Source organism: Phoenix dactylifera, chromosome 2 (assembly GCF_051530095.1).
Source record: "Phoenix dactylifera cultivar Ajwa chromosome 2, Ajwa_hap1_PhDact_Kaust_v1.1, whole genome shotgun sequence".
In the NCBI taxonomy this organism is placed as follows: Eukaryota; Viridiplantae; Streptophyta; class Magnoliopsida; order Arecales; family Arecaceae; genus Phoenix; species Phoenix dactylifera.
This window is the reverse complement of record NC_143191.1, coordinates 15,062,636-15,206,814: the sequence shown is the minus strand read 5'-3', so window position 1 is coordinate 15,206,814 and position 144,179 is coordinate 15,062,636. Positions and strand designations below refer to the sequence as shown.

General features: G+C 38.6%; 2 protein-coding genes across 6 annotated transcripts; one reads left to right on the top strand and one right to left on the bottom strand.

Moving 5' to 3' along the window:
- The first annotated feature begins 75,893 nt into the window (after nucleotides 1-75,893).
- Nucleotides 75,894-103,974, top strand: LOC103707670 (mitochondrial import receptor subunit TOM40-1-like). Of its 2 annotated transcripts, none has more exons than XR_015975134.2 (11): nucleotides 75,894-76,344; nucleotides 78,658-78,739; nucleotides 78,829-78,928; nucleotides 79,027-79,122; nucleotides 79,232-79,282; nucleotides 83,466-83,531; nucleotides 87,786-87,887; nucleotides 98,460-98,528; nucleotides 98,626-102,753; nucleotides 103,075-103,170; nucleotides 103,427-103,974. XR_015975134.2 is itself a non-coding variant. In XM_008792241.5 (11 exons), the coding sequence occupies exons 1-11, from the start codon at nucleotides 76,170-76,172 to the stop codon at nucleotides 103,481-103,483; spliced, it is 978 nt and encodes a 325-aa protein (XP_008790463.1). In that variant the 5' UTR covers nucleotides 75,894-76,169; the 3' UTR covers nucleotides 103,484-103,974. The 2 variants fall into 2 exon arrangements, 1 of the variants encoding a protein (XP_008790463.1); XM_008792241.5 differs by having other exon boundaries at nucleotides 98,626-98,709.
- A 3,462-nt stretch (nucleotides 103,975-107,436) lies between these two features.
- Nucleotides 107,437-129,606, bottom strand: LOC120103841 (short-chain dehydrogenase/reductase 1-like). Of its 4 annotated transcripts, none has more exons than XM_039120175.3 (6): nucleotides 129,301-129,606; nucleotides 126,205-126,246; nucleotides 125,886-126,129; nucleotides 125,720-125,797; nucleotides 108,253-108,438; nucleotides 107,437-108,165 (listed from the first exon to the last, which is right to left on the bottom strand). In XM_039120175.3, exons 1-6 carry the CDS (start codon nucleotides 129,510-129,512, stop codon nucleotides 107,788-107,790), a joined length of 1,140 nt encoding a protein of 379 aa, XP_038976103.3. In that variant the 5' UTR covers nucleotides 129,513-129,606; the 3' UTR covers nucleotides 107,437-107,787. The 4 variants fall into 4 exon arrangements, with proteins under 4 accessions (XP_038976103.3, XP_038976106.3, XP_038976104.3 ...); XM_039120178.3 differs by having other exon boundaries at nucleotides 126,205-126,239; nucleotides 129,301-129,586; XM_039120176.3 differs by having other exon boundaries at nucleotides 126,205-126,242; nucleotides 129,301-129,571.
- Nucleotides 129,607-144,179: the final 14,573 nt, after the last annotated feature.

The following is a 144,179-nucleotide window of genomic DNA, read 5'->3' as shown; positions in this document are numbered from 1 at the left end:
CATTAGATTATTAATTAATTTAGACTTAAGGAATCCTAATCCAATTAGGATTTGTTTAATTTTAGTCCTAATCCAATTAGGACTCTATTTGAATCCGTAGTCCTAATCCAATTAGGATTTCTAGGAATCCTACTCCAAGTAGGAATCCAATTTTGATTCAAAATTCCTAATCTCATTAGGATTGTAGGAATCCTATTCTAAGTAGGAATTCCAGTCCTACTCCAACTAGGATTCCCAGCCCTAATCCAATTAGGACTCTAGGAATCCTACCCGAAGTAGGATTTGTGTTTAAGTCTAATTAATTAATTTCCTTTGTTCCTTCTTCAACTTCTTATCAATCAAATTGATTACTTGTGATTCCTAATCACAATTTCAACCATCGGATCGGTCAATACTTCTAGTGTGTGTGACCCCATAGGTTCTATTCTGACTGGTAGTGAGATATATTGTGATCTCTATCACTATATCATTGAAAACTCCTTTCAATGGTTTGGAACGATTCCAACTCAACTCATTAGGGTTTATCGATCATCAAGATAATCCCTATGAGTCCCACCATCCACCAGTGACACCTAGCAGCATGTAGTGGCTACCCAGCAGAATGGAATGATGAACCTCTAGGTGCAGTTAACATGTGATACAGTCCTACTATCGTGGATCCCTACAGGACGGAGGTCATGGACAACTCGTCAAACCCCATCGTCTGTCATATGTCAAGATTTATTCGACTCGAGTTCAATGGTGGAAAACTCTTTCTCCACTTTATATTACTGCCCTGGCCAAGGTCTTAGAACTCAGTCTAACAAATCAAATAGGATCACTCCTCTTCTATCAAGGTCGATAGATTCCTTATAGGTGCATACCCTACTCCTACAGTGAACTTACTGCAGCCAATCTACACTGCATGGACCCATATAGCTAGAGACCATGTATGTGTGCAGTCAAACTACAATAACCTCACTGTGAGTAGCCGAAGCACCGCAGGTCAAAGGACCAGTCACACTACTGCAACATCAAGCAAGTCACTGACGAGTGGATAGACATCCAAGTGACTTCTTGTCTTGGTCACGCTCAGTACCCTTGTTCTCTAACAAGCACCTGCACTATCACTTCAGTGTCCCTACACTGTGGACTCAAGTCTCGTCCATCCAGAAGAAAAGTGATCTGTGCACTGATCGGATCGATCACCGTCCTCGTGATGATTCATTGATCAGGAGCATTTAAAAATTAATCACCAATGATACATGGCTCAAATTCTCAACTCTTGAGAATATGTATCATCATCTTATTAATTTCTTGGACGATTCATAGACACATAAACAATATGAATGAAAAGATGCCTTTTATTTATTCAATAATAAATAGTCAAGTACAAAATTATGTCCCTAGAATCAACAATGTGTCAGCCAAATTGGCTTCTAGGGCATACATCTAACAGGAGGAAGCTATGGCATTTCAACAAGAGTTAGCCAGGAAAAAGTCCAGAAAAGCTAGCAAGATGAGGCAGGATGGAAGGGATGCTCCGAAAAGAGATTTCCACAGAAAAGAAGGAAGTTTTTGTTGGCTGAAAAGGCCTCCTCAAAAGTTTGAGAGGTATCCCCCTCTCAATGTACCAAGGACTCAAATTCTTATGGAGATCAAGGGCCAAGGCTATTTGCAGGCTCCTTGGAGAATACAGGCACCGATGAATAAGAAAAATAAGAAAAAGTACTGTCAATTTCACCAAGACCAAATGTATCTAGTTGAAAGATGAGATTGAAGCACTTATCTGACGTGGTTGGTTAGATCGGTATGTCAATAGTCAGCATGGTTGGAAAGAACCTGCCTCGGATCGACATCCTCCTATAAAGCCGATTGATAATGGACCAACAACAGGGTCATCAACACAACCATTAGGGGTGCTAGCGGGATGTCGAGCACCTCAAGGCATCACAACCAAGGAGAGCAAGAAGAAGATGTCTCCCCAAAGAGGCAGAGGATAGAAGACATCATTTCTTTCTCTAATGCCGACCTGGGAGGAGTTTGGACTCCTCATGATAATGTTGTAGTTATCTCTTCGACCATTTCAAATTATGATGTGAAAAAAAAATTAATTGATAATGGAAGTTCAATCAATGTGTTATTCAATGATGCTTCCAAAGAATGAAGTTACTTGTTGACCAGATGAGAAAGGTCAACTCACCACTACTTGGATTCTAGGGAGACTATGTTTCAATGGAAGGTCAAATCAACCTATCGGTCATCATGGGACTGGGGCCTTAGCCAAGCACGGTGAGGCTGAATTTTCTAGTGATCTGCCCACTGCCTACAATGCAATTTTAGGCCGGCCTAGCCTAAATATCTTCTAAGCTATGGTATCCACTTATCATTTGCTCATGCGATTTTTTTACTAAGATTGGAGTGGAAAAAGTTCAAGGTGACCAGATGTTAGCTCGCCAATACTACATGGCTATGCTCAAAAAAAAGAAATCAGTGAAAATGCTGCCAATTGAGAGCCTCAACATAAGAAACAAATTGAAGGAACAACGGAGAGAACTAGACTAAGAACTAGTGCATGTTCCTTTGAAGGAGGAGGATCCTGTCCTAGCTTCACAAATCGGCTAGCAACTAGATGAGGAGAATCGAGCAAAGCTTATTAACTTTCTCTACACCAATGCTAATGTCTTTGCTTGGTTGGCCACTAACATGTTGAAAATAGACCTCAAAGTGATTATCCACAAGCTCAACATGAACACGGCATGCCAACTTGTGCGGTAGAAAAAAAGAAGCTTTATTATAGAAAGAAAACAAATCATAGACCAAGAGGTTGACAAACTCCTGGAAGCTAGATTTGTCTGCAAGGTGAATTATCCCGAGTGGCTTGCCAACATTGTATTTTTTCCACTTTCCTTCATAGTCCGAGGCATGACTTCATGGGCATGCTGAAAAGAGAAACAATTAGTAGCCAAAGTGAAAAACTCGACAAAAATTAATGCAAACAGACTTACTCGGATGACCAAAGTGAAAGCCATGTCAATCAAGTCATTGACATGGTTGCCCGTGGCATGTCCTTGTCAGCATGAAGTTGCATGGCACAAACCAAGTCCTTAGCCACCCGAGGAGTCCTTAAGGCCGAGTCAGAGGCCTTAACGAGCCACTTTGGGATGTATATCTCGAGAGTGGCTAGGGCTGACAAACTCAGTGCGGAGGTCGGAAAGGCTTGAGTGGAAGAACTGGGTTCTACTGGAGTCAACGAGCTTGGGCCAGCTTAAGCTGAAGTACATTGGACTGAAGATGATGGTTGAGATGAAGTCATGGTGGCGAAAAGGGCTGGGGGATGATAATCCCCTTTGGAGGAGCTGACCCAAGGGGGGAGACAATCTCGACCTCGGGATCGAGCTCCACTCTTTTCGCCAAAAGCTTTGCAGCAGCTCTCGACACTTCGGGCGCAGATGGCCCGGTCGATGCCTCCGGAGGAGCCAAAGTGGATCCCTTCTTGGTTTTCTTCTTTTTCTTCTGTGGGGCCTCGCTTTCGCACGCTGTTTCGGCTCTCTTGCACGAAACCTTCCAAAGTAAAACAAGGTCAGTCTTCATTGCTCCAAGAACTGTAAAGCCGAAGAGAACATCGGAAGATATAATTTGCAGTAGGATAGAAAAGATAAAAATTCTAAAACATTATTTTTACCCTATTGGTCAGTCAGACTCAATCCAACATTGATCAATGTCTCCTTGGACAATAGATCTCACAAAGGAATAATCTTGGATTTGAGAAGAGTGTCCAAGGATCCTTAATTATCATTAGATAATCTGGAAGGCCAATTCAAAGACCTTTGAGGTGTTCCCTATAGGGTCTCGTACCACTGTGACTGCTCGAAAGAAATAAAAAAGAATCTTCCTTTCCACCCATGAATGGATGAGGGAGTACCTTGGATTAGTTGGCGGCCTTTTTGAGAAGAAAAGTACCACCGACATCTTTCTCGAGGATGCCTCTTTAGGGTGAAGCAACCTAGAAAAGAGAGACGAAAGGAAGGAGGTTATGGAGAAGACAAAGAACAAAAAAACCTATGATGACTCGCCAGGAATTTGGAACTAGCTGGGTCAAGATAAGGTTATAAATCCTCATCAACTAAACTACGAAAGGATGAAGAGAAAATCTCAACCCATCCTTAAGAGTCTCCTCGTATAGGCCGAGTCGAGAAGGAGGAGGGCTTGTACTCCGGTCATCAGGATCGGCGAGCTCAAGATGAAACTCGTGAGGAACAAAATATTGAGATTGGATATGTCCAAATCCGCTTGGATGAGGACAAATTCTTCATTTTGCAAGCCAAAGTGAACTTCTAACCCCAAGTGATGGAGAATGCTGAGCTCGAGGAGTCTACTCAGTCGACCAGACCCGGCAGAGACCTTAATCTCAGCCTTGCTCATCATAAAAAATAATGGAAAAGAAAGTAATTGAAAGGAAAGAAAGGAAGTGAGGGAAGAAGGTTCCAAAATTTAAAGGAAAAAGAGGATTTGAGCAGCCAGAGATGGAACCCACCAGAGGCGGAGAACGTCGCCGGAGAAGATAATCAAGGCTTAGGGCATCTAGCCAGAGGAGAAGCTAAAGCATATGCCAAAAGGAAGTAGACCCCCTTCCCGAATAATTGAGAGAGGTAAATGGATAAGAAAACTGAGAAAGGGGGGCAACCTTGTATAGATGAATGGACGGCTCAGATTAAAGCGACAGTTTGGTTGTCCGAGCTGATTCAGTCATGTGTCAGCTCAGGATATGGCATGAACTGCCTATCCGGATCGCTGCATTAAAGGGCCTTAAAACAACTTCAAAATAGTGATACTTCGAGAAGATCAATCGACATATTAATACCTCTTTCTAGATGCTTCACCCTAGGTTTGGATGACGGTATAATTTCTATCGCTCAAAGTGAAGTCAAGTTCAGACTCAAAAGTTAGCGAAGGGATGGAGAGAATATTGGTCATCCCGACTTCAGATTGATCCGACCTCCTTGACCTCAATGTTAACCAAGTCAAACTTTTTCGGCATAGACCAACATTCCTCTCTGGTCGATCTAATAGGAGCATAATGTAAAAAATCATTGTGTGAATGAAAATAATGGCTCTTGCAATGATTGTACCAATACAATAGTTAATACATGATCCGCACAGTTATTGCCAAGTAGTAATCGTAGGGAAATGTTACTATTTGGTTAATTTACAATTAGCAGTTATCATGCAGTTTTGGTATGGTACTACCCGATAAATTAGGTAACAGATCCCACACATGTCCTATATAGGAATGTTCTGGAGACCTTCACATTAACAAAGCCTATACACCTCTACCTACATACTCTCTCTTTTCCACTGTTGTTCTAGATCTCTAAATTAGGCATTGGAGGATCCCCTGCTAGAAATCTTTCGGCAAGTGAACTTTTTTGCAAGTTAATCCCACCTACCTCCTTGGTTCCAGCCAAACTCAACATACCTTAGTTCCTGTCAACCATAGTGTGCTTCGATTCCAACCGACCTCGGCACATTTTGGGTGGAGAATGACCTTAATCAGATCATAACAGCAACAATATGCATTTGAAAACAAATTAGGAAATGCCCATGGTTATTAGTTATGTGAAGGAGGGATTTAAACTTTGATCACTTGCTTATATTGGCACGAAGAAACTTTACCAACATAACAAATCACTTGCATAAAAAGGAGATATTCATATTGAATCTAATTTTATTTTCTTTTTTTACTAAAGATAAGAAACCTTTTAAATGAATGTTGCCCCCCAAAAAAAAAGAACAAGGTCATTCTAGGCTCATTTATCATTAGGATAAAATAATAAATTTTCTGCGTACATACCCTCCTAAATATTAGAATTTGTGTAAATGCTCTTCCAAAATTGATATTTGTATGTATATTCTCATAAAATACTCATTTTATGTGTATACTTTTTTTGCATATATACCCATATCATTTAACATTATTAAGAAGCCGGCGGTTTAAAATAAAAATGATGAAAAAATTCTTAATTGGTAGACATGCAAAAAGAAATATTTATAAGGATATACAAGCAAATAATAATTTTGAAGAGTATTCATACAATTTTACATATTTAGGAGGGTATACACATTAAAACAATCCTTATATTTTTGCATAAATGCCATCCTAAATATTGGAATTTGAATGAATACACTTCTAAATTGATACGTGCATACCCTCACAAAATAATATTTTTGTATAAATACCTTTGACATAGTGATTCAGTTGACGTGATTAGCCAAATCATGTTTATTTAAAATAAAAAATTAATAAAAATTATAAAAATTCTTTTTATCTTTGAAGCAAGTAATAGGTCAATAAGTCTCGTTGGAAACTAATATTTTTATCTTCATTGAGAAATTTTCTGATCTATCACGCTCACTCTCTTTTACTTCTCTATCCGAAATTAAAATCAATCTCTTGACTTCTTTCTCTACCATAGACAATCGTTCTCTCTCTCTTTCACTTGTCGAAGTTCTCACCATCGAAATTTGAGTCTGTTGTCAAAGTTCTTTCCACATTGTATTCTTTTTACATGAAGATGGTCAAGTACGATCTTTAGCTTTATGAATTATTTTAAAAAATTATTGCAAGAGATTTGTAACATTTATCTTTTAATGCATGTGATTTGTATAGTTAGAAAAATTTTCGTGTGCAAGCTAGCGCTGATTTAAAATTGCTGTGACAAGATGGCCCATACACTAGATCTTTTCTTCTTCAAGAAAATCGAAGCTTCAAAGAAAAGTGGCTTAAGGTACACAATGTAATCGTGGCCCTCTACCACATTGCCACAGAGGTTGTTAATAAGTTTGAAGAATTTTGAAGTCCTTCAATAATTTTGTCTGAGGATGATTGATGTTGTTGTTCTTATTTTTTTGGTACAATGGCTGCTCACTTTACTCTGATATAGGTGCAACCAACAGAGTCAAAAGCGACAATCTGGCACAATTGTGAAGGACTTTTGGTATGTCTAGAGGACCTTTTCGGAGTGTTGTGCAGCATAGGAGGTGACCCAGTCAGCGACCCTATTCGTCTTCCGATACACATGCACTGCTTGAAAGGCGTTGCAGTCTCTCATCATCCGATGCATATCGTAGAGTAGAGGACTCCCATCCTCCCTCCGCCCCACCTCTCATATCCAGACGATCACCATGGTCGAGTTTTCTTTGAGGATGATGCTCTCCGCCCTCAGCCTCTGTCTCGCATAGGAGATGCCATCTCATGCTGCCCTGAGTTTTGCCCCTATAGCTGTCAGTCCATCGGTGCTTCGCCTGCCCGTAGCAATAATTTTTGAGTTATGACTTCTGATCACAAAATCCATACATGCTCTATCGCCATCACCGGTAGTACTACCATCAAAGTTTACTTTAAGATGGTTGGAGGGTGGGGGCTCCCAAGAAACAAGGACGAAGCTAGGCACTAAATCAACATAGTGGGGGTCCTAGATGTTTCTGGCTATCCCAAATGAAACCGTCTTAGTGGCCCTAGTAATCTTGATAGCCTGAAGGAAGGCTCTCTGCACAATGCTCCTCAATAACTCTCGTCTGTCTTTGAATACTCAGGCATTCCTATCCAACATATATGATACGCTAGGTAGGCACATGTGACCTCTCACTCCATCATCCTCGAGCTCCAGATGGCCTCTCTCATCTGGTGTAGGAGGTTGTCAACAGATCGGATGGCTTGGGGCTAGGAAAAAGTAGCTCTACTCCATATCTGCACTGCCCATGGGCATCCAAACAAAATATGACTGATGGATTCCTCCTCATCCAGACACCAACTACAACTCAAAGTGATTCTGACATCCCTTTTCGCTAACACGCTCCTGGTTGGTAAACATTCTCATGCCACTTTTCACAAAAGTAGGGCCACTCGAGGATGAACCCGCATCCTCCAAATCCATCTACAGTCCATCTGTCTAGCAGCATCCCCTCTTATCACCTCCTGTAAATCCGCAGCACGCACCCTGGATCTGCCTATGGCCGCTCGAACCAACCTGTTCGACACCTTCCTTGTGGATAGCAGAATAGCCAGAATTCTCTCCATCAGCTACTCCCTGAAGACCTCCCTATTCAACAACTCATGCCACATGCTCCGACCTGAGATAATTAGATCGCTGACTCTACATCCCTCCAGCCTCGCTGAATCAACTAAGGTAGGTACTCGACAAAGCGGTTGCTCAAATACCCAGCTATCCTCCAGAACACTAATGGGCCACCCATCACCAACTGCCTACCTAATCGCAATGAGCACCATCGGTGCATGAGAATATAGCTCCCTCCAAATGCATGAGCATTAACGCCCAGCCTAGAAATCCACCGCCACCATATGGACTCCATACTTGGTTCTCAGAAAGGTACTTCACAAACTAGCGGGTTTCAGTATATATCTAGTGGTGTAACTCGCCACCAGCATCTCCTGCCTCGCCACCAAAGACTGAATCTCCAGGCCACCTTGATTAATCAGCTGGCATACCACCTCCCATGCCATCAGGTAAATACCTCTTTCTACCCTCCTATCTGCCCCAAATAAAATTTCTGAACAGCTGCTCTAGAGACCTCAAAAGTAGGGATGCAAATGGGTCGGGTCGGGTCAGATCCTGGGTGACCCCGATCCGACCCGATTTTTTATTCGGATCCTAATTTTGGACCCAGACCCGATCCGGTTGAAGATCGGGTTGGGTCCGAGTCGGGTCCGGGTTCGAGTCGAGTCGGGTTCGGATCCGAATCAGATCCAATTTTTTTATGTTTTTGGAAAAGAATTTGGGCAAATCTAATTTGGTCATATCATAATTATGAGGTGCTGGGTGACCCATGACTTGAAAGACTTGCAATTGACCTCCAGTCAGAACAGATGACCCCTGACTTACAAAGTAAGTCGGTCTACAAGCCAAATTTCATATCACACTATTTTTTGTCCGTATGACTGATTGGACTGAACTTGGTGTCTCCCAGCTCCCCTCTCACGAGGACAAAAAAAATTCCAGACCTTCCTCCAAAATCCAATTTCATTGCAGAAAACCGGCACATGACCCATATTCAGTTCAGCGTTCCCTCACTTTAAAAAAAAAAACAGAAACCAAAAAACAGAAGAAAAAAAAAAAAAAAAAGCCAGCTACCGAGACACCAGAGGTATCAACAGCGTAATAGATCGAGACAGGATCTTGACGGATCAATAGTGCCACGACCCACACAAAAAAAAAAAAAAATCTCTTTTGCTCTCTTTTTTTTTCCTTTTATCTTTCTCTCTTCGGGTCCATTTGGGTCGGGTCGGGTCCATTTGGTAAACCCAGACCCGACCCAAAAAATGATTCGGGTCCAATTTTAGGATCCGACCCGGACCCGCAGGTCCTAAAATTCGGATCTACGCGGGTCGGGACAGGTCGGGTCTCGGATCGATCCGACCCATTTGCAGCCTTACTCAAAAGCGATACCGGCACAATGTTGCTCGATAACAGATAGATTGGAATTGAGCTAAGAATCGACCGCACCAAGGTCATCCTGCCCATCATCGATAGTGCTCCCACCTGCCACCCTGCCCATCATTGATGTTGTTCTTCCACCCACGAGTACAGTAGCAGCGAGGAAGCTTGATTATTATAATATATCATGCGCATTTAAGAGATTTTAATCCCTTTCTATAAAGTAATACATGCCCCCATATATGCATTTATAGTAATAAATATTACATGCTATGTTTTGATAAAATAAGATATAGTGGTTGTTATAAATAAAGAAGAATAAAATAAAATAATTCCATGATTAGTAAAAAAAATTTCATAACCCTTTTTGTTATTTAATTGATGAATCAATATTTTTCCAGAAAATATTAAGGAGTAGACACTAAACTATTATCCAGGTGCTAAAACAAGTTGAAATAGATAAAAATAAAATTAGAATTTTTTTTTGTATGTAAACCCTCCTAAATAGGTAAAATTGCATGAATATCCTCGCAAAGTTGCTATTTGCTTGTATACCCTTGTATTTTTTTTTTGTTTATCTACCGATTTAGAGTATTTCAGTTATTTTTAATTTTAAACTGCTAATTTTCTAGCGGCGTTAGATGATATATATAAGAAAAAAAAGAGAAGGATATACATATAAAACAAGTGTATTGTAAGGGTATACATGTAAAGATCAATTTTGAAAGGGTATTCATACAAATTTTAGAGGATATGTATGCAAAAAGCTCTAAAATAATATAGGAAGGGTAATGCTAAATTTAATCAATAATTTTTCTAAGACTGGTGGGACCCCTTTTTTTTTTTTTGGTGCCAAATATGATTGGCAGGTGATTTATTAAAAGTTAAAATACTAATCTTGTCGTTACAGGCAAGATTTTGAGAAAGCTGAAGCACTTTCCAGGTTTACGATTCATAATTTTTTAAGAAGAAAATGAGCGACACCCATGATTACGAATTGTCATAAATTAATTTGCACATTTTTAAAAATTACAAAGGCTTTAATGTGTGCGGCCCGAAAAAAAAAAAAAAAAAAAAAAAAAAAAAAAAAAAAACCTGAAGGGGCTACTGGATGCTTTTACGGCGCTTATTCATATATATACGCTTCTTTAAATAACCGCATCTCAAATATATTTACTCAAATACTTTATCCAAAACAATTTATTATCTATTTTTTTCATTGGACAAACCAATTTGTCATCTATCAAATCTATAGAACAAGTATGGCTGCTGCCTGCCGCTGCTATGCCGTTTCGATCTCGACGGCGCTGCTCCTCATCCTACTTCCCCAAGTCTTCTCCCGCCCAGGCCGGGCCGCCCTCCTCCAGAGCCCCTCCAATTGGGCCTCCCAGTCCCCGAATCCTTCCCTCGCCCGCGCCCTCACACTTGCGCCGCCGAAGACGGAGGCGCCGGCGGCCCGGAGGGAGAGGTCGTAGTCTCGGCGGAGGGCGGGGTCGGAGAGGACCCCGTAGGCTTCGCGCGCCCGCATGAACTGCTGAGCGAAGAAGGGCTTCTCGCTGGTGGAGCGGCAGGCGTCCGGGTGCCACCGCCGCGCCTGCTGCCGGTACGCCGCCTTTATCTCCGCCGGTCCCGCCGTCTCCGCCACCGCCAGCAGCTCGTACATCGTCGCAGCCTGTAGAGACTGCGGCCGCGCCGCCGTCGACACTGCCGAGACCCTCAGAGGAGTCCTTCGACGAGTAGAGAACAAAGAAGGTTTGGATTGAGGACATAAAGAAGAAAACGGGGGCTCCCGGAGAGAAGTGAAAGAAGAAGAGAGAGAAACCATTGGATTTGTATCTGTAGAAAGAAAGAGAGAGAGGATCTAGATTGACTCAGAAATAGAAATTAAAAGAGAGCACATACGGCTTGGAGTTCAAGAAGAGGATGCGTTGGTTTATATCGATGAGGAGGAAGAGGGATATATAGAGAGAGTGAGTTGGCGAATGCTTTGTACAGAGAGGGTGGCAGGCTACCGTTGGCGGCTTCTGAAGTTGGAAAGGGAGTAAAGCCCACGGATTCACTTCGTTTGTTTGTTAAGGGATAGTGAGCGGAGCCCGCGGCTGAGAAATATGGCGGTTTTTTGTTTTTTCTTTGACTAATGGACTGGGGTCGTATCTTCCGCTCGAAGGAAGGATTCAAAGCGATCCGAACTGTGATCCAAAGGTGGATTCGCGTGAAGGAAGGTAAGTCCTTCTTTTGCGTGATGCATACTACTTGTCAGACCGGATAACAAAATGGGAATTCGAGTAAATGGGTGGATGTAGTGGTTTTCCCAAGAATAAAGAATGTTTCTAGAATTCTCTGGCGTGGCTGATGGGTGGATTTTCTTTAGTCTTGTTTCTCTGGACGTTCGAGATTTTTGACGTTGGAAACTTGGTAAAGCTTATCCTTATACGCGGAGTTAGGACCGGCATCTGCATCCGGTCGAAACGGTCATCAGTGACGTTCTGCAGCCCGACCCTGACATCAATCAGTTTTGATGTCCGGGTCACGAGTTAACCGAGTCAAACCCCGGGTCTATCGCCGGTCGTGTCCTCCAAAACCGTTACCAGTGCAAGTCCGAGCCCCTCCAACTTGGCCTCCGCCCTCGCCGCCGTCGCCGAGCCCTCAAGCTCCCTTCCCTCTACTCCTGCTCTGCCCGCCTCTATTTATATAATGGATTCTGCTCGAATAAGAGATAGGATTCTAAAAAACTCGGCAACGGATGCTTCGCCCTCCACTTCCTCACCGTCTTCCGACGGCGACAACAAGAAACGGTGGAAGAAGACAGCCTTCCTACCTTGCTCCCAAACCGTTGTTTCTAGGGACAACGTCGTCATCGCCGCCGCCGCCGCCGCCTCCGCCTCGTAGGCAGCGCGCAGACCGTGAAGAAGAAGCTCGCGCGCGCTCCTTGAGAGATCGAGAACGTCACCGAAGTTCTCTCCAAGTCCCCAAGAAAGGTCGACTCGGCCGGACGGGTCGAATACCGGGTCGAATCGGGCGTGGAAAAGAAGTCAACACGCAGGTCAGCAGGTCACCCGAGAGAAAAAAAAAAAAGGCTTATGCGTCACGGATCGGGCAAGTCATCCCGCTCAACGCGACCGGGGTTTAGATTTTTCTTTTGAAGGGGCCAAAAGTGAAAAAAATATTTCCAATCGGTATATAGTTGTTTAGTAAAAAATTTAAAATAGCTTTATGATATTTTCATATGCCAAGAAACTTCTATTTGACAAAAACATCAATTGGATCTCCTTTCCGAAGCACTTTTTGAAGCCCGTCGGGAGCGGTTTGTGTGACCAACCACTCCAAAATATTATAATTATTATATTATTTATTATAATATTTAGATTAAAATAAAATATATAAATTATAGAGTAACAATATTTGACACTATATTATATTAATATGAAATAGTATTATAATAAAATACTATTATATATTATGCTAAACTAATAGATTCATATTCATATATTCTAGTAAAAAACTACTATGTAGTAATAATCTAAATTATAGTATAATTATAATATCATAACATAATTATAATATAATATAATATAATAAGTATATTATAATTAGTTATGTTCTAATAATGATCTAAAATTATGATATTAATTATAATTAGTCATAAGTATATTATATTATATTATATTATATTATATTTACTAATATAATATTATTATATTTTGATAATATTATATCATTATATTATAATTTTATACTATTTTAATATTATATTTTCAAAATAAATAATTTATGAATTAAGAATATATTATAATATTTGTTTATAATAATATAAAGAGTTACTGTCATTTTTTCATACTGCAAGTACTTTTTAATTTTTTTTACTAAATATAAGTTAAAGTTTCAAAGCACTTTGGAACTATGGTTACCAAATAGTAAATATTTTTTCTTCCAAAAGCCTTATTACCAGCAACAAAGAGAAGAGTGGAAAATTGAAGAAAGTCTGGGGAGAAAAGATTTTTTGTCACTCTGATCCCCAATCTAAATCTAGATCAAGTATAGTATTCTCCTTCCGCTTTATTCTTTTCTATTTTTTCTTTTTATGCCTAAAATACTTTAGAAAATAGTAAAAAAAAAATCATGGGATGATTTTGTATTTTGGCATGATCTCATGATGTACCGTGAATCCAAGAGTGGCTTGTGAATTTATGAAGAAGTCATGATTTTTTTATAATGCAATAGAAGAAATTATCTTTTTGATTTAAAATAATACTAAAATAATACTTGAAAATAAAAAATGGTTGTGTGTTTGGGGTTATTTGCTATTTTGTAGCAATTTATTTAAATTTGGATATAGATTCAGCTAGCTGAACTTAGACCCAAATTTAAATAAATTTTAAAATAAGTGTTGATTAAGGCATAACCATGAGCTGAGAAAATATATGCAATACTCTTAGTAGTATTCTACATTAATTTGAAATAACTTCTAGATATTTTATAAGTAATATTATTTTTTAATTTAAAATTATTAAATATATTTAAAATTTAAAAATAAATTAATAATTTATATAGATAAATTATAAATATATTTAAAAATAATTTGGCCATGTTTTTTATTATAACATAAATTATCAAATTTTTAACTCTTATACTTAAAAATTATGAATTTGAAAAATATGACAATGTGGATTGTTAATTAGGATGTATTTTCAAGGACAACATGCATATTTTTCTAATTATTTTATAAATTATCTTATGTATTAGTAAAACTAAATTATAAAATTCAGTGATATATCTTAAAATTATAAAAAAAATTTTACAAAACGTAGATCCACTTTTATGTAATTTGAGGTAATGAATGAGATAGTTTGTGACTTGTGGTTGCTTATTGAAGCTGAAATAGCTTCGAAAAGGAAGAATAAGGATTAGGATGTTGACATTAGATGGGAGCATAGTGTAATGATCTCGGGCTGACACCATTAGATATGAAAGTAGTGCAATATGGAGTGGAGAGGATATGGTGACGAAATTGGAGCATCATTAATTCACTAGTAGTTACCATGTATGACTGCATGCAAGAAATATCCCCAAGAGGTTTGATAGTTGATGAAGAAGACTTGATAATTTTAGGGAGGGAAGGATAAAACGCAACAAAATATGTAAAGATTGGTCGACAGGCAGCTAGAGCCACCATTATATCACTCCAAGGATCTGAAAAACTATGATGGGATTATATCTAGATGACATGAAGGGGCCTGGATTTAAGTCGCAATTTAGGATGATTTGAATGATTAGTGATAGAGGGAGTAGGTTTCCAAGCATAGGGCATAGTTAGAGCCCTCATAGTTCTGAGGTCTGATTTTAGGTCTATTAGAGCAAATCTAGTCTACAAGAGGAGCAAGTCAGTGAAAGAGGTTGTTAGAAATGGTGGCAACCGGATAACATCTATGTTTAGGCTTTTGATCAGCAATTGAAGGGAAAGAAGCTTGGAGATATACCAATAGGGGTACAATTCATTACTTAGTTCCACATACCTTCCCCAACAAAGAATCAAAGTAGTTAAAAATTGATTCCATGCTCATCAAGAATAAGAAGAAAAAATGTGGAGAGCTATTCCTTCTTGATCACTGCATTCATAACCCTGCAAATGTTGTAGATAATACCTACTATCATTCTGTCATCAACTTCATTCAAAATGCCCGTTAGGGTGTCGTTCCTCCTGGACCTATAGCGATATATTTTGGTGAGTTACTTGATAATAAAACTAGAAGGCTGGAGAGATGGATAGCCTCCTATCAAAGCAAGTGGGATATTTATGAGTTGACATTGAAGTGATTGTTGGACAAGGTCTAACAGGTGAAGTATTATCAATATTTTGATATATTGTGAGAAGAAGATATTCTTTCATAAGTTAGTGAATGCTTCTAATAAGGTGCATGACACTCGGTACATTTTGAGCTTAATAAAGCAGGTCGTTGATCAAATAAGAGAGTAGCATATCATATTGACGTGGTTACTGATAATGGATCAAATTACAAGACCGCCCAAGACATTCTTATAATCATGAGGCTCCATATTTTCTGGACCTCATGTGCTAACCATTGCATAGACATAATCCTAAAGGACATAAGCAAAATATTGCAGGATGAAATAGGTGGTGGAGACAACCAAGCTATTATTTTCATATTTAACAACATATGGGTGTTAGCTTTGATGAAAAAGCAAATAGTGGAGAAATATTGAGGTTAGTAGTCACCCACTTCGCTATTTACTGCATTGCGCTCCATAACCTTGTTGAGAAGAACGCAGATCAATGTTAAATGAATGCAATATTAGGAGAGAATATATACCAAAAGTGGCATGGAAGGTGCCATGGGGAGCAGTTAGTGATAAACCAACAGTTTTGGAGATGGGTTAAGAGAGTAGTTAGGAAACTCAGACCTCTTTAATGAATGCCTAGGACTGTATATAGCCAAAAGTAACCCTGGATGGGCTTCTTGGATCATATGATGACTACTAAGGTCAAGATTAGGCAGGTAGATTTGATGCATGTTAACAAGTATATTAAAATCATTGAGAAGAGGTCAGATTATCAGATGGATAAGGAGCTATATATAGATGGATAAGGAGTTACATCTTATAGTGTCTTATTTGCAAATTGAATCAATTGCATATCTTGGCAGCCTATTCAACCAAGGTTCCAATATAGTGTTGAAACAATATACTTGGATAAGGAACTATTGACTATCATGCAGTATCATATACAAGATACAGCTTGCCATTGCTATTGCTACTAGATTCATGGAGGAGGGAGGTTAAATTTAATGGAAATAATACTTAATGAAAATAGTCCTCTTACCAGGGTTTGTCTGACGAAGAACCCTCTGACTCTCAAGTCAGTCGAATTCTAGGGACATAGTGAGAGAGAGAGAGAGAGAGAGGGAAAGAGAGAGAGAGTCTATAGAGAGAGGGTAGGATGGAAAATGACTTACTTAAGGATCTCTCAGTTCCTCCTTTATACAAGATAGAGTTGGCACCCATTACCGAGATTAACATGACATACTATAACTACTGGGTAACGGCTCCCACGTTACGCACGTGGTGACAATTGTTCCGATCATGCAATAATAGCCGAGCAAGAGCAATAGTTGCTGAGATCATAGCCATGTTCTTGATGGGCATTAACTACTCTCGAACAGTCTTCAATGAGACACATAGCTTCTCCTTGTTGCTCGGCCGGACCAGAATGACACTTTGGCTACGATCGAGGTAAAGCACTTCGAACAATACCAAGGTCAGATATTTCATTTTATATCGAGATCAGGCTGACAAATATTCACCGGATCAATATGTATATTTATCTTGTTGTTATCTTGCAATCCTATATCTTTCTTTCCATTTTGCATGGGGTACTAGTAAGTCTCTCTTTTTTGTAAGCGTTTTATTTTAAATTTTTATTTAATTATTTACTTCTAAGTCTAGGAAAGCCAAGATGCATGCAACTCCAAGATAGGAACGGGAGATATAATTAATCTATGGTAGCAGTACAAGGTCCCTTGCTCCTACACAAGTCAATCTTCCATTTAAAATCTCCGAGAAATGTGAAATAGTCAAACTTCCCTGGTTTTTCTCCACATCGATCGAACAGTCCCTTTCCCACCTCATTCTCTTCCCCCAAATAGACCTGCATCAACAAGCTTGCACCAACCCTCACCAACCCTCACCTAACACAAACTTGCTTCCTTTAGAAACTTGTACCATATTCTACCAGTTTATATGGACAGAGCACTCGCACCCTTTCCTATTGGAATCAAATTTTGGTTTTTCTTATTTTCTTTGAGGAAAGAATTACACACCAATTTAAAGATCAATATTTGCATCATATGTTAATCTCAGAATCTATAAATTTTTTAGCAGAGAAAAAAATGAAACTATAAATTTTGGCCTTTTGAAATGGCAGGATTACAACGACTAAGAATATAAGCTCCTCCGATAGATTAAAATAAATCAAAATCCATCTATTTGAGATTTCCACACAAGCTTCACCTTCATTAGTTATGATGTATGGTACATCGACTTTTAGCTTTGTTGACAAAGGTGGCATGAAATGCGCCAACATGGGATTAAATAGGTGCACACAAGCTAGAGCCAAAATATGTTGCCATCTATTACTCCCTACGGACGATTGGGCTGAAGGCCAGGTTAAGCTCAGCAAATGTAAGCTTGGGTTCCTCTCAAGCTATATGATGCTTGTTGACCCTTGGGTCCTTGCTCAGGGTAGCCTATGAAGTATTAGATTAGTCTCGTGCTTGACATACCGTGAAGTGAGAAGAAAGGATAAGGGAAAAGAAAAATTCATTTCAACAAATGTGCTTGTGATGTTCCTACTGATATTTGTCTTATCACTTCAATCATGTTGCCTTCCAGGACATAATAGATAAAAAACAAATGATGTCCCATCAAGTTTTGTACCATTATAACCAATTCTCTTTCGCATCTGTAACACGCATTGATTTCACTAATGGTTTTCTGAAAGAGGTGGAACCTAGACGGAATTATCTGAAAGAAGTGGCTGCTCATCCACTCTGATGGGCCCCAGCGCTTTCATTGACCCTTAACCTTCGCAGCCCCTCGTCACTGCATCCTTTTGAATTAGGGTTTAAGATTTTGTGCACTCCAAATTTTGAAAACTTTCAAGACTCGGATGACATAGCGGATCTTGATGCCACCACCAAGATTTGAATCTTGGAGCTTCTCCTAAACCGAGCACTTACAACAAAGGTACCGATAATTTGATCCAAGTAATGAATATTAAGTAAATTATCATGATTTTATTCATGTAATTTGATAAATGTATATTATTGCTTTCTTACCTTTCTCTTTTAAAATAGGCATAACTTTTGGTTGGTGTTTTATCTGTCTTTCTTTTTCTTTTTGGAATATATCTTTGACAAGAGGATTTTTTTGGTAAGAACTTTGACAAGAGGAATGAGACAACTAAAACCAAGAGAGAGATGGTCCAAGAAGGACCTGGATCCTATAAAATAAAAGAAAAGAATGTTAAGATAAATTTAATACTCTTTTCTCTTGGAGTTAATTTATTACTGTGATCTTGTTCTGTGGAAGCTTGACTCAACTATTCTGGTTGGCTACACTAAATGTCTTATGGATTGGAGTTGTATCTTTTGCATGAAAGAAAAATTCACCTTCGTTCTAGTACACCTTTGCGTCACCTATCACATAGATCTCAAAATGCTCAGAACTTTATCATTCATTTGTTTCAACATATCTCGAAGCGACCAATGGATGACCCAATAATGATTCATGCAAAAGATACACCGCGACCCATTATATATATATATATATATATATATATATATATATATATATATATATATATATATATATATATATATATATATATATATATGTATGTATGCATGCATGCATGCATGTATGTATGTATGTTGGTTGGTTGGCTCCACTTGAGTGGATCTCTATTCAGATCCAATCAGATTTAGATTGGACAATAGGGATTCCATATCGATGATCTAAGATGTTCAATATGATTTGAAGATCCTTAGTTTATGCATAAAATGATCAAAAAAATTAGACAATCTAAGTAATATTAAATTGTATTTGTTTTCTTTTTTGATCACTTGATGCATCAGTTAAATCATATTCAACAATTCAGATTATTAATGTTGGAATACACGCACACACACATATACGTATATAGATATATACATTTATAGACACACACAAACATATGTATATATGTATGTATGTATAGGCACATACATAGGCATACTATGTGCTCGGGTGCGCATCTGTATGCATGCGTGCATGTACATTTTTCAGGATAGTTTTTAGATACTAAGGCTAAATTAAAATATATTGGACAAAAGGGTTTGAGTCAGCGTGAAGAGGTGGAGACAACTTAGAGGGGATCTGCTTTAGTCAAGTGGAAGTAGAGGATGACCCTTTCCATTGATCCACTCTAGATGGCTTTCTTTATTAAAAACTAAACCATCGTATATTCGTATTGGCACTGCATAGCATGCTCTGAGCCAACATATCACTCCTCAAGCCAACCTTTTATCTTTTAGTCGTCATCCTCTTTCTTCTAATTAATGAAGCAGATGTTTGGAGGCTTGCATTTGAATTGTAATAGGATGGGATGGCAGAATTTGGAAGGCCTTTGTAGGTCTCAATGGATCGGCCAATTTAGTAAGGAGTAGTTTAGTGATAATTTTGTGTAAACTGGAGGCAAATCCAACATTAGATATCAAGGGACTCGAATTGTTTTAGCACCACCTATTGTTCCAAAAATACCTAATCCACACATTGAGGTTGTGGATCTCGGCCTAAGTCATCAAATGGGGTTCAACATGTTGGCAATCCAAATTATGGGGGCAGTTTCTCTCCCTCCTATTTTATTTTCCTCAAGAAAATAATGTCGTCGATCCCCAAAAAATGAGGTTTTGAGACCAATGGATGCACTGGTTTCATGAAAGAGAGTTTCGCTACCACAATCCCTTGCCAAAGACTGCAGTAGTTGAATCTACTGCCAACCCTTATGATTACAATGGGGGCAGATGTTGTTTGGTTCTTCTTCTTTTTTCCTTATGTCACAGCAATCATGTCACGAGATACCTTCTAACTCATCTAGGGTGCATGCATGCACGTACAATGAGCTCATCCATGCACCAACTTATTATAGATTAGGCAGCACAAGTAGCCAGACATCTTAAACTCATTCCCATCCCACCCACTTTCAGCTCTTGCCTCCTGGACCCGCGATTTCCAATAACAAATAACTCCAAGTGTAAGGTACAGGCCATTACCACATGTCGTCCTCGGGCAGAGAAGCTGGTGCTTCGCTCCTAGAAATGGGCCGGAAAGTGTGAAAGCAAATATGATCAAGTGTTGATGGGAACTAGAGGACTCGTACGGCAAGCCCTGCACGCCGTCAAAACACCATGGACCGTACCTCCTCCGACGAAACAAACCACGCCTGCAACCTAAGCCACCCCAACTCGGTGAGGTGATTTTTTGTGTCGCAAGCTCGGCCGCACCACAAGAACCTGCAAGTGTAGCTGAACTCCTTCAATAACCTCACATCTTTTTGTTATCACCTAACCTGTGAGCAGTAGACCTGCAAGTGTAGCTGAACTCCTTCAATAACCTCACATCTTTTTGTTATCACCTAACCTATGAGCAGTAGCAGCCGGATACATTTCGAGACTAAGGCAAACTCACCCAAAAAAAAAAATTAATAAGTACAAAATATTTTAATAAGGTGAACTCTCCAAAAAAAAAAAAATTTATTTGTTTGTGATAATAAACCTATCTAGAACTTCTTTTTGAGATTGAATGAATTTTTTAATTTTTCTTTTGATTATTTTATACCTATATTCATATTTTTTTATCAGATATTTAAATTTAAAAATAATATTATCAAACAAAGTAATTAAAGCAATCACCACAAACAAATTAAGATATAAAATTTTACAAATAAAAAAATTTTACAAATAAAAAAAAATAATATTATCAAATAAAGCAATTAAGTCAAGAGAAATGAACTCAAGTTCCGACAAGCGGTACCGAACATGATGACGAAAAGTAGTGCCAAAAATTGACCGATGGAGTGGCAGAAGCCGAAGTCACAATAAGAACATACCTAAATAGCTGAAATTTTGAAAAATAAAATAATTCCAAATTCAAACTTCAAAGATTAGAAAAAAAAATTAAAAAAATATATATTCCATTGGTTCATGATGCCCATCACCCATCGGCACCACCAACATGTCACTGCCATCCATTAAAAAAAAAACAAAGAATCAAGTAGTCAGCTACCATACCCAGTAACCCAGGATCAACGGCTAAATCCAAAAGAAGGCGAAATTCTTCATCCAACACGGCGACACCCCCCTCCGTCTCTCTCTCTCTCTCTCTCTCCCCCCATCCACACCTGTGACCTGACACCCCCTGGCCCCCTCCGTTCCTCGGTGTGCGGACGACCGTCAGTCGGCACTTCTACAATTAACTCTTTTTCATAAAAACAGATAAACACACAAAAACCACCATTCACCCATTCAAGCTGGTGTATATACTGTGAAGATTATAATCACCAGAAAAATAAATAGAAGAGAAGGGCGTTTATATGGCAAGCAAATTTATAAATAACAAAAAATTATTCGCCCTTTATCCGATAACTTCAAAATACGGTTCTCGCAGAAAAATCACAAGAAAGAGTGTTTCTACAAATTTGGAGCATATCTGAAAATCCTACTACTATTATTAATAAAAAAAAAGAAAAACAATTAAAAAAATGAAACTTCCTCGTGATCCACGTGAAACTTCACCGTTCTTTGGGGCCTTAACGCGGGCGGAGACGGCGACCTAGGCTCGATTGACCGGAACTCGGGAAGACCACCTTCTTCTGCCAAACTGGCACCAGGCCATCACCCCGCCCGGGCGCCTATCCTCCACCGGATGGTGGCATACCTCACCGTGGTCCGTGATCCAGGCTCCCTCCCCTGAGTCCCCTCCCGCTTTCTTAATTCTTATAATCTAAGTATCCTCCGCGGCACCATCAACTCTCCCCCAACCCCAAGATCTCCAAACGTTTTTAATCTCTCTCTCTCTCTCTCTCTCTCTCTCTCTCTCTCTCTCTCTCTTTCTCTATCTCTGGACTCTGGTTATCTGGGATTCTTCCATTCTGGTGACTACGGCGGATGGAGAAGACGGGCTATGGTCCTTTGGAGTATGGACCGATGGACGGCAGGAGGATAGAGCCACAGAGGACGGGCTAAGAGCCTAAGACGTCTTCTCCTGTTACTCCTGTCGGCCGACCGCTATGCTGGAGAGTGGAGCTGCGGAGCAGCTTGTAGGTTTCCGAGTTCCGACTTCGGTGATCCCAGTCTGGCAGTCTCCCGGAGGCCTTCCTTTCGACCGAGGCGCCTGCCTGCAAGTCTAGCTTGGCCACACCCTCCCGTGATCATCTCTAGCCATCCTACTACTTCTATACTAACCATGCAAAACCACCCAACCACTTCTCAGAACACACCCAACCGTCCACCCTCGCTAAAAGTTTTCCTCCCAGTCACCCACGATATCGACGAAGTCACCGATTACTTAGGTAGGGCAGCCATTGTTGAATTCTTTGGCAGACGCATAAAGGTAGATGATGGCTATCCAGATTGCCAAACAATTTGCTCCCTAATAGCAGAAGGACATATAAAGGGGGATGGTTTTTCTCTCACTGTCAACCATTGGAATCTTTTCAGGAGAAGAGCGCAACACAACATCAAGTTCAAGATTTATGCGGCAATACTTAATCTGCCGCTCTTCTATTGGACGGCAAAGACAGTAGCAACCATAAACTCAAGTTTCAGGTTACCATATCAAGCAAGCAGATCGAGCCTGAGATGGGAAGACTTATGCGCGTTTGATGTCAAATTTTTTTTACGAAGAGTTCGAATGCATTCTGGATGTTGAACCATATAGACGCTAATAACATGCAAATGGCACCAATAAAACAATATAAAGTAAAGCTGAACAATAGAACATAACATAGGCTTGAATCTACTTCAAAAAACTCTTTATTTCAACTATAAAAAATTTGAAAATATAACTTACAAATATGCAGAAAATCGACAACTAGAAAAACAGTTTTCTTCTTGTAATCTTTTTTTCTTTTTAATATAAAAATATGCTTTAGAAATTTCTCCTACCAACCTCTCACCACTTTATTCTTCTTTTCAAAGAGAAACTCAAAAGACACACCATTATACTATTAACCCACAGGCTAGTTTTCTCACTTCTTTTTACATAAAGTGGGACAAAATTAAAAGACTATTAAGTATACCAAGAAACCAAAAAATTACATACAATGCTATAAAGCAAAAGGATAAAAGGAATCCATTAAATTAGGGTTTACATTTTCAACATTCCTCCTTAGATCCAATTTCCAAAAGTCTTCATGCCTAATATGCTCTTCAATCTACTAAACACATCATGCTTCAATAGCTTGGTGAAGATATCTACAACTTGATTTTGAGACTTGTAATGTATCAATTCCACTCTTTTCTCCTTTACATGCTCTCAAATAAAATGATAACAAGTGTCAATATATTTGCTTCTCTCATGAAACACCGGGTTCTTGAATACATCATGTAATTTTTTTCTTTCTTCTTGATACAAAGCCATACAATCATGTTTTACAGTCTTACGACCCATAATTTTGAGTAATGGCTGAAGAGATCTTATAAAATCCAGAAAAATAGTGTGCTCAACAATACGAAATGGAAGCTCAACACATATGATAAATTTTGCAAGAATTTTTCTACTCTCTTCTTGATTGAATTTGAAAGACTTTATCGGATCTTTTGAACTTGGTACTAAGAACAACTGATTAGTCGGATTCTTTTGATACTTCTTGCAAATATTTTCAAGATGACGTTTTAGATGACTCGTTCCTCCTTTAGTGCTCCCACTTAATTTTTTTTTTACAATATTTGTACTTAGCTATTGACCCTTCAGAATTTTTTTCCTCGATAAAGTGATTCCATACCCAAGATCTTTTTCTAGAAGATTTGTCACAATCATTTTCAATAGTATCTTCATTTCTATCATCCTCATCCCTTAAATCTTCAACAATCTCATTTTCACCTATTTTAGAATGAGACATTAATAAAAATAATCTGCCCAAATAACAACATAAATATCACAAATTTAACCTATAGCATCAGCATGAAAGTTATTCCAAACCTTTCTATAACTGTGAGATGATATGGAAGCACTTACAAAAGTTTCATTTTATAGAGGATTTTCATTTATGATACCTATAAAAAATATGAAACAAAGGAATGATATATTCCCACGCAACCAGACAAGAAGTGGAAAGAAGATTCCTATAAGGAAAGGGAAGAAAGGTGAGGAGGGGAAGATCATTCGTACCTCAAAACCTTTTCTGCTCTTCACAACTTCACCGAGCGCTCTGCTTTACGATGATAGGGTGGTCGGAGCTCCTCTTCACGACTTCACCGAGCTTGGACGGTCGACGACTAGCGACCGGCGACGAGCCGACAAGGAGAAGCGGGGAAACCCTAGCTCCACACCTCCACCGCTCTGCACCTCTGTGCCTCTGCAAACCCAACCAACATCGAGCAACAACCAACTGGGTTTAAATAATAAAACCCATTCGGCAATCAGCCAATCATCCAGGGCCAAATGGAAACGGGCAAACCGCGATTCAGGCTACTCCTTGGGCTGGAAGTGGGCTCGGGTTTGGGCCGGGCCCGGGTCGGGCCAATGAGATATCCGAGCTCGATCCGAAAAAGAAATGGGCTTAATTATTCAGCCTGAGCTCGGCCTGAAATGCATTGGGCCTAGCCCATAGCCCGGCCCGAGCCCACTTCCAGCCCTAAGTAACGGCCTTCTGTTATCAGCATATCTCCGACCCCGGACCCACTCAATCAGCGTGGCCGAGTCTCCATCAAGAAAAATATAGTCCACACCCAACACATGTCTCGCATAGGTGATGCTCTTCTATGCAGCTTTGAGCTTCGCACTGACGACAGATGTGTCGAAGACCAGCCGACCCCTGGCCGCCATCAGTTTGGAATCATAGTCTCTGATAACAAATTCCACACCTCCACTGATCCCTCCCTTGCCGACACTACCGTCAAAGTTCATCTTGAGAATGCTAGGGGGTGGGGGCTCCCAAAAAACAAGCACGATCCTGATCGCTGCAAGAGAAGAATGGGAACCCTAAATTTTTCTAGTCGTTCCAAGGGACGACGCCTCAGTAGTGTCGATGATCTCCACCACATGAAATAGAGCTCTATCTGCCAACACCCTCGGATACGCTCTGCTATCCTTGAAGATCCAGGCATTCCTATTTAGCCAATAGTCATAGGCCAGATAGGCAATACTAATCCCCCGCTCCTCAAAGCCAGACCTCTATGAAAAAGCCTCTACAAAATACAGAAAATTTTTGATCAACGTCCACCCTTGCTGTAGATCAGGGGAGGCCGAGGCACACCTCCAAATCTAAGCAGCTCATGGACATCGAATGAGAATATGTAAAATAGACTCCTTCACCTCCGGACAGACCACACAAACTAAGGAAATCCTCATCCCTTGCTAAGCCAACACACCTCTGGTAGGCAAGCATCTCCATGCCACCTTCTAGACAAATAAGGCCACACAGGGATGGATGCGTATTCTTAAAATCCAACCCCAATCATTCTGCCGATCCGAAGTCCTTTCGACCACTCTGGATAACTCTCGGGCTCTCACCTCTGACCTTCTAGTCATGCTCCAGACCCTCCTTTCCATAACTTCTCCTACAGAAATCGGCAGTGATAGAACCTGCTCAGCCAGCTGTTCCCCAAATATCTGCCTGACGAAGTCCTCGTTCCACTTCTGCTCCCCCGGTACAAACAAATCGTAGACTCTGCGCCTCACCAGCCAGCCATGGTCGATCAAGGTGGGCCAACCATGCATTGGCATCTTAGAGAGCCAATTGTCCTCTAAGACGTTGATAGCTCGTCTGTCCCCGATCTTCCATCTGATTGCCGGGATAACCACCGGAGCACAGGCGACAAATCTCTCTCCAAATGAAGGAGCTACCTCAACTGGTGTGGAAGATGGTTGAGTCGGTCGGATTTCCATACTTGGCTTTCATCAGAGAGCGCTAGAGACTTTCCGACTCTAGAAGAAATCTCGCTGCCAATATGGTCATAAGGATCTCCCGTCACTCAATCAAAGAGTGGACTCCCAGCCCGCCACTGCTAGTCGGCTGGCAGATAGTCTCCTAAGCTAGCAGGTGAACACCACTGTTGTCCCCACTTCGCTTCCAGATGAAGCTTCTAAATAGTCGCTCCATGCACCACAATGCTACGAGAGGCACCACACAAACCTCTTGAGAATATTCTTTGCATAGCCACTTTGAGAAATAAAAATTCTATCTTCCATTTGCACCACTTCAATACCAAGAATATGAACCATCAAGCCAATATTTGTCATTTCAAATTCTTGGATTTTGCTCTTTTTTAATTCATTGAACAAAATTGAATTATTGCTGGTGAAGATCAAGTCATCAGCATAAAAGACACACAATGAATGCATCTCCATTATTTGTCACCTTCATATACAAAGTGTGGTCATAAAAATATTTCTCAAAGCCATTGTCATAATAATACTTATCAATTCTTATATTTCATGCTCTCAGTATTTGCTTTAATCCATAAAGAGTCTTCTTCAACTTATATACTTTGTGTTCATGACTTACTTTAACATACCCTAAAGGTTGTTCCACATAAATATCCTCTTCAAGAAAGCCATTCAAGAAAGCTCACTTTACATCAAGTTAATAGATCTTCCTTTTGTGTTCAACCACTAAAAAAAGAACCAATCTAATAGTCTCTAATAGAGCAATGGGACCAAATACTTTACCAAAACAACTCTTGGTTGTTGCTTATAACTCTTTGCTACCAACCTTGCTTTACATCTTTGAACTTTTTCCTTCGCATCTTTTTTTACTTTGTACAAACACTTCATGTTGGGGTATGTGGAGACCATTGGTGATGAAGAGAATTGAAGGAGAATCAATTCTGCATAATTCTGTCTGGCGGACTGTCGGAGTCGACTCGAGCTACAGTCGAGTCGACTCGGGAACAGTCGAGTCGACTCGGAAACAGTCGAGTCGACCCGAAAGGAGAAAGGCCAGAAGACCGAGAAAACCATGTTTCTGTCTCGACTGTCAGAGTCGACTCGAGCTACAGTCGAGTCGACTCGAAGCATCGTCGAGTCGACTCGAGCTATAGTCGAGTCGACTCTAGATCGTGCTAGTTTTGTCCAGACGTGCCAGAGTCGACTCGAACCACAGCCGAGTCGACTCGGGCTCGCGAAAAATCGTACAGACGATTTTCTTTTGGTGTTTTTGGTGGCGTTTCGACGGCTATGATCATCTGAAGGTCTTGAGACTATATATAGGACTCATGAGAGCCCTAGGAGGTGAGATATTCAAGGATATTTTTTGAGAGAGACTCTTGTTTTGTGCGGCTAGGGTTCTAGAGAAGAAGAGGATTGGGATCCTACTTCTTGTGCAAAGGAAATTCTGTGTGAATCTCTTGTAGAGCGATCGCGTGTGATCGTTCGGGTGTGTGCTATCTCTGTAATCTGTTCATCCTAATTGAGATTTGGAGCGGTGGAGGACGTAGGCTACTTGTAGCCGAATCTCGTTACATCTTTGTGTTTGCTTTGCTATTTTCTTCCTATTTCTTCTTCTTTTGGTTTGATAATCCGCTGCGGTGCTCAAGTGTTTTACCCTATTGATACCACGGGGTAATCTTTTGCCCTTCGTAGCGGAAGCGAAGCGGTGATCCTTGAGTCCGGTGTCGAGGGAGCGAGAGAGTGCTTATCCGTTTGCTTCTCTCTTTGCTTGTCCGACATTGGTGGTTGTACCGGTATGAGTGGGTTCCGGTGCGGGTCGCTGACAACAAGTGGTATCAGAGCTATTGGTATTCTGCAATGGCGGATGAAGGAAAGTTGCGAATTGAGAAGTTCAATGGCACGAACTTCGGATTTTGGAAGATGCAAATAGAGGATTATCTTTACCAGAAGGATCTCTATTTACCTCTTGGAGGTAGAGCGAAGAAACCAGAGAAGATGTCCGATGAAGACTGGGAGGTCCTCGATCGGAAGACGCTCGGCACCATTAGATTGTCACTTGCATCCCAAGTGGCATTCAACATCAAAAACGAGAAGACGACGATGGAGTTGATGGCAACATTGTCGCGGATGTACGAGAAACCCTCAGCATCAAACAAGGTATTTCTCATGAAGAGGTTGTTTAATCTTCGTATGAAAAATGGCGGCAGCGTAGCAGAATACTTCAACGAGTTCAACGGACTCACGGCCCAGTTGGAGTCAGTGGAGATTAGTTTTGACGATGAGATTCGGGCATTGCTAATCCTCTCCGGACTGCCTGATAGCTGGGAGGGCCTGGTGATGGCGGTGAGCAACTCTTCGGCGACGGGGAAGTTGATCTTTGATGACGTTGTGGGAGTGCTTCTAAGTGAAGAAGCAAGAAAAAAATCTTCTGGAGCTACGGAGTCGTCTGGAAGTGCACTAAACATCTCTAACCGGGGAAGACAAAAGAAGGACGGTCGATTTCGAAGCGACTCGAAGTCGAGATCCAGCAGGTCTCGAGCACCTCAGAACAAGGGAGCGAAGTGCTGGAACTGCGGAAAGATGGGGCACTTTAGGAGGGACTGCAAATCTCCTAAAGGGAAGCAAGGCGACCACACCGAAGGAGTCAGCAAGGATCTGGCAAATCTTGCTGAAAACGGTGACATGGATGCCCTCGTTCTATCTTTATCTACCGGTGACGAGTCTTGGGTGATAGACTCAGGCGCGTCTTTCCATGCTACATCCCAACGGAAGCTTCTTGGAGGATATGAGAAGGGAGACTTCGGCAAAGTCTACTTAGGGGATGGAGAGCCTTGCACCATACAAGGAAGGGGAAGCGCGGAAGTGAAGTTGATTTCTGGATCTTCACTTGAGCTTGAGGACGTACGGCACGTGCCTCAACTGCAGAGGAATCTGATTTCTGTTGGACAATTGGCGAGCCAGGGGTACAAGACTATTTTCACAGCTGATCAGTGGAAGATATCCAGGGGTTCGTTGATGGTGGCTAGTGGCAAGAAGGTTGGGACACTTTATATCGCCAACGGCACGGAAAACTCTATTGGAGTTGCTGCAGCAGATGTGGACGCCAAGTTATGGCATTGCAGACTTGGGCACATGAGTTATCAGGGACTGGAGGTGATGCACCAGTTGGAAAAGCTGCAGGGTCTCAGGAGTGTTGAGATGGACTTCTGTGAGGATTGTATTCTCGGAAAGCAGAAGCGTGTTTCATTCAACAAAGAAGGTAAACCTCGGAAGCAAGAAAAGCTAGATCTCGTGCACACGGATGTGTGGGGGCCTGCACCGGTTTCTTCCATTGGTGGATCTCAGTACTATGTTACTTTTATTGATGATGCTACCAGGAAGCTTTGGGTGTTCTTCTTGAAGCACAAGTCAGAGGTATTTGGGGTCTTCAGAAGATGGCAGGCAATGGTAGAACTCGAGACAGGAAGGAGGTTAAAATGCCTGAGATCAGACAACGGTGGTGAGTATTGTAGCAGAGAGTTTGAGGACTACTGTGCAGAGGCTGGGATCGTCAGGCAGAGGACAGTTCCAGGGACACCACAACAAAATGGAGTTGCTGAAAGGATGAACAGAACAATTAATGAGCGTGCCAGGAGTATGAGGATACATGCTGGATTGCCACAGCAGTTTTGGGCAGAAGCAGTTAACACTACTGCCTACTTGATCAACAGAGGGCCATCAAAGAAACTTGAATTTGGAATTCCTGAGGAAGCATGGACAGCGAAGAAGATTGATTTGGCGCACTTACGAGTATTCGGTTGTACCAGTTATGTCCATGTTGATTCCAATCAAAGAAGCAAATTAGACGCCAAATCAAAGAAGTGCATTTTCGTTGGATACGGAGGTCAACAGTTTGGGTATCGTTTTTGGGATCCCGAACACAGGAAGATCATTTATAGTAATGATGTGGTATTTAATGAGAAAATGCAGTAGAGCACTGAATCAGAAACAAAACCTGTTGAGCCGTGTTTTGTGGATCCTGAAGAGGAGTCTACAAATTCTGGTCAGAAGACTCAGTCAGAGCAAGAACCTGAAGTATTGGCACCCTCTCCACAACTAAGAAGGTCCACTCGTAGTACTCATAGGAAGCCTCCTCAAAGGTATGATGGGACTCTTAGTTATTTGCTGCTCACAGATAATGGCGAACCTGAATGCTTCACGGAGGCATTGAAGGTTGATACCAGGAAGGAGTGGGAGTTGGCTATGGATGATGAGATGGAGTCATTGGAGCAGAATCAGATGTGGGATTTGGTGGATCTGCCCAAGGGGAAGAAAGCACTGTCAAACAAATGGGTTTACAGGCTGAAGGAAGAGCAGAATGGGAAGAAACGGTACAAGGCCAGGCTGGTTGTAAAAGGATTTCAGCAGAGAGCAGGTATCGACTTCACGGAGATCTTTTCTCCTGTAGTCAAGATGAGTTCTATTCAGGTGGTGCTGAGCATGGTGGCAGTAGAGAATCTTCACTTAGAGCAGCTTGATGTGAAGACAGCTTTTCTTCACGGAGATCTCGATGAGGAGATATATATGCAGCAGCCGGAGGGATACATTGCAGCTGGCACGAGTGACTTGGTTTGCAAATTGAAAAAAAAGCCTCTATGGTTTGAAACAGGCGCCCAGGCAATGGTATCTCAAGTTCGATAGTTACATGCTTGAGATAGGATACAGGAGATGTCAGGAGGATCACTGTTGCTATTTCCGGGACTTCGGTACATCTTATATTATCTTGCTATTATATGTTGATGACATGTTAGTTGCAGGAGCTAGCATGCATGAGATTGCAAAATTGAAGCTGAAGCTGTCAAGAAAATTTGCAATGAAGGATCTAGGAGCAGCAAAACAGATCCTTGGGATGCGGATCAGCAGAGATAGGTCTAAACATATCCTCAGACTATCTCAGGCGGAGTACATCAGCCGAGTACTCAAGAAATTCTGCATGGAGGGTGCCAAACCTGTTGGCACACCACTAGGTGCCCACTTAAAGCTTTCAAAAGGACAAAGTCCGAAGACGCGGGTGGAGGAGCTCAATATGTCAAAAATCCCGTATGCATCGGCGGTGGGGAGCTTGATGTACGCTATGGTCTGTACGAGACCTGACATTGCTCAAGCAGTGGGAGTTGTGAGTCGCTTTATGAGCTGCCCAGGCTTGGAGCATTGGCGTGCGGTCAAATGGATACTGAGGTATCTGAGAGGCACGGAGCACATATCAATGTGCTATGGAGGTTCTGAGATCCGGTTACAGGGCTTTGTGGACTCAGACATGGCAGGAGACTTGGACGGCAGGAGGAGCACGACAGGGTACTTGTTCACCCTGGGCAGTGGAGCCGTCAGTTGGATTTCCAGGTTGCAACCAGTTGTTGCATTGTCGACTACGGAGGCGGAGTATGTGGCAGCCACAGAGGCGTGCAAGGAACTAATATGGCTTCAGGGCTTGATGAAGGAGCTTGGGAAGGAGCAGAAGGATTGCATGTTATATTCAGATAGTCAAAGTGCAATTCATCTGGCAAAGAATTCAGCTTTCCATTCAAGGACGAAGCATATTGACATACGGTACCACTTTGTGAGGTCATTGCTCGAGCAGGGACTCGTCAAGTTGGAGAAGATTCATACAAGTCAGAATCCTGCAGATATGTTGACGAAGGTCGTCACGGTGGAGAAGCTGAGGAGTTGTTCAGCTTCTGCTGGTCTTCATGCTTGAAGACGTTGAGGAGGCATCGTACCTATCTCACTAGGATGATTCAGTTTCAGTGGGAGCACAGAGGAGAGCCAAGTAACAAGAGGATATACCCAAGGTCTCCAAGTGGGAGATTGTTGGGGTATGTGGAGACTATTGGTGATGAAGAGAATTGAAGGATAATCAATTCTGCATAATTCTGTCTGGCGGACTGTCGGAGTCGACTCGAGCTACAGTCGAGTCGACTCGGGAACAGTCGAGTCGACTCGGGAACAGTCGAGTCGACCCGGGAGGAGAAAGGCCAGAAGACCGAGAAAACCATGTTTCTGTCTCGACTGTCAGAGTCGACTCGAGCTACAGTCGAGTCGACTCGAAGCATCGTCGAGTCGACTCGAGCTACAGTCGAGTCGACTCTAGATCGTGCCAGTTTTGTCCAGACGTGCCAGAGTCGACTCGAACCACAGCCGAGTCGACTCGGGCTCGCGAAAAATCGTACGGACGATTTTCTTTTGGTATTTTTGGTGGCGTTTCGACGGCTATGATCATCTGATGGTCTTGAGACTATATATAGGACTCATGAGAGCCCTAGGAGGTGAGATATTCAAGGATATTTTTTGAGAGAGACTCTTGTTTTGTGCGGCTAGGGTTCTAGAGAAGAAGAGGATTGGGATCCTACTTCTTGTGCAAAGGGAATTCTGTGTGAATCTCTTATAGAGCGATCGCGTGTGATCGTTCGGGTGTGTGCTATCTCTGTAATCTGTTCATCCTAATTGAGATTTGGAGTGGTGGAGGACGTAGGCTACTTGTAGCCGAACCTCGTTACATCTTTGTGTTTGCTTTGCTATTTTCTTCCTATTTCTTCTTCTTTTGGTTTGATAATCCGCTGCGGTGCTCAAGTGTTTTACCCTATTGATACCACGGGGTAATCTTTTGCCCTTCGTAGCGGAAGCGAAGCGGTGATCCTTGAATCCGGTGTCGAGGGAGCGAGAGAGTGCTTATCCGTTTGCTTCTCTCTTTGCTTGTCCGACGTTGGTGGTTGTACCGGTGTGAGTGGGTTCCGGTGCGGGTCGCTGACAACACTTCACACCAATTGATTTTTTGCCTTGTGGTAAGCTTGTCAAAGCCCAATTATCAATCTTCTCAATTGACTTGATCTCTTCATCTATTGCTTTGTTCCACTTGTCTTCTTGAATAGCCTCTTTAAAGCATATAGCATCATAATCCATGACGAAATAATATAAATTTAGATCGCCATCTTAATTCGTTGTAGCTTCATAGACTTCTCTTAAGCTTCTTATTTTAAGTGGCTTTTCATTAGAACTTTCTTCCGATGACGAGAATGATGATGACAACGAAGAGGATCGTTGAGGAATTGATTGTGGCTCATTTTCAACTTATTTTGGCACTTTTTTTTATTCAAGTTGTAGCTCAACTAGAGTAGTCTCATTGTGGTTTTAATTCCATAAACCTTCTTCTGTTAACACAATATCTCTACTCATAAACAAATTCTTGGTAATTGAATTATTCAACTTGTAGCCCATTGCTTACCCACCATATCTAAGAAATATGCACTTTTTACCCTTATCATCAAGCTTTGTCCTTCTAGCCTCCAAAATTTTAGCATAAACAATGCAGCCAAAAACTCTAAATGATAAACATTTGGCTTGAAGGAGCTCCAAGCTTCTTTCAGTGTCTTCAAGTAAACACTCTTTGTAAGGTATCTATTCAATAAGTAGATGGTGCATGCAATCACTTCAATCCAAAATTTTCTAGGCATCTTTTACACTTTCAACATACTTCTTGCCATATCTAAGATTGTCTGGTTCTCCCTTTGGCAATACCATTAAGTTGAGACGTGTAAGATTGAGTCACTTGATGTATAATTCAATGCTCCTTACAATAATCTTTAAAGAGATTGAAAGTATACTCTCTACCTCTATCGAACTTTAGAACATTCATTTGGTTGCTATTTTACTTCTCAACAAAAGCTTCAAACTTTTTGAAAACATCCAATGCATTGGATTTCCTCTTCAAGAATTACACCCAAATCTTCTGACTAAAATCATCAATAAAAATAAGAAAGTATCGATTCATGCCATTTGATATAGGCTTCAAAGGGCCACAAATATCCGTGTACATAAGATCTAATGGTTTTGATACTCTCCACCTCATTTCTTAACTGAATCTTGATCTCCGATGCTTTCCAAGAATATATCATTCATACACTTGATGTGGATGATTAATGAGTTGCAATCTCTTCACCATGTTCTTTGTAGCCAGGAGCTTCAAGCCTCCAAAGTTAGGATATCCAAATCTCAAATGCCACAACCAAGAATTGTCATGTATAATGGAGCTAAGATATTTGAGTATATTATGTTGAATGTGCAAAAAAAATGTTCTACCATATGATATTTCTTACATGAGTAATTATATTATGACGACTATCTTATAAAGTAGGAAAGCAATTTTTCATATTGATACTATAATTTTTCTCCAAAAATTGACCCAAGCTCAAAAGAACTCTATGCAAATTTGGAACATAATAGATATCGGAAATGAAATCGTGATTGCCATTCTTGAGTTTGATAAAAACATCACCTTTGTCTTGCATCAAAATTTTGGGGTTGTCACCAAAAGTAATATAGCTTTAAACATTGTCATCCAAATCAACAAACACCTCCTTCTTCCCCATCATATGGGTGCTTGCACCGGTATCAAGAAGTCATGATTGTTTTCATTCTTCTTATTTCCGTTATGAGTTAAAACAAAATAGAAGTTATCCCATTAATACTCTCTTTTTCAATAATATTAGCTTGCTCATCAATTTTATTGCCTTGCTTTGCCGAACATTCATTACTATAGTGTCCAAACTTATGACAATTAAAGTATTGCACATTTCTTTTGTCAAGGTCTTGTTGATTTGAATGATGGTTGAAATTGCCTCTTGACCTTCCTCTTGAAGGAAATGATAGTTGGTCTCTTCCACCATGCATTCTACCTTCTATAACCGGAACTTCTTCCTCTATTGCTAAAACCTTTTTCTTAGTTCCCATACCCTTTGCCACGGCCTCCATAACTTCTTCCTTGGTTCTTATAACCCTGGCCTCTTTGAGTACTAGCAACATAGCATTCTTCTTAGACATGTTACAAAGAGAGCTTGGTTTGGAGAGTTTATTCTAAAGAACTAGAGGGCTTCTTACTCAGTCTATGCTCGTGAATCCATCAAATGATGATTATCATGGTCCTCAAAGTCTTTAGCTTCTTTAATGACTACCACCACATGCACAAATTTTGGAGTCAAAGAACACAAAATTTTCTCTATCACCTTAACACCATCAATTTGCTCACCATTTCTTTTTATTTTATTCACAATTGACAACACTCTTCAAAAATAATCCAAACGGACTCCGACTAATTTATGCTTGACTCCTCAAATTCTCTTCTAAATATTTGAAGCCTCATCTTCACAACTTTGTCAACACCCCTATAAACATTCTTGAGAATTTTTCATGACTCCTTTGAAGTTTTATTGGCATTAAAATTTTCTCAAAAATTAGCTTCATCAATGATTTGGTAGAGGAAAAACAAAGTTTTGTTTTCTCTTTCTTCTTTAACTCTTTGAGAACATTTTCTTTGACCTTTGGTGAGCCTCTCTTCTTGTGGTGAGTTAGGTTCTTTAAAGTCGTTTTCAACAACCTTTCATAAATCTTGATATTCCAACAAAACTTTTATTTGAATACTCCAATGATCATAGTTGTCTTTAGTTAATTAAGGAAGTTGAATGGAAAGCAGATTACTCTTTCTTTTAATTAAAGATTACACCAATATCATGGTCAAACTGGATACTCTTCAAAAAAATCCAATTTTAAACCTTAAATGCAAGCAAAACACGAGGCAACTACTAAAGATAACAAGAAAATATAAAGCTAAACAATGGGGCACAAGATAACCTTAAATCCACTTTAAAAACTCTTTTACTTTAAAAACTCTTTTATTTTAACCATGGAATAACTGAAAATATAACTTACAAATATGCAAAAGATCAGCAACTAGAAAATGAATTTTCTTTTGTAATCTTCTTCTTTTTTAATATAACAATCTACTCTAAGGATTTTTTTCTACCAAGCCCTAGCCACTCTTTTCTTCTTTTCAAAGAGAAACTCAAAAGACACACCCTCATACCATAAACCCACAAGCTGATTTTCTCTCTTTTTTTTATATAAAGCTAAGAGACTATTGAGTATACTAAGAAATTAGAAAATACATAGAATGTCATAAAGTAAAAGAACAAAAGAAGCCATTAAATTACGTTTATATTTCCAACACTAGAGTCTTTGGCGGTAACTATTGGTCTTCATAAGTTTAAGGTTGACATTCAGATAAACTTTATTGCAGAACAAGCTCCTCATTTTGAAAACCACTGCCCTATCAAACTAGATTTCAAGGTCATACAACCATCAAGAAGAAGATTTCACTTCGAAAACTTTTGGTTCACTACACCTAGTTTTGATGAACTTGCGAAGGCATGGTGGGATTCAGCACTAACGGCTGAATATCTGTTCGTCCGATTTCTGTCTACCTAAAAATATGCTAGACAGATCGTTGCTAGAACCGACGAACAAAAGTTAAATTTAAATTTTACTTTTACCTGTTCTACCCGAAGAATAGTGGTTGTAAGAGGTCGATCCACAGGGAGGCGGTTGGAGTTGCATAAAAATTAGAACGTTCACTCGGATTTAAAATCGATTTTTGAATAACAAAAGAAAAACATTACTTTGAGGATGTTAAATGATTCTCTAGTCTGCCAGAGAAGGTTTTCCATTTGAAAATAACGAAAAGACAAATACTTAGAATAGAAGAACATTTATAAATTTAATAAAATATTTAACTATTCAAAGAAAAACTTTGGCATGGATGAAAACAGTGCTTAGGAAGATTGAAGCCTGAAACATAAACTGCATGAAAGAAAATTTCATATATTGCAACTAAAACAAGAATTCTTGAATGCATAAAAATAAATTGCAGGAATTAAACTTAACCTAAAACATGAATTGCATAAAACAAAAATTAATGGATTGCATAAAAGAACAATTACAATAGTAAAATGAAGATTGGAAGCCTAATGCTTCCTCCTTCTACAAAATAAAATATAAAGACAAAGGAAGAAAAACAAGAAAACTCCCCTTTTCCCTCTCTCCTATTTTTTATTCTTTCTTTTCACAAAACAGAGCCATCTCCCCTGTTTGATTTTCTTTTTGATTTTCTTTCTTCTCTCCCAAACCGAGCCCTCTCCCCTGTTCTTTGGCTCAACACCCAGCCCGCACCGAGCTCCTCCCTTCTCCTCCCGTCCTCCTCTTATAAATCATCGAAGACCTTGAAGCCAGCCTTGATTGCATATGGAGAGGAGGAGGAACGGGCACCTGGGATCGTGCACGGGATCATCTCTTTGGAACAGACGCGGGATCTCTTCTTCGGAGCGGACGCGGGATCATGGGAAGGCTGAGACGTGGATTCCCATCTAGCTGGCCATGGAATGCTGAGAGGAGGCTGATCCGAAATGAAGAGTGCCGCAGGATCGACGGGAGGAGAAACGAATGCTGGGATTTCCTTCTTTGGGTGCCGGATTGGAAGCGGAAATCCTTGGATGCATTACTCGCGGAAGCTTGATCCGTGGAAGCTGGAAAATCGTCAGGAGTGCAGAGGGGAGCTAATCTGGATGGACGTCGGTCTGGATGCATCACGGGAGAAGAGGAATGGGGTGTACGCACGGGATGAGATGCGGAAAGCTTGGCATTCATCGCGTGATCTAAAAATTGCTAGGAGATTGCGGTGGAGGCGACCAATCCAGAATGCTTGGATCACGGAGAAAGGAAGCAGAGGCGGGGGAGCAACGTGGGATCACGGACGGACGTGCGATCGCCTGGAATTTGGGGGAGAATCACGGGCGGATGGAGTGCTAGGCTGCGTTCGAACGGGCGCTTGAACGAAGGCATGGATCCGGGTGAAGAGTTTCGGAGGATCTCCCTTCATTATTTTGTGAAGTGCGGAAGAGGAGCGTTGGGGGCGTTGATCATGGAATGGAACTGGCAGGATGCTGGATCATCGAAAATCTGGGACGCTGGCAGCAATCGTGTTGATGGCATGGAGGATTTGGAAGGGATGCCACGACTGCAGGTGCGGACGAGTCACGGGATGCAGATACGGGCTGAGAGCTGGAGATGCATTTTGTAGAAGCTAGCACGGGGATGACGCTGATGCGGACAGTTGATGGTTTAGTGATGTTTTATTGAATGCAGGTTCGGATGAGACGTGGACGGCTGGAATTTCATGCATGCATGGCAGCTGGAAAATTTGTTGAGCTCGGGCTGCCGGTCATTGGGCTCAAACCCAATGTTATTGGGTTTTCTGGATTACTTGCATTTAAACACAAATACAACGTTAATTAATTAATTTTATCATTAATGATTAACTATAATACTAATTAAGATGGTACGACGATTGCACTTTTGTGCTCTCATCACACCTCCCAACTAGCTTATTGCTAGTCTCTAGCAATTTAGTGCGAAAATGTTAAAAGTGCAAAAATGTTATTTATTATATAAATATACTAAGATAAATACTCACTTTCGTAGAGCATTACGATTGCACTTAGCACGTGCAACAAGCCGTTAAACTCCTAGGTTACCCTAGTGGACGAGCGTTGTCTCATGAGGGTTTGCAGTGAAGTTACCCACAAACTTCATCAGTCAGGGATTTCCAATTTTTAACTCGAAATTTGAACAAGTATTACTGTATGAACTTAGAATTGCAAGGACAATAAAGACTTATTGCTATCATATTTAAGCAGACTCTAACTCAAGTTCCATTACTCCCCATCTATCTGCTAACAAGTCAAGAATGTAGTGAGGTGCAAGATAGTATCATATAAATGAGTGGCTTTCACTTACTTCCAATATGATCATTCTAATTTTCAAGACTTTCTAGAGTTAAATGGTAATGAACACCCCAGATTTATTTATTTATATATATATATATATATATTTTTCAGACTGAATGCTAAGAAGAATGACTTGTGCAATATTTAGCCTTATTAAGCTTTCTAGCTGACCCATGTAACGAGTGTTAGGCCAATGACTCCCGATCCAGATGGCTCAGGGCACTAGGTGTAGAGACACCCTAACAGGCTTAATAACTCAAGTTAACTAGGCTTCAAGGCCAAATTAGTCACTCAGAGTTTAATCTCAATCATCCTCATCTTTTTACGCGAACACTCGCTGCTTGCCAGGCAAGAGGTCCGGTTACTCAGTGAGAAGACTTAAAATAAACTCATTATTTTTATTTTATTTTATCTTTCTTTTTTTTTCTTTTTTTTTTGATTAGGGTGTTCATCACACATATAACTTTAAATTATCTCGAAGATTAAAAGTATTCATATTAGTTGCAAGTATACATACCCCACTATTCATGTGCTTACTTGTTGGTGCTAAATCATCTTGTAACATATTAGCAGAAGATAGGTGGGACGAAAACTCAAGCTAGAACTGCTATCATATTCCTTAACTCAAAGCTATTGTCAAAGCAATTCCTAGTTTGTACAGCCAAAAAGATTAGAGTTTGAGTTAAGAATTTGAACTCCTTTTTTTTTGAATTTTAATTTTAATTTTTTTTTGGCATAAAAAATCAAAAATATTCTCACCCCCATACCTAAATCTAACATTGTCCTCAATGTTAAAGAGAATTTAAAGCAGTAATAGGATAGAGGAGAAGTTACCCGATATGGATAGATAAAGTGACAATTGGGGCCAAAAACCCCCAAACCTGCATGTTAGTAATGTATTCAATTATTTTTTTTTTCGAAAATTACATGTTGGGTTGCCTCCCAAGAGCACTAAGTTTTATGTCTTCAGCCAGACAAAATGTAAATCTCCCTTTTTTTCAACCATTATCTAAGAATGGTTTTGGAAGAGTCCGATGAAGAACAGTCGGCTGATGACGATCTATGCTCATAAGGGGAACAGAACTAAGGGGCGCATGCTTGACCCCTTCCTCGGAATGGGCAAGGTAAGCTTCTAAAGGGTCCTTATTATAAGTTTGTAAGAAAGTCTCCTGAACCAGACTTTCAATCATGTCAACTTCATTGATTTCTTTGTCGTCTGGTGGTTGTTTACTTATGTTGAAGACATTAAGCTCGACTTTTATGTTGCCAAAAGATAACTTCAGCATCCCATTTCGACAGTTGATCACAACATTTGCTGTGGCTAAGAAAGGTCTACCTAAAATTATAGGTGTGTGACTGTCTGGATGTATTGCAGGTTCAGTCTCAAGGATAACGAAGTCCACAGGATAGTAAAACTCGTTTACTTTCACTATTACATCCTCTACAATCCCCTTGGAGTATTTCACCGTCCTATCTGCTAAAGAAAGGATAATATTTGTGGGCTTTAATTTTCTCAAACCTAACTTTTGGTACACATAGTAGGAAAGTAGGTTCACACTGGCTCCTAAATCTAATAGGGCTCTCTGGATGATCGTCTCTCCTATTTTTATTTCAATGATGGGGCAACCAGGGTCTTGATCGGTTCTTTTCAATTCCAAAAATAAACCACGCAATAGCACGTATCCTGTAGGATAGTGATTACGGGTGTCGGTCCACAGGGATTGAAGAATAAGTTATTTTTCTTTTTAAAAATAAATCAAAAAGAAGGATTTGCTAACTTGATTTAACTAAATTAAACTATGAGTACGGATTGGAATTTATCAGAGTAAATAGATCTAGGGTTTGGAATCCACCACATAGCATTGCATCAAGGATTGTGTTCTTAATTTTTGTCTTTTGGAGAGGCATGCAATTTTGGCTACAAGCTTTTAAAATAAAAGCATAAAGAGTGTTAGGAAGATCCATCTTCGGTGTAGCATGAAGTGTCTACCTAAGTATGCTAATCTAGGATGCAGCACACTTCATCTTCCTAGGCATGGATCATCTTAGACTACTTTAGCAAACATGATTAGTAACTAGCATGCTCGAAATTTAAATATCATAAAGAAATATTTCATTGAAAATAAGAATTTAAACAAGCTCCAAAATAATGAAAAAGTAAGAACTACAATTGCCCTGATACATTGCTAGGGCTTCATCCAGCCCTAGATTGGATGTTTAGCCAAGCATGGCTTCCGGACGACCTCCCATCTTCAAATGAAATTGATCAACTCCCATTATTCCCAAAATATCAAAACTATTCTCTTTCCTCCCCTTTTTCTCTCTTTTTTTATTTCTTTTTCTCTCTTTTCTTTCGGCTGGTGTCTTCTTTTCTTCACCGAAATAGGGGTCTCCCCTGTTTCTTTCTTCTCCACCGAGCTCCCCTCCCATCGAACGCCACCCTCCTCCTTTTATAGATCCCCACCAAGAAAACGGTGGATCCATGATTTCGCGTGGAGAGGAGGAAGAACGCGTGCGTGATCGTTGGGACGGAATCCATGGGATCGGCTGGAGCTGACCGTGGGATGGAGGCGCTAATTCGGAAAAAGCTGGCTGGGTGGCTGAATCATGGGAGTCTGGGATCTCGGAGAAGACGGGAACGGAGCTAGAGACGGATGCCGATCCGGGAGGAGCTGCGTTATCGGCTGCTGGGAAGGAGATGAATCCGGAGATGTTGGCTGCCGCTGGAAAGGACTGATGCGGAAGAGCGGGATCTCAGCTGCGGATGAAGAGGCGGAGGAACTGGGAAGAGAGGCTGCACCGCGTGGAAGATTTTGTGGAAGATCTCTCAGGCTGGAACGGGTTGATCGGAGGAGTGGTCGCTGGCGGTTGGAGCGGCTCGTTGATTGCAGCGGAGGCGTGGTCGCTGGCGGAACATCCGGGATGAAGACAATGCCACAGTTGGATGCGGAAGACGCCCGGCTGATTTTCCTCTTGGGTTTGGCACGCGGCTGAGGGAGGATCGGGTTGTGGATCTGGCTGGCGGGCTCGACGGGAGGAGCTGTGGACGGTCGGGATGCTTACGGGGAGGAAGAAGATGAACAGTAGGATTAGTTTTGTTATATATTTTTTTTGTAACACTGTTCATATGAACAGTGTTTTCACGGGACACTGTTCATATGAACAGTGAATCATGGATATTCAATTATTATTATTATTATTATTTTTGTTTTAAAATTATAAATTTTATATGAAGGCAAGTAAGGAATTGGCTGGGAATTGACTTTGGGTTTGAGGTGGGTCATGATGGTTGACTTGTCCTTGAGCCCATTGTCATTTAAATTTAATTCTTGTTAAGCTACTTCAGATCGAACTCGACTAGACAAGACTAAAAACAGGACCGTGACCTAATAAAAAGGGTTCATCAAACCTTTGCCCTATACATAATTAATTATAACTTTCGATCGAATCAGGACCAAAACCTATTTAATCATAGCCTTAGCTTGATTACAACTCCATCAGGTTACTAAACCGGGTCAACACAATCTCCTCCTTATATGTTTTCATGAAAGATTACAACCAGGAGAGAGACAAGTTCAAAGCCTGTTTTAGGAAAAGAATTATTTACCTCTTACCATATTTTAAATTTGTTTCAATGTTTATTCAATTTTATGGTAGAGTATGTATTTATTAGTTTAAGAACATTGATAAGTGCTATGAAAAGATAACTAAATTATAAATTATTCAGCACTTATCAGGTCTTTGAATTTTGGGACAATCTGTTGTTGAATGAGAGATGAGGCTTGTGTAGCCATAACAGCTTGCCTAGGAATGCTGGTTTTTCTTTTGACCGTGGTGAGGTCTTTCAAGAATTTTGTATAGGAGAAAATTTGTCGTATGGCATCGAGAAAAGGTATATTTATTTGAACAGTTTTAAAGACTTCCATAATTTCATCATACTGAGATTTTTTCTTTAAATCTTGTAATCTACTAGGAAAGGGAGCCTTGGGTGTGTATGTCTTTATTGGTTTCTCCTCTATTCCTTGTGTTCCCTGTTCTTGTGCCTTTTTTTGAGTGAGGTTCGGTTCATGCTTTTCTTCTTTTTTTTGTATAGAAAGTTGGACCTTGTTATCCACTTGCTTGCCAGACCGTAAAGTGGTAATTATCTGGACTTCATGGTTAGGGTTTCCATTAGAATCAATCTGAAACTGGCCTCTTGGCCCTTGATTCTGTTGCCTACTAGGGTTAGGTACTGGCTGACTTGGCAATTCACCTCTCTTCCTATTCCCTAGAGAGTTAGCTATTTGGCTCAGACTAACCTCAAGTTTTGCAATCGCTTGCGCATGGTATTGGTTAGTCTGGGTTTGAGCCATGTTGGTCTGTTGTTGTTGTTGGATGAAGTCTTATTGCTGCTTCATCATGTTAGCCATCATGGCTTCCAATGATGTAGTTTGCTGAGGGATAGGGGCATTATAAGGAGGTACAGATGGAACCAAAGGTTGGTTCATTTGTGATGGACCTATCCTGAGAAAATTCTTCTGAAAACCTGGTGGACCACTGAGGATGATAGTGGTATTTTGATGATTAATACAATGATTAAGAGTATGTTACAAGTTAATTCGATACATCATTAATAAGTCCGTCACTCTCGATACATTAGTATAATGAGATTAAGATGTATTTCAATGATTATTAATGAGATAAAATTTGCGATAGGAAAGGGATAGTGAATTCTAAATTCTAATTCGGCAAAGTTTCAAGTGAAACATACTCTTAAGTGGACAATAGTAATTTTCATTGTTTGGAGTATGTAGCACTACCATGACATATATTCAAAATTGTTTAAAGTTTATTTCATTGATTATATGGATGAATCTAACCTTAAGTTGCAGCAAAGTGTGGATTGAGTCGACCCCAAGATTGATTGAGTCGACCCCGGAACATCAAGAAACCATCTGGCACACTTCTGCAAAAATGGCACGGATGAACAGTACTTGAGTCGACCCAAGCAAAGGATGAGTCGACCCAATCCTCAAGCCTCAAGAAAACAGTTCTCTGAAAATCCTGAGAGGGTCGACCCAAATGAAACTTGAGTCGACCCAAACTTGAGTCGATCCCAAGTTAACATGAGTCGACCCAAAAGCAATGACATTCAAAAATAGGTTCTCTGGAAACCCTGAGAGGGTCGACCCAAGTGGAAGTTGAGTCGACCCAACTGAACCTTGAGTCGACCTAAAAAGTGTTGAGTCGACCCAAGTGAAGGAAGGCTGAAATACAAGGTTCTGTGGTTTCTGAGAGGGTCGACCCCAATGATGCTTGAGTCGACCCAAGTGAAAGTTGGGTCGACCCCAGTAAAAGTTGAGTCGACCCAAGCACGGGCAGAAGCATAACGACTAGTTCTGCATAAGTACTTTCAGACCTCCCAACAGTGAGTAACGGCTAGTTTTTGAATTCTAACCATTGGGGCTTGTCCAATGGATGAAGAAAACTATTTAAAGTGACACTATTCATCAGAGGAAACATCCTTTTGCAAAATATCAAAGCTTACACAAGAAAGACAAGTGTCCTAATCTTCTTCATCCAAGTGCTTCATTCAAGAGTCAAAAGGAAGTGGTTGAGCAGATTCCAGGAGATATTAAGAGCTCCATCCACCTTTGAAGAGTGAAGCATTCCTGACAAAGAAGAGAAAAGTTTCATCAAGCGATAACTATTCTCTAAACTCTTCTTTGAAGCTTATAAATGTTATATTTGCTTATCTAGGAGTTTCAACATTCTTCTTTCTTTTTAATCACCTTGTAAAGGTTTGCTGGTGAGCCCGTAAAACCAACGGTGTAAGTTTAGTGGTGAACCCGTAAAACCAATTGTGAAGGTTCGTTGGTGAGCCCGTAAAACCAACATAGTTTCTTGGTGATCCCGGAAAACCAAAATGTAAAGGTTTTTGGATTATGAGCCCGGAAAACAATCCAACTGTAATCCGCGGGATTATAGTGAATTTCCAAGGGGTCGCTTGGAGAGTGGACGTAGGTGCTTAGGAGAGCACCGAACCACTATACGTCTTGTGTGTTTGTATTGTGCATTGTTCTAATTTCACTCACTCATCAATTGACTAAAGTAAGATAGTAAAAATTAAGAGAAACCAATTCACCCCCCTCTTCTTGGCTTGTCACCTTGGGCAACAAGTGGTATCAGAGCGAGGTGCTCATATAGTATTTGTTGATCTCACAATCAAGAGACAAAGATCATGACAACCCAAGTGGGATGTTCTATGAGTGAGGGGCAATCCACAAATAGACCTCCTCTATTTAATGGCACTAATTACACATACTGGAAAGCTAGGATGAGGATATTCATTCAAGCTCTAGACTATGAATTGTGGTATATTATAACTAGAGGACTTCACACACCCACAATTAGTATAGAGGGCACTATCATTCCCAAACCAGAAATGGATTGGAATGAGAATGATAGAAGACTAGCACAATTAAATGCTAAAGCAATAAATGTACTTTACTGTTCACTAGATGTAAGTGAATTCAATAGAATATCTACATGCATCTCCGCAAAAAAAATTTGGGATAAACTTGAGGTCACACATGAAGGAACTAATCAAGTTAAGGAGTCAAAAATAAACATATTAGTACATAAGTATGAGTTGTTTAAAATGGAATCCACTGAGTCCATAACTGAAATGTTTACTCGTTTCACGGAAATCATAAATGGGCTAAAGAGTCTAGAAAAGTCTTATACTAACTCTGAATTGGTGTGAAAAATTCTCAGGTCTCTACCAAGAGTTTGGGAGGCCAAGGTAACCGCAATTCAAGAAGCAAAGAACCTCAATACACTGCAATTGGAGGAACTTCTAGGATCACTCATGACCCATGAGTTGACCATGAGGCAAAATTCAGAAGATGAGGTCAAAAGAAGAAAGACCATTGCCCTAAAGTCTACCACTCCAAAATAAGAAACTGAACCGGAAGAATCTGATGATGATGATGAATTTGATGAAGAAGGAATGGCTATGCTTGGAAGAAAATTCAGAAAATTTATGAGAGGTAAGAAGAGATTTCATAAAAAGAAACCCTTCTTCAAATGTAGCTCAAGCAAAAAAAAGGGTAAGGATAAAGAGAAAGAAAAGGAAACACCAATTTGTTATGAGTGTAACAAGCCCGGGCATTTCAAGATAGATTGTCCGGAATTAAAATGGATGGCAAGAAAACTTAAGAAGAAGAACTTCATGGCTGAATGAAGTGAAAGTGAGGAGTCAAGTTCGGAAGAGAAAGATCATCAAGAGACAGCCCAAATCTGCCATATGGCCAATGACGATGAGGTAGATTCTGAACTTGAATGTGATTTTACTGTTGATGAATTACATGATGCATTTTTAGAACTCATGGAAGAACACAAAAAACTGATCAATAAAAATAAAGTTCTAAAAGAAGAAAATCAATCTCTTATCAAAGATAAGCTGAAACTATCTAATAACTATGAAACATTAAGTAGGAGACTCACAAATGAAACCAAGAATCTAATTGCTGAAAATGTCAAATAAAAGAAGATGCTGAAAAATATAAATCCTTAGTAGACAAGTTTACACTTAGCTCAACCAAATTAAATATGATTCTTGATAGTCAAAAAGCTGTATATGATAAAGCTGGATTAGGATATAAAACAAATAGGAAACAAAAATACTTAAAGAACATATTTGTAAAAGCTAAAAATGAAAATATAACTTGTCATTGTTGCAATAAATTAGGACATAAAGCAAATGAATGTAACTATAGAAAGTCTAGCTGCAACAAATTGAGTAATAATTATAAGCTTAAATCCAAGAAAGTTTGGGTTCCAAAAGGAACATCAAGTACTAACCCTAAAGGACCCAACATAGTTTGGGTACCTAAAGCTCATTCTTGATCTTGATTGCAGGGGTGTCTTGCAGCTAATAAGGTGGATAAACGATGGTATCTAGATAGCGGCTGTTCAAGACACATGACCGGTGACGTAGACCAATTTGTCACCTTGGAGTCTAAGAAGGGTGGAGTAGTAACCTATGGAGACAATGGAAAAGGGTATATCATTGGAAAGGGTAAAATTTTCATTACTCCATCTACCTTCATAGAAAATGTCTTATTAGTTAATGGTTTGAAACATAACCTACTTAGCATAAGTCAATTTTGTGATAAAGGGTTTAAAGTCACATTTGAAGCATCAGTATGCATAATCACAAATCCTAAAGATAATAGCATTGTACTTATAGGATAAAGGCAAAGAAATATTTACATGGTAGATCTTCATGAATTAGGCAAGAAAAATGGGTTATGTTTAATCACTAATGAAGAAAAGAAAAATGAAACAAGTTGGCTTTGGCATCGTAGACTAGGACATGCTAGTATGGATTTAATATCAAAACTAGTCAAGAAGGAATTAATAAAAGATGTGCCAAAATTGATCTTTGAAAAGGACAAAATTTGTGGACCATGCTCATTAGGAAAACAAACAAAATCATCCTTCAAATCAAAGAATATAGTATCAACAACTAGGCCTTTTGAACTCATACATATGGATCTATTTGGACCCACTAGAACTGTGAGTCTAGGAGGGAAGAAGTATGGACTAGTTATAGTAGATGATTTTTCAAGATATACATGGATTTCATTTTTGGCACATAAGAATGAAGCATTTTCAGCATTCTTGAAATATTATAATAATATCATAAATGAAAAGAAGCTCACCTTAATAGCAATTCGAAGTGATCATGGAACTCAATTTGAAAATCAACACTTTGAAGAATTTTGTAATGAAAATGGTATCTCACATCAATTTTCAACACCTAGAACGCCTCAACAAAATGGAGTTGTTGAAAGAAAAAATAGGATCTTGGCAGAAATGGCACGCACGATGTTGTGCGAGTCAAATCTTCCAAAGTACTTTTGGGCTGAAGCTATAAGCACTGCTTGCCATATTCTAAATCGGGTTTTAATACGACCTATAACCAAGAAAACTCCTTATGAACTTTGGAAGAATAAGAAACCAACCGCTAAATATCTTAAAGTATTTGGATGTAGATGTTTCATTTTAAACAATGGCAAGGAGGATCTAAGTAAATTTGATGCCAAGTCAGATGAAGGTATCTTCTTAGGATACTCCACATCTAGCAGGGCATATAGAGTGTTTAATAAAAGAACTCTTATAGTCGAAGAGTCAGTTAATATCATATTTGATGAGTCTGATAGTGAGTCTGCTAGAAAAGAAGATATCCTTGATGATGATGCAGGAATTATTAACTTGAAAAATTGAATCTTGATGACGTGCCAAATCAAGATAAGAAAAATGATCGCGTGCCACCACAATCTCAAGACTTGCCAAAGGAATGGAGGTATGCATATGGACACCCTAAAAACTTAATCATTGGTGATCCATCTCAAGGGGTAAGAACACGATCCTCTCTTAGAAATTTAAATGATTATCTTGCTTTTGTTTCACAGTTAGAACCTAAGACTTATGAAGAAATTGAAAAAGATACCAATTGGATAAATGCTATGCAAGAAGAATTAAATCAATTCAAAAGAAGTAATGTATGGACATTAACTGAGAGACCAAAGCATAACTCTGTAATTGGAACAAAATGGATCTTTAGAAATAAATTAGATGAAAATGGGGTAGTTATAAGAAATAAAGCTAGACTTGTAGCTAAGGAATACAATCAAGAAGAAGGGATAGATTTTGAGGAAACATTTGCTCCCGTAGCTAGATTAGAGGCTATTAGATTACTTCTAGCTTTTGCATGTTTCATGGATTTCAAATTGTATCAAATGGATGTAAAAAGTGCCTTCTTAAACGGTTTTATAGAGGAAGAAGTATATGTAGAGCAACCTCCTAGTTTTGAGAATCATGAATTGCCAAATCATGTGTTTAGACTACATAAGGCATTATATGGATTGAAGCAAGCACTTAGGGCTTGGTATGATCGACTAAGCAAATTTCTACTAAATAATGACTTCAGTAGAGAAAATGTAGATAAACATTTTTTCTCAAAAGAAAAGACAAAAATCTGCTAGTGGTACAAATATATGTAGATGACATAATCTTTGGTGCCACTAATGATAATCTTTGCAAAGAGTTTGCTAATTTAATGCATCGAAAATTCGAGATGAGTTTGATGGAAGAACTAAGTTTCTTTCTCGGATTACAAATCAAGCAAACCAAAGAAGGTATTTTCATTCATCAAACTAAGTATACAAAGAAAATATTAAAGAAGTTTGGAAATGAAAATCACAAGGGAATAGGCACCCCAATGAATCCCACTAGTAAGCTAGACAAAGATGAGAAAGGAAAAAGTATAGATATAAAGCTTTATAGAGGTTTAATTGGATCTTTGCTAGTAGACCAGACATAGTGTTTAGTGTGGGAATATGTGCTAGATACCAATCAGATCCTAAGGAGTCACATTTAAGTGCTGTTAAAAGAATCCTTAGATATTTAAGAGGAACTACAAACATAGGATTATGGTACTCAAGAGACTCCTATCTAGATTTGCTTGCCTACTCAGATGCAGATTTTGCTGGATGCAAATTAGATAGGAAGAGTACTAGTGGAACATGTCAATTTTTAGGAAATAACTTAGTATCATGGTTTAGCAAAAAATAGAATTAGCACTGTCAACGGCTGAAGCTGAATATATAGTTGCCGGGAGTTGTTGTGCTCAAGTACTATGGCTTAAGCAACAACTAGAGGACTATGGAGTTAAACTAGATAACATTCCTATAAAGTGTGACAATACTAGTGCCATCAACCTTACTAAAAATTTGGTTCAGCACTCTAAAGCCAAACACATTGAAATAAGATATCATTTTATTAGAGATCATGTGCAAAATGGAAACATATGTATTGAGCATGTATGTACTGAGAAACAATTAGCTGACATATTCACAAAACCTTTGAGTGAAGATAGATTTTGCATGCTTAGGAGGGAATTAGGCATATGTGATCTTTTTGATTGAGGAGATATAAAAAGGAGCAAGCTGTCTCATGATACTCTCCTCCCATTTCTAAAAACCCATGAAATATTAGTCAAACTAGTCATCTATGGATTCCTTACTCATGTATCATTGTCCCAGTAAGAATTTGTAAGGATTGGAAGAAAGGAAAAATTTTAAAAGGAAAAAGAAAGAGAAAGAAAAATTTCCGAACTAGGGTCGACCCAACCCAGAATGGGGTCGACCCAACGTTGAGTCGACCCAAGAAAAATCTAGGGTCGACCCAACGACGGGACCCCACTGTTAAAAGGGGGACCCGTGAGCAATCTAGGGCACTGTTTTCACTTTGTCCTCTTCCAAAAACCCTATTCCCCACTCTCAAATCTCTTCCAATCATCTTCAAACAGTAGAAGGAAGCCTCCCCAAGCCGTTAGATCAAGATCTTGAAGAAATGGGACCCAAGAAAGCCGTAGCCAAGCGATCCGGGAGGGTTTCACGGACCACCCGTGTTGAAAGAGATGCTACAGAGCCTTCTACAGTGTCCCCACAAGGTGAGACACGTGTAGAACCTCCTCCTCCTCCCTCCCCTTCAGTCCAACTTGCGAAATTTGCGGGAAGACCGGTTACCACAGGAAGAAGGATCCACTCCGAGTTTTTGGATCAAGAAGGGTTTCGGTTGGATGATTGGATCCGAAGGCAAGGATGGGAGTATCTTTGCTCCCTAGATATAGTGATCTACCCAGGATTGGTTCGTGAGTTCTATGCCTTCCTGAAAACTGGAATGGAAGGGCTTATATCTGAAGTCCGAGGAGTAAGGGTTAGGGTTTCCGAAGAGAGTTTGAGTGAGTTGCTTCATCTCCCCTGCGAAGGTGCAACTCCAGAAAAGCCCGAAAATAAGTTGAGAGCCTTGCAGTTGATTCTTGAGAATGAAGACTTTGATTATTCAGAAAATGTAATAACAAGCTCTCTTTCAGCTGAAATGAGGTTGTTGCATAACTTCATAGGTCGGATTTTGTTTCCGAAAAGCGGAAGATTTGATCTCATTTCTGAGCGAGACCTGGTCGTCATGGAGCACATTATTCAGGGCATTCCCCTGAACCTCCCAGCTATGATACTCAGGCAGATGAGAAAGGTCATATGCAATTCGAGAGTCTCCCTGCCTTATGGTATGATACTCACCCTGATCTTCCAACAGTATGACATATCAGTAGAGGGAGAGATCTCCAGGCATCTACTATTCACTGACACATACACTGCACGATCCCTTATTCGCATGGGTTATGAGAAGGTGAACGGGCAGTGGGTACGTGCAGGAGCAGGGATTCAGGGTGATGCACCAGAGGGTGATGCACCAGAGATTGGAGACCCCATCCCTGAGGATGAGGAGCCTACGGATCATCCTACAGCACCTTCAGAGGCTGGACCTTCGTCATCTGTTCCTGCGAGATACACAGATGAGTTTTGGAATAGGATGACTGAGCTTATGTCAGCTCAGGCGAGGACTATCACTGATGGACTGACGAGCAGATTGGATATTATGACTGCTGAGATTAGTGATCTTAGAGAGCAGGTAGGAGCTCTACGGAGAGAGAGAGAGGTTCATGGACCATCTGTGCCCCAGGCAGCTGAGTCAGAGATTTCGGCACAGAGTCATCCAGCTCACCGAGCTCCACGTCAGACTCAGTCCTATTAGGCTCGACCTCCCCTCGCCACTTATGCTAGGAGGATGAGGACTAGATCATAGCCATTAGATACCCCCTAGGCTGATATTAGCATTATGATTAGAGCCTAGGATATGTATCCAGTTCTCATATGTATTTTGTGTTGATCATATACTTTGTACTTTGATTGAGGAACATTGTATTTGTTTTGTTTTGGCATTATTGTACTACAATGTTCCATTTTGATCAATAAAACTGAAATGTTTGTTAATTATTGTATTTACTTATCTATTCCCATGCACCTATTTGATGATAACAAAAAGGGGGAGAAGCAAGGAAAGAGAAATAAGTTGACAAACAAGTTGAAAATTATAATAGAAAAGGGTATACATTTAAGAGGGAGCAATTTGTAACAATGAAAATGTTAAAGTCTAACATTTAAATAGAATTTCAGAATTTGGCACATAGAATTTCAGAATTTGGCACATACTTCTCATACCTCGATACATAATCTGAAATTCTTTCGGTAACTCAAATTTTTGAAGTGTCATCTTTAATCAAGTATAAAAGAAAGGGGGAGAAGATCAAAAGTTCAAATTGGCAATATTTGGATGAAATAGGGGAAGACTTCACTCTCATATTTGAAAAGCTGAAATTCAGCAACTTAAGCCCTTCTAAAACTAATTTTAAGATAAGGATCAATTTGATCATACTCAATATTTTGTAATCATCAAAAAGGGGGAGATTGAGGATGATAGTGGTATTTTGATGATTAATACAATGATTAAGAGTATGTTACAAGTTAATTCGATACATCATTAATAAGTCCGTCACTCTCGATACATTAGTATAATGAGATTAAGATGTATTTCAATGATTATTAATGAGATAAAATTTGCGATAGGAAAGGGATAGTGAATTCTAAATTCTAATTCGGCAAAGTTTCAAGTGAAACATACTCTTAAGTGGACAATAGTAATTTTCATTGTTTGGAGTATGTAGCACTACCATGACATATATTCAAAATTGTTTAAAGTTTATTTCATTGATTATATGGATGAATGAATCTAACCTTAAGTTGCAGCAAAGTATGGATTGAGTCGACCCCAAGATTGATTGAGTCGATCCCGGCACATCAAGAAACTATCTGGCACACTTCTGCAAAAATGGCACGGATGAACAGTACTTGAGTCGACCCAAGCAAAGGATGAGTCGACCCAATCCTCAAGCCTCAAGAAAATAGTTCTCTGGAAACCCTGAGAGGGTCGACCCAAATGAAACTTGAGTCGACCCAAACTTGAGTCGACCCCAAGTTAACATGAGTCGACCCAAAGGCAATGACATTCAAAAATAGATTCTCTGGAAACCCTGAGAGGGTCGACCCAAGTGGAAGTTGAGTCGACCCAACTGAACCTTGAGTCGACCCAAAAAGTGTTGAGTCGACCCAAGTGAAGGAAGGCTGAAATACAAGGTTCTGTGGTTTCTGAGAGGGTCGACCCCAATGATGCTTGAGTCGACCCAAGTGAAAGTTGGGTCGACCCCAGTAAAAGTTGAGTCGACCCAAGGACGGACAGAAGCATAACGGCTAGTTCTGCAGAAGTACTTTCAGACCTCCCAACAGTGAGTAACGGCTAGTTTTTGAATTCTAACCATTGAGGCTTGTCCAATGGATGAAGAAAACTATTTAAAGTGATACTATTCATCAGAGAAAACATTCTTTTGCAAAATATCAAAGCTTACACAAGAAAGACAAGTGCCCTAATCTTCTTCATCCAAGTGCTTCATTCAAGAGTCAAAAGAAAGTGGTTGAGCAGATTCCAGAAGATATTAAGAGCTCCATCCACCTTTGAAGAGTGAAGCATTCCAGACAAAGAAGAGAGAAGTTTCATCAAGCGATAACTATTCTCTAAACTCTTCTTTGAAGCTTATAAATGTTATATTTGCTTATCTAGGAGTTTCAACATTCTTCTTTCTTTTTAATCACCTTGTAAAGGTTTGTTGGTGAGCCCGTAAAACCAACGGTGTAGGTTTATTGGTGAACCCGTAAAACCAATTGTGAAGGTTCGTTGGTGAGCCCGTAAAACCAACATAGGTTCTTGGTGATCCTGGAAAACCAAAGTGTAAAGGTTTTTGGATTGTGAGCCCGAAAAACAATCCAACTGTAATCCGCGGGATTATAGTAAATTTCCAAGGGGTCGCTTGGGGAGTGGACGTAGGTGCTTAGGAGAGCACCGAACCACTATACGTCTTGTATGTTTGTATTGTGCATTGTTCTAATTTCACTCACTCATCAATTGACTAAAGTAAGATAGTAAAAATTAAGAGAAACCAATTCACCTCCCCCCCCTCTTGGCTTGTCACCTTGGGCAACAACCACCTGGATGTTGAATAGGTTCATTTTGCTTGTATGAGAAATTTGGATGGAACCTATTATCAGGGTGGTAGACTGAGCTGGATGAATTGGGAGTGGGCTTCTTGAAGGCACTATATGAGTTTAGAGCATTTGCCTGCTCAGCCTTAATATTGGGTAAACTAGGACAACACTCCACTAGATGCTCAGAACTGTTACACAAGATACATAAACTTTGTGACTCGTGATCCACTTTGATGATGGAATTTAACTCTTTATATAAACTTGAGCTAATGGAAACAGTGAAAGCATCAAACTTTTTGCTTAAGTTGTTCATTCCAATCACCAGATTGGACATGACATTTTTTAGCTCTGGGTCTGCTTTCATTTCATAATTGCCTGATTTTCTAGATCCGAACTCATCTCTATTTACTTCCTCACCATAGCTACTCTAATTTTGGGCGTTCTCGGCTAAGTCAACAAGAAATTCATAGGCTTGATCCGGGGTTTGGTTCATGAACCTACCTTTGTGCATGGACTCGATCATGTTTCTATGTGCCGGAGTTAGTCCTTTATAAAAGAAATGTACTAGATCAGCCTTGTCAAGCCCATGGTGCGGGCACTTGACCAAAAGATCATGGAATCTTTTCCAAAGTTGGAAAAATTTCTCTTCAGATTTTCCTCTAAAAGTTCTGATGGCATCCTTAATTTTTTCAGTTTTTACCATGGGATAGAACTTAGCCATGAACTTCCTAGATAGTTGTTCCCATGATGTGATGGAATTAGAAGCAAGAGAATACAGCCATGCAGCAGCACGATCCTCTAAAGTCATGGGAAACAACCTTAATTTAATACCCTCTTCATCTAAGTTTTGATTTCTAAATGTTTGACAGATTGTCAAAAATTTGTTTAGATGAATGTAGGGTTGTTCCCTCTCGAACCCATGAAACTTGAGTAACATGTTTATTGTTGCAGCCCGAATCTCGAATTGGGCTGCGTTATTAATTGGTAATACTATGCAAGTAGGGGGACTAGCGGATGCGGGTGCAAACAATTCATTCAGGGTTCTAATATGTTCACCCATTGTAGAGATCGACGGTTGGTTTACAGTTCGCAGGTTGTGATGAAAAGTTCTATCAATCTCAGGATCAAATGGGGTTAACTTATCCCTTAATGACCTTCTACCATGCATACATTATCACAACTTAATTAGACTCGACTCCTAAAATGAACGAAATCCTAAGAGAAGAGAAGGGCTAGATACAGATGACCACAATCAACACCACACAACAATTTGACCCTATTAGTCTTAGAATTAAGTGAGGTTTAGTAGCTTTTTAAATCTAGTTGCACAGAGATTTATCAGGTTAAAAAGTTCCTGAAATTCTCTCTAGATTAGACAGTTCCTAATCTCCCTTTCAGATTAAGCTTGAGCTTACCAGTTAAGCGATCCAGTAACCAGTGACCAGAAAAGTCCCGGGGTGTGTGGTGGTGTTAGAAGGGATACCCCGATACCACAATATCCGTAACAGTTCTCACTGTTGTAAAATTTTCCTAGACATCACCAATTACTAAATCCTCACTGGAGTGGCTTTTAGCCGCTTCTTTCCAAGAGCCTAATTGAGCTCGAAAACCCTAAGGCCACCATCTAATTTGATTTTAATTTAATTTGGCTTAGGATAAGTATGCAAAGTGGTGATTTTTGGGCTAAGGATAGGTAATGACTTTCCGACCTTATCTTTTTAATGGATTTTGCCCTTAAATTATTTTATGCAAATGCTTAATACTAAATGCAGCAAATATTCAGTAATTTTTTTAAAGTTTATGCAATGTCATTAGGTTGTACTGATTAAAAGAGCAAGCAATTTTTTTTAACTAATTTACTTTTATTTTTTTTTTAAATTTTTTTTTTAAAATTTTTTTTTAAAAATTTTTATATAGCAATAACTTGAATGTAAACTAAACACAATCCTTATGCGTCAGTCAATCTCCGAATGCCCGTTGAATAAGCTCTGGAGATTACTCCGTGAGGAGTCCCAATAGAGGTATGATAACCTCGGAGGATTGCACCCTATCAATTACTAGCAAAAATAATATTTTTTTAATTTTTTTTGATTTAATTATTTTTTTCTTTCTTTTAAATTTCAAATTTTGAATCTCAGAATTCAAATTTTGAATTTAAATTTTTTTTTGAATTTTTGAATTTTAGAATTTTTTTTTTAATTCTAAATTTTTTTTTTGAATTTTAAATTTCGAATTTCAAATTTCAGAATTTAATAACTACGAAATTATTAATTAGAAATTATCAAAATAAGAAAAATTAATAAAAATAAAAATAAAAACTTACTACCGGAGTGCATTCACTCCGAGCATCCAAAATCCGATTTGATCTTCATGATCGTTCTTGCTTCTCGATTTGCCTCCCCGGCAACGGCGCCAAAATTTCTGTTCGTCCGATTCCTGTCTACCTAAAAATATGCTAGATAGATCGTTGTTAGAACCGACGAACAAAAGTTAAATTTAAATTTTACTCTTACCTATTCTACCCGAAGAATAGTGGTTGTAAGAGGTCGATCCACAGGGAGGCGGTTGGAGTTGCATAAAAATTAGAACGTTCACTCGGATTCAAAATCGATTTTTGAATAACAAAAGAAAAACATTACTTTGAGGATGTTAAATGATTCTCTAGTCTGCGAGAAAAGGTTTTCCATTTGAAAATAACGAAAAGACAAATACTTGGAATAGAAGAACATTTATAAATTTAATAAAATATTTAACTATTCAAAGGAAAACTTTGGCATGGATGAAAACAGTGCTTAGGAAGATTGAAGCCTGAAACATAAACTGCATGAAAGAAAATTTTATATATTGCAACTAAAACAAGAATTCTTGAATGCATAAAAATAAATTGCAGGAATTAAACTTAACCTAAAACATGAATTGCATAAAACAAAAATTAATGGATTGCATAAAAGAACAATTACAATAGTAAAATGAAGATTGGAAGCCTAATGCTTCCTCCTTCTACAAAATAAAATATAAAGACAAAGGAAGAAAAACAAGAAAACTCCCCTTTTCCCTCTCTCCTATTTTTTATTCTTTCTTTTCACAAAACAGAGCCATCTCCCCTGTTTGATTTTCTTTTTGATTTTCTTTCTTCTCTCCCAAACCGAGCCCTCTCCTCTGTTCTTTGGCTCAACACCCAGCCCGCACCGAGCTCCTCCCTTATCCTCCCGTCCTCCTCTTATAAATCATCGAAGACCTTGAAGCCAGCCTTGATTGCGTATGGAGAGGAGGAGGAACGGGCGCCTGGGATCGTGCACGGGATCATCTCTTTGGAACAGACGCGGGATCTCTTCTTCGGAGCGAACGCGGGATCATGGGAAGGCTGAGACGTGGATTCCCATCTAGCTGGCCACGGAATGCTGAGAGGAGGCTGATCCGGAATGAAGAGTGCCGCAGGATCGACGGGAGGAGAAACGAATGCTGGGATTTCCTTCTTTGGGTGCCGGATTGGAAGCGGAAATCCTTGGATGCATTACTCGCGGAAGCTTGATCCATGGAAGCTGGAAAATCGCCGGGAGTGCAGAGGGGAGCTAATCTGGACGGACGTCGGTCTGGATGCATCACGGGAGAAGAGGAATGGGGCATACGCACGGGATGAGATGCGGAAAGCTTGGCATTCATCGCGTGATCTAAAAATTGCTGGGAGATTGCGGTGAAGGCGACCAATCCAGAATGCTTGGATCACGGAGAAAGGAAGCAGAGGCGGGGGAGCAATGTGGGATCACGGACGGACGTGCGATCGCCTGGGATTTGGGGGAGAATCACGGGCGGATGGAGTGCTGGGCTGCGTTCAAACGGGCGCTTGAACGAAGGCATGGATCCGGGTGAAGAGTTCTGGAGGATCTCCCTTCATTATTTTGTGAAGTGCGAAAGAGGAGCGTTGGGGGCGTTGATCATGGAATGGAACTGGGAGGATGCTGGATCATCGAAAATCTAGGACGCTGGCAGCGATCGCGTTGATGGCATGGAGGATTTGGAAGGGATGCCACGGCTGCAGGTGCGGACGAGTCACGGGATGCAGATACGGGCTGAGAGCTGGAGATGCATTTTGTAGAAGCTAGCACGGGGATGACGCTGATGCGGACAGTTGATGGTTTAGTGATGTTTTATTGAATGCAGGTTCGGATGAGACGTGGACGGTCGGAATTTCATGCATGCATGGCAGCTGGAAAATTTGTTGAGCTCGGGCTGCCGGTCATTGGGCTCAAACCCAATGTTATTGGGTTTCCTGGATTACTTGCATTTAAACACAAATACATCATTAATTAATTAATTTTATCATTAATGATTAACTATAATACTAATTAAGATGGTACGACGATTGCACTTTTGTGCTCTCATCAATATGCAGCAACAAACTTGGTATCAAAACTTAGATACCTCAGAACCAAGTTAAAGCTTTGGAACCAGGCAACAAATGGAAACATCATAAAGAAAAAAAAGGAGATCAAAAATCAGATTTTATGGCTTTGTTGCCTAGCTAAGCAACCTAAGAAGGAGATCACTTTGATGTGCAATGGCTAATATAAGCTTACAAGTAATGAATGAAATGCATAGTGCAAACAATTAAAGTACTACAAATATAAGAGATTTATACTAGTTTGGTGCCAAACCCAGCACCTACATCCACTTCTTAAGCTTTCTACTTGAAAATTGTAATCCACTAATCATTCGCAAATAATTATGGCAGCACCACTGACCAAAAATCCTAGCTTTTTTCGAGCTAGTCATTCATTTTTCGAGCATGAGCAAGTGTTACATACTCTTTAAGGTACGGATCAAACTTTTCCCAAGTTAAAGCACAACCGAAACTTGTCCCCACAAATACAAAGAGATACAATGATAAATTATGAATATATAATGAATACAAAAAAAGCTATTTAATGAGCAGAAATAAAACTAATAAAAGTTCTTTAGAATTACGGGAAGAAGCTCTTTTGATGTGCACTTTAGTTGACAATCTTCAATAAATGCTCTTGAAGTGGTTGTTGAAGTTGTATTGAATGTTTCTTACTCAACGAATGCTCTTTTACTTTTAATAGGCTTTCTCACTCAATCCTTCTTGTGTTTGTTCATCATTTGGAAGTCTTTTTATGAAGAATAGTTGCTTGAGCATGAATACTAGCCTTTGGAGACCATTGGAGAGTGATTGGAGTTTATTAAGTGCATCTTCTTCATGCTACAAAACTAGCCATTGTAGGCTGCTAGAATAGAGAGGTCTACCTGCAAGTTGACACTAGCTCGGGGTCAACCCTAAGGTCAACTTTTGAAGAAGCTAGAAAAAACACTCCTCTATTTCTTGCTTGTGAGTTGTGGCACAAGGGTCGACCTACAGGTGGACTCCTGGTTTGTGCCAGATATGCCACTTGACTCCAAGGTGCCAAAATCAACCTGGAGGTCGACCCCTAGGCCCTTGGGGTCGACTTGTGATGCTCAGAAAGTTGTCTCATGCTTCAGAAACCTCCAAACACCTTTGAACTTGTCTTCAAATTTGAAAATTTGATCCTTTGAGCTTTTCCATGCTTCTCTAAACATTTAAGCTTCTAAGGCTTTCCTCAAAAATAACTTAAATTGCTCCAAAATATACAAGCCTTAGTAAACTGCTTAATTATTTTATAATCATCAAAATCAATCCCAAGGTCATTTTTTTTTCTTGAGGATAACAAAATATTGAGTATAAGTAGAATAAACCATGAATGTATTAGAGTAGCATAATGCCTATGTAATATGTCATTTCTAACAAATAGTAAAACATTCCAAATTAGGACATATATTAAGCATCCAATAATTGTTTCATAGATCCTCAAATCATATTATAGGAGTATAAAAATATGGATCATTAGAGGAACACTTAAACGCACAATAGACGGTCTGCATATCAAAGCAAATAGTATGAGACTTTAACCAAATTTCGTTGTGTCAAGGCAGTGGTGTCAATATTAAAGTACAAATCATATACTCTTTTTTATGGCAATAACCAGAATAGACAATAATACCAGAACATGTAAGATTGAAAATGTACTACAGTATCACAACATTATCATTTATGTACAATAGTGTCAAGAGTATATAACTTCATACTTGACATGCATGCATATATATAACACATTAGTCAATATTGTTAAGAGTAAAATGTATGCTAGTCAATAGTATGAATCCATGGTATCATAGAAAACCTATGTATCAATTTACAGTATCAAAACAAAAATGTGCAAAAAATTATCAATAATATCAAAGTATTAGAGCAGACAATAATATCATTTCATAGTATCAGAGAAAACAACTTGCAAAAACATCCATCAATCCACAATATCATCTCAAGCATTTAATCCATCTCATTCATCTCATGTATTTATTTCTTCTTATACTACATTATGTATATATCCCTTATTTTTGGCATCATCAATCAAGAAAAGCTATACATAGCATAAAGATGTGGTCATGAGATAAATAAGATAAGGTACAATGCCATCCATAAACATGGTGCATAAGGCATAGCACAAAGCCAAATATAACATAATACATGTTGCCCAGAGATGGTCACCCAAGAGGGGGGTGAATTGGGTGTTTTAAAAGCTTTTGACTAATTAAAAATAAAACACACGAATATATGCACTAAAGTAAAGAAGGAGGAATGAGAAAGGTCAATCGCAAACACAAGGTTTTATAGTGGTTCGGAGCTTCCACTGCTCCTACATCCACTCCCCAAATCACCTTTGGGAATTTCCACTATAATCCAAGATTACAGTACGGTAGTTTTGCGAGTTCACTACCCAACTCGTTGTTTTACACCGGGCTCACAACAAACCCTAAAACCCCCAATTTCACTTAGGCTTGGGACGCCTTTCCCTTGTTCCAAGTCCCTTGACTGGAACAAGCACCACAATGAAAGAGTTTACAAAGGAAAAGTAAAGCTCTAAAAAGCAAATATGACAATTATGAACAATAGAACCCGGAAGAATCCTTTTGCCGTTGGAAGCGTGAGAAATGTTGATTCTTCCGATGTGGACCGCGTAGGGTTGAGTGTGAGCTTTGAATCTCGAGCGTACGAGAGAGGTTGAGCTTGAAATCACTTGGGAAGCTTGAAAACACTTGATTTCTTCACTTGAATGCACTCACTCCCTTGAACTTTTCTTTCTTACTTCTCTCTTGAATGATCTAGCTTTGGGTTGGTGAAGAGTTGTTGAGAAGCACTTAAGAGGTCCCTTTTATAGCCCAAAAAAGCAAATATAGCCGTTAGAGACAAAGTAAAAAGGATTTGAAATTCAAACCAAACCTGAAAAGCTGTCAGTCGCGTCCCAGGCGCTCCGGGGACGTCTCCGCTTCAACGAGAGACGTCTCGGCTACAAGATTTTACTTTTTACGTTGTCTGGGGTCGACTCGGCACTTTAAGGGGACGTCTCGGCTTGTTTGTACTTTTTGAATGGGGACGACTCCGCTGCTTTGGGGACGACTCCGCTTCTTTATCTCTGAAAAACATGTCCTCTGGAATTTTCTGAGAGAGTCGACTCCGCTCCTTCAGGGGACGTCTCGGCTTGTTTGCACTTTATGCATGGGGACGACTCCGCTGTCTCAGGGTCGACTCCGCTTCCTTATCACCGAAAAAACCATTCTCTGGAAAACCCTGAGAAAGCCGTCTCCGCTATCTTGGGGACGACTCGGGAAGTCTCCTTTTTACTTGCGGGGACGACTCCGCGTACAGTGGGGACGTCTCGCGCATATCTCTTGAAAATTGCCTTTCTGCCGCCACTGAGAGAGTCGACTCCGCTACTGAGAGAGTCGACTCTGCTAGCACGGGGACGACTCGGCAGGTGCCGGGGACGTCTCCAAGTGTCCCAGTTCTTCCTGTTTGTGCCAGAGACGTCTCTGAAACTATCCGGAGACGTCTCGGCTGTCCCTGATCTGTTTTCTTTAACTCAAAATATTCTTCAATAAATTCATAAAAATTATGGGAACTTGCCTAGACATTTCTTAACAATATTCTCAATTAATCACATGAATTTCTCAATTAAATTGTTAAGATAAATGGAATTATACTCTAGTGTTTTGTATTCATCAAAATCCATTAGGGGGTCAACAATCTCCCCCTTTTTGATGATGACAAAACACTGAGTATATGCAAAAATTTGAAGTTTAAACATATACACAGTATTGATCAGATGTACAAGTATAATGTTTTGATTAGAGCTAGATACAGTGTGCATAATTGCATGGGATTGAACTTTATAGCTCTTAAGCAATTTTAGCATATCAACTGAATTTGAATCAAGTTAAAATGAAATATTGATGCTGAATTTGAATCAAGTCAATATTCTTCAATTTTATCTTTTCTGAATCAACTTTGGAGTATGATTATAAATTTTGCATTCCATATTCAATATCCATATTGGTTCTTTCTATATATCTACTCCCCCTTTCAATATCTCCATATTCAATATCTACTCCCCCTTTTTGTCATCAACAATGAAGGGGACAAATTATCATTAGGTGCTTAAAACTCAATTCATAGTATATTATAATTAACCACTCAAGGATATTCAAGTTATCTTTATTAAAGAGTTCAGCATTCATTTTACTCCCCCTTTGATATTCAGGTTGTGCTCCCCCTGTTTCATATGCTTTGATAAGTTGTGCCAAATTTGAATACTTAATGTATGTTATGAGATTCTTATGACACATCAAGAGGCACATTCATATTTACATATACAGAGTTGGAAATGTACACAGGGTTGCAAAAGAAATTGTATGTCATTCATATGTCATTGTAAATCTTCGAAGTCAGTACATAGTCAAAAGAAGAAATCATTACAAGTATTGATTTCTAATACAAAAAGTGTTTCAAAACAGCCTAGGATTTACAAAAAGAAGAGCCTGCAAAATGTCCCTCATCGGCGACGTTGCTCATGGGCCCTACCAGCTGTATTTTGTTCATAAACCTTACAAGCTGCATCTATGAATGCATTGATGGAATCCATGAGGGTCTTAAATTGATCTCCCTGTGACTTGTGGAAACCTGCCACAAGTGCTTCAAACTCTATGGTTGCCATTTCAATTCTTCCTCTGAGTTGGGCAACCAAGGTGCCCACGTTGCCATCTGGTTTTGTCAGCTCTTTGAGACTCTTGGAAATGCTCCTCAAGCTGTCCTTGAGCTCTATTGATCTGATGGTTTGGGTGGCACCCACACCCATTATTTCTTGTGTTGTAGCTTCAATTTGACTTCTAATATCCTTCATCTCTTGTAGAAGCCCTTCATGTGAAGCTCTGATAGGGGCCAACTCTGTAGAGATCATGGATCTCATCTCCTCCCTCATCTGCTGGCAAATGGCAGATGCTAAGGTGCGCATCTGATCCTCTGACAGGAAGGAGGGCCCACTAACTGGAGGAGGTGGTGGCATGGATGTGGAAGGTCCAGCTGAGCTGGAGGGTATATCAGGGATATCCAAGTGGCTAGGTGGAGGAGAGTGATGATCAGACTCATGATGTGGATTCTCGGGCTCTAGGATTTGGGTTTTTCTCTTTGGTACCTTGACCCACGACCCATCTATCTTATGAAATTCCATTCTTCTCATTGTGCCCTCATTGTAATAGTCGGTGTTTCTCAAGGGCTTTGCAGGTTCATTTGTTGGAATGGGAACTTTGAAGTGTTTGAAAACTAAGGTAAAGATCATGCCATAGGGTATACTAAACCTAGAATACCTATGACATAGGGCAATGTAGTTTAACATGAGTCTAGGGAGGTTTAGGGGTATCCCTAGTAGGATATGGTGCATTATAACTAAATCTCGCTCCGAAACAAAATCGAAGCGACCGGTTTTGGAAAATAGGACCCGGTTGACAATACTTAAAAGAAGTCTCATCTCTGCATTTAGGTCCTGGGAATTGACAACATCAAGAGGGCCGCAGTCCTCTCTTCCTAAAAGTAGATTTAGGGCTGATTCCCTTTGGGAATGTGAGGTTGGAGCCTCACCGTCCTTAGGGATTTGTAAGACAGTGGATAGGACATCTTCATTGACTTCTACTAATGTCCCCCGGACATATGCAGTGTACCCTTGGTCCCCTAAGGCCATATTGCTAAAAAGTTCTCTAACTAGGCCGGGGTAGGTCGAGGTATTTAGGGTACAAAGGTGCTCCCACCCTTGGGCTCGGAGTCTCTCTCCAATAGAGAACCCCTCATGATCTAAAAATGAGAAATCTATGTACCTTCCGGTTGTGACTGTGCGATTTGCACAGAAAATAGTCGTGGTTGGCGGAGCAACCGGAGGAGACGGCGGGGAATGTTCTTCCCTCCGTTCCTCATCGTCGGCCGCTGCCCTAGGTCGCCTTCCACGGGTTGTCCTAGCTCTTTTGGGTGCCATGATTGGAAATCCTAAGAAAAAGTGGAGAAGGAGGCTAGGGTTTGTGATGGAGAACAAATGGAGGCTAGGGTTTTCGTTTTTGGTCGGAGATGAGAGAAGATAGCTCGGGTCGGCTCGAGCTGTTTCACTTATTTTAAAAAACCCTAGTTCGGTCCCCGAGACGTCTCTGCGACTAAGGCGAGACGTCTCGCCTGGGGGGACGTCTCTGCGACTTGCCAGAGACGTCTCCGGCACTGAAAAATTTCAGACTGAATTTTATCTTTTCCTAAATTTTTATTTAATCGCCCTAAACAACATGATTTCTTTTGATAAACACAGAGTGAATTTGTTTGTGGTCCTCCCCATTAATAATACACCCTATAATAATTTGGTTATGATTTTTGAATTATTAAAATTGAAATGAGGAATGTTTGACCAAATTTCGAATACCTATGATATAGGCTCTGAAAATATCTCTATGAAGAGTCCAAGGGAGGGTAACCATCCTCCGGAAAGTCAAACAGTTCGTCATTTAGATTAGATGGATTCATGCTTTCACTTATATTGACCTTGAGATGGATTACTAGTTTGAGTAGCAAAGCAATGCAATACAAATTCAATTCATTTGCTAGGATCATACAAGCTTAAAGCATTCCTCAAGAAATTGAATCTATCTTTACAAAGGGGCTTTGTAAAGATATCAGCCAATTAATTTTCAGTACATACATATTCAATCATCACATCATTTTTCAGCACATGATCCCTAATAAAGTGATGCCTAATCTCTATATGCTTTGACTTAGAGTGTTGGACAGGATTTTTTGTTAAATTAATTGCACTTGTATTATCACATTTAATTGGTATATTATCCATTTTGATACCGAAATCTTCAAGTTGTTGCTTAATCCAAAGAACTTGGGCACAACAGCTTCCAGCTGCAATGTACTCAGCCTCAGCTGTGGACAAGGCAACTGAATTTTGTTTCTTACTAAACCAAGAAACCAAATTGGCACCCAAGAATTGACATGTGCCACTTGTGCTTTTTCTGTCGAGTTTGCACCCAGCAAAATCAGCATCGGAATAAGCAATTAAATTTATGTCAGATTGTTTAGAATACCATAAGCCTACATTAGATGTCCCTACTAGATATCTAAAAATTCTCTTAACAGCTTGCAAGTGTGATTCCTTAGGACATGCTTGGTATCTAGCACACATACAAACACTGAATAATATATCTGGTCTACTAGCAGTAAGGTAAAGTAGAGAGCCTATCATACCTCTGTACAATTTGCAGTCTATACTTTTACCTTTTTCATCTTTGTCAAGCTTGCAACTTGAGCCCATGGGTGTGCTGATTTCCTTTGCATCCTTCATCTTGAATTTTTCCAACATTTCCTTGATGTATTTGGACTGACTGATGAAGATGCCCTCCTCTGATTGTTTTATTTGTAGCCCAAGGAAGAAGTTGAGCTCACCCATCATGCTCATTTCAAATTCTCCCTGCATAAGCTTGGCAAACTCTTGACAAAGACTGTCATTAGTAGCACCAAAAATTATATCATCCACATAAATTTGTACAAGCAATAAGTCATTTCCTTTTCTTTTAATAAAGAGGGTTTTGTCTACATTTCCTCTCTTAAATTTGTTTTCAATTAGGAAATTACTTAATCTTTCATACCATGCCCTAGGGGCTTGCTTAAGGCCATACAATGCTTTATGCAATTTATACACATAATCTGGATGTAAGTGATTTTCAAAACCTGGAGGTTGTCCTACATAAACTTCCTCCATTATATAACCATTTAAAAATGCACTTTTTACATCCATTTGATAGAGTTTAAAATCCATGAAGCATGCATATGCTAAAAGTAGTCTAATAGCCTCTAACCTAGCAACAGGAGCAAAAGTTTCATCAAAATCTATTCCTTCCTCCTGATTATATCCTTTGGCCACTAGCCTAGCTTTGTTTCTTATTACTATTCCATCTTCATCTAATTTATTTCTATACACCCACTTGGTGCCTATGATTGAAACATTAGGGGGTCTTTTCATTAGAGTCCAAACTTCATTTCTTTCGAATTGGTTTAATTCCTCTTGCATAGCATTCATCCAATTATCATCTTTTTCAGCTTCTTCTAGTGATTTAGGCTCTATTTGTGAAACGAAAGCAAGATAATTACTAGTGTTTCTTAAAGAGGATCTAGTTCTTATACCTTGTGAAGGATCACCAAGGATTAGATCCTTTGGATGACCATGTGCATACCTCCATTCTTTGGGAAGATCTTGATTTCTTGATGGAGGTTGATCTTCTTCATCTCGCTGATTTGTATCTTCTTTGATCTCATCCTCATGTTGTTTGTCTTGAGTGGAGAGTTCCTTCATTTGGTTTTCAAGTATACCTACATCACCATCTTCTTCTTTTCTAGAAGAATCTCCATTAGTTTCATCAAAAACAACATGAATGGATTCTTCAACAACGAGAGTTCTCTTGTTGAAGACCCTGTATGCTCTACTAGATGAGGAATAACCTAAGAAGATCCCCTCATCTGATTTAGCACTAAATTTACTTAGATTGTCCTTTCCATTGTTCAAAATAAAGCATCGACAACCGAAAACATGAAAATAACTTATATTAGGTTTCTTACTTTTTATCAACTCATAAGGTGTTTTTTTTAAGATGGATCTAACTAAAGCACGATTTAAGATATAACATGAAGTATTTATTGCTTCAGCCCAAAAATACTTTGGTAGATCTGATTCGCACAACATGGTACGAGCCATATCTGCTAGTGTGCGATTCTTTCTTTCTACCACCCCATTTTGTTGGGGTGTCCTAGGTGCCGAGAAGTTGTGATTGATACCATTTTCTTCACAAAATTTTTCAAAATACTGATTTTCAAACTCGGTACCATGATCACTCCTAATTGCTTTTAGTTTAAGATTGAGTTCATTTGAAACCCTATTATGAAACTTGATAAAAGCGGGAAAGGACTCATCTTTGTGTGCAAGAAATGAAACCCATGTAAAATGTGAAAAATCATCAACAATTACAAGACCAAATTTCTTACCCCCTAGACTAGCAGTTCTAGTGGGTCCAAACAAATCCATGTGAATTAGTTCTAAGGGTTTTGATGTTGAGACTATGTTCTTAGACTTGAAAGAACTTCTTGTTTGTTTTCCTAATTGACATGCAGCACAAATTTTATTCTTTTCAAAGTCTATTTTTGGTAGTCCTTTGACTAGATCCTTTGTAATTAATTTTGAGATTAAATCCATGCTAGCATGCCCTAACCTACGATGCCATAACCAACTAGTCTCATTGACTTTGGGATTCATGGCTACAAGACATTGGCCATCCTTCATGGTGAGATCATCAAGATCTACCATGTAAACATTTCCATGCCTATGTCCTGTGAGTATGATCTCATTATCAATTGGACTACTAATTATGCATAGTGATGATTCAAATGATACTTTAAATCTCTTGTCAAAAAATTGACTTATACTTAATAAATTATGTTTTAGTCCATTAACTAACAATACATTATCAATAAATGAGGAGGGTGATATGGAGATTTTACCAACACCAATGATTTGACCTTTAGCATTGTCTCCGAATGTGACTACTCCTCCTTCTTTTGATTCCAAGGTGACGAAGAGACTCTTGTCACCGGTCATATGCCTTGAGCAACCACTATCAAGATACCACATTCTCTTTTTGTTTCCGGCTGCAAGGCTTACCTGCAAAATGATCATGTGAAGCTCTTAGGTACCCAAGTTTTCTTGGGTCCTTCGTGGTTAGTGTGGTTGGTTCCCTTAGGCACCCATACTTTAGTTATGTTTTTAGCTTTCACAAATGTACTCTTGTTAGTTTGGATCTTTCTTTGAATACAAGAGTAGGCTTTATGTCCATTCTTTCCACAATGAAAGCATGTAGGTTTTTCAGTTTTTACATTTTTTGCTTTTACAAAGAAATTCTTTAGGTATTTTTGTTGTGTGTTAGTTTTATATCCTAATCCGGCTTTATTGAAAACAGCTCTTTGATTTGAAAGAATAAGATTTAATTTTTCAGAGCTTTGTGTGAATTTTTCAACAATTGGTTTGTACTTATGTACCTCATTCTTAAGATTCAAATTTTCTTTAACTAGTTCTTCCTTATCTTTTTTAAGGGATTCAACATTTTGTGCAAGTGAGGTATTATTATCGAGTAGGGATTTTACTTTTAGATTTAATTCCTTAATTAGTGTTTTTGCCTTTTCATTTTCAATGCTAAGTTTTGAATTTTTGATTTCTAGGTTAGTAGTGTTAATATTTTTAACGCTCTCCTTTTCAATTAATAGGTTTTCAAAATCTTCCTTTAGTTTTTGATTGGAGGCTTTTAACTCTTTATTCTTTGCTCCTAACATACTACAATCACCCATAAGTTCTTGAAAAGCTTCATATAATTCTTCTAAAGTAAAATTTATAGTTGGGTTTTGACATACCTTGTCGTCTTCGAACGCCATGAAGCACAAATTGGCGGTCTCTTCCTTCTCTTCCTCGGAGGATGATGTGTCACTATCATCCCATGTTGCCTTCAATGCCTTCTTCTTCTCCTTTCCAAAATACTTCTTTTGTTGAGGGCATTTGGAACGAACGTGTCCCGGTCTCTTGCAATCATAGCATATGATTGGATCTCTTTCTTTTTCCTTTTCTTTTTCCCAATCATTTCTCCCTCCAAATTTCTTTCTTGGGAAAGGTTTCTTTCTTCTCATGAATTTCTTAAACTTCCTTACTATCAAACCCAAGTCCTCATCTTGGCTTTCTTCTTCACTCTCACTACTCTCTTCTTCACACACACTTGAGGTAGCCTTGAGTGCGATTGTCCTTTTCTTCGGCAACTCTTCTTCATGTTGCTTCATTGTGAGCTCATGCGTCATCAATGAGCCCAGTAGTTGTTCTAATCCCAAAGTGTTGAGGTCTTTGGCTTCTACGATTGCCGTGACCTTTGCTTCCCATGCTTTCGGCAAAGACCTAAGAATTTTACTCACAAGTTCTGGGTTAGTATAAGATTTACCCAAACTCTTTAGACCATTAATTATATCGGTAAAGCGAGTAAACATGCATGTGATGGTTTCATTGGGTTCCATCTTAAACAACTCATACTTGTGAACTAGAATGTTCACTTTAGACTCTTTGACTTGATTTGTACCCTCGTGGGTAACTTCAAGCCTATCCCATATTTCCTTAGCGGAAGTACATGTGGAGACTCTATTGAACTCATTTACATCTAGAGAACAAAATAATGAGTTCATGGCTCTAGAATTAAGTTGAGCCATCCTATCATCATTCTCATCCCAATCCTCCTCAGGTTTGGGAACTCGAATGCCATTAACCATGTGTGATGGTTCTTGTGGTCCCTTGACTATAATCCTCCACAAGGCATAGTCTTGTGCTTGAATGAAGATTCTCATTCTAGTCTTCCAATAGGTATAATTTGTCCCATTGAAGAGTGGAGGTCTATTGGTTGCTTGCCCCTCGGCAGGAACATTGTTAAAGGGTGTTGCCATCTAGATCTTTGGCTAAGACGGTTAGGTCTTTCAAGAAATACACAGAGCACCCGCTCTGATACCACTTGTTGCCCAGAGATGGTCACCCAAGAGGGGGGTGAATTGGGTGTTTTAAAAGCTTTTGACTAATTAAAAATAAAACACACGAATATATGCACTAAAGTAAAGAAGGAGGAATGAGAAAGGTCAATCGCAAACACAAGGTTTTATAGTGGTTCGGAGCTTCCACTGCTCCTACATCCACTCCCCAAATCACCTTTGGGAATTTTCACTATAATCCAAGATTACAGTACGGTAGTTTTGCGAGTTCACTATCCAACTCGTTGTTTTACACCGGGCTCACAACAAACCCTAAAACCCCCAATTTCACTTAGGCTTGGGACGCCTTTCCCTTATTCCAAGTCCCTTGACTGGAACAAGCACCACAATGAAAGAGTTTACAAAGGAAAAGTAAAGCTCTAAAAAGCAAATATGACAATTATGAACAATAGAACCCGGAAGAATCCTTTTGCCGTTGGAAGCGTGAGAAATGTTGATTCTTCCGATGTGGACCGCGTAGGGTTGAGTGTGAGCTTTGAATCCCGAGCGTATGAGAGAGGTTGAGCTTGAAATCACTTGGGAAGCTTGAAAACACTTGATTTCTTCACTTGAATGCACTCACTCCCTTGAACTTTTCTTTCTTACTTCTCTCTTGAATGATCTAGCTTTGGGTTGGTGAAGAGTTGTTGAGAAGCACTTAAGAGGTCCCTTTTATAGCCCAAAAAAGCAAATATAGCCGTTAGAGACAAAGTAAAAAGGATTTGAAATTCAAACCAAACCTGAAAAGCTGTCAGTCGCGTCCCAGGCGCTCCGGGGACGTCTCCGCTTCAACGAGAGACGTCTCGGCTACAAGATTTTACTTTTTACGTTGTCTGGGGTCGACTCGGCACTTTAAGGGGACGTCTCGGCTTGTTTGTACTTTTTGAATGGGGACGACTCCGCTGCTTTGGGGACGACTCCGCTTCTTTATCTCTGAAAAACATGTCCTCTGGAATTCCCTGAGAGAGTCGACTCCGCTCCTTCAGGGGACGTCTCGGCTTGTTTGCACTTTATGCATGGGGACGACTCCGTTGTCTCAGGGTCGACTCCGCTTCCTTATCACCGAAAAAACCATTCTCTGGAAAACCCTGAGAGAGCCGTCTCCGCTATCTTGGGGACGACTCGGGAAGTCTCCTTTTTACTTGCGGGGACGACTCCGCGTACAGTGGGGACGTCTCGCTCATATCTCTTGAAAATTGCCTTTCTGCCGCCACTGAGAGAGTCGACTCCGCTACTGAGAGAGTCGACTCTGCTAGCGCGGGGACGACTCGGTAGGTGCCGGGGACGTCTCCAAGTGTCCCAGTTCTTCCTGTTTGTGCCAGAGACGTCTCTGAAACTATCCGGAGACGTCTCGGCTGTCCCTGATCTGTTTTCTTTAACTCAAAATATTCTTCAATAAATTCATAAAAATTATGGAAACTTGCCTAGACATTTCTTAACAATATTCTCAATTAATCACATGAATTCCTCAATTAAATTGTTAAGATAAATGGAATTATACTCTAGTGTTTTGTATTCATCAAAATCCATTAGGGGGTCAACAATACATGAATACATATCCTACAACATGATGCTAAAATAAAGTTACATAAATAACACTTGAGTCCAAGATAATAAAAGCTAAATCTAGAAGAAGCTCTAATCCTCATTAGATAAAAAACATACCTCCTGGTGAACAGATAATCTAGATGAGGTACCGGCACTCCGACTTTTAGTCTTGTTAGAAGGCCCAATGTCGAAGAAGGGACGAGAAGGTTCGGAAGATGAAGAAGGTTGGAAAGGATAGTAAGTAGGCTAATTGGGCTAACTAAAAGGTCTAATGGTGCTAGAGAAAGTTCTAGGAGCTGCAGACACTCTGGCAGAAGTAGTAAGAATCTCAAGCTATCCAATCAATTTATCCATAGACTGAAGAAGAGAAGCAATGCCTGATATAACTGAGTTGCTCGAGCCTCTCGTCTGCTCTTGCAACTGCTAAATACTAGGCTCAATCATGCCTTTGAGTCTCTTATCCTCTATGGTTAGCTCTGATACTGCCAGGTGTTGTTTGCTGCTCTAACTTACTTCTAGCTGTAGAAGGTCTGACTCCTGTTATGTAGAAAAGTAGAACTCATGACTAGGTTCACTAGGTTCGGCCTCTCTAGAAGGTGATGGTGGTGCCTTTATCTTTGCTATATCCTCCTCTTCATCCCCATTATCTCTCCTAGCTCTTTTGTTCTTGACCCAATGATCGTTTATCTTGTTATATCTTGTTTAATGTAGAGGTCGTTATATCTAAGTACATCAACTTACAAGGTGGCTCCTCCTCAAAATCAATCTCTAATTTCTAAATATTAGGGGTGAGGACCATACCATAAGGCAATGAGGCTTTTGACCAACTCATAGCCTCATGCACGTGTTGTAATATCCGAATGGGTAGATTCAGGGGAATCTCTCTCATAATATAGAACATGATATATATATCCCACTTGGATACAAACTCAAATCTTTCCAACTTTTGAAAGAAAATCCTATCGACAATATGGTAGAGCAGTCTCATCTCATCACTCAATTGATTAGCCTCCATGCTCTCATACTCCTCACATCCTCCCTATCCAAAATGCATTGAAGCCTAATGCGTCTCTCCTCCAACCTATCTAGGAGTGTGCCATGACTGGGCATGTAGAGAATGCTCATGTACAAGGTCGACATAAGTAAGTACTCTAAGGCTACATGTGTATTCTCATCCTTGCCTCTTGATTCTTATCTCAATAGTGAATCCCTCACTCTCTGAAAATGCAAAATCAGTTTTCTATCCAAAGTAACATTACGAGTGGCTAAATGCACCTTACTGGATGTTCTCTATGAGGAAGATAACTTAGAACAGTAGGGAGAGTGAAGTCCAGCTTGAGGAGGTGATGAAAGCTCTATTTTTTTCTTCTTTCTTCTCTCTTCTTCATAGCCTCGGGAAGACTTTCTTCTTTGAGACATCTTCTTTGGAGCCATATGAAGCAAATGGAAGCAAGAAACCCAAAAAAAACTAGTCATGATTTGTAGATTTGAGGAATGGAGGGAAGAACAGTTGGATTTTGGCTATTTGGAGTAGAGGGAACTCGGTTTAGGATGAGAGAATTTGAGAAACAAAGGGTCGGCTCCCTTTAAATTGGAGTCGCTGACCACTAGGGGTCAACCCCCTAGAGGTTGACTCTTAGGCAGTTGGAAGGCAAGGGTCGACCCTTGCTCGACTCCTCTTCCTGCTGCCCACTAGTGGTCATTTTGGAGATCAACTCTTAATGTTCTAGATTGCATAGGTCGAACCCTTCTATGCTGGAGATCTACTCCACTATATCGGAGTCAGCAAATAAAGATTTTTAAACTCTACGAACCTCAAAAATGAAGATCTAAATAAGGGAGAAGTGGTCCAAGAACTTAAGTTTCATCAAACAAAGGAGAAGATTAAGCAAAAGTCTAGAGATAACAGTTAGGAAAGTGGGTCAAAAATTTCTAATTCTCTTCTAATATCACTAAATCTATCTTTACTAAAGGGCTTAGTAAAAATGTCAACTAATTGTTTATCAGCACACAAAATCAAGCACCATATCATTATTTTGAACATTATCTCTTATGAAATGATATCTTATCCCAATATGTTTATTTCTTAAAAGCTAATAGGATTCTTAATTAAATTAATTGTACTTTTATTATCACATCTTATGAAAATTTTATTATCTTTAATGCCATAATTCTTAAGTTGTCGTTAAATCCAAAAGATTTGAGCATAACAACTTTCGACTGTAATATCGGACTCGGCTATAAACAATGCCACCGAATATTGTTTCTTACTAAATCAAAAGATTGAGTTAACTCTTAAAAATTGGCAAGTTCCACTAGTATTTTTCTATCAATTTTATAACCAATAAAATTTGCATCTAAGTAGCCAATCAAATTAATTGAGAATTATTTTGAATAGCATAAACATAAGTTTGGAGTGATATTTAAGTATCCTAGGATTCCTTTAACAGCAATTAAGCAAGATTTTTTAGAATTAGCTTGAAATCTAGCATATTCGATTTTCTAGTAATAAGATACAATAAAAAATATATCATTCCTCCATGAAGCTTTAAGTCTATGCTTTTACTATGCTCATCTTTGTCTAGCTTACATGAAGGGCTCATCAAGGTGCCAATGTGCTTGGCCTTCTCCATGCTAAATTTTTTTAAAATCTTTCTTGTACATTTGCTTTGGCTGATGGTGGTTCCTTCCTTGGTTTGTTTGATTTACAAGCCAAGAAAGAAATATTTTTCTATCATGCTTATCTCAAACTCTGTCTGCATGAGCTTAGCAAAGTATTGACATAAAGCTTCATTAGTAGCACCAAAAATAATATCATCGATATATATTTGAAAAATCAAAACATCATATTTTTTTCCTTTTTCTAAAAAATGTTGTATCTACATTTTCTCTTGTAAAATTATTTTCTAGCAATAATTTACTTAGTCTTTCATACCAAACTCGGGATGCTTATTTCAAAGCATATAAGGATTTTTTAAATTTAAAAATATGGTTTGGAAATTCATGATTTTTAAAACTGGGAGGTTGTTCTACATATACTTTTTTAGTTATATATCCATTTAGAAAAGCACTTTTAACATCCATTTGAAATAACTTTAAATCCATGTAACATGCAAAAGCAAGCAATAACCTAATAGCTTCTAATCTAGTAATAGGAGCAACGGTTTCATCAAAATTAATTGCCTCTTCTTGATTATATCCTTGAGCAAATAATCTTACTTTATTTTTTATTAAATTACCATTTTCATCTAATTTGTTTCTATATACCCATTTTATTCCATTTATCGGATGGTCTTTAGGCCTACTCACTAGGGTGCAAACATTATTTCTTTTAAAGTGATTAAGTTCCTCTTTGCATTATATTTATCCAATTATGATCCTTTTCGAATTCATCTATAGTTTTTATTTCTGTTTGAGAAACAAAAGTAAATAATTACATGCCTCTCTAATTGAAGATCTAGTTTTTATTCTATGTGAAAGATCACCAATAGTAAGTTCTATTAGATGATTATGAACATACCTCCATTCCTTAGTTTCTGGTTGTAACTTTATCATCCGACCTTTAGTTGATGCGATTCAACTTTATAATAGATGTGACCAAAGTAATTTCTTGCCAAAATTCTATCTTTACTATTTTTGTTGAATTTTAAATTTGCTACAACCTTATAATATTTTTTAGCATTGTAAATATTTAAGCTCTTTAGATACATGCGAATCAAGCACCTCCACATGCCTTAATGCTAGCCATCAACTAAAGCTCCCCATAGACCATCCATGATGCTTTGCTACTACTATTTTGGCCTTGACATGAGTTTTGAGACCAAGTTTTTTGGCATGCATCCCCTGTCTATCTTCTGAAATACTGCTAAGGTTATCTCAATCCTAAATTAAAAGTAAAAAAAAAAAACATAAAGGGGCAAAATCATATGTCTGACCTATAATTTCTCACCTATAACATTTATGATTGTACATGTTCATCACCTGTAATGTACTTAGATGTAGAGGCAAAATCATCTAGGAACGTGGGTGGAAAAAAGACAAACATAATCAAAGCCAGACCGATCTCTATCTCAACCGATTTTATAATTGTGCTAAGAACTAGCTTATTTAATTTCGAGCGGAGCTCAAGCAACTCATCCATAGCTTGCTCATGAGATCTAATGACAATTATTTTTTAATCCTAATTATATTTTAATCTTATAATTAATATATATTTATATTTTTTATTAATTTATAAAAACAATCATAAAATAATTATTAATAATAATTAAAAATAATATAGTATATATTATTTATGTATCAATATTTTGAGGTAATTTGAGCCAAGCTCAAGCAAGCTAAGTCTAGCTTTGGCTCAACTTGTTTCTTTGCAGAGCAAGCATTGGCTGTCCATAGATCCATAAATATGCTCTTATTTTTTAAGAGGAAAAAAATCTAATTTTTTCTTGCAAAATCAATTAAGTGAATCATTTGCACAAAATTCACCAACTAAAACCCCAATCATTGCCTTAGCAAAAAAAAAAAAAAAAACCCCAATCATTTCTAGTTCATTGTACATGATACCTAGATGTCCTCTGATATACCTTACCAATCCATGGACTTGCTCTCTCCGTACATATTTATACACCTATACGGAAACAGAAAACCCTCCCAAAACCTCCTTCGCAACCCCAGCCGCAAAAGTCCTGGTAACACCCTCCTCCACACCTCCTACCCTTCTTCCCCTCCTTAACCCCACCCTCCTCCTCCAGAGGGGAAGAAGGGCTGTTCTCTTCTTAACCTACTACTCCTCCGCCTTCTCCTTATATTTATTTCGCCCTAGAAATCTTTTCTCTCGGCCTTCTTATCATAAGAAAACTTGCCGATTTGGACTCTTTCGTACGCGATGGGATCGTCCGTAAGCCACGCCGCCACCCTGCCGCCTCCACCACCGCCGCCGCCCGCCGTCGGGCTCACCGGGGTTCTCCCCCCGAAGACGGAGGAAAAGGGCGAGACGAAGGTCGATTGGTTGAATCTCCCGTGTCCGGTCCCCTTCGAGGAGATCCAGCGCGAGGCATTGAGTGAGTCTCGATCCCAAGGCGGCGCCTATTTTTGTTGCTTTTCGCTGGGAACCGTTTAAATCTCTATTCTGGATTCTCTAGAAATTTTTTATGAGCATTTATTTGATTTTTTTGGTTGGATTAAATAAAAAGTTATTTTGAATCTCTTTTTCAATGGTAAATCTCATGGAATTTCTAGTGGCACTGTTACTTACATAGAATAATATGTGAACGCTGGGTGTTTCAGTGAGTTACTGATCTCCATGTTTGAACAAGTTGCATTAAAATTGAGTAGTAATGGAGTTTGAGAGTGCTCTAGGTGATCTGAGATTTAGTTGGACTAGTAGTGACATATTTGAGTGGTGCCAGATAAGTAACAAAACTTTTCTTTGAGCAATTCTTAAGCTGTGTGCTCTTTACCCATTTGGTGCTCTTCACCAGACTCTATCCAGCTCCAGAAAATTAGGGTCGCTCCTCACTTACATGAGCTTGAGGTGCAATTAGTGGGTTAGTTCTCCCTACTTGTTGATTGGTCTTGCTTGTTTTGTAACAGGTTCCTTTCCTGCCTAAATTCTCCTTGGCCAACCACTGACACCGATTTCTAGAAGGTTGTTGTTGGTTTGATAACTGGTCAGAAAATCTGTTTAATCCTTTATGGAGCTTTCTCAATGTGAAGTTGTGCCCTATGGATGACCCCATATATGACGGGAAATAGGCGATGATGATAATGATAATATTAATTCTGAGAACTAGGACATGTGGAAGCCCGGCTGGATAGAAAACTGAATAGCCAAGTCTTTTGTATTAACAAAAGAAACTTTACCAACTTGGCTAGTAGGTTCCCTCAGGATGATGCTGTTAATTACTTGTCAACTTTTTGTGAAGACACTCATGTTATGTTTTCTTGTTTAATGCTACAACATGATCATATATTGAAGCACCGTATGTGGAATTTTGAGGGTTCCATAGATTACTAATCTGGTTGGCCTTTTTAGTCTTGTTCTTCTGAGTTGTGCATTTCAATGTTCAAGTCTAAGAGTAGGCCTCCAAACCCTTCCCAGAGATGAGATATATATGGAGTACCACAATCTCTCACAATTTCCTTAACACTTAAAAAATGTTGTCTTGAATATGACTCTGGCAATATAGTTTTGTTGACATCTGACTTTTAATGTCCGAAATTCTACACGCTGAATTAAAGAGCTTTTACCCTTTTTTCTTTGAGCTATCTGCCTTTGTCTTCTTAACTTTAAATTTACTTTCTAGACTAGACATGCTTTCTCTCTCTCTCTCTCTCTCTCTCACATTGCCGTCTTCATAGAAAAGAAGAGTTTTTCTTGTAAATCTAACTGATGAATTTCCTCAAGCAAATTAAACTTGCAGTTATCATAAACTTTGAAATCTATTATCCTCATAGAAGCTTATTGTCTTTCATTTACATCAAGTCAAAATGATATTCAATTTTCAACATGTTACGAACATATCTCTGATGCTAAATATCTTGGTCTTAGTAAGTCCCGTGGCCAATACAGTGGGAACATGACTGATGAAGGATGCCTAGTGCTCTTCTTATGCAGAAGAAGTCAGAATTCTATCTGTTATATTCGTGAGATAATTTCCGATTCAGTGGACAGAGATTGTTATGTTTTATGATATGCTAATGGCATTAAATGATTATAAACCAATATTTAGAAAAGGGTAGGTTTTATTTTGGTTCAATACATTCATTGCATGTACTGGGTTTGGATCAGCAGAGGTGATTCTTATTTAGTATCTAGCTCTAGTAAAAGAATTTTTGTTATAAATTTGGCTTCTCTTCTTATAAATTGTTTGTGGAAATCTTTATTTTTTCCCCGGGAAACCTACCTTTCTTTCCACTTTGTCTCCTTTTTTGCTCTAAGAATTTCATCTGGTCATTCATTTCCTTTTTCATTCATGTCCTTTAATCTTTCTACATGCACAAATGGCAAGGGATTGTGATGGTAACAAGGGAGAAAGGCATTGATAATTGGTTTTGATTTTATTGAGATAAAAGAGCACTTGGGTTGGCAGTTGAAGGGGGGGACTCTTGCTTACAGTATTTTCTTATTAAGTAATTTGGATTCATGGCAGAAACATCTTAATACCAGTGCTCCTTAATGCAGATGATATTACCCTTCTTGCGACATAGACTTTTTCTAAATTTTTTGTTTAATGAGATACAAATTAGAGTTTATACAAATTTTAATCTTCTAGCTTCACTAGAGTTAAAATTCAGCCTGCAAAAATGAAAGCTAACAGTAATCAATGTGAGATCAGGGCATTTTCTAATGTTTTTTTAATTTGCTTTTGCAGTGTCATTGAAGCCAGAGCTTTTTGAAGGATTGCGTTTTGACTTTACAAAGGGCCTAAATCAAAAATTTTCACTTAGCCACAGGTAGTTTAGCTTGTGCTGCATATGATATATATGCTCTCCTATTGGTGATCGTTTTAAAAAGAAAATCTTTGATTTGACAACCTTCTCAGTGTTTTCATGGGATCAATGGAAGTTCCTTCACAGTCTTCTGATACTATCAAAGTCCCTACTGCACATTATGAATTTGGTGCCAATTTTCTGGATCCAAAGGTTAGTTTTCTTGCATTTTATGGCCAGATGATGGCTGTGGAGCTTGATAGCTTCTTGATGGATAACTGAAGTATGGGACCTTTCATGCATTTATACAGTTAATGCTTGTTGGAAGGGTGCTTACTGATGGAAGACTGAATGCAAGAGTTAAATGCGATCTGACTGATAACCTTACTTTGAAAATCAATGCACAGGTGCTCTATAGTAATTTTTTTAATCATTTAAAATCTTTTAGCAAGGAGAATGATTTTGGTTTATTACTCTTGACTGTTGGTTTAGTGACACATATTTCATTTTGGTCAGCTTACTAATGAGCCACACTTTTCTCAAGGCATGTTTAACTTCGATTACAAGGTTTGTTCCTTAACTCTTCCTTACTCTTAAATGGTCTAGCGTTTGGATGTTTCATCAAAGTAGAACTGTGCCTTTAAGACTTTTGATTTTGTTTTTCTGGTTGACTTCATTGTCCAGTGAAGCTTCAGCAATGTCTGGCTCGCTTCACTTTCTTTTTGCTGATTCACTATTATGCATTGTTGCCTTTATTGTCAAAAAAACATCGTAAAATGTTAGTATCGACTACAGATTACTTTGCCACCTAAGAAAACATAGGAAGTAAGAAACATACGAGTTTTTTTTTATGTATCTCTATAATGCTGGGCTTTCTGGTGAAAGATTATACTAATAGCTGTTTCTTCCTTTTAAGTAATGTAGGATTTCTCATTCTGTAAGTTCACATCATGGTGGATTCACTTGCTGAAATTTAGTACTTAGTTCATAAACTGGAAATGGTTGACATTCATGTTCTGTTGAAGTGTTTTATGACATTTGATATCTGTAATGATTCATTTTTATGACATTTGATATCTGTAATGATTCATTATAGTTAACTTTGCTTCCTTTTATACCATTATATTTGTTGCTTCTGCGCTTGGCCCAGTGGATGTTTTCTATCAAACCTGTGCACATGTTTAAGATTCCAAAAGTGTCTTACAAATGTTCATGCGCCTATGTATTTGTTACTTAAGCTCTTCTTTAAAAGCATTGCTTTTTGTGCTTCCAATAAGTGCAATTTTAGGTTTTCTCATAAAAATAAGTTCACTATGACTATGCACTTAACATACAGATAGGGTACGTCATTTTGATTTGTTTCCACTGTTATTACTTTGCTTAGTAATACCTAATAGCATCTTGACCTGTGCCCATTAGCCCAACCAGATCCAACCTAGAGTCGACCCATTTAGGTTCACCTATTTTCTTCATGGATCAGGTTTGCTTCTAGCTAAACTTATATGTTGGCAGATTGCATCAAATTTAGGTCAGAGGGTTCTAGCTTGCTGAGTCAGAACCATGTATATTTACATTGTAAGATAATTTATTTTTGTATTATATTAAAACCTTAAAAACCTAAATCAGCCTTCTCTTTTTTTAGAAATATGGTGGGCACGCGAACTCTCTTTCTTCTTCAGGAATCTTCCTCACGCGTCCCCTCCCACAATTCCTTTTCTCTCTCCTCCTCTCTTCCTCCTTGCCTCTTCTCCTCTCTCTCCTTGCCCACTCCTATTGTCTCCTCTTTTTCTTACCCTTCACCATCAAATCCTTGTTCACCTCTTCTACCAACTTAGCTATACCCTACAGAGCCCTTGCCTATTGTCAGCTCTGTTGCCAGCCCCTCATTGTCAGTCTGTGTGCCTTCATTGCACTTCTTCCTCCATTGCTGCCACTTGAATTGTAGCTATGTTGCTTGCCACTGATCATAGGCCCATTGTCAGTCACAACCCTTCCATACCCCGCTATCATTGGTTGCCTCACTGCTGTCCACCCAAACAAAGCTTTCTTTTCTGTTGGCCGTTGCCCCAATGTCAACCATAGTGCCCACTGCCCATCTGCCCCACCTCCTTGCCCGCTTCTCCCTTTTATCCTCCTTCATTTCCTCTTCTTGGCCTTCTCCTCAAGTCAGGTCTAGGGCATCTAATATGACCATTCAGCAGCTTCAAGTCAAAGTAGTGTGAGCTGTTTGGTAGGCCTGCAAGTGGACTAGATCAGGATGGGCCAAGTATGGTTGGGACTTGGTTTTCTTTTGCGTCACATTTTTAGAGCTAGACCCGACTCATTAATTGATTTTGTTGGGTCTGGTTAGGTCCTTGAATTTTTAGACTTACTAGGTCATTCAGGGCTGGTGGGGGCTAGCATGATCCAACCCAATCCATGCGTTATTTGGGTCCAATGCAAGTTTAAAGGAAAAAACATTACTCATTACGTAAGAATGATAAGGATAGCAAGTAGAAAGATTACAAGGAAAAAGTTGGTAAGAGCATGATTGAGCCTTCAATCTACAAATAGTTAATCTTAACATGCAATTTACAAATACAAATATGGCAAAAGGGTGAATGATGGAGAGTTTGGGCATTTTAGATTTGTGGGTCTTTGGATTGAATTGGATTGAACCAAGCCGTGTCAGGTTGGGTAGAGAAAAAAATGACCTAGACCTGACAATTTTTTCTGGTGCGCCTCCTTTTTTTTCCGACACAGATCCTATAACTATGAGCCTTCAGAAGTGGATCTGGCTGAGCCTAACCCGGGCTGAATGCATTAGGTCGTGGGTTGACTTGACCCACAGCCCTGCTGGTCGCATCAAGTTTGGGTCAGACCGCTAGAGTTTTGATATTTGTATTCACTTCATCCAATCCAACCTTTTGCCAATCCTTGCAATACCTAAATATTATGCCTAACTCATCTTATTCTACAAATTTGATACTATAATAATATGGTTTGAATAATATATCATGAACATGTAAGTGGACTTGGTTAAGTCTTTGCTGATGCCTTTTTGGATTTTGTCTACTCAGATGACATTAGTCTAGATGGATGTCTCTATATTAGTCTTATCAAGTTGCTTTTTCTTAACAATCTGTTGTACTGATGTAATTTTCCAGGATATGGATTTTCTTAGATCAAGTGTTGTGCTTTTAAACTTTATAGTCCATAGGCTCGTTATGGTTTCCTTCCATGATGCTTAAATGAGATGAAAAGGTGTATGCACTTGCTGTGTACTGACTTGTGAAATTTTCCAGGATATGGATTTTCTTAGATCAAGTGTTGTGCTTTTAAACTTTATAGTCCATAGGCTTGTTGTGGTTTCCTTCCATGATGCTTAAATGAGATGAAAAGGTGTATGCACCTGCTGCATCATTTTTAGGTCCTAGCCGTATCCTCCATGCAGTCCCCACTTCAAAGTATGCTCAGTTGATTAAAACTGTTACATATTGTCTCTGTTTAGTTTAATATTTTTTTCTGCAGTATCAGATCTGCATCTACCTATGCTTGAGAACCATTGATCACAGCTATCCTTATACATATATTAGTGCTTACCTCTGGAGTTACGGCTTTTGCTCCTTGTAGAATATGATGCCAAGATAACTTATGTATTGTGGAGCATGAATATGGATATCAAATATTGTACATAACTCTGATGTGGACAACCTCGAAAGAAATAAGATATGCATGCGACAGAGGTATAATAGTAAATAATCTACCATATAATTTTATTTTTTTGAATATCAGGCTTTTTAGTTTACCAAACATTCTACATTTTAGGTCTTGTTCACTCTCCTACTATAGTCTCTTTCCCTCCCTCTCTCCCCCCCTCTCCCTCCCTCCCTCCCTCCCTTCCTCCCCTCTAGTTAGGGCACGCTTAATTATAAATGCCCAAGGTCGTTTGTTTTCCTTAACAGGTTGGGTGTTGAACCTGCTTTACAACCTCAACACATAGCCTGGTACCTGACAGCTCAAGACAACTCGAAAGATGTTTAAGAAGTCTCTGACATCTGAGTTATATCTTTCTTGCATTTCATGCCTTCGTTTCTAAATAATGGATACTTATGGGAAGTATCTGAGATTAGGCCATACATGAAGGCGTGTCAATATCCAATATGTATTGGATACTTTTCGGTTACAAGTATTGCACCAGTAATTTTTAATACACAAAACTCAATTTCTGTTATCAACTTGCTATTCCCGTTTGCTACTTTGCTGATCATCCAGTCACAAATGTTCTCTCAGCAACTTGTACCCAGGGGACTGAGTCCATTTGTCTTATGTGGTTCTTGTAGTTAGGAACTTAGTCTCTATTCCCATGATATACATGAGCATAATTCAACCATGTCATTCTGATCCAAATTCTTTATATTCATGATCAGTGAAACATGTTAGCTGACATTAATATCAATTTTAATTCTCTGTACTCGGTGTCTGGAAAGTGTATTTAGTTGTATGTAATGCTATGAAATACAAGGCCTATAAACAGTATAATTGGCTATACCTCATCTTACAAGTCTACTATTCTCATTTCGTTGGGCATCTATTTTTTTATGACATTATTCTTTATTTATTTTTGAAACTCTGGTAAAACAGTACATGACTTGAAAGTTAGTGGAGACTTCTAATTCTGAATGTACCTATTCTGTTTTTTTACAGTCTGTCATGCTGCTATGGACTATTTTCTACCGTTAATACAAATTATATTCTCCTGTTGGTACAGGGAAAGGATTACAGGTCTCAGTTTCAAGTTGGAAACAATGCCTTCTATGGGGCCAATTATATCCAGGTAATGATGTACCATGCAATGCAGCATATCTTGATATTTCATCATCATCATCATCTTTATTGCTGATTGGTTGAGCACCTTATTTTGTTGGTATGAAACATTTCTCCACTTTTCAATGTTATTGGAGTCCCATTCGGCTCCTTATTTGATTATGTTGCTGACCAATTGAGGTTGCATTCTTCATTATCTTTTAGTGTATGGAAGGAGAAATTGTCCGAGGAAGATTTAGAAATAGTAATATTAGTGCTACATATATTAATTTATTTCTTTTATTTTGTATTGATTTTACCTTTTATTAAAGATGTATATCTTAGCAAGGTTTATTGAACCGATATCAAGATCTGTATTGGTAGGCCACCGATACGGTACAATACCAGTTTGGTATCGTATCGACACTCAGTATGCCTTGGTGTACCAGTTAATTGTTTGGTACACCATTTTTTTTTTGTTTTTTCAATTTTTTATTTTCTTAATTCTTTTTGATTTGTACTTAAAAACTTTATTGGGATTCTTGTCCAATTTGTGGTTTTAACCTTGTTTTGTTATTCTTTTATCTTGAAATGAAATTGGAGTGGACTAACCAACGTATTTTAAGTAAACACATATAATACAACAAATTAAATTAATTTTAATGTATTTAAAGCATAAAATGCATACCAATATCTAATGGTGGAGTTTTGATGTGACTCATAGACATCGGAATCATAATAGTATTCCAGAGGAGCTTCACACCAACTCCTCATGATCCTTCCATGGTCCACTGGATAGTTACCTAGGAGTTGTCTGTTTGACTTTGAGACTAGGCTGGCCATGCCAATAGCAAAATTCGACTTGAAAGATGGCTGAAGCTACGAAGGATAGTAACCACTTGAGAATGACGCCTCAGACAATCCATGTGAATATGGGTCATTGGTGTCAGTGTGGAATAGGATCCAATGTGCGACCAGGAACCAAATACGCCCTAGGATCCTACTCCACGTGCAATATCATTTGTAGCAGCAGCATCACCTTCGGAACGATCATGAGGAGCCCGTTTCCTATATGCAATGGTGTCCTCGGGGGCTCTATCAGGTTATGCACTATGGTTTCGATTCTGTATGGCATGAATAAACTGGAATTCATCAGTGAATCGAAAACCATCCTAGAGCTATGAATTATAAACTACGCTACCCCGTGCCCGCTATATCCCTGGCCACCAGATGCATCATGGAATGAACTATCATCCCTGGTATTGCGTGATTCGGGCAATCGGTTATCAGATGGCTTGTTGGTCTCCAGATCAAAGTGAATGGATTTAGTCTCTTCATAGAAGGTGCAATTGCTTTTCCTTTGCTTTTCTTGCTAGTCTGAATAACGACCTTCTTGCTCTGACTCTTCTGGGAGGATCGACTGAGCTCTCTACCCTGACTAGATTGGGTACTATGGTGGTCTCTCCTTAGCATCTCTCAATCAAATCATTGGGAGGATGCCTCCGACATGGAGTCGTGCGATGATTGGCTCCTTCCTGACCCTATGGCTGATCGTCTGGATGTGAGCGTGGAATGTTGTTCTACTCATTACTCCACATCCATCCTAGCTTCTCTGGTTGCGAAACTAATTGGTCAAGGAGGCGATCTTGGCTCATCCAGCTCTAGCTCCTACTGTCGGTCCTCAAGCTAACCACTCATCGGGTCCTCTTCATCATGCATGAAGTTATTTTGAAGTGGATAGTTGTACTTCGGATCGGTGTAGCACTCTACTAAGGATGCTACATATATTTTTCTCAGCCCGTGGGCATGCACAAAACACCACTTATTTTTCAAATATATTCAAATTTGGGCCTATGTCACGATATACATGATCATGCCCAAACTTAAATAAATTGACACCAAATTTTGATAGAGAGTAGCATAGATCTATAATATATTGTAAAATCATGCCAAAATCAAAAAAAAAATTGATAGGACTTCCCTCTATTTTCCCATTTTATTGCCGATTTTCAGCCTCTAAACAAAAAAAAAAAAATGAGGAGGGGGAGAGGCTCATTACCCGAGTTGTGCTTGGATCTGGCTCAAATCTTGCAAAATATGGTGTTTTTTTCCTCTTTTTCAAGCCTTTCAAAAAAATAAAAGAGAGAGGGGCTAAGAAGGCATGGGAGGCCTTCTCAACCTCCCTCTTCTATTATTGAAGCGAGGGGGGTGGGGCGGGGCGAGGCGGAGCTCGAAGGTACTACTCCAAATTGGCCCAGTTCGGTACAATTTGCATGATTATTCAAATCTAAGGTGGGGAACCATCCCGATGCCCCTTTGTTACGATTCGGTACACCTCTAGTTGGGTGGTTCGGGGCGATATGATGAATTTTGTATCTAAACCTTGGATGTAGTATTCTAAATATACTTGTAACTTGCCTTCAATAGATTTCAATCTTATTTCATTTATGGGAGAGTTCATACTTTTTTTTAAGGTGGTTTCTTGCAGATGCTTGTTATTTGTTTTTCTTTTTTCGATTTGTCGTGTTCTAATGCATAACAAGATTTGCTGTATCAATACATACCAATAGGATTGTACTATACTGGTAAGGCACCAGTACATTACTGAGGTTCGTTTCGGTATGTGAGTCGAACTGATCCATAATGGTCCGAACCAAATAGAATCATCTTGTATTGCATGATATTGCTAGAAACCAGGGTGTGTATTGTATCGTACTGATCCGTACCACTAAATTTTGGGCAGTACCATGATAAAAGTGAGAAAGGGCTCAAGAGCTACCTTGGTTCAGGGTGTGTACCTTGCCATGTTGACCGTATCGTATCAAACCGGTAACATATTGGTGCAGCACCTGATATTTTGCGGACCTTGGTTCAAATCCTTCCATGTGAGAACCACTATTCATGATGCACTCAAGAAAATACTATAACTTTTTTATGAAATTTCAGATGTTTATACAAGTTGATATTCATTAAACTACTATAATTGCTGCCTTAGGATTTAAAGATTAAGGAAGTTACAGAGTCCTAGCAAAATTTCTGCTTTAACAGGAGAAAAAAACCAAGAATTCATGATATGTGAGGGTGCTTTTCAGTCTCCAAACCCTCTTACATTAACCTACATTTTCATGGTTTTCTGTTCAAACCATTGTTTGATTGGCTAGTAAAAGAGTAGTGATTCTAGTGAAGCAACAATAAAATGAATGAGATTTTATTATAGATAATGAATTAAATATCAGCATTTGTGTATCTGGGACAAAATTTGTAAACTAAAATTGGAAAACATGTAGGAGAATTTTGGAGTTCCAATGTACAGGAGATGTTATGGAAATAGTATGAACATACAAAATACACAGATTGAAGAGCAGAACTTAAAAAAAAAGGGTTAATAAGGTACTTAAAGATATTTTGCAGTAATCCATTAAATACTTGAAAAATCTTCCAGAAATTAAAAGGTTTTGTTTTCTTGGAACAGTTAGGGAACATTTGATTAAAAAATCTATGAAAATCAAAATATTTATCTAGTAATCGAGAAGATTATGTGATCAGGGGGATAAACATTATTTCATTTAAGATTAATTTTTTGGGGTAAATTCTGAGGACAAGTGGAAGCACATGATATTATATTTGTTGATACGTACAAGAACTACTTGGATATGCACATATTGTATCAAAGAATGCTTAACATAGCTGATATGGCTTATCAAAACATCATTTGTCTTAGTTTCTTAATTTTTCCTGTATTAAATTTTCAAGTGAAATATCCATCCACATATTCCAATGAAACTTGGGTGTTAAAAGCCATAAAAATTAACTGTCATCAGTGTGCATAGAAGTAATGTAATTATTTGGATATCCATTTACTTGTATATTGAAGTATCGATCTGTCTGGTTTGGACGGCTTGTGCCTTTTTTCATTGAATGCTTAAGCTGTAGTTGCCTTCCCATTGATTTAGTTTCTGATTTAAAAGTTAAAACTAGAATGTAATCTATGGGTTACTGGTCTGATCATATAAGTGGCTACTTTTGTTCATCCCAATAGAATTCTCAAAATTCCAGACTTAGCAGGTGCAATAACCTCAGTGAGTGTCTGATTAAGCTATGCTATGCACAGAAATTTCACCATTTTTATTCATCGAGATGTTACTCATGTTATGCTTGTCTGGTCTTAAGACTCTACTATCACAAAAAGTAATTATAAAAGAGAAATCTTAGTTCCTCTTTATTTTACTTATGGGTTACAATTATCTTGCATTGTAACCCATTTCTTTTTCTGTTTTTTCTGCAGAGTGTTTCACCACATTTATCCTTGGGTAGTGAAGTATTTTGGCTTGGTCATCAAAGGAAGTCCGGTATTGGTTTTGCAGCTCGATATAACACAGATAAGATGGTAAGTTTTGCTTTTCTTTTCATTTTCCCTCTTGTCGATGTCTTATTATGTGGTTTGCATTTTTCGCATTTTTATTATTCTTTTATGTAGCCCATATATTTCACCAGCATAACTTTACGAGGAAAGCCATTAAATTCATAGTATCTGGTGCAAGGAACTAATGGTGTTTCTACAGTATTGCAATTCTGGTGGCTTTTAGTGTATAGCTTTGTGTAGATTGTTTTGAAGTTGAATTAAACCTTTTAGTTTCCATTTGTGGTAATTTAATAATTATGGATTTCAAAAGTGTCTATCATTTAGAGCAAGATATAGCTTAAGTTCCTTACCTGCTATTAGAGCCATCATCACTGGGGCCTTCACTAAGGTCTCCTTGATTTTCGCAAAGGCTTGTTGATGGACCTCTTCCCATTTGTACTCCACCTTTTTCTTTAGCAATTCCATAAGAGGGGTTCATTGATATGCTATAGTTTGAGTATGCTGATTTTTTATGAGTGTTCCATTTACTTATTTGCCATTTATGTTGGGTTGATAAGAAAGAAAAATGATGCTTTGGATGAAAGGTAAACTGGCAACAAGTGTTTACTAATCAACCAATACATTTAGGGGGTGTTTGGTCTGGGGTGGTGACCCTAAGATCAATGATGATGTGAGTGGAGGTGATGAGATCACCGTATTTAATTGCATTATTATGATCTTATGTAGTAGTGATCCCAAATCATCCCCACTCATCAAATCACCACCCAACGTTGTGATAAGAAACTCATCGTTGAGCAAGGTCCACCGAACCGATACCCGTACCAGTCAGCGGACAAGTCGATAGATAGGGCATGCCAGTTCTATACCAGCACTTCCCTTTTTTTGTGGAGTCTTTTAAGTTGATTTGATTGGTAATCAATCTTTTTGAACTTTTTCAATGATTTTAAGTCTAATTTGATACTTTCTAATTTTTTTTATGTCTTTTTTATATTTTTTTATGTTTCTATGATCCCGGTTTAACCTAAATAATGTATCTTATTATTTTAAAATAATACCAATCATAAAATAATTAGCGAGATGTATGCTACAAGAAACAATATGAAATATCCTCAAATCAATTAGTAAGATGAAAAATATAAAATAATACAATTAATTACATATTTTTAAAGTACAACATATATACCGATATCTAAAATTTTGTTGAGTGTTGATGCCGCTCGTAGATATCCGAATCAATATAGTCAAAAAGCACATCAACCCATCCCTCTAACCAAGCGGCGTTGTAATCTTGTATGCTCATTCTATAAGAAATGCGTTTCGGGTTATAAGAAATTACGTCGAATAATACATCTGATTTATTTTATATTTAATACTAATTTTTATTTTTTATTTTTATATATTTTTAATAATTTTTAAATTTAAAAATATGTTTAAATATCATAAATTCAGAAAAATATATTTTTTACTTCAGAAATTACTTCTGTATTATGTGATACGCACTACTAATTTTTCATAAATTTTGGTATTATTTATATATTTTCAAATTTTAAAAATAATTTTTAAATATTAATATTTTAAAAAATTAATTTCAGTTTAAATCTATGTAGAATCCAACAATGAATGCTACATATAGTTTTCTAGGTCCGTGGACATGCATTAAAGGCTACATTTTTTTATTTTTTTTCAAATTTAGGCCTAGGCTACTGTGCGCATGATCACATCAAAACTTGAATAAATGAATATTAAATTTTACTGAAGAGTAGCTTGTATGCCCCTAAATATGCTTCTGATTTTACAATTTTTTAAAAATTTTTATTTATATATATTATTTTTTAATCTAAAAATATTTTTAAATTTTTAAAAATTATATATAATGCAAAAATTAAAAATATTAATGTCATCATTTAGATCATCCATAGATCTATAACATATAATAAGATTAAGCATAAATCGAAAATTTTGGCATGATCTCTTTGTATCGAGTTCGAATGGAACCGGCTAGTTCTGGTTTGTTCCAGGCCGACACAGGTCGGTTCAGATCTTTTCCGGCCGGTTCAGAGTCCGAGCTGACTCTAATGGCCAAACTGACCCGATTTTCCACCGAATGGTTCAGTCCGATTCAGCCTTGTCCTTGAGAATGGACATCCAAGATCACCTAAGACAGTGATCGTGAGCTGAAATTTAGGAGTAAAAATCCTCCTTAGTCTAGCATGAAAAATTGATATGTCAATATACAATTAATATATTTATTATATTAATTATATATTATATTGATATTACGTATATTATATGATATATAGTATATTCCAATATATTATTAATCATATTATTGCCATATTATTATTCAATTATATTTTAAATTGTAATAGAAATATATTATTCTACGTTATATTGATATTATTAAATTATTTAATATATCACTTCTATTTTTCTTATTTTTCTAATCAAACAAATATTAGTATTAAAATAACAATATATTATAAGTATAAATAGCAATATTAATTTTATAATAACAATTAATATATTATTATATGATTAATAAATATACTTTTATGGAATATATTAATAATTAAATATTAATGAATATACTAATAATTTATTATAATATATTGTTATATAATTAAAAATATATTTTAATGGAATATATCAGGAATAGTTTTGGCATTATATGGATAGTAATCTTGGATTCTCATGGAATACTAAATAGGTTATTTGTGGATACCCGAGAATCTTTAATCACTGGAACAAAGCATACCAAAGACGGTGATATTAGATCATCATGGATCAGATTACCCCGCTATAAGGGTCACCAGTGATCTAAGATCACCTTAGTGATCCTATTTGGGTTACCAAACACCACCTTAGAGAAATAGTACTTGACCTTTTATCCTTAAACTATACAAAAGTGCTTAATTTCCTAATTTCTCAATTCCAAAAATAATTCTAATTAGATTTTAAAATATTTTAAGCATACTAGACTTCTAGAGAAGAATGGACTCCAAAAACTACTAAAAAAGATATGTTAATATATATGGACTATAAGAAAAAGGGATACTTTTGAACCCAAATTCTAGGTGAAACAACACATATAGTTAATTATGATTAATTATTTTCAGATACTTTAAGAATTTAGGTTTTAGTTAAAATATCTCAAATCCTATGCATTATAACTTGTAATCTGTGAAAATCAAATCCTATGAATGAAATTGGGATATAATGAAATATTTGTCCAAGCTTCAGTAAGGATGTAAATTTGATTTTCTTAAAAAATGTGTAATATTAAATTAGATATAAGAAAAGATTTGTAACCAAGGTAGTGCATAGAAGAGAATGAATTTTAAACTATCAACAAATTTTATGTAAAACTTATAAAGCTTGACAACTCCCAAATAGAATTCTTTAAGATAGAACATTAATTTATCTCTTAGCTGGTCATTATAGTAGATAGATCAAATAAGCACAGCAACATATGTTACCTGCATTCTGCATGTGATATCTGGTAGGGGCAAAATGTCAAGCACCTGGTATGATCATCAATTTGACTTGATGTATTAAACATTAACTCAAATCCATTCTAAAAGATATAGAAGATGGAATTTTTGTTACCTTTTCTGCGTGGAAACACCATTCTTTGCTTTTACTTCTCTTTTTCTTTTATAGTGGAGAACTGGAGATTCTAGCACCAGCATTCGAACCCTAGACATATACATCAAAGCAGGTCCTTGGGTTGTCCTCAAGCAGCTCAAATTCAACTTGAAATTAAATGAGCTGACTTAAGCTTGAATTGATTATGAAACAAGTGTGCTTGAGATTGGCCTACTTTGCTCAACCTCAACTTATTTACATTCCTATTATTAGTTCATGAAGTTTAGTTAGTTATATTGGAAATATTTGAGACCCACCAAGTCATTGGGTGGGTTTCAGTAATAATCCAAACCCAACCAAATGCATTTGGGTCCATGATTGTGTAAAGTCTAGATTGATCCAATGCAAGATTAAAAAAGAAGTAGACTATTCATTCTATTTTGAGAAGTAAAATTAGTAATTGAACAAATAATAAGGAGGGAGAACTAAAAAAAGGGTATTGGCATGGAATGTTACCACAAGTGTTGTCTGCAATTTTATAATTTAAAGTTAATTCAGTTTCCACCTACAAATAAATAGTTTCACTGCCCGACCTACTAACCAGAGACGAGTAATAAAGGAGTTAGTGATTTCAAATTTATTGGATTGTGGAATAAGTTGGATTGAGCATGGTTAAATTGGGCAAAAAGAAATATGACCCAGCCCACTCTAATTTTCCAAAATGATTGTTTTTTTTTGAGGGAGGAAGCTCCACTCACTCCACCAGAGAATGATGGTAAAACAGAGTATATAAGTGCTCAGCTAAGTAGGCTGAGAAAAGGAGGATTAAATAGGCATAAATATAGGTGTAGAAGAAAGAAGCAGAGATACAAGTTTGGAGTAAGATTGGAGAGCTCTAGGATGGATTATAGGATTCCAAGAAAGGAGTAGAGATAATGCTTCCTTTATCTCGAAGATGCTATCTATTGATACTTTTAGAATAATTTTATTATTTTCTATCCTTTTAGATAGTTCAAGATGTAGTCACTAGCAGGTGCCAAGCGGAAGCAAAGGTTTGATGGAGCAATTGCCAGGTGCCCATTACCAAAAAGCTTTGAAAGTGTAAATTCTACCGGTCAGTCTTCCACATGGATCTTGTCAATCTCCAGATAGCATTTGAGAGAAGACATAGGTGATCAATGGAATCTAGAGCCAAAGAGCATAGAGGATAGCAAAAGATAGTGTTGCATTTACACAGATAGGAGAGTCAGATTTGAATGGAGATCCAAGTGTCTTGACTCAGCAAGAAGGAAAAAGGATATACGAGGATATGTAAGATAAATTATAATTTTAACTATTTTTTTCTTTAATCTTCTTTATTTAAATATCAAAAATAAAACATTAGTTGTTAAGGTCTTTTAATATGCATGTTTCTCATTTAAACTTCCCAATCAACTAAGATTGGAAGAAAAATGACATCTTCTAAAGTTATTTCAATATCTATATCCTTGGTCGATCACTAAAATGAGAAAAAAAATACTTGTAACCTTGAAATGGAGGGTCAAACTCATTTTGGAAGGGTTCGACTTTTTTGTAATCTTTAAAAGTGGCAATCACAGAACTTCATAAGTATCTAAGTGTTTGATACGTATTCGACAAATATGTATGTGGCTTAGGTTTTTGGAGCTGGATAAGAGTGTCTAGGTAACATAGGCAGAAGATATGAATCCAACCTTTCATTTTATGCATTTCCCTTATATTGAGCCTTTTAGGTCTAACCACATAAAAAATTTAGTATTTTCTATGCAGAACCTGTGGAATGAAAATTTCATGTTTGATCCAGCATCTATCAGCTGGCCAGGTTGATTGGGTTGACTTGCCTAACCCACCACCTAACAGCCTCAGTTGGTCCAGGCGGATACCAGAACTAAAAAAACAAATGTAAAAGTTGTGAATGCCAAGAATCAAACTCATAAAGTCATACCGGTTTAAACAATAACCCATCTCCCACCCATGCAGAAACCTTTTCATGGTGTTTTCAAAGGGCCCAAGATTTTCATAGAAGTGGTGTCAGAGGACATATGATGCCTCCCCTATTGAGAAATCTATAGAAGGAATTAACTAAAAAAATTCCACAAGTAGGCCATTTCTAGATCTGTTTGTCAGTCTGCAGATTAGGTCATAGGAGGGACAAAAGGTCTGTGAGGTCTTTGGACTCTTGAATAGCTACTTTGGAGATGATTTCTTTTTTCTCCAAATGAATTTTATTTTAGATCTAGAATTTGCGAATCTGAAAGATCAAGCTGGACTTAGACCTTATGGGGTTTGGTTATTGGTTAACCTAATCCATTTGTTGTCCTACTCAGCTCTATAAAGCCTGTAGCTTATCATCTCATCAAGGCTGGCCCCTTAACATGGGGATGCTTGCTTGGCCAATAAGTACTTGAGGACCATGCCACCAAATCAACTATGGCTTGTTACAGAACTGATGTGTAGCCTTTTTATTGTTTCTTTTGCCAAGAACCAATACTTCACCCAATCCAGGCTGTCAGCATGATATGCATCAGGATATAGTTACAGCTTGGCTATCTAACTTTTTTCTAGAAATTTCTGTGTTATTGTAGCATCGTTCGTGGTCTGTGCCATATCACCAAAGTCACCTTATTAAGACTGATCCCATGCTAAGTTATCAAGTGCTCACCTGAGATTGAACTTTCAATTCAGGGCACCATATAAAGATTATGTCCCACCTTCCTCAACACTAGATCATGCCATCCTAGCCAAAGATATCAAGACCCATCTAAGTAACTTGCAAAACTCAATCATTGAAGTTCCTTTATGGATGGATCACTTCTGAGTTGATTATACATTGGTGAAGCAATGCCAGCTCAAAATTGTTCTCTCTTACTATTTAATCCTCTTCCGAAGAATCAAACACAAATTCTTCCTTCAGTTGATCGTGAAACTCCATAGATATTCTTGTGCTCCCAAGAATATCAAACTTTATTTGAGTAATAGTTAATATATAGCTAGAGGTAAATATCAAGTCCGTGTTTGAATGCTAGTAGTATCTCTTGAATAAATGGGTATGCCAAAGTTTGCGTGGTCCAAAGATGGAGCAAACGATGAGGTCTCAAGAGGGAAAGATTCCACGAGTCCAAGCCAAACTGTGATCCATCGAAAGACTCCAAATCTAACACCACACCACTTCACATCTATCAAGCTATCATTACAGACCCTAAGTCAGATGGACTTCGTCATCTGGTGTATTATGGCCGCATGCTTGTCATAACAATTCACAATCCCGTGACTGACGTACCCCTTTCAGTGTCTCGCAATTAATATGTTGCATGTTATCCTATTAACAACCATTTAGTTTGAGCTTCTCTCTTTCTTATAAGAAATATCTGATGTATTTTGAGCCATTATAACAGAAAAAATGAATGGTAATTGTAATATGACATTGTTATTGATACCTGCCTATGTATGCATACATACACTATAAAAACAAAGGTATAGTTTATTGTCTATAGAAAGGGCGGTCTAGTAGAAAAATGTAAGTCATATGCATGTATATGTGCATTACATTTAAAATAAAATTCTTTATAGTATCATAGTTGATGAATTAGACTAGGCAAATTTCATTCGTTAAATTCTAGGCATAATCATAGTTGCTTAGTCTCGGGAAGTGGAGTCCCGCGCCTTCCCCGTATGCCAGAAATACATATTCTTAAATGATCAGAAATGCCTATATAAAATAAATACGAATAGAGAGATAACCGATAAATCAAATGAAGTATATACAATGCATGATATGTATATATGAAGTATGTATTCCATAAACATTGTTCTTAGGGTTTAATTTCAATGTATTGTAGTAAACCAATTGTGTAAATCTTGTTTTTTGGCCCCTTCTCAGTTTTCTTCTGATAGGGGACTGGGACCATATGGAACCGTTAGGATGGACTAAAATAGTCATTAACAAGAATATAGAAGTAGAGAATAAAAAATGTGTCCTTGTCCATCCCAATTTTGGGAGATAATAGGTGTCCACGCTCATCTTGCGTACCATTTTCTTCCTGGAATGATATGGTGCCGTCAAAATATGCTGGTACCATCGGAACATGTTGGTAGCATCGGAAAGTGCCAATACGGTTGGAACATGCTGGTACAATTGGAACATGCGAATACCGTTGGAACGTGCCGATACTGTCTGAACTCCTTGGTCCAAACATAATTTTGAGAAAACTTATCGAAGATATTAGCTTAGGATATGAGGCAACTAGTCTTCTAGAAACACCAAAGGGAAGCTACACAACTGGAAAATGAGTTGGAATGGTTGAAATCAAGGGAAGAAGCGACTCCTTTCTTGTTCAAACCTGAAGTGAAAAGGATTTTTTTTTTTTTTTTTTTTTTTTGAAGATAGAGGAGGACCCATCAGGCTTCTATTCAAAGTAGTGATGTGGTTGAAATTCAAATATTCACAAAGGCTCATTGGAGTTGTCCTTCTAGGCTCATAAAAAAAGCTGTCCACATTTATTATTGCAGTATTTCTTCCCAATCCAAACCAATTTGCATGTGAATTCCCTAAGTGAGAAGGGGCGGGGTGTGAGGGGAAAAGATTGATTTAAGATGAGTTTAAAATTCTGCACACATTATCTGGGAGAATGACTGATTTAGAGAGTATTACTATTTAGATTGTTTCTAAATTATGGTGTGCATGCAAATCTAGGATATGTGAGAAATATTTTGGCATTTGTATGGGAACATTTCTTTAAGGGTGAGTATGGTGGGATGTGAAACCAGGAAATTGGGGGAGAAGAATCATGATCTCGATGGTAATTCTTTCCAATACAATCCAATCTGCATGGGGACTCTCAAAGTGAGAAAGGATGGGACATAAAAGGAAGAGATTGGCTTGCAATATGTTTAGGATTCAATACTCATGGGACTTGTATCTAGGATAATGCTTTAAGTCTCCGATACCCAACCCCATACCTGTAACATACTTGTGTGGGTTTAGGTCAATACTCTTGGGATGGGATTTAGAGAATGGGCATGGAATTAATATCTAGATCAGTAGCGTTACTTAGAGATGATTAATATTTAGATCACTTTCAATCATGGTGTGTGTAGATATGGGATTGGAGAGAGATTAAGGTGATACTGATGGTGGTGCATGGAAATTAAAGAAGGACATGCCTCATGATTTTTTTCCTTTATTTTTCAATCCTTCTTATTGTTTTTGGCTCTAGAATGACTCTGAGATATAATTTATAATGACTTGTTAGCTGTTACACTTGGTAGACCCAACTTTATTTAGTTTCTAAGCAGAAACATGTGAAAGGCGTCTTTAGAATACGAGCTTGATGCTGAATAATAATTGCAACGAATAAAGTATTCCCTCCTGCTTCTAAAAACTTCACTAGTTCGTAAAAAACTTTAGGATGCTTTTGTGTTGTCCTAGGGGCAAGTGCTGCAATGGATACTATATCAAATTGAGGCATAATTGATATTCATACATACATACACACACATACATATGCTCGTATCTATGTGTATGTGTAAAATGATGTCTAAGGATAAATGAGCCATTGTGAGAGGTCGCAAATACAAAGAAGTGTCAAGGTGATTGATGACGAAAAACAGCTAACATATCATAATTGTGACAAGGTAGGTGTGCAACCTGCTAACTTAGAAGCATCATGTAGGATAATTTTGTAATATTGGAAATTTTATACTATGATGAAGGTGACCCAGAAATGTTGTTGAATGTGTGCTTCTTCTTTTGAAGAATGCCTCGAGCAAGTTTGCAGTTCATACTAATTCATCAATTTAGATTTGCAAGATGATGAGGTTGGCTGCTTGTGTTAACCAATTTTATTATTATGAAGTTGACAAATTAACCATGAGCTGGTTGTGATGTAAAGCAATAAGGTGAAGCCACCAGAAATCTGCATGTCGCATGTAGGCCATGCCAGATGCAAGAAAGGTCACTGCAAGAGGCTACTCATGATTAGTGGTAACTGCAGTTATGTTAAAGATCTCACGATTGTAAAAGTCTAAAGACAATCAATGTGCAAAAGATTAATGCATGTTGTATAGTTCCTGTTAGTGTTGGAGCTATGTAGATATGAAAACAAGGGAATCATATATTGTTTATGCTCAATGTTTCAATGTAACTGGGATGAATGAATGGATAACCATACCCAAACATGATATATCATTGATTGTGAGGGAAGTTGATTGAAGGTCGCCAAGTATGTGGGCTTGGAGAGGATCAGGTGGATCCTTGATGAGAGCGCAGATACTAGAAGTTTCATAAGATGAGATATCCATTCTAAAGAATTTTTTAGACTAATAAAAAATAGACAGAAGTAAAGAAGCCATCTTGCTAGGCAAAATGGAGAGCAAGAAGGGTCATGGGCACGTCTGAAAAGACAAGTAGGCTCAGTTCACTGCCAGATGGTTAATAATGTAGGACTACCATCAAAGAGGTAAAATAAAGGATTCAGGTAATACTTAACAAAGTCATGCCTTGAAATTTAAATAAGAAATTGACATGAGGACATTTTTCTCTAACATGTCATTCGACACAATATGTTCATGGTCTGGAAGTATCCAAAGGCTCCAAAGTAACTAAAATTTGGTGCAAGTAGGCTTTCAAAAGTTGGAAAAGTAATGAATGGTGTGAATTTCTTGTTTGACTTCCACACTGCATATTTTGCAGTTCGCACCAAGACATCACCTAGAGGTTTCTATCATTATAGTGTGGCAAAATATGCCACACTGCATATTTTGCTCCCCCTCCCCCCTCCCCCGAAAAAAAAAGCATAAAAAATCCCTCTGTTGATAATATCACTATCTGCTTGTTCTTACACTTTTATAATCGGGCTAAATGGTATCGAAATTTCAGAATTGCAGTTAAATTGTTATACATTGCAAATTTGTATCTTAAAAATTTTTGGTCGTGCTGTTGGAGAGTGATTGATTGGTTCATGTTATGATGGATATTAATTCAATCTGGTGCAGGTTGCAACAGGGCAAGTTGCAAGCACCGGTATAGTCGCACTGAGCTATGTTCAAAAGGTTTCTGAGAAGGTCATATTTCTGATAGTCAGAGGAAAACCTTATCTCATGCTCGTGTTTTTAGTTTTTTACTATATAAGCTTGTATTTACTGAACCTCTGTCTGGCAGGTTTCCCTTGCATCTGATTTCATGTACAATCATATGACAAGAGATGTAACTTCAAGTTTTGGTTATGATTACATCCTTAGACAGGTAACATCTTGTTTGCTTAAATTTGCACCCTTCCCTTAATCATTCCATTCTTTTACTTATCATGTTAGCTGCCTAGACAAATTTGCTTGATATGTGGCTATTATAGTTCAAAAATCATAGAATGAAGTTATTCCTGTACTTTCTGAGTTAGTAGATAATCTATTTTTCATGATTTTGTTTTTACACTTTTCTAGTTTTGGTCCTATTTGAAATCCGCAGTCTCCATATCGGCATAATTAAATTTCTTCAGCCCTTTGTCATTTTGTTTCTATTGGATATGCATCATTGCATTCCTTATGCTGGTTTTTATCCTGATCTTGTCCAGTCTTGGAGATATCCATTGCTGTAATACTCCAACATCTTGACTTGTAGAGAATGTCTCCAGTTCTATCTGAAATATGGGATATTAACATATATCCAAATGATTTATTTAATGGTTCTATTTCTATTTGAAAATGTTTACCTATTAATTATTTGTGTCATTTCTGGTTGAAACCAGCTGCTATTTATCTTTACTCTATATTCTCTAAAAAGTGCGAATTAGCAGATTTTGCCTGTAAAACAATTTTGTTCACTGTAACTTAAAATGCTTTTCTTCCACGTCTTCTTGAAAGATCTGGATTCAGAGTCGCATGTATGCAGATACTTCAAATGTGCTATTGATTTTCAATATGAATCTGGAAGACATGGTGAATCCTCGATGGACATAAAAGATTCACAAGAATGAACTAAAAGATCCTGATTATTTCTGCCTTCAACTAAGACCTTTTCCCTTATGAGGTTTTTAAGCTATTAACAGCTCCCTGTTTAGCTATTAACAGTCATATCTTTATTGCTACAAGAGGTTACAAATTTGTTCCACCCTTTCTTGTTTTGACTAGGCTTTCCTTCTTGGAGCATTTCTTATAGCCTATACGTTCTAGTGACAATTGATGCCTGAATGTGTATACCTCTAACATGCATCTCTATGTAACAAATATGCCTATTCCTGCTAAAATCGTTCCCCATTGTATTTTAAGCACACTTTTGACAGCAGATGTGTTGTGACAAGAATTGACATTTTTAGACTTTGTTCTTAATGCAACATATTTTTGATAATAAATTTTTTGATCATCACTGCAAGAAGAAAACAACTAGTCAAAATGCTCCAATAAGGTAATATTCTTGCATAGGTCATGAATTGCTTAGGATTTTTCAACAAATTCCTGATTTCATTATTCAATATTTTGTTCCTTGGTTTTTGGCTGGATTTGATAAGAAATATGACTTTTATTTTTTTAACTATGAAATTGCAATTTGTCTGTACTTTATCCTAAGTTTGTTGAGGATTATTCTTCTTTTATAGATGTTGAGAACTGCCTTCCATTTCCATGCTTCTTGTATCCTTTTTATCTAGGGTTGCAAATGGGTCGGGTTGGTCCAGGGCATGCTTCACCTGGACCCAATTCTGTTTCATGTTTGGGTCTTTGATTTTAGACCTTGATCCAATCCCATTGGTCGATCATGTCGGGTCGGGTTCATGGAAAAGATTTTGACCCAATGAGTCATTCAGGTCCGTTTGGTGTCAAGTATGACCCGACCCAACCAAAAATATTTGGGTTTAGGTCGGGAGTTAGATAAATCGGTCTATAGTTTGAGCAAACATTTGTCTATTATGTACAACTAAAAATCATTAACCTTTTTAAAACAAAACTAAAACACCAAGTTAAACATGAACTTCCTTTCAAAAAACTTTTTTATTTGATCCAAGAAAGTGGCATTCTTATGGTGCAAGTTTACAAACTATATTTTTTTTAAACAAAATAGTGTTAATGTGTTTGAGAGTATTGTAAATAAGAATCCACCAAAACAAATGATGAATGTTTAATTATAATTAAATGAAGGTAGGTGGCAGGAGATAGGGTTGTTTAGATGAACAAAGAACAATAAGGTTCATTTGAAGAACTGAAAAGACATTGCAGGTGAAAAAGGGGATTTCTATAATTCTGGTTTTCGGGGTGGGCTGAATCGGATCCAGATCAGGTGAGCTTTTTTTTTTTTGTTGACCCAAATTAGACCAGGATATTATCTGGGTTGGGTTGGTTCTGATCTGGTCATAAAATAGAAAATCCATACCTGATTGATTTACAAACTAAGCCCAAGTTTTGAACCCTGATCCTATCTACAAGTCTCCAAAAATAGATTGATCGAGTGTAATAGGGTCTGGACAGGGTTAGGTCAGTACAACCCATCTGGAGCCTTATTTTTATCTAATGCTCTCTGCTTATTTTTATCACTAGTCCCTGTTTACCTGACCTGTCCTGTTGGGTTTGCCGATTGGGTATGGGTTAGCTAATCCTAACCTGTTTGAGCCAGGGCCGCTGAAACCAGTCAACTCAGTGGGTACATATTATATTATTTGTTAATATATGCATGCATGCATGCATGCATGTTTATATGTATTTATGTATGTATGTTTGTGTGTGTGGATATAATCTTTAAGTGGTGGATTTATGTGGTGAGTGCGAGCTATTGGGTCAATGATCATGCTAGCTTGTTTTAAAACTTGGATTGGAATGCAATATTTGTTTACATATTTGTGATCTATATTGTTATTTCATCAACTCTGTTATGTCCTGATTTAGTCCCAAACTATGAAAACAATACCCTACTTGGACAATATGAAGCCCAAAATTAGATGAGATTGGACTAAGGAGACAGGTCAGCAGGCTGGGTGCAGGTTGTGTTTGGATAGAGAATTCCTGACCCACTAGCAGATCGGGTCAGCTTCGGCTCAGGACCTATGGGCCTTGTAAATGATTTCAACCATACCCGAACCTGATCCGACCAGCAGATTACCATCCTTATGATTGTTAATTGTATTAATGCATAATTTTGTAATTTTTCAAATCTAAAAATTGAGACAATGCTATCGCTTTCTTGCATATCTTTTTAGTCTCTAGTATGTTTATTCAGTTTTTATTCATCTGATAAGTTTCATACTTCTGGCAATCTTTGGCGTGTTAATTTTGTTGTTCTGCACATACATCCTAGGCCCATGTATTTCATGCTTATTTAATGTGTGGGATTAAAACATATTCCAACTTAGTAAATTGATCTGTCCAACATTTGGTATTCATTCTATATCAAAGAATAAGTGGCATTGTGGGCTCTATCAGACATCTTTGGGTCTTATTTGGCATTACACAGCCTTGTTGCCCTTGTTGAGGCACTCGTGTATATATAGCAAGGGACAAACTAGGCTATAAGAATTTTGATTTCCTAAGGCAAAGAATTGTTGGTTGATTTAAGATTTGTTCATAAAATTTAACAAATCCATGACATTTCCTTTCTACTGAATGACATGTTTGTTTTATTGATCCTTCACCTCAATACACTTAAAACATTAATTTTTCAATTTATGCTTCCTTATCGAAGACCCTCAGACATGCAATAAGGCACATATTACTCCACAGTCATGGTTATTTCAATTTCCAATTTAGACTCCAACATTTCTCTATAGAAAAACATCTCTTTCCTAAGCTTGACTTCAATTATCATATGGAAGATAATTATTTCTTTATCTTGATGGCTAAATTTCATAATAATGTTTCGCTCCATCCAGATGCTGTTACTTCATTGCCCAATCTCTGACTTGGACAATCAAGTATATGGAAATCAATTGCGACCTCCTTCCTTTCTTTTGCATAAGCAACTCTATCTATTGTTAACTGCTGCTAGTATTTTCATCTTGGACTCCCACCAAACATTTATTTTTTGAATAACTATTAGTTTGGTCAAGGGGAAGTTGGGAGGGGAAGATTACAGGATACGTCCTCTTTTAACAGATATATTTTTTTCTTTTAAATGTCCAATGCTTGCCAAGGGAGTTGTTGCTGGACTGAACGATGACCATCACTTTTACAAATTCGTCTCAAGTCACAAATTCAGATTATTTTTATGGAAAAGGATTTGAGGCCATGATAAGTGACTTGGTGAAATGCCTTACCTTGGCATTAGTTGCTTTTATTTGCAGGTCATATTCACTGGGACTTCGTTTAAAATGTACGTAAAACTTCCAAATTTATGCTAGAACTTAGTGCAAATAAGACATGCAAAATACATGTCTCTTATTAGTACTTTGTCACCTAACTACTCGTGCTTTGGCTACTTGTAGCAAACATATTAAAGATACTTGCAACATGCGAGTCATGCCCATTTTTGCTACTGCATCAAGATGACATGATTTAGATATATAGCAACTTCAAATTTTTGATATCTCGTCAGTAAATTCGGGGGTAAATGGCAAAATGGCTAAAATTATTGAACTCATAAATGTTAATTTAATATTTTTTTTCCATTTATCTGCATGGAATTTTGTTACAGTGTCGTTTAAGGGGGAAAATTGATTCCACTGGTTGTGTGGCTGCTTATCTTGAGGAGCGACTTAATATGGGCGTCAATTTTATTCTTTCTGCAGAGGTGAGCATGGCATAGTTACTCGATGCCTTCCTACAACTTCAGTTTTATTATCTCCATTGTACTTGTCCAGTTTAATATATATTTTTTTTAATTTTTTCACACAGTCAAGTGAAAAAGGTGAACTAAGTATATATCTTTTTGTTCACCTTGAAATACTTATAAACAAATTTTGGCATCGATCCCAATCTTGGTAATATTAAATCCTCTGGCATTTGTTTGCTCTTAATCTCTTATCCATCTGATGGGCATGTTGCAGATTGATCATCGGAAGAAAGACTACAAATTTGGGTTTGGTATGACTGTAGGAGAGTAAAGCTTCTTGTAACATCTCTTCACAAGAATTAATGATTTTCTGGTCACTGGTTTTGTTGGCTGGGCCTTGTTTTCATGGCCTGCCGGGGCCGCCAATTCTAAACGGTTCTTCAAGTTCTTCCTGGCAAGTTTATTATGTTGAAGGTTTTATGGAAAGAAAGAAACCATCATTTTTGCAATTTTATCAGTTGATTTCAAACATTTGGATCCAGCATTTGGTGGCCATTTGACATTCATGGCATTCTCAGGCCATGATTCCATGTTCATCGCTGATGGAACAAGCTCTATAACAGGGTTGATCAATGATTAGTTATTCTGGTCTTTCATTTAGATAATTCTAATTTTGCAGAAGTTTTGTCTGTTAATCAGAAAGCTCTTTCTGGCACAGGCTTCTGTAGATTATTCACTTATTAGCAGTTGTGTAGCTATCTCTCTTATTGATTGAATACAGATGGTGTTTCTCAGTGCAGATATAAAATAATTCTTACCACTGATATGGCTCTGTCATGACCAATTCACATGTAATTTAAATCCATAATTGAATTTTTAAGATGGAATCTGGATAATTTGACGATATCGTCATGGTGCAGATATTGCTGTCCTGGATTGTCTAAAATATCAACGGCTGACAGGTATCGTGGTCATGATCTAAAATTCTAATGACATATTCTAGATCAAGTCAATCGTGCCAATCTCTAACTATCAAAATTTTATTTTTTCTTGATCACCAACTTGAGATTAAAGCAATCAAACTTGCATTGCTTAGAACTGTAATCAAGTTCTTTTCAAATATGCGTCACCAGAAGGAAGTTGATAAATTCGATCAAGAACAGGTGAAGACCTACATTTTTAAAAGAAGTCTGTCTGTCAGTCGATTAAAAAATTCTATTTTTGAGCAGACATTTTGATAAAGAATTCACTCCCTAGTTGTCTCAGTGTGTTCCTTGTCTACTCCAGTTGATCTGAAGACAAAAAATAAAAAAGCTTCACCCTTATCACAAATAAAATAAAATAAGAGGCAACCCTCTCCTGTCTGCATCTTAGTGCCAAGAACACTGGACTCATGTTTTGTTTTAAATATGGTACAGAAGTACAAAGTAACAAGTGTTGAATTGGTTCTTATTGAAACAATTTAGGCCTTGTTTGGAGGAGCTTTTGGAGAGCCAAAAAGTACTTTCTGGCCCTCCAAAAATGCTTTTCGGAAAGCTGTTTTAGTTTTCCAAAAAAAGCTAAAAACAACTTTTTGGAAGAAACTTTATTTTAGATCTTTTCGAAAAATCTGTTTTGAGCTTTATCGGAAAGTTTTTTTGGGCCAAAATATCTATAATAAAATATAACAATTACATACTTTGTCTCTTTATAACCTAAAAATTTGGTGGAGCCCTAATAAAGAACACTAGCTGTGGATCAAATTTTCTTCCGTGCAAGAAAAGGTATTTTTGTTTCCTATTATTATTTTATACTTTTATTATTGTATTATACTATAAATATAATATAATATTATTATATCATAATGCATTTATATGTCGTATTAAATAATTTAATATTATGTTATATTATGAAAAATTAATTTACACTAATAATTATAATATTTTATACCTTTATTATTATATTATACTATAAATATAATATTATATTACAAGGTTTTTTTATGACTCACCCTATTTCGTATTCTTTCGAAAACAGAGGGGGAGGCGAATGTAGAGAAGAACCAAAACAGAATGGTTCTGCCTACTCAAAACTCAGAGGGGGTGCCACAAAGTTTGCAGACTTCATTACGTCTGAGAGGTGCAGGTTATCGCCGTTATTGTGACAATGCGCTCCAACTTCACAATAGGCTTTGACGGACTCTCAAGAGGAGTACCCGCACATTTCCTTCAAAAATTAGAAATTCTTTTGGGCTCCTAAGAGGCGCTTCCCTGTAGTTGTCAGCTCGTTCTTGACAAATCCGATTGGGTGTTCATAATCTGAAGTAAAAGGATTCGAAAATGATCTTCGAATACGTACCACCTAATATGGAAGCTATCTTGAGAATCCTAATACCATTATCTACGACAATGTTGGATTAGAATTTTATCGTATTTAATCTAAGATTCAAGGGTGGAAATCAATCAAAGCCATCCTGCAAAATGCACCTTCGCCACTGGAGCTATTCTAAAAAGGGAGAAATTAACACTACTTGGTGAAATAGGTTCTTTTAAAATCAATTTCAAACCATCTGCTAGAGATTGTAACAATCCGAACGATCCCACTACATCAGAACCCTTTCGACGTTGCACAAAAGCCAATGTATCATAATACATTAAATATTATGTTAAATAATTTAATATTATGTTATATTATGAAAAATTAATGTACGCTAATAATTATAATAATTTTTTACCTTTTTTATTATATTATACTATAAATAAAATATTATATTACATTATATCATAATACATTGATATGTTATATTAAATAATTTAATATTATATTAAATTATTATGCTATAGTATACGATGTTATATTACTATATTATAATAATATTTTATTACATTACAGTAATATTATACTATATCATATATTTATATATTAATATATATCATATTTTATTTTGCTCTATTGTATAATACTATACAATGTCCTTTATGATAATTTTGTCATATATAAGTACTTTCTCAGTTTGTTTACCAAACAGCAAACAATTTTTTATAAAAGTTTTACTTCAGAAAGTTCTACTTCTAACAGCTCTACTTTCAAAAGCTTTACTGCCAATAGCTTCCCCAAACAGGGCCTTAATGTCTATAATCAACAATCTATTATTGCCCTTTCCAAGGTTCACCTTTCAAAATGCAATTTAACTATAATCAACATTCCCTGTTTATGTAATGGAGCCTAGGTATGCATCAACCCCACAAGCCACTTGGTTGCAAAGCTGAGATAGTGTTAAGGGTTTGTTTGGTTGGGATATATCATGTTATGGGGTAATTTGACGATTTTTAGAAATTATTTATATGAAAAAATGATTGTGGAGGAAAACAAATTTTACCATATTTGGTTGGTAAAAAAATTACTTTGAAAAATATTATTAGAAAAAGATTACTATATTTGGTTGGAGGTAATATTATACGATAATATTGCCAAATTTCCAACAATGCTTTTGAACGAACGATTTAGATAATAACATTCTTTTCTCAATCTATTTGTTGGCTATTTATGGTCCATGTACATAAACATTAAACACTATTAATATTAGCTATTTTGAATATTGAAATATATTTACATAAGTTAATAAATATTTTTAAATTAATTATACGTATATTAGAAAATATTTTTATTATTATAAATAAATTTTAGTATGTTTTGGTTTATAAATAAATATAGTAATTATTAATTAATCCTATATTATATTTATTGATAATTAATACATTTTTCTTAATTGTTTATTAATAATTAATATTTATTAATAAATATATAGATATATTAAATATATTATTATTTATAAATATTATCAATCAATATATTAGTATATTAATATTCATTATATAATATAGTTGATATAATATTAATATAATATAAGTGAACTATGTTCGTCAAAAAATGATATTTTCAAATTACCTCACTCAATAATCCAGCGTAGAAAAATAAATACCATCCCTTTGATGGTACTCGTTTTATCTTCTCTTAGAAATATAGAGGTAGGATCTACTATTTATTTTACCATTTCTTTCATCCACTTTTCGTACGAAATATGATAATCTAATATAAGGTTTTATTTTTTCATACTAAATTACTTCCAATCAAATGGGCTCTAAGCTGCAATGTTTTAACCCACCATAGCTCTTTGCTCAATAATTCAGCTTCTATACAAAAGCGCAAACCTGTGATCCTACATGAAGAGCAGATTATATAGTAAGACTAGGCTACAAAGTATGCAACATAGACACAATGTTCTGCAAGAAAAAAAAATCATGAATTATTGCTGAAACAAGGCTCAGATGAATAATTTCATTAGGTATATTATCTGTTGAGTTTTTTTTTTAACAAAAAGAGAATTATGTGGCACGAATCGTGACTACTGCACGACACAAGGGGCACCTTTACCAAAGATATGCTCAGGACATTTGAAAGGAATTAACTACTAGATTCTGCTGAAGTTATATGGATCTTGAGAAATACGAGTTTAGTTCAAACTCTTTATTTCAATCTTCCTCAGTCTGTCATCTCTTCTGCTGGATCCCTCCCATACAATCAATTTCTCCCAAACAACACATGAAACTCCTCAAACTCTAGCTCAAGCACCATTTCATAACCCCATAAGCCTGTTCAATACTCTGCCATGGTGGTCTGATCAAAATAGCATCCTGAAGGGCCACCATTGGGCAACAGAGCAAGCATAACCGGACCTTTAGCCCCTTCTTCAGTAGCGAGGACCCCAGTATTCCAATTGATGTCAGTCTTGACATAGCCCGGGTGCACACAGTTGATGCACATATCTGGATACCTCTTTGCAAGAACCCTTGTGTAGGCATTGAGCACAGTTTTTGATACACTATATGAAGGTAACATCATTGGCCATCCACCAGCTTCAAGCGTTCCATTCTTGAGGTCCTCCAGGAATCCATCCAGCAACTTCTCTATCTTCTCTTCATTCAAGTTATCGATGTCATTCAGCTGGTTTCTGATACTTTCATTGGGCATCCTCTGATGGCAACCCAAACAACAAAACCGAACTTACATGTTAATAAGCTGCTTGTGTTACTTTTAAATCTTAAGGTATAAAACTTTTACCTTGAGTTCTGATCTCAGAGAGGAAACGTTGACAATCCTTGCACCTGAGGTCGAGCGCATCAGGACAGGCAGTAGTGCTTCTGTCACTCTTTTGACGCCATAGTAATTGGTGTCTAGGCATGTTATGGCGTCTTCATTGTCCTGACGGATCACAGCTTGAACTATGTTGGTAGCCTTGCCAGAAAGCTGCATTGCTAGGAAGACTGTGTTATTGGTCTTATCAAATCAATTTTAATACTCACTCAGTAATTTTTCGTTTATTTTTATCTTGTTATGATGTCTATCGAAAGGCTCTTTATTTAGATGCAAGAGAGCATTGACTTGTTTAAGTCATTGGATTGACCATATAATTGAGTGAACAAATATCTGGAGCTCTGATGATTATATAAATCAAGATCCACTGAACCGGTACCGGGACCTATACCAGTCGGCGGCTGGTTTCGAATGGTACCGTACCAACACACGCCATGTAGAGGCATGCCGGTTCCGAACCGGTATGCCATTTTTTTTTTAATGTTTTTTAGTTTGATTTATTGATAATCAATTTTGTTCAACTTTTTCAATAATTTTAAGTATTATTTGATGTATCTATGATCCGGATACAATCTAAATGATGCATTTTGATATTTTAGAGTGATGCAAAACATAAAATGATTAGTGAGAGGTTGCATGCTACAAGAAGCAATATAAAATATCCTAACATCAATTAGTGAATTATAAAATATAAAATGATACAATCAATTACATATATTTAAAGTATAATATGCATACGGATATCTAAAATTTTGTCGAGTAGCGGTGCTTCTTGTAGATATCCGGATCATTAGTATAATCAGGAGGCACATCAGCCCGCCCCTTTAACCAAGTGGCGTTGTAATCCTGTACGCTCATCCCATAAGAAATACACTCTGAGGAATAACCACTCTTAAATCTCTCACTAAAGCTCTGGCTCTAAAAGGTATCCTCTGACTAATAGTATGGCTATGGAGGGGCCTCTTCGACTATGACGGCAGCAAAATCCGACCTATAAGATACTCTGCGCTGTATAGGATAGTAGCCACCAGAAGACGATGCCTCAAACACACCATATCCATTTCGTATCTGTATGAGTTATAAGCTGCCTGTGGCTGCGAGTAATAGAATTCAGTATACAACTCGAAACATAATACATTTATGGATCCTACTCTATATGCGAAGTTATATGCAGCTGCATCGTGTTCTCCTGAATAATCTCGAAGAACCCGTCTAGTATATGCATTCGTATCCTTGCAAGCTCTACTAGATCGTGCACCATGGTCCCTATCTTATGTAGCATATATAAACTAGAACTCACTGATGAATCGAAGACCACCCTGTGGCTATCTCATAAATGGTGGTCTCATGTCCTCCACTCCCTAGGACCACTGGAACTATCCTCGTTGCTCTTTATAGTCTCTAAATTTGAGTGAACTAATTGCACACTCTTCATCACGGCTGCAACTATGTTTTCTTTTTTTTTTTACTGCACTGAGCAGCTACCTACTTATCCTTCATGCCCCTCTTTGCCTGGCTATGCTGGAAGAATCGATGTCGCCCTCCTAATTAAGCCAACCGGATAGCGTAGTAGCCTCATCTAAGCAACTTTCGATCTTATTTCTAGAAGGATGTCTCGGACAAGAAGTCATGTGATCACCGGCTTCCTAGTGACCCCTGTGGTTGTGGCTGATCAGCTACAAGGATGCGTGAAATATTACAATATGCCCATTGCCCTGAATCTACTCTAACCTTGCTGGCTACAAAACTATCTGGTCGTAGAGGCGATCCTGGTTAATCAAGCTCTGGCTCCTGCGGCTGGTCCACAAGCCATCCAATTATAAGATCATCCTTATCGTCAACAAACGCGTTGTGGATCGAATTTGTGTACTTCAGCTTCACTTCTGAATGTACTTCAGCCTCAATCTCAGATTATAATGAATTTATTTAGGTCATTGAGATGCTTTTATATCAGACGGTTCCTCTGCTTGCTATGGATGAGGATGAAGGTGGATAAGTTGCGCTCTCAACCACTCGAGAAGATCGTCTGAGAGAGGATCTGGATAGCTAGCTACCTAAAATTTCTTGCGAATGAACCAAATGGATCCACCATTCAGCAGAAAAAAATATTGAAGAAAATTACATCTAAGTAACCATCTAATGTTAGGTAATAGTTATTGTTGATATGTAATATATCTAGATTCATACTTTTTTTTACTTATGATAGATGCCGAGATTCCAAAGCTATCATTTTCCTCACTCAATATTTTAGGCTTGTGAAAAGAACCGTGCTGTAATATGTCAATCATTGAAGATACGAGTTAACTTATACATGTCACTTGAGTTAACTTATGCATGTCACTTAAGTTAACTTACTTCTTTTAAACATAAAGTCACGACTTTTGGATCAGGATCTATCTTGTAAATCACATTACGCAAAGCGGCTAGAAGTTTGTCGTCTATATCGATTTCAGGTATGATATACTAAAATCTTGGATTCAGGTAGTAAGCTGCAGATAGAGTTCGTAATTATTTTAGTAAAATTATTTAAATACAAAAGCAAGCTAATTTTCAATGTTCTTGCTTACTTGCTAGATGCAAGCCTCTACCCATTTAGTAATCCCATCACCGCTCAATGATGTACTCCTAGCATGCATTGAATTTGCCTCTAATTTGATTCTTTGCCCTCTTCATCATATAATACAAGAAGCCCATCTAGGGGTATCTCTTGTTGTCCACGACTTGAAGCACTTCGTACAATGGCTTGATAGATTTTACTATTTTCTCAGCCCGCTGCCAGAATATCTGTCTCGTCACTAAGTCCTCAACAATGCTCCCCTCAATGTCGGCCCTCCATAAATCTTCTTTTCTTCCACTGGGCACTGACAAACATTTGACGTAGGGCAGCTTCCTCCTCAAAGAGGCTATCAAATGTAACATAGTAGCAAAATGTGCCACACCTAGTCTCAAGATCTCTTTCCCTATCTCCTCATCAGTGATAGGAACCATGCATCGTTATAAATATATTTGGAAATAGTTTGGGCTGTCTCCACTATCTGTTGCATCATACGAATCTTCGCAATATCCATCAACATAAGGTCGATACAATATATGCACATGGGGTCCAGAAAATGTAGTTGCCGCTCCATCAAGATCTCCCTGGCGGCCTTATATTGTGGCTCATTATTAGGGATGATCTGCAGGATATTTTTTTTCCAATCTGATCAACCACCTCCTCTATCAATCTGAGGATGTACATGACATCGTGTATCTAATTGAAAGCATCAACCAATTTTTGAAAGAAAATCTTCGTATCATAGTATGTTAATGTGGAGTGATTGATTAAAACCCCATTTGATTTTGATGAGCTCAAAGCATTTGAGTATATCTTGTGATTACTAATGAATTCAATTGAGTGTTTCAGTGAAAATCCTGTCCAAGTGTCTCTAGATTTGGTTCATAGTATTTTGGATAAGGTAAGAAGTCTGCTGAACCAAAGTCTGAGACTCGAGTCGACTCTCGAGTATCACGAGTCGACTCCAAGCGTATCAAGTTCACTGGCACGAGCTCGAGTCGACTCCAGATCAGTACGAGTCGACTCCGACTGAGAACAGACAGAAGGACAGAAAGCTTCAACTCAGAAACTGTCAACGAGTCGACTCCCGAAGTGCGCGAGTCGACTCCAATGTTCAACGAGTCGACTCCAGGGTAGTAAGAGTCGACTCCAAGAGAAACACAAAGAAAAGTCAGAGAGCAGTTTTCGGGTCTGAGATTCGAGTCGACTCCAGTGGAACGCGAGTCGACTCCGATGGTTGGCAGGTCGACTCCAAAGAAGGTAAGAGTCGACTCTCAGAGGAACACAAGGAAAAAGTCAGAGAACGATTTTCGGACTCTGAGATTCGAGTCGACTCCCGCAGTACGCGAGTCGACTCCGAGACTGAGCGACCATCAACAGACAAAAGACCATGTTACTGCCTCTGAGATTCGAGTCGACTCACAGACAGCTCGAGTCGACTCCGAGACAAGCTTCACGTCAAAAGGCAGAAGACCAACTTTCGGAAACTGAGAGCCGAGTCGACTCCAAGGAAGTTCGAGTCGACTCCAAGACTGGATGAGCCAAAAGACAGAGAATCGGGAGTTCGGGCTCTGAGATTCGAGTCGACTCCCAGGACAGTCGAGTCGACTCGAGTGGACAAAATTCAAAATTGGATCCACGGACTTCAGTGGATGAGCCGACTCCAAAATTGCCAGGTCAGCTCCAGAAGTTGGCGAGTCGACTCCAGGTCAAGACGAGTCGACTCCCAGTCAAGACGGCAACTTTAATTCAAATTTGGAACAGTTGCCGAGTCGACTCCGGAAAAGCGTGAGTCGACTCCTGCTACAGCCGAGTCGACTCCTGATCGCGCGAGTCGACTCCAACCCACCAACGGTCATATTGTCAGGCTGCGCAGAGTGTGCAGAACGGCCAGAAAAAGCAGAGTAACGGCTAGTTTCCGTGGGGGTTGGCTTAAATAGCCACAGAGGACTGTAGCAAGGCAGGGAACAGATATTCCACTCCAAGCATTCAAGTTTTCAAGCTCTCCAAGTGCTCTTAAACGAAAAAGGGAAGATCTGCATTTACTGCTCCAACAACTTCTTCCCAACAATCAAAGCTTCCTCCTCCTGCATTCAAGTCGACCACTCTTTCAAGAGGAGACCGGAGTTCCAGAAGCCATACCTCTTCACCAGCTTAAAAGCGTTTGAGGGCTTCTAACTCCTTTACGATTATATTGTTTTAAATCTGCTTTTTGAGAAGCTATTTTCTGTTTTCTTCTATCTCTTGTATTTACTTGATTCAATCGGGGGGATTGAATCAAGGGGTTTAAGGTTGGTTGGTGAGCCAAGTTAAAACCAACGTGTGTAAGGGTTTGATTGTGAGCCCGAGAAAACAATCGGGATTGGTTCTAGTCGGTGAGCCTGGGAAAACCGACCGAGTTCGTTGTGAGCTCGTAAAACAACAAGTTTGGTTGTGAGCTTGCAAAACAACCGGCTGTAATCCAAGGGGGTTATAGTGAAATTCCCAAGTGAGACTTGGGGAGTGGACGTAGGAGCAAGGGTTAGCTCCGAACCACTATAAAACTTTGTGTTTGTAGTGCATTGTCTCTCATCTTCTTCCCCGCACATTACTCACAGCACTAGGCTTTAATTAAATAACTTGCTATAGTTTTTAATTAATCATCCACAAAGTTTTAATTAGCCAAATTATTTTAAAAACCCAATTCACCCCCCCCCTCTTGGGTTGTCTATCTGGGCAACAAGTGGTATCAGAGCCAAAAACTCTTCCACTCAAGAGTTAAAAGATCAAAATGACAACCCCATTTGGATCTTCTCACATTGAGGGTCAGTCCACCCAAAGACCCCCTTTCTTCAATGGATCTGACTACTCATACTGGAAGGCTAGGATGAGAATATTCATCCAAGCCCAAGACTATGAGATGTGGTCCATTGTAGTAAATGGGCCATACATCCCATCCATTTACGTAGATGGTGTTAAGGTACCTAAACTAGAAATGGACTGGGATGAACATGACATGAGGAAGGCACAATTAAACTCTAAAGCAATGAATGTCTTCTATTGTGCCTTAGACCGTAATGAATTCAATAGGATTTCAACTTGTAATTCAGCAAAAGAAATTTGGGACAGACTTGAAGTGACCCATGAGGGCACGAATCAAGTCAAGGAATCCAAAATAAACATCTTGGTTCATAAATATGAACTATTTAAAATGGATTCAAATGAAACAATCACATCCATGTTCACTAGGTTTACTGATATTGTCAATGGTCTAAAAAGCCTTGGCAAGAACTATACTAACAGTGAGCTTTCAGGAAAATCCTTCGGTGTCTACCGAGGTCGTGGGAAGCTAAAGTGACAGCAATCCAAGAAGCCAAGGACTTGAACAAGCTACCACTTGAGGAGCTTCTTGGATCCCTCATGACGCACGAGCTCACCATGAAACAACACAACGAGGAAGAGTCCTCCCATAAGAAAAAGGTAATAGCCCTTAAATCTACTTCTTCTAACAAGGACTTGTCTTGCAGCAGCAGCAGTGAAGAAGAAGAAGATGAGGAAGATGGTGGTGAGGCTCTTCTTGTGCGCAAGTTCAAGAAATTCATCAACCACAAGAAGTCCTATCATCAAAGGAGAGGCCCCTCAAATTCCTACCGCAAAGACAAAGGTAAGGAAAGGGAAAATGAGGGGATTGGTTGTTACGAGTGCAAGAAGCCGGGTCACATAAGAGCGGAGTGCCCCTTACTGAAGAAGGGGAGTAAGTACAAGAAGAAAAAGGCACTTGTCACTACCCTATCGGACTCTGACTCATCATCCTCCTCATCAGATGATGAACAAGAAGAGAAGGCCAATTTCTGTTTCATGGCCAACGAAAACGAGGTAACTTCCGACACGCATCCTGATTTTTCTTTTGATGAACTTTATGATGCATTTAATGAATTAATGGTAGAATATAAGGCTATAAATCTTAAGAATAAAGAACTGAAAATAACTAATCAATCATACCTACATAAATACGATAAATTAGTTAAGGATAAGGATTTAATCAACAAAGAAAATATAGAACTTAAAACAAGCAACCAACTTTTAACTCAAAAGACCAACACCTTAACTAAAGAAAATAAAAAACTAAGGAATTTTCAGAACTTAAAAAATATAAACAAACCTTAGATAAGGATCTTACTAAAGAACTTAATGATCTAAAAGCCGAAAATCAGACACTAACTAAAGAACTTAACAAATACAAATCCTTAGTTGAAAGATTTACCTATAGTTCTGAAAAATTAAACATGATACTAAATAGTCAACGTGCAGTGTTTAATAAAGCCGGTTTAGGATATAAACCAAGGAATAAGCAAAAACTTCTTAGTAACTTCTTTGTTAAAGCTGGAGAAACAAAAACTAAGAAAATAACCTGCTTTTGTTGTGGTACAGTAGGCCATAAAGCAAATGTATGTAATTTTAGGAAAAGTAAAACTAAAAGAAAAATTAAAAGGGTATGGATTCCAAAAGGAACCAACTTGACTAACCATGAAGGACCCAAGAAAACTTGGGTACCTAAGATGACATGATTTGCTTGTGTAGGAGTGTCTTGCAGCCAAGGTCAACAAAAATTGCTGGTATTTGGATAGTGGCTGCTCAAGGCACATGACGGGTGATAAAGACCAATTTTTCACCCTTGAAGCTAAGAAGGGAGGTGCTGTGACGTTTGGAGACAACAACCAAGGTCACATCATTGGTATTGGTAAAGTTCAAATCACCCCTTCTACTTTTATAGATAATGTTAGATATGTTGATGGTCTTAAGCATAACTTGTTAAGCATCAGTCAATTATGTGATAAAGGATATGATGTTATGTTTAAACCATCACTATGTATTATAACAAATCCTAATGATAATAGCTTAGTTTTTAAAGGGATTAGACGTGGAAATGTATATGTTGTAGACCTAGAAGATCTTGCAAAACATAACCAATGTCTAGTTGTAAATGAAACTAAAGATAATGATGCTAGTTGGTTAGGGCACCGTAAGTTAGGTCATGCAAGCATGGACACAATAACTAAATTAGTTAAAAGAGACTCCGTGATAGGTTTGCCAAAATTAAAATTTGAAAAGAACAAAATATGTGAAGCATGTCAATTTGGCAAACAATCTAGGAACTCTTTTAAATCCATAAAATGTGTCTCTACCTCTAGGCCTCTAGAATTATTACACATGGACCTATTTGGTCCAACTAGAACAACAAGCCTAGGTGGAAATAAATATGGTCTAGTCATAGTAGATGATTACTCTAGGTACACATGGGTCATGTTTCTAGCACATAAGGACCAAGCATTTTCAATGTTTAAAAAGTTCCATAAGGAAGTAACAAATGCTAGAGAGTCTTCAGTCATAGCCATTAGAAGTGACCATGGTACCGAATTCGAAAATCAATTATTTGATGAATTTTGTAGTAAAAAGGGGATAACCCATAATTTTTCTGCACCTAGGACACCACAACAAAATGGAGTTGTGGAAAGAAAGAATAGAACTCTAGAGAAAATGGCTAGAACGATGTTATGTGAAAGTAACCTCCCTAAGTACTTTTGGGGAGAAGCCATTAATACTTCTTGCCATATATTAAATAGAGTTTTATTAAGACCCATTATAAAGAAAACACCTTATGAACTGTGAAAAAACAGAAAACCAAAAGTTAACTATTTTCATGTTTTTGGATGTAGGTGTTTTGTACATAATAATGGGAAAGATAATCTAGGGAAATTTGATCCTAAATCTGATGAAGGAATATTCCTAGGTTATTCTAGGACTAGTAAAGCCTATAGAATCTTTAATAAAAGAACCCTAGTTATAGAAGAATCTATACATGTTTTTGATGACTCTAGTGACATCTCATCTAGTAAGAAGGTTAATTTTGATGATGATATTGAAATACTTGAAGAAAAGATAGATGAGATGGGATTACAAGATGATAATCAAAAGTTGATTGAAGGAGAATCGTCAAACCAAGAGCCTATAGTGGATCATGGGCTAGCTAAAGCTTGGAGGTATGCTCACGGGCATCCTAAGGAACTAATTCTAGATGATCCATCACAACCGGTTAGGACTAGAGCATCCCTTAGGAATTTGAATAATCATCTAGCTTTTGTTTCACACTTTGAGCCCAAACATATAGAAGAAGCCGAAAATGATGTAAATTGGATAAATGCAATGCAAGAAGAACTAAATCAATTTACTAGAAACAAGGTTTGGGATCTAGTGGAGAGACCTTCTGAATATCCAATTATAGGTACTAAATGGATATATAAAAATAAGCTAGATGAAAATGGAATTGTTATAAGGAATAAGGCTAGACTAGTAGCAAAGGGTTATAATCAAGAAGAAGGCATAGATTTTGATGAAACCTTTGCTCCCGTAGCTAGACTTGAGGCAATTAGACTTCTATTAGCATATGCATGCTCTAAGGACTTCAAACTATATCAAATGGATGTAAAGAGTGCTTTTCTAAATGGGTTTATTAATGAGGAGGTGTATGTAGAACAACCTCCTGGTTTTGAAAATCATCAATACCCTAATCATGTGTATAAACTGAACAAAGCACTTTATGGACTAAAACAAGCACCTAGAGCATGGTATGAGAGACTTAGTAAATTCCTATTAGAACATGAATTCTCTAGGGGAAATGTAGATACAACATTATTTCTGAAAAAGAAAAATAAGGATATGTTATTAGTACAGATTTATGTTGATGATATCATTTTCGGTGCTACTAACAATCGCCTCTGCGAGGAATTTGCTGATTTGATGCAGAGTGAGTTTGAGATGAGCATGATGGGAGAGCTGATCTACTTCCTCGGGCTTCAAATCAAACAATCTGAAGGAGGCATATTCATCAATCAAGCAAAATATATCAAGGAGATGCTCAAGAAGTTTGATATGGAGGGAAACAAGTCAATCAGCACCCCCATGAGCTCATCATGTAAGTTAGACCAAGATGAATCAGGTAAATCTGTAAATCAAAAACTTTATAGAGGTATGATAGGTTCTTTACTGTATCTTACTGCAAGTAGGCCTGATATGATGTTTAGTGTGTGCATGTGTGCTAGATATCAGGCTAATCCTAAAGAATCACACCTAGCTGCAGTTAAGAGAATCTTTAAATACTTAATTGGAACTAAGAACATAGGGCTGTGGTACTCTAAAGAATCTAGCCTAAACTTAATAGGGTACACAGATTCAGACTTCGCTGGATGTAAGCTTGATAGAAAAAGTACCAGCGGGTCCTGTCAATTTCTAGGAGAAAACCTAATCTCATGGTTTGGCAAGAAACAAAACTCGGTTGCATTATCCACTGCAGAAGCTGAATATGTTGCAGCCGGGAGTTGTTGTGCTCAAATCTTATGGATTAAACAACAATTAGAAGATTATGGCATTAAACAAGATAAAATCCCCATTAATTGTGATAACACAAGTGCCATAAATCTCACTAAAAATCCAATTCAACACTCAAGAACTAAACACATTGAGATAAGACATCACTTCATAAGAGATCATGTATTGAATGGTGATGTGTCACTCCAATTTGTGTGTACTGATAATCAATTAGCAGACATTTTTACAAAACCCCTAAGTGAAGAGAGGTTTAGTGTGCTTAGAAGGGGATTAGGAGTGATTGATCCATCCTAGTGGGGTTTTTCACTAGATTAATTGATTTTGATGATTAGAATGAGGTTAAAATAGAGTTTCTATGCAGTGATCATCAAATCAGTCCTTAATTAGGTGATTTTCCCTCATTTGGCACGATTATGGCATGGTTTTTAGGTGCGTGCCAAGGTTAGAGACGACTCGAGTAAGTTTCAGAGCCGGCTCCTAAGGGGGAGTCGACTCGCGCATTTGCGGGAGTCGACTCGCAAAGTTGGCAGCTGAGGGGGAGTCGACTCGCACACTGTCGGGAGTCGACTCGCGCATATTCTGGAGTCGACTCGAGGTCGAGTCGACTCGCGACTCAGGGGAGTCGACTCACAGTCGGGATCCGACTTTTTAACCCTAGGTTTGTCGTTTCGCAAACACTTTTCCTCAAGCCGCCACTGTTCACAAAGCCCTAGAGCCGACTCCTAGGTCATCCCCGATCGTCTCCAAGCCCTTTTTCCGTCGATTTTTCGCCGGACATTGAGTTTCCGTCCGTTCCTAGGTCATTTCCGGTCCGTCCCGAGCTTCCTCTGTCGGTCCTTCACCGTCCTCTAGGTATTTTTCTTCCCGTTTAGGTCAAGATGCCTCGTAAGACCGTCGTTAGGAAGAGGTCCCGTCCCGAGGCCGGTCCCGAGCGGCGCTCCAAGGCGCGGCACGATCCCGCGAGGCAACCACCTCCGGATCGTTCCCCGCCTAGGGTGGTTCTCGTTAGGCCGTTGGCCGGGAAGGCCGTCACCTCCGGGAGGTTTGTCGATTTCGACTATCTCTCCCGGGAGGAGTTCACCATAGGCGATAGGCTTAGAGCCCAGGGCCTAGAGTACTTCCTCACCTTGGACCTTCCCACCTATCCTGGCCTAGTTCAAGAGTTTTACAGTACCGTCCATCGGGGAGATGGAGGTATCGAGGGCACGGTAGTAGGTGTCCCGTTGCGTGTCACAGAGGACCTCATTGCCCATATCCTTCACCTTCCATTAGTAGGGGTGGCTCCCGCACACCCTGAGGATAGAGTTGCGGCCCTTACGGTCGTCTTAGGGCATCCACCTCAGTCCCCCCTAGATGAGGTATCTGCTAGCTCACTTCCTATTGAAGTGAGAATCCTTTTGAGCATTCTGTCCAGGTCCATCTTCCCTAAGACAGGGAGATTTGATTTTGTGAATGAGAGGGACTTAGCTATCATGTCTTATATCCTTCAGGACACCCCGATCAACTTTCCAAAGCTCATTTATAGGTATATGTGTGAGCCCCTAGATAGACCTAGGCTCTCACTCCCATACGGGATGTTATTCACTCTTCTTTTTAGGCAGTACGAGATTCCCATTCCTGAGAGGGAACCCTCTCGTGCCTTGCGATGGACTGATCGCTTATGTACAGGGACTATGCATAGGATGGGGTTTCGGAAGAGAGAAGGGATCTGGGTTAGGAAGTCCACTCTCACTGCTCAGACCACCAGACCATCACCCAGTCCTGAGCCAGATTCAGACTACCCAGACCTTCCAGACCATCCAGACCTCCCATCCACTCCTCCTGCTCCTACCACCTCTGCCGGACCTTCCTCCTCAGTTCCACCATCTATGGAGGTCCGTATTGATACAGAGCAGCTCCGGGAGCTGCGGCAGGAGATCGTCCGAGATCTGAGGGATGAGCTGCTTCGGGAGCTCCGAGGTGCGGTGCCTGCCCCCACTCCTGCACCCGTATCTTCTCAGTTGGTCCCTTCCTTGACAGCCGTGACTGACATGACGGCTCATGTACGGGAAGAGATCTACAATGTCCGGAGTTTGGTCCAGGCCCAGTTCCACAGCATGAGTGAGGTCACGAGCTCCACTCGACAGATGCGAGAGGAGATAGGTCGTGACATGCACACCACCACCGAGGGGGCCGAGCGCTTGGCGAATGTACTCATCGACAAGCTGGACGCACTTCAGACATCGGTGACTGGGCTTCAGGCGTCGGTGACAGAGCTCTCCACTACACATAGCAGAGCCACCACGTCTATTATCACGCAGCTCGGACATATGACAGATGCAGTCACCCTCCTCATGGAGCAGAGCCGATTGAGAGGAGGAGCACCATCCTCGAGAGGAGGTGCCACATCCTCCAGAGGAGGAGATGCATCCTCGAGAGGGGGAGCTTCATCCTCGAGGAGGACATAGATGTGTTTGAGTTGTGTTTTGTCTTGCTTTGCTTTACTTATTGTATTCTCACATGTATTCACATTCATATCAATACAATGAGTAGATATTTTATCTTCAATTATGTGCTTTGCTTTATGATTGATTGTGTGTGATTACCTCCTTTTTGGTATGATGACAAAAAGGGGGAGAAATATGTATAAAATGTGTAAAAGGGGAGAAATATGAAAAAATATGTAAAAGAAATCAATGGAAATAAATAAAAAGATAAACTCTTAAAAACACACTCAAATTTGTTCTAAGTGGATTCGGTACCTCGAGGCTCATTATCTCTCTTTTGGGGCTCCTAATGGAGTAATCTCCAGAATCTATTCAAGGGATATTCGGAGATTAGCTGAATCCTACTCAAGAACAAATTGACAGATTTTCCCTCTAAAAAGATAAAATTCAGTTCAAAAACTTCAAAGCATTAAAAGGAAATTCAGAGAATCAAAACATAGTTGAATGCATATATTGAGGGGGAGAATCTGAATTTTAATCAAGCTAAATCATTAATGACATATAAGCCAAACAATTGATTGCATAATATGAAGGCTTATATAATTCCAAATGAAAGGGGGAGCTTTAACTCCGAAATTTAATGTTTCACTCCTTTCAAACTTGGATAAATTAAATTATCAGACATTTGAATTCATTTATGGATTTTACTTCATTATTTTATGAGCAATTCATTTTACATATACTCAAAGTTTTGTCATCATCAAAAAGGGGGAGATTGTGGAGTGATTGATTAAAACCCCATTTGATTTTGATGAGCTCAAAGTATTTGAGTATATCTTGTGATTACTAATGAATTCAATTGAGTGTTTCAGTGAAAATCCTGTCCAAGTGTCTCTAGATTTGGTTCATAGTATTTTGGATAAGGTAAGAAGTCTGCTGAACCAAAGTCTGAGACTCGAGTCGACTCCCGAGTATCACGAGTCGACTCCAAGCGTATCAAGTTCACTGGCACGAGCTCGAGTCGACTCCAGATCAGTACGAGTCGACTCCGACTGAGAACAGACAGAAGGACAGAAAGCTTCAACTCAGAAACTGTCAACGAGTCGACTCCCGAAGTGCGCGAGTCGACTCCAATGTTCAACGAGTCGACTCCAGGGTAGTAAGAGTCGACTCCAAGAGAAACACAAAGAAAAGTCAGAGAGCAGTTTTCGGGTCTGAGATTCGAGTCGACTCCAGTGGAACGCGAGTCGACTCCGATGGTTGGCAGGTCGACTCCAAAGAAGGTAAGAGTCGACTCTCAGAGGAACACAAGGAAAAAGTCAGAGAACGATTTTCGAACTCTGAGATTCGAGTCGACTCCCGCAGTACGCGAGTCGACTCCGAGACTGCGCGACCATCAACAGACAAAAGACCATGTTACTGCCTCTGAGATTCGAGTCGACTCACAGACAGCTCGAGTCGACTCCGAGACAAGCTTCACGTCAAAAGGCAGAAGACCAACTTTCGGAAACTGAGAGCCGAGTCGACTCCAAGGAAGTTCGAGACGACTCCAAGACTGGATGAGCCAAAAGACAGAGAATCGGGAGTTCGGGCTCTGAGATTCGAGTCGACTCCCAGGACAGTCGAGTCGACTCGAGTGGACAAAATTCAAAATTGGATCCACGGACTTCAGTGGATGAGCCGACTCCAAAATTGCCAAGTCAGCTCCAGAAGTTGGCGAGTCGACTCCAGGTCTAGACGAGTCGACTCCAGGTCAAGACGGCAACTTTAATTCAAATTTGGAACAGTTGCCGAGTCGACTCCGGAAAAGCGTGAGTCGACTCCTGCTACAGCCGAGTCGACTCCTGATCGCGCGAGTCAACTCCAACCCACCAACGGTCATATTGTCAGGCTGCGCAGAGTGTGCAGAACGGCCAGAAAAGGCAGAGTAACGGCTAGTTTCCGTGGGGGTTGGCTTAAATAGCCACAGAGGACTGTAGCAAGGCAGGGAACAGATATTCCACTCCAAGCATTCAAGTTTTCAAGCTCTCCAAGTGCTCTTAAACGAAAAAGGGAAGATCTGCATTTACTGCTCCAACAACTTCTTCCCAACAATCAAAGCTTCCTCCTGCATTCAAGTCGACCACTCTTTCAAGAGGAGACCGGAGTTCCAGAAGCCATACCTCTTCACCAGCTTAAAAGCGTTTGAGGGCTTCTAACTCCTTTACGATTATATTGTTTTAAATCTGCTTTTTGAGAAGCTATTTTCTGTTTTCTTCTATCTCTTGTATTTACTTGATTCAATCGGGGGATTGAATCAAGGGGTTTAAGGTTGGTTGGTGAGCCAAGTTAAAACCAACGTGTGTAAGGGTTTGATTGTGAGCCCGGGAAAACAATCGGGATTGGTTCTAGTCGGTGAGCCTGGGAAAACCGACCGAGTTCGTTGTGAGCTCGTAAAACAACAAGTTTGGTTGTGAGCTTGCAAAACAACCGGCTGTAATCCAAGGGGGTTATAGTGAAATTCCCAAGTGAGACTTGGGGAGTGGACGTAGGAGCAAGGGTTAGCTCCGAACCACTATAAAACTTTGTGTTTGTAGTGCAATGTCTCTCATCTTCTTCCCCGCACATTACTCACAGCACTAGGCTTTAATTAAATAACTTGCTATAGTTTTTAATTAATCATCCACAAAGTTTTAATTAGCCAAATTATTTTAAAAACCCAATTCACCCCCCCTCTTGGGTTGTCTATCTGGGCAACAGTTAAGAAGATGATGCTTTACTTGGTAGGACTGGTCCAACTATCACACAACACCATCAGTCCATATGTGGGCCACTTGCTCTTGTATGGAGCAATCCACTTCTCTAGCTCTTTATTATTGTCAAAAAGCTCACCATAGATGTCTTTCAATCCTGGAGGATCTACACCATAACCAGTAGCCTATATGGAGAAAATGACAGATCTATAGTACGTGTTATCTGCCACATTTGCTGGGATATGGCTGAAGAGAAATCAGGATCCAATAGCTCGCCACATTCTTTTTTTATCCTTCTTTAGCATGGTGTCAACTTTTTGCTACTTCGAATCCTTGCTAGAAAAGGCATGTTGATCTAATTCATAGATGATGGCTCTTGATGGAATCCTTCTAGAGGACTTCTTTCTACTATCAAAAGCTTCCAGCATGAATTCAATATGGCCATCGCCTCCATTGATAGCCTCTCTAACTGAGAAAGTCCTCATGAACTCTAGATCTGCCCTACTGATCATAGAACCGAAAACCAACTCGTAGTGTGAAGGTCTAAATCGAGCTCTATGCCTAGCTACCTCATCCTGCTGCCACTAATCATTTAGGCTTGTCCAAATGAAACTTGAATTTGTACCTCCTCATCATCTGAAGCAGACGCTTTTGACTTCCTAAAGTGATAGAAAGGTGATTCTACCGCCTGGCGGTCCACGTCTGCCTTCTTCTTGGAAACCCTCTTCTTCACTACTTTGAAATCAGCAAAGTGATTCTTCATCACCTGTCGGACCTTCTTGTGGACATTTCTGACATATAGATACATCGAGATAACCACCAGCTATGTATTGTTTCAACCTGGTTACTCCTCTCTATAATTCTATGTTGCACTACTTGCACCTCCAATTGTGCCGACCTGAGATCCATGATCCCAACCAATATCATGCTATGAATCCTTTTTCCTCAATGGTTCTATTCCTACAGATTTATCAAATATGTCAGTTTATTAATTATTTAAAAATAGCAAAATCTCATTACAATGAAAAAAATATTTTTCTACTTTAAATAATACATCTGATTTATCTTATACATAGTACTAATTTTTCATATTTTTAAATTTATTTCTATAATTTCAATAATTTAAATTTTAAAATATATTTAAATATCATAAATTCAAAAAAATATATTTTCTATTTCAGAAAATACTTCTGAATATGTATTACGTAGTAGTAATTTTTCATAATTTTTATATTAATTATATATTTTTAATCATTTTTAAAAATAAAAAATAATTTTTAAATACAAATATTTTAGAAAATTAATTTGAGCTTAGATTCATGTAGAATCCCACCATGGATGATACATATTTTTTTCTAAGCCCATGGGCATGCATCAAAGGCTAATATTTCTCAATTTTTTAAAAAATTTAGGCCTAAGCCACTATGCTCATAATTGCGTAAAAACTTGAATAAATGGATACCAAATTTAGTTGGAGAGTAGCTTCATGCCCCTAAATAAGCTTCTGATTTTACAGTCTTTTTTAAGTTTTATTTTATTATTTTTTAATTTTTAATCTAAAAATATATTTTTTAATTTAAAAAATTATATATAATCCGAAAATAAAAAATTTTTGTGGATTGTGTGGATCATTCATAGATCTCCAACATATCATAAAGTCATGCCAAAATCAAAAATTTTGGCATAATCTCTGTTTATTTTGGAAATTTTGAGGTATTTTTTAGTGTTGAAAAAAAAAGAAAATAAGGTAAAGAGAAGCATACCTTATTTTGGGTTGGATCCTCCTTGAATTATCATGAATCGTCACATTTTTTGGCCAAGGAGGGTTTGAAGAAAACTTAAACGAATGCTTGAGAAGGCTTGAGAGCCTTATGAGGCCTTCCAACGCTTAAAAAGAGAGGAAAGGAGGGAGGACCGGTTTGGACCGGTTCAGGATTGCCTCGAATCCGACTGGTTCGGAACCGACCGGCTCGGGGTCGGTTCCGATCCGACCGGCTCGGGGTCGGTTCCGATCCGACCGGTTCGGGGTCGGCTCCGACTCCCACAGCCAGACCAACCCAGTCTCGCGCTGGGTCAGCTCGGTACGGCCCGAACCGATGGTTCGGCTTCGGTCCGACAGACCATAATATGAACTAAATTTATGCAAGTTGCTAGCCATTTGCATTCTGGAGATTTTTCGAAGTATTCTACTTTTCAGAGTCTAGAGGGTACTTGGAGCTTTGATATTCCCAACATCATTTTTCTAACAGATACTTTATTAACTTTTAAATGTTAGTTATTCAATAAATATGTTTGTTATTGTATCACAGCTGATCTTAACATGATAGTAACAAATTGCTTGATGCCAAAGGAGTTACCCAAGATTCAGGATCAATATTAAGAGCTTTCAGGCCTTCAACATCTACCACAACTCCTGAGGCTCCTGCGTTATTTACCTGTATCCACAGTATGACTCTAATGAGTGATGAAGAGAAAATAAGATAGCAGAAGTGTTCTAAGTCTTCAGGTTTTTTTTTTTTTTACCAAGATATCGAGCTTTCCAAATTGATTTTGGATGAAATGGGCTAAGGATGCAACACTAGCAGGATCTCGAACATCAAGTTGATGGAAGACCACATTGGAGAAGCCGACTTGGTGGAGGGATTCAACAGCATCTGTCCCCCTCTTCTCATCTCTTGCAGTTAGGATGACAGTTACGCCATGGCTTGCAAGCTGCCGAGCAGTCTCAAGGCCAATCCCTTTGTTGGCTCCAGTAACCACTGCAAGCCTGTGCAAAGACATAAAGCAAGTAAATATTTTGGTGCAGATGAGAATAAAAATTTGCCAATAAAGGACCACATACCGGTCTGGATTTGGCCGCTCGTTGCTTCCCATTGCCTGCTGTCTAGCCAAAGAAGAGCAGGCTTCAGTTATCTATCAGCATATGAAACCTGGCCACTCATCAATATTTAGATGCATGGGAATCTTGTATTGATTTTATTTTCTGGATTCTTTTGGTACGAAGTCATTGTCCCCATTATTGTCACTCTCATCAATTAATATTGTTGCTGTTGTTGTTGTTACTACTAGATATATAGGGCCGTCCTTTCTGTAATTTCGATAGAGGAATTCCAGCTACCAACACAACGTAGTCAACTCCATTCGTTAGAACAGCTTCCATTGAGTCTCTGCACCTATCCTTTTTTTATTCTAGTTTTATAAACCCTTGTTTTCTCAAAATAAAGATTTGGCTCAGGATTGCCCATTTTTAATTCCAGGGTTTCTCTGAATTTGGAAGTTACCACTTAGTAGGTTTCCATACCAAGGCTCAATCCAATCAAGTCCGTAGCGTCTACCAATTTCGCCATATCCCCTTTTGATTTGAGACCAAGATCCAGTTGGAATTCCACCCATCTCTTTCATTTATTTTGGAGTAATGCAGAAATTTCACTCAAAAAAAGTTAAAAAAGGATGATGTACATTGCTTTATGTTAGTCATGTAGAGGATGCATAATTATGGAGCAACAGAAAAGTGCTACAATATCTATGGAACTTTTTCCTATCAATGATCTGTATCATTCAACATCTACTATAATAATAGTTTTTATATGAAATTCATGTCTATGCTCCCTATAAGCTAAAAAAAGGACAATTTATTATCTACCAAAATTTATTTTTAAGTTCCAAGACTAGGTGCATAGGCAATTTTTGGACCCATGAAGGTCTGCAGAAACTTGAAACCCATTAAATAAGCTAATAGGCTTCGTTGTACTAGGATTTTAGTCAAAAATGAACAATGATTTTTAAGGGGAAAAGCTTGAAAAATCTATTAAATAAGCAAATAGGCTTCTTGTTGTACTAGGATTTAGTCTAAAATGGACGATGATTTTGAAGGGGGAAGGCTTGACAAATAGAATAAACCTGGGATCAAATTATTAAAAGAGGAACAGAGGAGTTTTGCATAGGAATATCCTTCTCTAGCATAATAGTGAGGTTACTGCCTGGTCCAAATAGACGTTAAGACATGGTGACACAAGCAAGAGGACCTCCAGGAATATATCTTTGGCTTATTCCTTTGATACTTTTACACTTGTGACTTGCAAACCAATGGTCGCTACTTGCTGTCAAGCAGGTTAGCTAGTAAAAAATTGGCATAAAAAACTCAGGGATCTGAAACCTTCCCAATTTGATTTCTCTTTCACACTCTAAAACCCAGTGGTCAACTCAAGGAGGGCACACCCATCTAACTAGGCCATCACCAGCAATCTTCATTTTGCTTGTTGATAATTATGAGCTTATGAGAGAGTAGCATTATGAGAAGAAAAAAAAACAGTTGAATCAATTTTATGTAACTGCAAAAGGTCCCAAGTTTTTGTTCATTTAAAATGAAGGGCTAAATGTCAGACTTGTCGCTCAGAAAGAGTGGCAACAATAGTTTTCCAAAATTTATCATTGTCATAAGTCTTCTTTTTAAGAAAACAAGCAAAATAGATCTATCTACTCAAGATGCCAGCTAGAAACCTAGACAGAGGGAGAGCAGCGAATGAATGTCCATGCTAATCTTGATATGGTAATTCAATTTGTTGAATATCTTATATATAATATTATATATATATATATATATATATATATATATATATATATAAACAAAGAAGCAAAATTCATGAATGATATGAATGTATATACTAAATTAACGTTTCACTCACATCAATACACACCCTTTTGGAAGGCGTATAATGAAGACCAAGAAAAGGCATATCTGTCAAAAATATTTTTACAAAATGTGTAGACACTGCTTAGTAATGCCACAAGAAGAAGATTATCTCTCAATAGGGTACTTCTGGTCTTTACCAACTATATATCGAAATAAGAATTTTCAGGATTTGTAACCTGAACAAAAAAGAAAAGAAAAGAAACCATTGTAAACTTCCAGGATTTTGCTGTCAAATACTTTGGACCATTCATCTAACAGGAGTAATGATCTCCTGTAAGATCAATGTCAATGACATATAAAAATAACAAGGATTCCTTTTTTGGACAAACTTGGCAGACAGGGATTGGTCTTTGTATGTTAGGAAACAAGAAATCTTTCATTAGGTAGCTAAGTCTTGTAGAATATGCTCATGCAGTTGTTCCAACCCATAAATGTACTTTTCATATTTACTGACAAGTCCTTCTTCCCCTCTTCAGTTGAGGGGAAGAAGTCTTTCATTAGGTAGCTAAGTCTTGTAGAATATGAGTCCCAAAGAACCACTGATCATGTACCCCTACTGCCATGAGGCATCACTGATATATTCAGTTGAACGAATCGAGATAAGCTAACTCTGAAAGCTTAGCAAAACTGGAAGATTTGAGTTTCAACTTGTAAACCCTCTTCCTCATAAACCCTCTTCCTCACAGAGGGAGGGAGGGAGAGCTTGTAAACCCTCTAACAATTAATAAAATTTGAGAAGTGATAAACCTACACTTTAAGATTTATATTATTTAACTGTGCTTTGAACCACCATGCTGTGATTGACTGGTCTGAAGCCGATCTTCTATATTCCTGGTCAGGTTGTTAACTCTCATTTTAGCAATCTAACTCAAGCTAAGTAATGAAAAACAAAAGTTCCAAAGTGTTCAGGAGGATTGGTAATTCAAGTCGATCGAGTTTTGAATACCACAGAAATATTTTCCACATTCATATCATAAGTATTTACTTCATATAATTGTAATTTTATATGTAATTTTTCTTTTTCTTTATTTGTTAAGCTTTGCGATGTTTCTAATTTTGTCCCTTCATTCTTCACATCACATTAATTAAATTGATCAAGTTACCAACTTGGCAACTTGTAGCTTGGATAACTCTACCTTGGTTTCAGGACATGAAAATAGATCTCAAGAAACAACGAAACCAGATTTATCTATTCAGCGTGTAACTGAAAATAAACCGATTTAAAGGACAAAGAACGACTTAAACCTGGAAGATGATGTGATTCCAAGAAAGGTGGCACCAGGGATCTTCTCAGACCTTAATCCCCTGTTCCCCTTCCGAACACCAAAGAAGGCGCCTGTCAGCGGATGGCTCGAAGAAATGGCGCTGTGACGTAGAATAGTGGCAGCGGATGGCTGGAAGAAGGCAAGGGCAGATCGGATCTCAGAGCCTAATAAATTTCTTTCGGAATAGTTCATAGAATTGGGGTAGGTGGTCAAGGAGGAGGAGGAAGAGACGAAATAAGGGGAATGGCGGCGAAGATGGAAATCTCGGGAAAGCTCAGTGTCAAGGTTTATAATATTTTATGGCAAGAATTGCGCACTAGCCTAGTTTTATGCAAGAAAATGATACGTATTCTACGGACCCAACCATGGCACCAAAACAAAGCTTCATGCAACATGGCGTAAATGTATTGGTGCAATTTGAAAGATTGGATGCCATGCACAACAATTTGTGGTGTGAAAAACAAATTCCCATATGATACCTGACAATGATCTTTTTCTTGTTTTTTTTTTAAATTTATTTGGATGCCAAGGTTGGATCTTTATTTTTTTTAATTTAAAAAATAATATTTATGCTGAGTTTCCATGGAAGCTCCATGAAAAGTTCTCGGAATTAAAATTATATAAAATATCTACTAAATTGTATGTATTAAGCAAGGAAAATTGTTAAATTTGTGATATATTTTGTACAAATATTGTACCCATAATTTCATGATAACACGTATTATAGTAATATGTTTACAAAGAACATCTTTAACGATTATTGGGTTTTACTTTTTCCTTAAACAAGTCATATATTCATAGATTCTTAAGAGAGATTTGTTGCTATAATCATGAGCTCGGTTTAAGTCCTAGGTTCATAGATCTTTTCTTAACAAAGCCATAGACTGATAAAACTTTAAGCACCTTCATTGCTTGAGATAACTAAAATTATGTGGTCTTAAAATCCCTAGTAGGATCCAGTCCATCAGCACCAGCAGTTGTCCTATGAAACAACAATAGCAACAGGTCAATCTTGAGAGCCACTGGCTCAGTATTGCTTTCAGCTCTCCGCTGCACTGCTATGGCCATCACAACCTTCTAAGTTGCCACTGGTTGATCAGAGAACATTACCTGCTTCCTATAGAAAGCTATACAGAAACTTTCATTACTTTCATACATCTTGTTGTGATTTCTTAGCACATTATTTGCAGTTGATCAAAATGAACAATTCTTTGGTGTATCTTTTTTAAGGAATCCCTTGGTGTATTTGATATGATCATTAAACTTTTATTTATTAAGGAACTTAGGTTGACATGCTGTCTTCCATTGGTTTTTGGTGATGATAACATTTGATCTGCAATTCTGGTGCTACATTATGGGGCTCACTAGTCATATATGACCTACCTTAAGCCATTCAATTCTTCTACTGCCTTCTCGGCTCTACTATGGGAGCTGAGTTCGGATTTCCTGTGGCCTCCACCAAGCCGCTGCGTGGTGTGATTGGTCAACACAAAGGCGGGACCCATGTGGTCCCCCCTTAGATCGTGCTTGGTCCACCTTTCAAGTTTCAGGACCTGGTGCCCATAGTCTGGATCAATTATATCATTTTTTAGTACACACAAAGAATCTTGATTTGTTAACCATGGACAAGCATATCCTATGTTTTACAAAGATTTTAAATCTTCTGTGGTGCATCTTTTGCACCATATTAGTGATTGGTTTTTTTCAATTTCAAAAATAAACCACGCAATAGTACGTATCCTGTAGGATAGTGATTACGGGTGTCGGTCCACAGGGATTGGAGACAAGTTATTTTCCTAATTAAATAATTACTTCAAAGGGCATAAGCTAGAGTAAATAATAAAAACTAAGAATTAATATGGATGTAGTAGTATGAATTATCTATGGAGAGAGGTGCTTAGGGCTAGATTCCACCGATAGATTTATATCCGTGACGCTTTCAATGATTGAGTTGTATGTAAGACTTAATTGCTTCCGACTACAAGTCAAAGCAGTCATAAAAAAAATTATAACTAATTTCCAGCATGAATCATCTAAGTCTAGCACAAACCATCTACTTTAACGATAAGCATGACCTTTCTAACCTAGCATGATGCATCTGATCATTAAATCATTAAACATAAAATCAATGTCACATGAATATCTCCTCCCAACCACAGGTGTTGGATTCGATGAAATAGATCAATCTATTTAAAATATTTTATGCAAGATAAACGATTCACATAAACTGAATAAATCATTAGATCAAATGATAAATTCTTCATCCTGCAACAATCTTACAATACAAACTCAAGTCAATAAAAACGAAATGGATACTCCTCTATGGCTTCGTCAAACCCCTAAACTGAGGTTTAGCTGCTCATGATGCTCGGCGACTTTGATCGGCTTGCTGAGATGCTCCACGCCATCCGCCTCAAGTCCTTCCTTCGTTTTCTTTCACTAATTGATCCGCTCCCAACCTCCCTCTATTTTTTTCATTTTTTTATTCCCCTTTTTGGCACAAAACAGAGCTTGCTCTGTTCTTCCTTTCTTTCTTTTTTAACCGAGCTCTCCCTCTCCCTCCCCCTCGCAGTCGATGGCCACCCTCCTCCTTATATAGTCGTCCGGGATGCTCGTTCGGGAAGGAAGAGATCACGGGCTGCTGATTCCGGGGCGTGATGCTGGAAGGCAGATCGCAGACGAAGAGGATGAAGGGCCGCGAGATCGACGGAATGGAGCTGTGCGGAGGCGGGGATGCAGGCGGATGAAGAGGCGGAGGATCTGGTCGCTGGCTGCACCGCGTGGAGGATTGCGTGAGGGTCTCATGGATGGAACGGGAGAATCGACGGGAGGATGCGAATCTCAGCCATGATGCACTGCGGGAGGAAGAAGATGAACAGTGGAATGAGTTTTTATTTTTTTTTTCGTAACACTGTTCATATGAACAATATTTTCACGGAACACTATTCATATGAACAATGTCATCTCGGAACACTGTTCATATGAACAGTGTTCTCGGAATACTGTTCATATGAACAGTGATTCGAGTAATTTTTTTCGAAATTACTGTGGATATTTAATTTTTTTTTAGTTTTTAAAATTATAAATTTTATACGAAGGCAGGTAAGGAATTGGTTGGAAATTGGCTTTGAATTTGAGGTGGGTCATGATCGTTGATTTGCTTGAACTTGTTCTCGAGCCCAATATTATTTAAATTTAATTCTTGCTAATCTGCTTCAGACCAAACTCGACCAGATAAAATAAACAATACTAAAAACAAGACCGTGACTTAATAAAAATGGTTAATCAAACATTTTTCCCATACAAAAATAATTAATTATAACTTTCAATCTAATCAGGACCAAAACCCATTTAATTATAACCTTAGCTTGATTACAACTTTCTGAGGTTACCAAACCGGGTTAATACAATCTCCTTCTTATATGTTTTCTTGTAAGTTTCATGAAAGATTGCAACCAAGAGAGAGACAAGTTCAGAATCTGATTTAAGAAAAGAATTATTTACTTCTTACCATATTTTAAATTTATTTCAATGATTATTCAATTTCATGGTTAAATATGTATTTATCAATTTAAGAACATTGATAAATGTTATGAAAAGATAACTAAATTATAAATTATTCAGCACTTATCACACCCCGAAACTTATGTTTTGCTAGTCCTCGAGCAAAATAAAACTAGAAAAAAAAATTCTAACTCACTTTCGCAGGCATCGCAATTGCATTTACCATATGCAACAGGGTTTTAACTCACTTTCATGGTTAAATATGTATTTATCAGTTTAAGAATATTGATAAATGTTATGGAAAGATAACTAAATTATAAATTATTCAGCACTTATCACACCCCGAAACTTATGTTTTGCTAGTCCTCGAGCAAAATAAAACTAGAAAAGAAAAATTCTAACTCACTTTCGCAGGCATCGCAATTGCATTTACCATATGCAACAAGGCTTTAAACTCCTAGGTGGCCCTAGTGGACGAGTTTTGTCTCGTGAGGGTTTCCGGCTCAGATACCTACAAACTGCTATCTCTACCCAAATATATATATATATACATATATATATATATAATTTTTTTTTAAGATCATATTTTATTATTATTATTATTATTAAAATCTAATTTAAGATACATAAATGATAAGGGTTTCGAAGCACACACGGTTTTATTTACTAAGTCGGCCCAAATTCTTGGTTAGTATGCAATCTAAGTTGAAGTCATTAAGTTTCCATTTAGGAAGTTGTAAGACTTATTTATACTGGAGTGCTTGGTGAAATCTGGAATGTACACAAGCTAAGAGTTCGGATCTCCAAAATATTGCTAAGACTAGTAGTTTCCAAAGATTGGTCGAAGGGACCTACTTACTGATTCAAAACCATCTTATCTGCAGGAATTCGAGAGTTGTGGATGTTCACTTTAGTACCTCACGGGCTTTATCTGTAATATTTCAATTTACTCGAATTTTACAATGACGGCTTTCACACAATAGTCTTTTTCAAGGTTAATACAGAGTTTTTTTTTGAATAAAAGACATATAAATTATGAATTTTTACTCTTGTGGTGATTTCTCCGTGTAACGAGCAATCAGTCAACAACTCTCACACCAGTTAGCATAAGATATCGGGCATCAAGACTCCCCTACGGACTTATGCTCGGAGTCCTCATCACAAGCCCATTTGACCTTTGACAATTGGTAGCCCTTTTCGATGTTCCTGACTAAATCCATTTTTATTGATGATTTTTTTTTTGAACTAGATAAGTATGATTCATCAGGGTCCAAGGTTGCTACCATACTCTCAACATAATGTCGAGCCTAGACCTTAGAAGGGTCGGCCAGTGTGTAGTAAAATTCTAAAGTATTAATTAGCTTACAACTAACTAAGAGAGACTTAATAAAAAGAACTTAAATTTGTATTACTTCCGACTAGTCATTGGGCTTTTTAGATTTAATATACGTTGTGTGTTTATCATTCTCGCATTAATGTATAGACATTAGATTTTAAAACCCCCTTATATATATATTTATTTATTATTTTTTTATTTTTATTTTTATTTTTTATTTTTTTGGATGAAAATCAAGATGAAGACCCCCAAACCTAAACCTGACATTGTGAAGTGAAAACGAATGCAAGAGATGCAAACAAAAGCAAAAATGCTTAAAAATACTTAAAAATACCTCCAAACCTAAACTTAACATTGTCCTCAATGTTAAAAAAATTTAAGAGAATTGGGTTGCCTCCCAAAAGCGCTAAGTTTATTGTCTTCAGCCAGACACAGTGAGTTAGTTTTTGCATCTCCTTCTATGAGGTCATCTATTTTGTCTATTATAAAACACTCAACTTCCCTCGTGGGTTGGTCGGCCGCATTGAACACATTTAATTTTACCTTCATGTTCCCAAATGATATGTACATTACCCCCGTTCTACAATTGATGCACGCATTGGCTGTTGCTAAAAAGGGGCGCCCAAGGATCACGGGGATTTGTTTCTTAGGATTAGGTTCATGTTCCATATCAAAGATAATGAAATCTACTGAAAAATAGAATTTGTCTACCTTGACAAGAACATCTTCAATTATCCCACGTGGTGTTTTTACAGATTGATCAGCCAATTGAAGGGATACCGAGGTTGGTTTTAACTCACCTAACCCAAGTTTCTCATAAACTGAATAAGGTAAAAGGTTGACCCTTGCCCCTAGATCTAAGAGTGCTCGATCAATGAAATTATTTCCTAAAACACAGGAGATGGTGGGAGCACCACGATCTTTGAATTTCGGAGGGGTGTTGTGTTGGAGAATAGAACTCACTTGCTCAGTTAGGAGGATCTTTCTAGGCACATGTATCCTAGATTTTCGCTTTTGGGTACAAAGGTCTTTGAGAAATTTGGCATAGGAGGGAACTTGTCTAATAACATCAAGAAGCGGAAGGTTGATTTTAACTTGTTTGAAAATCTCCATCATCTCCTCTAGTGAAATTTTCTTTTTGTCAAAGAGAGAGGGTGAATTAAGGGCTTCAGGAAATGGGGCCTTTGGGATGTGAGTTTTGGCAGAAGGTGGACTAGCTGAAGAAGAAGAAGGTTTTAGATTTTCATTTGACACATTTCTATCCTCTTCTTCACCTTCCTTATTGTTGTCCTCTCCAATCTTATTGTCTACTACACGTCCACTCCTTAGGGTAGTCAAAGCATTGGCTTGTTCATGATGAATTGCATTTAGTTGATTTTCTTGAGCCATGTATTGTCCCCTAGGATTACTTAGTGGTTGGCTTGGAAGCTTTCCTTCCTCTCGCTTGTTCAGTGCATTAGCTAGTTGCCCCATTTGAGATTCTAGCTTGGCGATGGATTGCGTGTGAAAGTGCACCAATTGTGTAATGGTTTCCAAACCTTGAAGGGCGTTCAACACTTTCTCCTCAAAGGCTGTGTTTCTTTGGGGTGGAGAAGGAGTATGTTGAAATTGAGTTGAGGGACGGTATGGATGAATATTTTGTGAGGTTTGAAAATTCTGAGGGTTTTGAAAATTTTGGGAGTAGGGTTGGGTAGTATTCGAAGCTTGCTGCTTCCAAGAAAAGTTTGGATGATTCCGCTATCCCGGGTTATATGTATTGAAAAATGGGTCATTTGTTGGGAACCCGCCCATGCCGCTGATATTTCAAAAATTTTCAGATGGCAGCGGAATCGGCATGCGCGAGTTCGACGTTCATCGCATGAACATTGTTTCGTGACCTTTCGTAATTAGGTAAGAATTAAAACTTTTAAAACTACTAGGAAGATCAAATCTTCACCTTGCGCGGGTAGATGATCACCGCGAATCTGAATTCGTGGTTTTAGGAAGAGGGTTCGCTTGAAGCCGTTCAAACGTCCGGCCTCTACGGGTATCCACACGAAGTAGAGAACCGATCAAAGCTTTCTTGTCTTTCCGGGGTGCTAGCTCCCTTGCAAAGACTCCTTTGATGGCTGATCTCTTCTCTTTCTTTCAACTCTTGAAAGTGCTTGAGAGGAGGAAGAAGAAGGATGAAGAAGAGGAAGTAGATGAACCCCTGCACAGCCTTCTTTCTGTTGCTTGCGCTGGATGAAGAAAAGGAAGAGGAGGAAGCCGCCAACACTTGGAGGTTCCTTCTTTCTTGCTTGCGGCTGCAACTTAAGAGGGAGGACGAGGGTGGCCACGGCACAAGGGAAGAGGGCTCCAATGCTTAGGGCGCCGGCCTCATGGTGCTTCTTATAGCTATCAAGGGCTCCTCCAAAGTTGGAGCCCTAGATAACTTTCCAAAGAAAGAAGGGGGCGCCGGCCCTAGCTCCTCTCTTCTTGTCGCCCCAAGCAATTGGAGAGGGGCTGATGCCCCTCTTAGTTGGTTAACCTAATCCTCTTCCAAAGAGGATTAGGTGCCTCTCTCATGGTTTCATCCTAATCTAATTAGGATTAGCCAATTTGGGTTCAATCTATGCTAGTCCCAATCTAATTAGGACTTGAATGGATCATGACTCAATTGAACTCTTCAATCCTAATCCAATTAGGAGTCATGTTGATTCATTAGATTAATAATTAATTAGGACTTAAAGAATCCTAATCCAATTAGGATTTGTTTAATTTTAGTCCTAATCCAATTAGGACTCTATTTGAATCCGAAGTCCTAATCCAATTAGGATTTCTAGGAATCCTACTCCAAGTAGAAATCCAATTTTAATTCAAAACTCCTAATCTCATTAGGATTGAGGAATCCTATTCCAAGTAGGAATGCCAGTCCTAATTCAATTAGAACTCTAGGTATCCTACCCGAAGTAGGATTCTTGTTTCAAGTCCAATTAATTAATTCCTTTTTCTTCTTCAACTTCTTATCAATCAAATTGATTTCTTGTGATTCCTAATCACGATTTCAACCATCGGATCGGTCAATACTTCTAGTGTGTGTGACCCCATAGGTTCTATTCTGACTGGTAGTGAGATATATTGTGATCTCTATCACTATATCATTGAAAACTCCTTTCAATGGGTTGGAACGATTCCAACTCAACTCATTAGGGTTTATCGATCATCAAGATAATCCCTATGAGTCCCACTATCCACCAGTGACACCTAGCAGCATGTAGTGGCTACCCAGCAGAATGGAATGATGAACCTCTAGGTGCAGTTAACATGTGATACAGTCCTACTATCGTGGATCCCTACAGGACGGAGGTCATGGACAACTCGTCAAACCCCATCGTCTGTCATATGTCAAGATTTATTCGACTTGAGTTCGATAGTGGAAAACTCTTTCTCCACTTTACGGTCCTGGCCAAGGTCTTAGAACTCAGTCTAACAAATCACATAGGATCAGTCCTCTTCTATCAAGGTCGATAGATTCCTTGTAGGTGCATACCCTACTCCTACAGTGAACCTACTGCAGCCAATCTACACTGCATGGACCCATATGGCTAGAGACCATGTATGTGTGCAGTCAAACTACAATAACCTCACTGTGAGTAGCCGAAGCACCGCAGGTCAAAGGACCAGTCACACTACTGCAACATCAAGTAAGTCACTGACGAGTGGATAGACATCCAAGTGACTTCTTGTCTTGGTCACGCTCAGTACCCTTGTTCTCTAACAAGCACCTGCACTATCACTTCAGTGTCCCTACACTGTGGACTCAAGTCTCGTCCATCCAGAAGGAAAGTGATCTGTGCACTGATCGGATCGATCACCGTCCTCGTGATGATCCATTGATCAGGAGCATTTAGAAATTAATCACCAATGATACATGGCTCAAATTCTCAACTCTTGAGAATATGTATCATCATCTTATTAATTTCTTGGACGATTCATAGACACATAAACAATATGAATGAAAAAGATGCCTTTTATTTATTCAATAATAAATAGTCAAGTACAAAATTATGTCCCTAGAATCAACAATGTGTCAGCCAAATTGGCTTCTAGGGCATACATCTAACAATCTCCCACTTGCACTAAAGCCAATTGGTCATATATCTTAGGCCCATCTTCTCAAGGTGGGCTTCAGTCTTTTGCTGACTCAGCTGCTTTGTGAAAGGGTCTGCCACGTTATCCGCGGAGTCTACTCTCTGCACCTCTACATATTTCTTCTCCACATAGTCGCGTATGAGGTGAAAGCGCCGCTCTATATGCTTAGACTTCTGATGAGACCTTGGCTCCTTAGCAAGGGCTATGGCGCCATTGTTATCGCAGTAGAGTGTTATGGCATCTGATGTCATCACATCCAGCTCTGCAATGAATTTCTTGAACCAGAAGCCTTCCTTAGCAGCTTCAGAGGCGGCGATGTATTCGGCTTCCATAGTAGAATCAGCAATGATCGGTTGTTTAGAACTCTTCCAATTCACCGTACCACCATTGCACAAGAACACGTATCCAGATGTTGACTTCCTGTCATCGACATTAGTCATGAAGTCTGAATCTGTGTACCCTTCTACCTTTAACTCTGATGATCCTCCAAAAACCAAGAATAAATCTTTAGTTCTTCTCAAGTACTTAAGAATATTCTTCACAGCTGTCCAGTGTTCTTCACCTGGATTCGACTGATATCTGCTTGTGACACTCACAGCAAGAGCTATATCAGGTCGTGTACATAGCATGGCATACATGAGGCTTCCTATTGCCGATGCATAAGGAATCTTGCTCATGCGTTGAATCTCCTCAGATGTGTTGGGGCACATCTTCTTGGAGAGATGAATTCCATGCCTTAGGGGTAAGAGACCCCTCTTGGAGTTTTCCATGCTGAACCTCTTCAGCACCTCCTCTATGTACATCTTCTGTGAAAGGCCAAGCATCCTTTTAGATCTATCTCTATAGACCTTTATTCCCAAAATATAGGATGCTTCCCCAAGGTCTTTCATGGAGAATTCTTTTGACAACCAGACCTTGACCGAGGTTAGCATGGGAATATCATTCCCAATCAGGAGAATGTCATCTACGTACAGTACGAGAAAAACGACAGCACTCCCACTAACCTTTTTATAAACACATGGTTTCTCTTCGTTTTTGATGAAATCAAACGTTTTGATTGCATCATCGAAACGAGTGTTCCAACTCCGAGAGGCTTGCTTTAGTCCATAGATGGACCTTTGCAGCTTGCAGACCTTGTGATCTCCATCACTGGAAGTGAAACCCAAAGGCTGTTCCATATAGATATCTTCATCAAGATATCCATTCAGGAAAGCAGTTTTCACATCCATCTGCCAGATTTCATAGTCATGAAATGCTGCAATGGCAAGCAATGTCCGGATGGATTTTAGCATGGCTACAGGTGAAAAGGTCTCCTGATAGTCAATACCTTCGCGCTGACTATACCCTTTCGCCACAAGCCTTGCCTTATAGGTCTCTACCTCTCCATCCGAACCTATCTTCCTTTTGTAGATCCATTTGCATCCAATAGGTACAATACCTTCTGGTGGATCTACTAAGGTCCAGACTTGGTTGGAATGCATGGAGTCTATCTCTGACTTCATAGCTTTCAGCCATTTCTCGGAATCGATATCAGATATCGCCTCGTTGTAGGTTTTGGGATCCTGTATGTGATCCCTATCTCCCACTAGGAACATTTCCTCGGTATCCTCTTCTAGTATACCTAAGTATCTATCGGGAGGATGGGAGACCCTACTAGATCTACGAGGTGGTTGAGGGACATCGTGTACTGGCTCCTTATGAATAGGTTCTATAGGATCCATGACTCGTTGCTTTTCAGAGACTTTCTCTTCAAGCTCAATTTTCCTCCCACTGCCTCTATCAAGGATAAACTGATTTTCCAAGAAGATGGCATGACGGCTCACAAAACACATTGTGATCCTCTGAGACGTAAAAATTGTATCCTAATGACTCTTTAGGATATCCTATAAAACGAGCACTTATGGTCCTAGCCTCTAACTTGTCCGCCTGTAGTCGCTTGACGTGGGCCGGACACCCCCAAATCTTGAGATGACCCAGACTTGGTTTCTTACCATGCCATATCTCATACGGTGTGGTAGGAATGGATTTAGAGGGAACTCTATTCAATAAATAAATCGCTGTGAGTAAGGCATCTCCCCAAAAAAACATAGATAAATCAGTGAAGCTCATCATGGACCTGACCATGTCCAACAGGGTCCGATTTCTCCTCTCTGACACCCCGTTGAGTTGAGGTGTACCCGGAGGTGTCCATTGTGAGACTATGCCGTTTTCTTTGAGATAGTCCCGGAATTCTCCACTAAGGTATTCTCCTCCTCGATCTGATCGAAGAGCCTTAAGAGGTTTTCCAGTTTGTTTTTCTACTTCATTCTTGAACTCTTTGAACTTTTCAAAGGATTCAGACTTGTGTCTCATAAGATACACATACCCATACCGTGAATAATCATCAGTAAAGGTAATGAAGTATGAATAACATCCCCTGGCTAGCACATCGAATGGGCCACATACATCTGTATGTACTAGGGTAAGTATTTCGGTGGTCCTCTCCCCATGTCCTACAAAGGGCAGTCTAGCCATCTTTCCTTGAAGACAGGACTCGCAAACTGGATATGACTCGGAAGTCAATGAGCCTAAGAGCCCATCTTTATCCATTTTGTTCATCCTAGCTTCTCCAATATGGCCAAGTCTGAGGTGCCACAAATATCTTTGGTTTATCTCATCTCTGGATCTTTTGGATCCTTTGGCACTCACATCTTGCTCGGTAACATTCACAGATACATCCATATGTAAATGATAGAGACTGTCAATCATGAAACCACGTGCGACTATTTTATTTCTTAAATAAATAGAACAGCAGTCTTTGTCAAATGTAAAAATATGACCTTCCTGTGCTAGACATGAAACAGAAATCAAATTTCTGCTAGCAACAGGTACATAATAACAGTCTCTAAGTATTAAACTAAATCCAGACGGTAGTCGCAGATGGTAGGTGCCCACAGCCACAGCAGCAACTTTTGCCCCGTTGCCAACCCGAAGGGTTACCGCACCTTCCGCCAGCCTTCTACTTTCCTTTAGACCCTGCATGGTAGTGCACAAATGAGCACTAGAACCAGAATCTATAACCCAACTAGAAGTAGAAGAAACCGTTAGATTAGTTTCAATAATGAGCAAGTCTATACCTTCTGAAGGTGTGTCACCTTTCTTGTTCTTCAGGCTCTCGAGGTATGAAGGACAGTTTCTCTTCCAGTGGCCTTCGACATTGCAGTGGAAACATTTTCCTTTGTCGTTAGCCTTTTTCTTTTGAACTTTCTTCTTTGGCTTATTGTCTTTCTTCTGCTTCTTTGCAGGCTTCTTTTTCTTCCAAGTAGACTTTCTCTTGGAACCAGAAGTCAACTCAGCAGCGAGGACATTGCCCCTTGAACCTTTCAAGGCTCCCTCAGCAGTTACCAACATGTTGATTAGTGCAGTCTTAGTGCATTCAATCTTATTCATGTGGTAGTTTACTATAAACTGACCAAATGAATCAGAAAGTGACTGTAGGATCAAATCCACTTGCAATTCCTTGTGCATGTCCATACCGAGCTTCTCAAGCTCCTCTAGGTCCTTGATCATGGTCAGACCGTGATCATGGACAGACTGCCCCTCGCGCATCTTCGCTTTGAAAAGCCTCTTGGACACTTCAAAACGAGCTGTGCGACTTTGCTCACTATACAACTCTTGCAGGTGTGCCAGTATGTCCCTAGCAGTCTTTATATTTTCATGCTGGCATTGGAGTTCATTAGACATAGATGCCATCATATAGCATTTTACTCTAATGTCATCGTCCAACCACTTTTTATGCATCTCACGCTGAACATCAGTGGGACGTGCTGGTAATGTGGGGATATCTGAATCGAGTATGTAGCCTATCTTCTCACAGTCCAAAACTATTTTGAGATTTCTAAGCCAGTCCTTGTAATTGGTTCCGGTCAGTCGGTTGGTCTCAAGAATACGGGTCAAAGGGTTTGAAGCCGACATTGTATCTGCAGAGAGTAAAGATTCTAGTTAGACTTTTGTACTTGATCCTAATCTGTCCTAAGGTCTTTTAGAACAAATATGACTCCCACTATTTTCTCGAATTCCTCACACTCCCCTGGTAGGAAAACGGAAATCCCACACGACTAGGGTTTCTAGTGGGTACTGCGGTCCCATCGATTTACATGCCACCTCACCTAACAGTTATTGGTGACACATAGATGGATGAGTGTACAACTCTTGTACAATGCTTCTCAAGCATGGTGCAGTGTAACTTGGTCTCTAAGCCATGAAGACCTCACCTAACAGTTATTGGTCCCATTTCTTAGTTAAGTCAGACCCACTGTATAACCGTAGGAATAAAGTCGTCATTGGGTCCTCACCTAACAGTTATTGGTGCCCAACCCCACCTTTACCCTACAACATCTCATGTCTATAGAGAGGTCCAGCCCCCCAATGCAACTTGACCACTGTGTCCAGCCGAGACAAGTCAACATCAGAAAGGCCTTAGCAGCTCTACTACAGTGGAAGACCTATTGACTTAATATTGGTTAATCAGGTCTTAGTGTTTGCAACTTGAACCCTTCATAAGAGGTAATCGAACAATTGGCCAGGTAAGCAGGTGGGAGGCTCCCCTTACTCAGAGAGTAAGGTCCTAATTAAGTAACCACCTTTCATGCTTTCCTAGACACCAATTAGATCAATTAATCTAATATGACTTGCTCATGTCGGTTCACTCTCGACTTGATTGAGGAGGTTTTGATTTAGGTCTCAATTGGGTTTGCTACATCACATGTAGACCTATCTACCCGACTCTCATTCACATCACATGCAAACGGCGCATTGCAGGCAGTTATAATCGCGGCAATAATTAAAGCTAAACTTTAACTAGGTGATGATCATGGATTCTAATTAGGTCGTATTACAAGCACATGCACATCAATCGATCAAGTGGTCTTCAACTCTTGAATTGATTCCAAGCTTCCTTGATTCGATCCTTGATCAACTCTTGATCCCATCGCCATCAACCGCTTAGACCCCTGTTCATCTCATGCATCGTCTTCGACTTGATCGTTGATGTACATCACATCACAGAAATACAACCAGATGTAAAATAAAAATAAAAATAATTTACATCTCCTTTTAGGAGGCACGCAGGCCTCTCAAAACATCAAATAAGATGCATGCAAGCATCTGAAAAATTACATGACATCGCAGATCACATCGCAGGTCATTACATTTGATACCAAAAGGGGTTGAATCCTATGATCATCACCGTATGCTACAATTATAATTTTCAGATCTGAAACTTAACTGATTATATCATGACATAGGTCGCTGATCATGCTAATTATGATTCTAAACTTTGTAATCTCATTAACAATGCAATTAGAATCATCTTTTTATCACATAAAAATCAGCATGTAAAAAATCAGCACCCCTGAAAAATCTGCATGCAGAATTTTTCAGCATGCATGATCAATCAATTTTCAGATCTAATAAGCCTTTAGATATTTAATTCTTACCTTAATCTACGAAGCCTAGGCTCTGATACCACTGTTGGGAACCCGCCCATGCCGCTGATATTTCAAAAATTTTCAGATGGCAGCGGAATCGGCATGCGCGAGTTCGACGTTCATCGCATGAACGTTGTTTCGTGACCTTTCGTAATTAGGTAAGAATTAAAACTTTTAAAACTACTAGGAAGATCAAATCTTCACCTTGCGCGGGTAGATGATCACCGCGAATCTGAATTCGTGGTTTTAGGAAGAGGGTTCGCTTGAAGCCGTTCAAACGTCCGGCCTCTACGGGTATCCACACGAAGTAGAGAACCGATCAAAGCTTTCTTGTCTTCCCGGGGTGCTAGCTCCCTTGCAAAGACTCCTTTGATGGCTGATCTCTTCTCTTTCTTTCAACTCTTGAAAGTGCTTGAGAGGAGGAAGAAGAAGGATGAA

Excerpts from the sequence above, each read along its gene's own strand:
- LOC103707670 (XM_008792241.5), top strand. The coding sequence starts at position 76,170 with ATGGGATCGTCCGTAAGCCACGCCGCCACCCTGCCGCCTCCACCACCG. Across the intron at positions 98,710-103,074 it reads ATGATTACATCCTTAGACAG|TGTCGTTTAAGGGGGAAAAT; the intron begins GTAACATCTTGT and ends ATTTTGTTACAG. Across the intron at positions 103,171-103,426 it reads ATTTTATTCTTTCTGCAGAG|ATTGATCATCGGAAGAAAGA; the intron begins GTGAGCATGGCA and ends GGCATGTTGCAG.
- LOC120103841 (XM_039120175.3), bottom strand. The coding sequence starts at position 129,512 with ATGAACTATTCCGAAAGAAATTTATTAGGCTCTGAGATCCGATCTGCC. Across the intron at positions 126,247-129,300 it reads GGAATCACATCATCTTCCAG|ACAGCAGGCAATGGGAAGCA; the intron begins GTTTAAGTCGTT and ends TTCTTTGGCTAG. Across the intron at positions 126,130-126,204 it reads GAGCGGCCAAATCCAGACCG|GCTTGCAGTGGTTACTGGAG; the intron begins GTATGTGGTCCT and ends GTCTTTGCACAG.